The sequence below is a fragment of the Neopsephotus bourkii genome, unplaced genomic scaffold (genome assembly GCF_033783945.1).
Source record: "Neopsephotus bourkii isolate Nb327-2 ecotype Australia unplaced genomic scaffold, CSIRO-AGI_Nbou_v1 NB_234, whole genome shotgun sequence".
Taxonomy (NCBI): Eukaryota; Metazoa; Chordata; class Aves; order Psittaciformes; family Psittacidae; genus Neopsephotus; species Neopsephotus bourkii.
Genome location: NW_026900744.1, coordinates 10,798,339 through 10,934,766, shown reverse-complemented (window position 1 = coordinate 10,934,766; position 136,428 = coordinate 10,798,339). Strand labels below are relative to the sequence as shown.

The following is a 136,428-nucleotide window of genomic DNA, read 5'->3' as shown; positions in this document are numbered from 1 at the left end:
GAGGGTAACAAAGCTGGTGGTAGGGCTGGAAGCCATGTCCTGGGAGGAGCAGCTGAGGACTCTGGGTTTGTCTCCTTTGGAGAAGAAGAGGCCGAGGAGAGCACCCTCATTGCTCTCTACAGCTTCCTGAGAAGGGGACCGGGAGAGGGATCTGCTAATCCCTTCTCCCTGGGATCCAGTGATAGGACGCATGGGAATGACTCAAAGCTGTGCCAGGGGAGGTTTAGACTGGGCATTAGGAAGCATTTCTTCACTGAGAGGGTGGTCAAACAGTGCAACAGGCTTCCTGAAGAGGTGGTTGGTGCCCCAAGCCTGTCAGTGTTTTAAGAGGCAGTCGGGCAATGCCCTTAACAACATGCTTTAAATTTCAGTCATCCCTGAAGCAGACAGGTCATCAGTTGGACTAGACAATCATTGTAGGTCTTTTCCAACTATTTCCTTCTATTTTATTCTGTGATGTGTTTGGGTTTTTTTTTATGCTGGCTTTTATTTTTCCTCTACAGTCAGTCTTTGATCCTGAGAAGACAGGAGTGATAGTCATTTACAGCTTGGTGTACAAAACCACATGGTCACCCTGTCAGAGGACAGGCCAAGCCTTCTGCTAGTTAGTCATCTTTGGGTCTAATCAGTGTTTACGAGTCACATCTGTATTTACCAGTCCATGTCACTCTTAACCCAGACTGTTGTATCCAAATGAAGCAGATGGTTGGAAAAGCTCAGGGATTTACCAAAGGTAACTTGTGTTGATAACCCAACCACCTTCTACAATAAAATAACATTTTCTGTCCACATGGGGAGAGCAGTGGGGGGTATTTGCCTGGATGTCGGTACAGTGTCAGTCCTGTCGCCACTGTTTCCCACTGCTATCTCCTGGACAGGCTGGCATGACACACACCAGAGGGGTATCTGCAGGATGGACAGGAAACCAGCTCACAGGCTGTGCTCAGAGGGTGGTAATCAGTGGTTTCTACTCAGGTCTACTGGTTTGGGAGGCCTCATGGGCTCTGTGGGACTAGGAAGGATGGTTGTCTTACCCAGTAACTGCCTTGTCCATTAGCTGCTTTTCAGTGTTTTCTGCTCTTCCTCAGTGCCGTGAAATAGATCTTCCACCCAGAGCTTTTTTCTTGGAAGAAGATAATCCTGGAGAGTGTTTTTTTAGTCCTGTTTCTAACCAGAACATCATCTCTACAAGGCTGCAAGCATTTAAATTGCATTAAGGGTGGTGGCTCACACTCAGCACTGTGTTACAGCACCCTTCACAATATAATTCTACGGTCACAACTCTTTCAACTTGACTGCATGGATGCTTTTAACAGCAATACCTCCATCTGTTACTCGACCTGCAGTGTCAATATCTAGGCCTGCCTTCTGGTCTCTTCCCTTCAATTCCCTCTTTCACTCCACTATCAGTGCACTTCCCACCTCTCCCTTCATTCCTCAGTACCACTCAGAGAGGAGCTGATCGTTTTCTCCAGGGGTTAAGCAGGGTGAATGATGCTGTTGCTAGAGGCCAGAGTGTGAAACGCAGTCAGCCTGTGCTGCTGTTGTGCATCAGGTGATGCAAAACTACGGGAAGTCCAGAGAAGAAATGTACAGGATTTGCTTTCTGCCAGGTTAAGCTGATGCAGCTCGTTCTTTCTGGATCAGGCTGTTTATATCTCTGCCTTTTTCCTATGCCATTCTTTCTGTCCCCCGCCTCCCCCCTCAAACCACTGACCATAATTGTTTAAAATACACGTGAACTGTTCTTTTTGGGAAGCAGAACTTTCTATACTCCTTTTTTTCAGCTACATATGGAGAGAGTGCTGGGGAGGGAGTCGGGGCTGACAGACAACCTAGTGCTGTGGCTGGGGAAATCCTGGCACAGCTACATTTAGCCATCTTAACACGTGAAGATCCTTAAGCTCAATGTAAGTTTATTGTTTCAGCTAAACAATAGGGCACTTTACTGTGAGGGAGTGGAAGGGAGGAGTTATCACAGTGTTATTTCATAGTATCTTTCCTAGACCTAAAACATCAGCATGATAACACTCTTCCACATTCTCAATGATGCTTTCGAATATTGGTTCACTGTTGTATATAGGAGGGAGAGACAGGGTGGGTACATATGGGGGGATGAGAGGGGGGTGTACTTTTATAAAGAATCTTTTTGGTAGGAATTTCTTATCCAAAATTCTGGAGGTTTTTGCCTGGGCAGACTTAAATATTAGAACAGTGCTCAGCACTTTGAGGCTGTGGTCTTCTGGTGCAGTGAGGAAGAACTTGACTGTACTCGTTTTGCCTGGGATAGCTGATTTCTTCACAGTGGCTGGCACTGTGCTCTGCATTTGTGACCAGTGTTGGTAGCACAGGGATGTTGTAGCTGTAGCTGAGCCGTGCTTGCACAGCAGCAAGCTCTGTTCTGCTTCTTACCCAGCCCCACCAGCAAACTGGCTGGGGTGGTGCAAAAGGCTGGGAGGGGACGCAGCTGGGACAGCCGCCCCACCGTATGATGCTGTGCTCAGCAACAAAGGCTGGGGGAAGAAGGAGGAAGCAGGTGCCTGAAGCGGAGGCAGCATGGAGCTATTAATTCAGCATCCTGCCCCAGCTAACTAACTCCGCATCAGCGGGCTGACCTTCACTTGCAGTCTCTGAGCAGCCTGGCCCCACATGGAGCCAAATATTTCTGCATGGCACCATATATTCCTGCGTAACCATACCTGATGATTCATGTACAACACCCCAGGAGAGAGCAATGAATCAACTGTAACAGTGTGAAAAATGGCCTGGTGTGATTTGTGGCCTCTACCGGGTTCTGAGCAAGAAATCACACTGCTGACGTGTATAGTGTAACAGGAGACAGAAGTCTATTAAACGTGATGCCCTGCCAGCAGCAGCTGACACTGTGCCAGGAGTAAGCCTAGAAATTCTTTGTAAAGCAGCACACTGGTTCTCATTCTATGAAGAAACTCAAGCTCAGCAGCCCTATCCTTTGTTAATCTGTGAATCTTGATAAGCGCTGGAGCTGGGGCTGGCCTGAGGAAGCTGTGAGTTCAACAGAAATGCTGCATGTGTGGGCACGCTGGAGAGGTAGCAGCATAGGTGAAAGGTACCAGCACACTGAGGGCTTGGCTCTTGGTGTGGCAGGTTGGGGCACCAGCATACAAGGTTTAGAAAGGTGAGCTCCACGGGTGGGGAGGGAAAGGGGGCCATGTCAGGAGCTGCACGGGAAGTGGCATGGCCATAAGAGACCAAAAGCAACAGCTTAACCCCCTGCTCCAGGCTGGGAGGTGTGGGTGAACTGTTTGTTTACCAAATGAGGAGAGCATCGAACGTCATTCCTGGCATGTGGAGTAGGGAGATTACCCCATCTTGAGACCTGCAGGAGCCTCGGTGGAATCTCAGATTCCTGTGTAATGCAAGTTGTGATGTTAGTCACACCACAAAGTCACTTTATAAGCAAACTGTAAAAAACACATCTTTAGGGGCAGGAGCTCTCTCTCCCATGGCCTAGATTCAGCAAAGTCTTTAAGCTTGTAACCTCCAGCTACAATAATTACATTTTTACTGGGAAAGAATTTGAAACCTAAATGTTTTCAGGGGAATTTCCAGTAGGTGAACACCGCTCCTGTTCTGCTGCTCCCAATACCTTGTTGCCAAATGTGGCTGGCAGAGCATTACAGTCCTAAACCACCGAGCAAGAAGTGGAGGAAAGGCACAGCAGCACTGACCAAGGCACCAAGGAGTGTGGCTGTGGGCAGGGAAGGGGCACTGAACAAGTGATGTGATGGTGTGTGGGGTGACAAAGGGGCCAATGATGACCTCCTCCTGCCCCCTGCCAACAGCAGCATGCCAGGATAGAGTCCTCCATTGCCTTCCCCCCATAGCCAGGAGAGAAGGGGGTCCCCACTGATTTGTTCCTGCTAAATCGTTACTTCCCTGCAAAACCGTTGCACACCCCATCTCCTGAGGCAGCTTTCTACCTGTGTTAATGTCATGCCATAGCAGAGCTTTCCACGGCTTACAAATTAACTTCCTCCCACCCCCGGGAACACCTAGCCACTCCCTTTGTCCTCACCTATCCCAGCCATTTATAGCAGCTATGGGATGCTAGAAATAGAGCCGTGTCCACTAAGAGCCCAGGAGCCTGCAGACAAAAGGAGTAGTGCAGTGGATTCACAAAGGAGGTATTCTCTAGCTCGCTGCAGTGAGGCAGCATGAAAAGCCCTGGGTGCACTTCAAGGTAAGGGGAGGGGGACGGGAACACTGTGGGTGCAGAATTAAGGTAGAAAGGTCTGGTCCAGGTAACCCCTGGAGTTATTAATAACCTATAGAGTTAGTTACAGTTTGCTCCAGGGTGGAGGTTAATTTTGCTGTGATTGTTTCCTTCCTCTATTCCAAGTCTTTTAATTTGAAGGAACCTCATTAGGTCAACACACAGAATTGTTACTTTCAGCTTAAGCCAGAGGAACCAGAAGGCTGTCCCAAGCCTTAAAGCATCCGTAGCAGCACCTCCAAGTGTGACCTGAGAGGTGGTTTTCCATGTTTTCCTCCCGGCTGGGAGATGGCACGGGTTGGGAAGGGGAGCGGAACCTGTGGCAGAGCCCTGCCCACAGCTCCCCAAGGATTTTGGCTTCTAGGAAGAATCCTGTGTCTTGGCAATTGGCTCCCAAGTGCTCCCCCAAAGGTCTCCCAGGCTGCTGCGTGTCTTCCGTGCTTGGGTGACTTTCGTGCAGTGTTCAGGTTGTGGCTTTCTCTCTTCACCTGTGCTTTGCAAAAGACTGTATGAATGTGCCACAAAAGTAGATGCTGGCTCTGACCGTAGCCTGCGACTCTGGGCTGTGCCAGCCTGCATGCACCCATGGTGAAATGCTACCTCTCTGTTGTGTGAGGAAGGAAGAAATCACTGCAGCCATGATCCCATGCATCATGTCCCCTGCGCTCCCATCGGCAGGCTGCTGGTTATGAAATCCCTCTGCTTGTGGCTGTAACTGTGAAAGATCAGTTCTGTCTTCTGTAACACCAGGTAGTTCTCTGGTTCAGCTTCAGTTTGTGCCTGTGAAAGCCACAAAATAGCTCTCAGACAAGTGGGACATGTCTTTACTGGAGGGCATTGAAAGATGGGGGGTGTTTCAGCCATCCTGAATAGGGTGTCTGTTGGCCCAACAAACAGATGTAGAAGTGGCTTGGTCAGAGACTTGTAATCCTGTGACAAAGGTGTGTGTGTGGCACTAACAGAACAGTGTTTAAGAGCAGCACTGGCACTCGCAGAGCTGTGCCAGGGCAGTGAGTGCAGAGCAGGTGGTGGAACCCCTTGTGCAGGTTTGCAGGACACCTGAAACCAGCAACAGGCTCTGTGGGTGCAGCGGTGGGCGGCTGAGCCCCAGGGGTGATGGGGACAGGACCAGCTGCATGGGTGCACCAACCAGTACCTGTGTACCTGCAGCCCCCTCCTCTTGTCTCCCTCCAGGACCCACTTACCTGCACTCATTCCTGGGGATCACCTTGATCCCGGCCCTTGGCCCTTCTCCTGAACACCTCCACTGGTCTTTGCTGGGGGCAGTGGGGTGAAGGTGGCTGCAGTCCCCTCTTTCCCCATTCCCTGAGCACTCCCTGAGCTGGAAGGCAGGTATCCACCCATACATCCCCAGGCGGGGGAACAAGCACAATGCCACAGGGTAGTGTTGCTTGGCACCATGGGACAAGAAGCCCTCCCATCAGTGACAGATGCTCCTCAGCTGCCTCCCAAGGTAAGGGCAGTCACCTCAGGGGGGTGTGTGGCTATACTGGATCCTCCTGTACCCTTCTGGGGAAGCTGCATTTGTGATTACCTCTCTGAAGTGCCTGTCACCAGCACATGCAGTGTGGGATGTAAACAGGAAGAGTTAGAGATCACAGGGCCATGCTCTCATTGCAGTCACAGAGACTTGGTGGGATAGCTCACATGCCTGGAGTGCAGTCATGGATGGGTACGTATTTCTTAGGAAAGGCAGGCCAGCAAGGTGAGGTGGTGGAACTGCTCTTTATGAGAGACAGCAACCGGAATGTGTTGAGCTCTGCCTAGGGGTGGAGCAGGTCCAGAGAAGGGCAATGGAGCTGGTGCAGGGCCTGGAGCACAAGTGTGATGGGAACGGCTGAGGGACCTGGGGGGTTTAGTCTGGAGAGGAGAAGGCTCAGAGGGGACCTTATCACTCTATAACTACCTGAACGGAGGTTGTAGTGAGGTGGGGTCGGTCTCTTCTCCCAAGTAACAAGCGATGGGACAAGAGGAAACGGCCTCAAGCTGCATCAGGGGAGGTTTAGTTTGGATATTAGGAACAATTTCTTCACTGAGAGGGTGCTCATCCATTGGAACAGGCTGCCCAGGGTAATGGTGGATTCACCATCCCTGGAAGTGTTCAAAGAAACGTGTAGATGAGGCCCTCAGTGCCATGGTTTAGTGGTGGCCTTGGCAGTCCTGGGGTAATGGCTGGACTTGATGATCTTTTCCAGCCTAGTTGATTCTGTGATTCTATAAGAACAAGTTGAGAGTTTGGGAGATGGTGGTGTTCAGGATATTGCACGGAAGAAGCATGGCAATAAGTAGGTTTGCAACCCTGGTCTTCAGGCAAGCTTTGGCCTCTTCAAGGACCTACTTGGAGGAATCCCATGGGTCAGGGCTCTGGAAGGGAAAGCCCACTTGATGAATATAGGAACACCTTTGTGCAGTGCCATCATAGTGTTACAGCATCGCCGCCTGGCTCCACGCTTCCACTGTGTGCACCTTTGGCTCGTGGGCTCCCAGTTGCAGCTGGTTGTGATGGCTGTGGGTGTATGTGCAGCTCTTTGTTCTGATGGGCTTTGCTCCACTCCTCTCTCTAGTTTTCCATGGCCAGGTACCATGGCAAGTCCATGGGAGGCTGTAGACCATGTCCCGTGAAGCTGGTGGTTGCACCCATGTCAGGCCAACCACGAGGAGCGATTCAGTGTCTCTCACATGGTACAAGCTGTGAGATATGAAAGCCACCACTCTGTGCAGCAGGACCACGTGTGAGGATCCTTGGCCAGAAGGACAGTAGAAAGGACCACCAGGTCCAGCCTGCAGCAAGCCTTGTGCCCCTATTGACCCTTGGACTGGGCAGGCTTGGAGCCTTCCTCACTTCCTTGGGAGAGTGGGAGTGATGAGTTTGACCATCCCATGCTATACATGGGAGTACATCTTCTCAAAACAACCAAAAGCCCAAGCCAGATCTGCTGCATTTTGGAATTTTCTAGTGAATAATTGAGAAATTTCAACAGTGAATGAGATCTGGAGCCACAGAGAGCTAAAAGAAAGGCAAAATAAAAGGCAGCAGGGCAGAGCCGGAGGCTGTTGGAAGCGCTCAGGCTCTGCCTGTAGTAGGCTGTGCCTTGCCAAAGGCCAAACCTTGGAGAGTGATGTTGAAAGAGCAATTTCTCACTGTCCTGCCTCTAATGCAGAGCTGCTCACACAGCTGAGGGAGCAAAAGGAGGCATAAAATTGTGCTCCCCGTGATGAACATTCCCAAGCTCAATCAGCAGCACTGGGTGGCTCACACTCAGGAGGCACTATCACATAAAAATCCACTGAAACTCTCCTTTCTCTCCAGGCATACCAAATGTCTCGTCGTTATCAGCCTTTGCCTGGGGCTGATCTTCCTGTCGGGATTCTTCCGTATGAAGAATAAAGACTACACGTAAGTGAAGTGGAAGCAAGGCTGCGTGACTTCATCTGCACAGAGCGGAAAGGGTCTGACCTGTGGCACTTGATTTTAACACATGGGTTTTAGGCTAATAATGTAAGGGCAGTGGCCCAAAGTTATCTCTAGCTCTAGATCCACATTTGGGTGGCAAGAGATGTAATTAGCCAGAGTGCAGCTTTCTGGGCAAAATCAGCCATATGGAAAAAGAAAAGGGGATCAAGCTGAAGCGTTTGGGTGGGAACCTGGGGAAGCAAAAACAGTCCAACATCTATGCCTGAGGGATGGGGCTTATTTAGGTGGGTGCCTTGCCGCAGCTGCAGTGTGGTATCAGAAGGAGAACCTGCTCAGGCTTGGCTTCATCAGGTCCCGGAGATGGGGTATGGCACTGCAGGGGCTGTTTTCCTTACCTGTTGCCTTCCTGCAGAATCTCAAAGGTCCACGAGGAGCTGCTGATACCTTTCATGCCTTGCCGTGCCAAGACTAATGTCATGTTCCTCAAAACCCACAAGACAGCCAGCAGCACCGTCCTGAACATCATGTTCAGGTTCGCAGAGAGGCACAACCTCACCGTCGCCCTGCCCGCTGACCAGCTTGTCCACCTGGGCTACCCAAACACCTTCCTGGCCCACTTTGTGGAGGAATTCCAGGCCATAGGACAAAACTATAACATCATGTGCAACCACCTGCGGTTTAACCCCTCCGAGGTAAGGAAGGGCCACACCACCTGCGGAGAAACCGGTTCAACAAGCAGGGCCTCCAGACTAACAGCCTCTCTTCTTCCTCCCCGCAAACAGGTGCAAAAGGTGATGGCAGCAAACACTTTCTACTTCTCCATCCTGAGGAACCCCATTCCTCTGCTGGAGTCTTCCTACATCTACTACAAGGACACTGTCCCTGCCTTCAGGATCTCCAAGGACGTGAATGAATACCTGGCGTCACCCATGAAGTATTACCATCCAGAGGATTACAAGCAAAACATCTATGCCAGGAATATCATGTGGTTTGACTTTGGCTATGACAACAATGCAGAGGACAACAAAAAGTACATTCAGGCAGTCTTGAAGGAGATTGAACAGAACTTCCACCTGATCTTGATAGCAGAATACTTTGATGAGTCCATGATCCTCCTGAAGCACACCTTGTGCTGGGATCTGGATGATGTGGTTTACTTCAAGCTCAATTCCAGAAGCCAGGACACTGTCCAGACCTTGACTCCAGAAAGCGAGGAGCAGATAAAATCATGGTGCTCACTAGACTGGAAGCTCTACCTGCACTTCAACCAGAGCTTCTGGAGGAGAATTGAGGAGACTCTAGGCCTTGAGGAGCTGGAGAAGGAGGTGAGTCGCCTGCGAATGAGACAGAAGGAGCTCATGGAGACCTGCCTCTCGGACCAGGAGGCTGTGGGGAAGGATCACATCAAGAACAAAGCTCTTCTGCCTTTCCAGTCAGGGGATGCAAATATCCTTGGGTATAACCTCAAACAAGACTTAGACAACAGGACACTGAGAACCTGCCAGAAAATGGTCATGCCAGAGCTCCAGTACACATCCTATCTTTACGCTGCCCAACACCCGCACAAGAAGAGGAAGCAGTTGGGCTTGCCCTTGCTGTGGACCGCTTTCCAGGAGAAGATGCAGCCCCCAACTCCCAACTAGGGCATGTGACAACCCATTGCAGTTTCCCACCCCTTCGCGTCACCCCATGTCTGGCACATGACTGGTCCACAAGGCTCTTGCACATGAGGGAGAGGCAGGAAAGGGCTTTGTTCAGGGCCACCAAACTGGTGGTGGGTCCCTTTTTGGGGATGTTGAGCCCAAGGCTCTGCTTTGCCCAGATCCTGCATGATGCCTGTTGCCAGGCAGGGGGACAGCCTGCTGCTGCTGCGTGCTGGGCAGGCTTTCAGCTGGCTTAGACATTCCTGCCTCTTAATCATTAATCACGGGCTTAATCATTTTCTTTGCATTTGACTTTGTTTAATAGCTGCCATTTCGTGCAGACTGGTCACAGCTCACTAGAGCAAGACCTGTTTTGGGGCATTTAGGGGAAAAAAGGGAAGGGGGAGGGAAACGAGGAGGAGAGAGTGATGAGGGGATGCAGTGCTCAGAGAAGCAGAGGAGACGTTGGGTGTCCTGTCCAGCATCCATGCTCAGTGACATTAAACCACCATGCGATGCCAGTGCTGCTCTTTGCAGCAGATGAGAGTCACAAACACCATGCCCAAAGCTGGGTGTGCTGCCTGGCAGCCTTTCCCCACCAGCACATGAGACGTTGTTTTTCATGTGTGTCATGGGGTGTGTGGGGCCTCTGGACCACCTGAGACAGCTTGGTGCTCCCCTGGGAGCAACATTTGGGGTTTCACCCTGCTCCCTTGAACAAGGGTCCCCAGTCCCTGGGCATGGATGGTCCCCTGGGCTCAGCATCCCAGAGGCTTTGTTGCTGACAAAGGGACACCCCCTTGCCCCCACCACTCTCCAGCACTGATGAGGAGAGGAGTGGAGCGAGACATAGCTCGCTCACACCATCCAGGTCCTGCAGCTGCCCTGACCAGTGCGAGCAGGAGATGCTGGCTGAGCTTTGAAATACAGCTCCCCTGGGCTTGGTGCTGCCCTTCTGACAGGCCTTCCCAGTGCTGTTGCAGTACTGGGACCTGGATGGCAAGGCTGGGATGATGATCCAGGATCCTTTGGCTTGCAGCTTTGCCGCAGGGAGAGATGCTGTCGGAGGGAGTGGTGTGGGAAGCAGAGCAAGGATTTTCCTTGGCTGTGTTTAAACCCAGGAGGTAGTGGAGGGAGCCAGCCAAGGCAAGGGTTAACCGCCTGCAGTGCAGCCTGTGCTCCTCTCAAGCCATGCGCACAAGGAGAGCAGCAACAGCACTTTCATGGTTTTCTGCTCCAGCAACCCGAGGTGAAATTAACCAGGCGTTTATAACTACCGGGGCTGGAGGAGACGGCCCCTGCCGCTGCGTGTGTTCGGCCTGGGCAATCCCTGGGGGCCTGTCCTGGCCAATCCTGCAGCCTGAGCCTGAGTTTTACCTTGAAGTCTGTGGTCCATGACTGCCATGTGAATGTTGTTGAGCTCCTTTGGCTGAGCCGATGCCAGGGGCGGAATATCAGCATAGAAATACTTGCTAACAGCTGACCGGTGGTGGGGGTCCTGGGAAGGCTGGGACCCTCCAGACCACAGCCACAGGCTGGGGAGCTCACAGATGTGGTGGCCCGTGGTGAACATGGGTTCAAGGACCTGGGCTGGGAGCTCCAGCCTCTCCCAGCCTGTGGGAGGAGGGAAATCATTGAATCATGGAATGGTTTGGGTTGGAAAAGACCTTAAAGCTCATCCAGTTCCAACCCCCTGCCATGGGCAGGGACACCTTCCTCTAGAGCAGGTTGCCCCAAGCCCCATCCAACCTGGCCTTGAACACTGCCAGGGATGGGGCAGCCACAGCTTCTGTGGGCAACCTGTGCCAGTGCCTCAGCACCCTCACAGGGAAGAATTTCTTCCTAACATCTAATGTAAATCTCCCCTCTGTCAGCCCAAAGCCATTCCCCCTTGTCCTGTCACTACAGGCCCTTGTAGAAAGTTCCTCTCCAGGTTTTCTGTTGTCCCCTTTAGGCACTGGAAGCTGCTCTAAGGTCTCCCCAGAGCCTTCTCTTCTCCAGGCTGAACAAGCCCAGCTCTCTCAGCCTGGCTCCATAGCAGAGGTGCCCCAGCCCTCAGAGCATCTTTGTGGCCTCCTCTGGACTCACTCCAGCAGCTCCACATCCCTCTTGTGTTGGGGGCCCCAGAGCTGGGCACAGGACTGCAGGGGGGGCCTCACCAGAGGGGCAGGATCCCCCCCTCCACCTGCTGGCCACGCTCCTTGTGCTGCAGCGCAGGGCACGGTTGGTTTCTGGGCTGAGCACGCACTGCAGCGCTGCTGGGAGCTGCAGCAGGAGACGCGAACACCCCCATGGCTCCCCCTGCATCCCCCCGGGGGCTCCAGCCAAGGTGGTTTGGCAGCCGCGGGGCCCCAGCTCTGCCCAGGGTCCATAACGGAGCCTTTGTGCGGCGGGTGCTGCATGAGCGGCTGCCACTGCTGACTCAGGGGTTTCCCAGCCACAGTGGGAGCCCTGTGACCGACCCATCGCTGGGGGGACCCTGCGCGGTGGGAAGGGGGGAGCGAAGCAGCAAGGCAACAGGCTCTGCAGAAAGCCGTCTGCTGCCGGAGCCGGTGTTACCCCGTGGTGTGCCTGGGACAGGGATCCGCAGCTGAGCAGGACCCGGTGAGTGCCTTCGCTTTCAGCGTGAGGTGTTGGATTGGCTGTAGCTCCTAGTTAAATCACAGGTGAGTCACCCTCAGCTGCTCCGGCTGCGCCCTGGAGGGGGATGCCCATCTATCTCCTCCGGTGGTGGTAACCTGGGGCACGCAGGGACATGTAACTTTGGGACAGCTGTGGTGGCACTCCTGCCGTCAGCATAGGATCACAGAATTGTTTGGGTTGGAAGGGACCTTAAAGCTCATCCAGTTCCAGTCCCCTGCCATGGGCAGGGACACCTTCCTCTAGACCAGGTTGCTCCAAGCCCTGTCCCGCCTGGCCTTGAGCACTGCCAGGGATGGATGACCTTGAAGATCTATTTTGTTTTATTTGGGGTAGCCCAGGTCAGCCCCTTCAGTGCTACCCAAAATCCTGTGCCCCCCTTGAGCAGCGGTGATTTGCCACCGCAGCAGCACACGTTCAGCTCTCTCAACCCCAACCTCACCTGTGGCCACCAGCCCTCCAGCCCATGCTCTTAGGGGGCTCCCCAAACCCAAGCTCACCAAGTTAAAACCCTAACCCCCTCCAAGGGCAACCCAGTCCCAGCCAGCACCCACAGCTGTGCCCAGCAGCCGCTGTCCCCCCTTCATCAACCCACTGGGGTCAGGCCACATCTTTGTGCTGCAGATGCCATGGGCTCCCGGCACTTCCCTGCCCGCACCGTGCTCTTTGAGAAGGAGTCCAACGGTGTCACGTACCGGGTGCCTGCCCTGCTCTACCTGCCCTGCGTGGCCAAGCTGCTGGCGTTCGCGGAGGAGCGGCTGAGTGCGGACGATGCCCACGCCAACCTGCTGGTGCTGCGCCGCGGCTCCATCTACGGCAGATACGTGGAGGTGGGATGGGGGATGCCCTTGGGGCTGCAGGGGGCACAGGGGGTGGCTGTCTGTCCTCCATTGCTTGTGACTGGCATGGCTCAGCTCCTGGAGGCAGCCACAACAGGGAGGGCAGAGTGGGTTGGGTGGAGTGGAATGGTCCTCATCCCTCTCCATGCTCTCCTCCTCCCCCCGGGGCAGTGGGAAGACATGCGTGTGCTGGAGACGGCGACGCTGCAGCACCACCGCTCCATGAACCCCTGCCCGCTCTACGATGAGTTCACCGGCACCCTCTTCCTCTTCTTCATCACGGTGCTGGGCAGGACACCCGAAGCCTACCAGATTGTCACCGGCCAGAATGTCACCCGCCTCTGCTGCATCACCAGCACTGACCAGGGCCTGAGCTGGAGCAAAGCCACGGACCTGACACAGCAGGTCATTGGTGGGGCCATCAAAGGTAGCACACTGGAGTGGGGCAAGAAGAGGGGAGAACAGAAGGGTGATCATGGGGGTTTTGGTCTTCTGGACGCATCCATTGTGTGGCTGGAAGTGGCCTCAGAGTAGGAAGCCCACAGGCATCAAAGAGGTGGGGTGGAAAAGGATCTCAAGCAGAGGGGAGGTGGGATGGAGGGAGCACCTGTATCATTTGCATGGAGGAAAAGATGGAGAGGCTACGAGTAGGACAAAGAGAGCTCTGATGCCTCCCACCCCACCACCTTGCTTAGCTAGGCTGGGAGGGATGCTACGGTGAACTTTCCCACACTGGGCATGGCAGGAGCAAGCTTCAACCCCTTTCCATCTCCTCTCCCTAGACTGGGCAACGTTTGCACTGGGCCCTGGGCACGGGATCCAGCTGCGGTCTGGCCGGCTGCTGGTGCCTGCCTACAGCTACCACATCGACTGCAAGGAGTGCTTCGGACAGCTCTGCAAGACCACCCCCCACTCCTTCGCCTTCTACAGCGACGACCACGGCCGAGGCTGGCGCTTCGGGGAGTTCATCCCCAACCTGCAGACAGGCGAGTGCCAGCTGGTCTCAGTGGACGAGGAGGATGGCTCCAACGTCCTCTACTGCAACGCCCGCAGCCCCCTGGGCTTCAGGGTCCAGGCACTCAGCACGGACGATGGGGCCGTCTTCCATGGGGGGCAGCTGGTGCAGCGGCTGGTGGAGCCCCCCCATGGCTGTCACGGCAGCGTTGTCGGCTTCCCCGCACCTTTTGTCTATGTCCCCGCCACCCCCCAGGACCCCCTGATGCCCGTGCGGGGCTCAGCTTCCCAGATGCTCCCTGGGATACTCCCAGGGTTTCGGTACCTGCCTGCTGTGTGGGCTGCGGGTGATGAGCTGTCTGCAGTGGCCACCAGCAGCCAGCATGAGCCAGCTGAGCCTAAGGAGGGCTGTCCTACCCCAGGGCATCACGGCCATGCCCATGGCAACACCTTGGTCCAAAGGGACCCCGTGGTGACCTCCAGGCCCACTGGCTTCTTCCAAGCACCCACATGGATCCTCTACTCCCACCCCACCAGCTCCATGTCACGGGTCAACATGGGGGTTCACCTGAGCACCTTCCCCAGGGATGCAGAGAGCTGGACTGAGCCATGGGTCATCTACGAGGGCCCAAGTGCTTACTCAGACCTGGCTTACATGGAGCTGCCCTACAGCGAGGTCCCCATCGCTGGTGGCCCAGCCATTGCTTTTGCCTGCCTCTATGAGAATGGGACACGGTCGCCTTATGAGCAGATCTCCTTCAGCATGTTCACACTGCACGATGTGCTCCAGAACATCCCCCTGACAGCCACTGGTTCCCAGCAGGATGGCAGCTCCCCACGCTGCAGGAAGCAGGGGAGAAGGAGCTGCCTCGTCTCTTAGTGCCCCCCAAGGTTGGCTCTCCCCCCAGTCCCTCAGCACCAGTCCCCAGGGCACCAACCCAGAGACCAGCGCACTGGGATGCTCACAGGGCTCCTGCCTTCAGCCATCATGGCTGCATCACAGAAGGCATGTGTTACCATCCCCAGGCTGGGGGTTAGCTGGGTGTTATTGCTGGCTTTAACTCCTGTAGTTGGTTGGGCACGGAGGCTCCTGCCACCAGCCCAGTCCTGGGCTCCTTTCCATTGATAACACAGGGATGTTCTTGTTATTGCACAGACCTGCTCCTCAGCTCACCCCACCAGTGAGCAGTCTGGGGTGCACAAGATGGTGGGAGGGGACACAGGCAGGACACCTGACCATAACTGTCCCAAGGGATATCCCATTCCATAAGGCTGGTGGTGAGCAACTGTTTCCATTTGCATTCCTTGTCTTTCTTGGGTTTTATTTCTTTCTCTTTGATATTTTCCTTTTCACTACAATTAGTTATTAATTGGCATTATTATCATTTTATTTCAGTTATTAAACTGTCCTTATCTCCACCAACAAGTTCTCTGCCTTTTACCTTCTGATAAGCCACAACAATCCCCCATTTACTGTTTCACCTGGCTCACTGCTTGGCTTTTCTAAGCTAGATTGATCATTGCTACTTTCTTCTGAACCTCATCAGTTTTGGGGCAAAGGTCCTCCCAGCACAGGCAGGCTCAGGTCTGTGTCCCTGTGAAGGTTTAGGGGACAAGGGCGAATGGAGGGGGATGCTGAAGCTGGTGACACCCCTGGGAGGTGCAGTGATGGGTCCTGAGCCAGGGAGATAAAAAGCTGCTCCTTTCATTTGCTGCATGCACGTGTGTGTGTGTGTGTGATTGGGTGAACTTTGGGCTACACCTCAATTCCCCACTGTCTCCCACAGCACAACTCCATCCAAGTTCCCCAGCCCCAGCCGGAGCCTGGCTCAGCTATTTGTGTCTCCTTCACCTGAATACAGACTGATCAATGAAAATGAGTTAATGCTCCAGCTCTTACCACTGCAAACACCACCGTGTCCCATTTTGCACTGAGGTGAGTGGAGGCTGATGACGAGCGGCTGGGGAAGCCATTGGGCTCCTGCCAGGATGCCAGGGGCCAGGTCCTCACCTCCATCGCTCACTGGGCTGGTTTACACCCCCACATGACTGCCAGCCCCATCGGCACCCCCAGGGAGGAGGAAGGGGTATCGTGCAGGCAGAGGGCTCTGCACAGGGGCAGCCCTTTGCATGCCAACCTCATGCAGACTGGGGTGTCTGTTCCTCATGGGGGACTCTTCTTCCCATCACAAAAGCCACAGAGGCAGCCAAGGCAGCCATTGAGGATCTGGAAGGATGCCAGTACCATCTCAGCAGCACTGATGAGCAGCAGGAGGGAGAAGAAGACAACGTTCCAGGCCACGATGCCCTCTGGCTCCAGGCAGGTGCTCCAGGTGCGACGATCATATAGGTAGTTCTCTGTCCTGCTCAATGGGGAGGGGAAGAGATGTAAGAACCTGCCCTGCAGCAGGTCAGGAATTACATCACTTTCTGCTGTGGAGGTATGTTCTATCCTTCATCCCAGCGATGAGCAGGGTCAGCAGGGTGATGGGGATGGGAAGCACAATGTAAAAAGCCATGAACAGTGAGGACCTCTTGAGCTGTAGGGGTCTTGCAATCATAGAATTGAGTTGGAAAGGGCCTTAAAGCTCATCCAGCTCCAACCCCCTGCCATGGTCAGAGACACTTTCCACCAGACCAGGTTGCTCCAAGCCCCATCCAGCCTGGCCTTGAGCACTGCCAGGGATGGGGCAGCCACAGCTTCTCTGGGCACCCTGTGCCAGGGCCTCAGTACTCAGTGAGGGAGCTGAGGCGCTGGCACAGGGAAAAATTTCTTCCTAACATCTAATCTAAATCTCCCCTTTGTCACAGCCCAAAGCCATTCCCCCTTGTCCTGTCACTACAGGCCCTTGTAAAAAGCCCCTCTTCAGACTTCTTGTCAGCCCTTTAGGCACTGGAAGCTGCTCTAAGGTCTCCCTGGAGCCATCTCTTCTCCAGGCTGAACAAGCCCAGCTCTCTCAGCCTGTCTCCATGGCAGAGCTGCTCCAGCCTTCAGAGCATCTCCATGGCCTCCTCTGGACTCTCTCCAGCAGCTCCATGTCCCTCTTGTGTTGGGCCCCAGATCTGGACAGAGGACTGCAGGGGGGTCTCACAAGAGGAGAGCAGAGGTGGAGAATCCCCTCCCTCCACCTGCTGGCCACACTCCTTGTGCTGCAGCCCAGGGCACGGTTGGTTTCTCATAAAATCATATCAACCAACACCCCAAGTCCTTCCCCTCAGGGCTGCAGTCGCCTCCAGCAAACCCACCCACCAGAGTAACCCCAGCCTCATTAGCCATAAGCTGACAAGGCATCACCTCCACTGAACTGCACTGCCTCACCTGGCATCCGGCTCCTGGACGCCAGTGTCCAGGAAGGGGTAACCCCAGACGGTGCCATGCCTGTGGCCATGCTCGGAGGTGTTGTAGAAGCAGAGGGGTCCATTGGTCAAACCCACCCCAGAGAAGATGAAGCAGGCAGCAGCGCCCATCAGCGCCAGCTTGGAGAGCACAGCGGAGATGAAAGCCTGTAGACAGCAACCAGGGACACAGCACACCGAAAGTCAGGTGGGCTCCAAATGCAGCTTCATGTTATCGGTGGAGTTTGGCAAGGGGGCACAACTCTCCTTTCCTTCACCCCAGGGGACTCCAGCCCTGGGGATCTGAGGCTCAGGATGAAGCAGTCACTGAGTTGTTTAAGCTGGGCAGAAGCAGGCAGGGAACAGGGCAGGGAGCTGCCACGTGGAGCCTATGACAGCATGAACAGGAAACTGTCCTCTGAGGAGGTAGCACCATGCAGGATCCCACCCCAGGTCCATGGGAAAGGGGCACCCTGCTACAAACTCCCTTTGGAGAGGGGTCATCTACCACATCCCACCATGGGGCCGTGGGAAAGGAGGATCCATGCCATGTCCCACTATGGCAGAGCTGCCACCCACACTGGGGCCAGCCACCATACCCCACCACGCTCTGGGGGTCCCAGTGCTGCCTTACATTGCGACGGGTGCCACAGTCGGAGCAGCCGGCACATCGCCACCCAACCGCCGTGATGTGGGTCGCTGCCAGCAGCACCTGCAGGAAGGAAAACGTGGCTGGGGCATAAAGGGGAGCCACCAGCTCCATGCCTTTGTCCCTGCTCCACAGACATGAGGAAGGACTCAGTGCAAGCTCCGGTACTCACGGTGATGCCGCCTCCCCAGACACCCGGCATGGCCTTGGCATGTTTGCTGATGTGCCCCTCCACCAGGTACTTCGATGCCCCTCCAGGGAAGAGCAGGAGCGTGTTGGCTGCCATGGAGAGCGTGCCCAGCACCAGCAGGCAGGGACCCACGATCCGGCTGCATGTCCCTACGCACATGGCCACCCTGCATCGGGATAGGGAGGAGGAGAGGAACGGGTGCATTCAGAGGGCTGGAGCACCTCTGCTATGGAGACAGGACTGGGGTTGTTCAGTGTGGAGAAGAGAAGGCTCCACGGAGACCAACCACCACAGCTTGGTTTGACTTAAGGGAGCTTACAACAGGCAGGAGGGAGCCAGGCAATGGACAAAACCCTTGGGCAAGGACTTGTGAAAACACATCAGTCTGCAATCAAATCCAACAGCAACTCCATCCCACACTGGTCCTACCGTAGATCTGAACAGGCTGACACCAACTAAAGTTAATTAAGCAAAGGGCATCACCTGTCCTGAGGCAGCCACCCAGCTCCACTGTTAATTCATTTATCAGTTCACCTGGAAAGTGCCCGTCCATCGCCTGGTGATACCTTGTCAAAAATCATCTCTCTCTCTCCTGTACCTGCACCACCACCTGGGGGATGTCCATCAGCTGCTCTGGGACCACTGAAAACAACCTGGTTTGCTGTTTCCTGGCTCCCCAGGTTTCTTCTGCCCTGTGTGCATTTTTGCTTCATATTGGTTTCATGCACCTTCCCCTTTCCCAGTGGCTTGCAGCTTGTCTTGCACAAGCTCTCTAAGCCGAGCTTGCTAATGCAGCTATTCCAGGCTTGCTCTGGCTTTGCAGAAGTGGCAGTGAACAGGCGCCATATGAAAGAGCTGCCTCAGCTCCCCTCCTGCAGAGCAGCATCAGTGTCGGGGGGAGCAGTTCAGGCTGCATGTCCAGCCCCTGCATGGCCTGAGAGGCTGGGGGACACCAGCACTATGGAGCTTTGCCTTGCTCCAACCTGCCAGAGACCTGCCACAGCAGCCCCGGCCAGCTGGTAGGGTCCAGGAAGAGCTGATCATGGAGGAACAGGGCTGCAAAACCCTGCTTCATAGAAAGAACACAAGCCAAAAAGCCCAAGGTGGATCACCAGCTCTGCTCATCCTGGAGCTTCACCTCCTCCCTGCTTTCTGTCCTCCCTGCCTTGGTTATAATGAATATTGGGCCTCTTGCCCTCACTATGGTCCAACTTGCAGCCCCATGAGCATCCAGTGCTGAGTCCCACCTCCCTACTTTGGAGAACCTTCCAGTATAGCAGGTTCCAGAATAGCTCTTGAGCTCACAGCATGGGCTGCTCTCAGCAGCAAGAGGCTCCTATGGTCTTCTGCAAGTCTCCCCTTAACCTCCCCAAGGATTCTCCTTGCCCACCATCACTGGCTTTTCCCTAGGGAAGGCAGGAGGTGTTTCCCCAGGAAGCTCTCCATGGCTTGCTGTCCCTCATAACGCACCCCTTGTACCAGAAGGGAGTTTGCATTAAGCTGCATTCTTCTACCTCAGCAAATACAGACAGACAAACCCCTCTGTAAGGGGAAGTAAAGCAAAAATGCAGCTGAACAGTCTCTTGTTGGAACACTTGAAATCAAGTCCCTTGCAGCCAAAAGCAACGGGATTCAAGCAAAGCAAGGGGGACCTTACCTGGAAGTGGTGGAGCCAGCAGCATCCACCCCTTGGATGAGCTCTGTCCTGGAGGCATCATCCATGGGTGACTATTTATGAATGTCCCAGTGTGTGCTCCACGTCTTCCTCCTCCGCCCCAAGGTCCACCCACCACACCAGTCACGGTCTTCCCATCTCCCACACAGGCAGCAGCTCTAAGGAAAGAATGACTGCCCTGTCCAAGGAGCCAGCCTCTGCTGGCATTGCAGCTGACCCATCCGTTTGGTTGTGCCCCCTTCCACTGCCAGAAGCCAACCAAAACTTGCACAACTTCAAACTTTAAGGCTTCTACCATGTCTGCCCTAAATGCCTTGACCACTGCCTGAGTATCAAACACTGTTTCTCCTGGAATGACCTGCAAGGACCACAGACGGATATCATTTTCCTCTCTGCAGGCCACTCCAAATGCTATAACTTTGTCATAATGAGTCCGCATCCTCCACAAATCACCTCTTCCATCACATTTCACCTTATTTCTCTTGTTGTGCAAGAGCTTTGTGCATGCATGTTTAACAACTTAGGGTTTTCTCTTGTTTTTACACACTAGTATTTTAATAAAAGCTTCTAAATAAATATTTCTTTGCCTCAGCTGGTTCTTATCTCCTGCCCTTTTCTTCCTTGCAGATGGCCCAGCTTTTCCTCCAGATGTTGGGCATACCCCCATTACATATATATCTCATGCCCTTGGTGATAACATTGAGGGAAAGGTTATTTCTGGATCCTAATTACTGCAAGTCATCAGACAGCAGCATTTCAAAGTCCTGTCTGGGGTGCCCACGGCTGGCAGTCACTGTGCAATGGGGAAGCTCCTCATCTTCCCCCATAGAGCATGTCTGACAGGAGCAGCTCCAAGACAGGAACAGGACTGGGAGAATGTGATCTCCATGTCTGAGAACAGGAGTCAGGGAAGCTGTAGTACAAAAAATGGCCAAAACAGGGCAGTTTTCTGGCAGAGGAGTTGCAGGCAGCATAAGCAAAAGGAGAATTGCTCATGGGTTGTGCAGGCAAAAGGAAGAATCTTCTTAAAGAAGCGTTTGGAGGAGGTTCATATTCCTCGTGTGCTCATGAGGACCGGAGGCACAGCTGCCACAGATGATGTGTAAGTGTAGCTATTTTACAGCCCTGACACAATCTTGCTCCAGTATAGTAAAAAAAAAAGCCACCAAAGTGCTACCTTTTGGTGCAGAGCCCAGCTTGCTCTACCCAGGGTAACGCACGCGAGTACCATTTGCCAACACGTTTCGAAGTGGCTTTTCCTGATTTCAGATCAATGAGTACAGGTCTGTGGAGAGCACTAAACCTGCTCCAAGCACAGCAGGCCACTCCTGGATGTTAGAAATGGAGAAATGGAGCTGGAGCCCTCGAGGGCTGTGTGGGAAAAGATGAATGAATGGTGAGGCAGTTCCTTTTTTCTAGGAAAAATAAGCTGAGAGGAGGGGATTATCTGAATAATGATGGTTCCTCCGAAAGGAAAATCAGAGTTTGCACAAGCATGTAAATCCCCATTTTATTCTTAGATAACACTAAGTGGTCTCTAAAATGCAGGCAGCAGCAAAGGTGAAATATGCAGGGCAGCAGACTGCCGAGAATAATCCATTTTTCTTTCTTCTCTTTCTGTATTTCGAAAGGAAGCATTTTTCACTCTGCTGGAAGATGTGTTGCAACCTCATCTTGTGCCCCTTTTCTACATCACACCAATCTGAGCTTCCTACGTTGCTACACACATGATCTGGTCGATCATCTCCCACAGAAAACCCCGTGCCATTCAGCATGAACCATCAGAGTCAGTCTTTTCCCCAAGCTACTGATCTTCCCCTTACACCCACTCCAGCCCAAGTCTGTAATAGCAATAATGATCAGAAAAGGCTACTTTTAGCCCTGCACAGCTTCCCAAGCGCTGTGAGCAGCTGCATGCCTCTCTTGCATGAGAACTTAATTATGTCAGCACAGCAATTAGGGGCAAGTAACGTAGTGCCAAGTCAGTGCCAGGTCACCCAGCCACAGTACTGCCAAACATGGTCTCACGCAAAGCAATTCTGGCTTGGCAAGGTCCTCCTGTTACTCCTTCTCTGACACTGGATTGCAGCTAAAGAGATGCTGGCTGCTTTCATTCTAGTTGTTTCATGTTGCTTTACCCCATCACACGTCAAGGACTATGCCTCTCTGGCCCATGGTTTGCAGGTCACACTTGGCAGTAGCTCTTTCTGAACTTTAAAGTCAGTGAGATTTTCGGAACCACTGCTCTTTTCTTCCCTGAACTCCTCTAGGGGCTGTGGAAATAACACAGCAGGGTGGGTTTCAAGAGTAATTTGGCTTCAAGGAGAATCAAAGAAGCTGAGTCTGAATCAGCAAAAATCAAACTGTTCTCTGCCAAACCAACCTTCACCTCAGTCCTGTCCAGAGGATGCTCACCATGATACAGTGGTCTCTCCCACTCCTCTCAGTAGCAGCTGCAAGTCTGTTTCTGCCACTAGCTAGCTAAAACTTCTCCGAACTCAGATGTGGACACTTGCTGCCAACAGTGATCCCCTTAGACAACCCCACCAGTCTGTGGCCAGAACTCAGACTGATGAAGCACCAACATGATGCTGCTAGACAATATGGCATTTGCTTTATCTTCCTTACAAATTTCACCTGAGTTAATACTTCGGGTGAGAGAAAAGATATCTGCTGAGTAAGGGAAGAGTGACTGATACCATCTATCTGGACTTGTGCAAGGCATTTGACCCTGTCCTGCATGACATCCTTGTCTCCAAACTAAAGAGGCATGGACTTGGCAGATGGACCACAGTGGATAAGGAATTGGCCAAATAGCTGTGGTAAAAGATCTGTGGTCAGCAGCCAAGCCAAGCACATTTGCCCTCCTCTCCAAGGCATGCTGGAAGTGAGTCACAAGGAACACTGGTTGAAGGTTTTACCATGACTGCTGGCACAGTCAGCCTATTCCATAACTTCTTGGAGAGTTCTAATACCACAAGACTCTCTTTGCAGCGGCTGACATCAGTTTTGTAAGCTTTTGTATTCCCACTGTACCTGCTAAGTACTTGTCCAGAAGGGACTCTGCTCATCGGCATTTCATTTGGGGTCATTACAGGAACATCCCAAGGAGCCCAAAAGACAATGGCATAAGAAGCTCCATGTTGACAACACCTGTACCACGAGGACATTGTCAGTTGAGAAACCCACATTTTCTCTGCTCTTCCATTGGTAAGGACAGAAAATCATAGCCCTGCCTTTTATAATTCATTTTCATAATAGTAATTTTCTCATCAAAGTACCAAAGTTTGTCTCACTTCAACATTGTCTCACTCCAGAATGTGCTGAAGCTTTCTTGGCTAAGCAAGCAGCTTGCTGTAGTCAACAATCCATTCGCAGCAGAAACCAGATGCTTTATGTTGAAGTCAGTTACTTGGTTGTTATTTCCTATCAGACACCATACTGCAAACAGACTTCAAATTCAGGCAAGCCCTGTTCTTGCTGGCTGGGCAAATCTGGAGCTACTACCTATAATAAACCACATGTGGACCTCTTCAGCTGAGCTGCAGCTTCTGCTACTTACTTTGTAAAAAGAGTCAATGCCAACAGAAGTTGCTACAGCCAGGGTAGGAAAATCATAAGCTTCCCAGAGGCTCAACAGAGGCTATGGCATCCAAAACCCAAGAGATTACGAAAGCTACTTAAAACAGTTTATTTCCAGGATCAAATATTACAATAGGACATTTACATATATTTATAAAAAATGCAGCAGTTGTGTATATAGATCAGAGGTTTCCTTGAGTTTGGTCCCTCCCAGCACAGTGAGCTGAAATCTTCTGAATTAATCCTCTCCCTCCTCCCATATGAAGTTGCCACCACTGAAGAAGAAAAGTGCCTACTGTAAAAACTGACAGGCCAAGTCAGAATTATCAAACTCTATGGTCACCAATGAGAGGAAAGCCTCATTTAAAACAATCACCTGTCCTCTGGTCGGTGTGTCTGATGAGACACCACATCCGAGTTGTGTTTTACCCAGATGTTCTTCATACAAAATAGCACCTCATCCCCCTGCTCCATGTACTTTTACTGCTATCCTCCTACACCTTAAAGTCTCAGCACCATTTAACAAGCAGGTACAAAGTTACTTATCTCTGTACTGCAGACACTCACAGTAATTAAAGACAGTGACCAAATCCAAAACTCATGCGCTCACCCATAATATACCCATGTAAAACAACAGAAGGTAAGACTGAGTCAAGTTGAGGCACTGATGTTAAGTGCCACATTCTCCAAATAAAAACACGTGTGTGTATATATATGTATATACATATGGCTGTATTTATTGGGAGTGGACAGACACTAAGCATCTCATGGACAAGAGGAGACAGGAAAAAAAAAAGTCATCCTGTACATCACAGAAAGGGTATCCATTAACCTCACCAGTTCAGGGGCACACAGAGTATCACCAAACTGAGGTAAGATCTTGGGCTTGGACAGAGAAAACCTCAACAAGACTGTCTCTGCAGGATGTCAACTAACAGACCTTCACAAGCATGGTCAGGTTATCTCCAAACACACGCCTGCTGATATTTCCAACAATGTAGATGGCCAATACAGGGCTCAAACCGGTTTTGGACTGCCTTCAGAACAGTAGCTGTTGTTCCATTTATAGAAAATAGTTTGTCAAAATAAATAAAAGGAAGGGCTGCATCTTCAGATCTATTAGAACACCTAGAAAAGGCACACTCAGTCTTCCGAGGGGCTGAGACCTTGCATTTCACCCATCTAAAGCACATCTCTGCTATCCTTTCTCCTCTTGGAATACAGCACCACCTGTTTTTCACTAATGTGACTAAAAATGGGTTAAAAAAAAAAGAATAAAGTAGTGTCATTTACTGAAAACTAAGAAGGGACAAAAATTAACCGATAAGCTCCTGAAATTACATGTGTCTTCCCATTCATGTGGACATTCCCACACAGGTCTCTGCTATGCATTTCTATGTGGTTTAGAATAACAACCACAAGCACCACATTTTATGTGTTTGGTACCTGACAAAACGCAGCCCAAGTAAAGCCTTGCCTTTACTTTGGCCTTTGCTGCTTCTGAGTTCCTGTGAAGCAGCTTGGTGCTCCAGCAAGAAGAGAAATGAGAGAAATTAGGCCTTTCAGCAGTGAGGTTGTTATTAAAACATGTACTAAAACCAGCTGCCAGTTTTTTCCAGGGACAAACCAGAGTACCAGCAGAAGTGGAAGCTGGTATAAGCTGGTGTAAACACATGTATGAATTTGGTAGCCCTTGAAAAACTCAGCTTTGAAAGTAGTGGACTGTGAGAAATGCAAGGAGTTTGCAGCAGCAAACAATGGATGTCTTCTGCAGATGAGACATGTTATTCTTCTGTAAAAGCAAGGCAGAAGATCTAGTGGGGTCCAGAAAATAATGCTGATGTAAAACTGCTGTTTAAATCTCCTTCAGAACAATGGTACCTCTGGATGTCTTTTTACAGACAACTACATTTTATAAGGCTATTATGCACATACATGGATATTCCTTTAATACTGGTGTTGTCAACTAAATTTATGAGGAAGGGTAACTTACTTCAGTCCATGAACGTCAGAAATGTAAAAATTGCAGACCTGAACACAAAAGCCTAATGCAAATAACACAGGTATGCCCAGAAATGTTTGGCATGGCCTTTATCCGCCCTTTCTTATGTCAGTAAGGAATGCTGTGAGGCTGAAGCTGGTCAATCAGCCTGACTTAGAGCATGTATCATCAGGAAGACCCGAAATCCTTCTTGGGCCTCTGAAGGATCACTAGTGGGAAGCCAATTGTAAATGTGTCAACAGCACCTGGCAGGGAAAACCAGCATTTAATTTGCCTTCTGTTTCCAAATACTGGTTGTGACTGTGACTCTTAGCTGCAGTGAGACAGTAAATGTCAAAACACAGCATTGCCTGATGAAGAGCACATTCAAAGGAAACTTTGCAAGCACCGAGAAGCTACAGCTTGAAACACATTTAGTTCTCTACCCATAAGGAACTACACTTTCTAGATGCACTTCTGCTCCTCCAAAATCATGGCAGTCCTTGCAACACAACACACAAATTATGGTCGAGCAACACCCACAGGAAGCCATTCACCACAGTCTTTGAAGAATCTTTTTCCTTCATCCTTTATATTTCAGCATCTAATTTTGCAATCAAGAGATTTAAGACATGTTTTCCAGCCTTGTCAAAAGCAATTTGAGGTTGAGATTTAACATCTAGAAGCAACTGTAACAAAGGTTCTTCATAAATAGAGCCCAAGTAGCTTACAGCTTCAATGCTACAAGCTGTTACAGGCAGAACACGGTTAATGTTTTCAGCCACATTAGATATTTTGTATTGGATTGCTTCAACCACAACCTAGCCCCACCTACAAACACAGAAGGGCAGGATGGGAGAAGCTACCAATAAAACAGGTCTAGGAGTGCAAGGAGAGTCAATTTTGCAGGTTTAACTTAACTGCTAAAAAAGCTGATGTGGAACAATGCTCCCAGAGTGGATACAAAGCCAAGCCTGTCCAAAATGAGTTGGCCCTCCACCAGGAAACAAAGCCAACCAGCAACAACTCCAAAAACAATGAGTGGAACCATAAAGGTGCCCTGCCTTACGCTGGCAGGCACAGGAAGGAGAGCAGGAAAGGTCAACCTGCTCCCATCCCAGCCTTAGGGGCATGAAGGGACTATACGCGTGTTGGGTTCTGTGTCCTGTTGGCAGCCTGCCTTAATTTTCCTGTGGTTAACCACAGAAGAGGTAATGAGTTCCAAGGCAACAAATAACAGAGCGAGTTGTTTCAATTAGACAGCTGATCTTCCTTAGGGTAGCATCAGATCTACACAAAAAGTGCTTCCTCCTGTCCATGAATCTGGGTATTCTAGAAACACAAAATATCTTTCAGTCTAGAGGTGTCACTGCTGCTTCACAAGCCAAACACCAACAACCCCATCTCCTCTGCTGGTCTTGCAATTCACTTGCCAATGCTGGGAAGCAGCCTCCATGACAGGGGCCCTTCACAAATCAGAAGTGAGCTCTTACACCACGCCAGTCACTGATTACGAAACTGCAAACACAGTTTGCTTTCCTCACACTGCATTTTGCAGAGAATGCAAAATAATTTTTTTGTGTAGAAAGTAAATAAATTTATACAATTGTACAATTATATGTAAAGCCTCAACTGTGAGCAAAAGACAGTAGTGAGCTAATATGATCATGGGAATGCAAGAAATTTTCTGTGATTTGCTACACTTAAAGACTAAAACTAGCAAAAAAGCTTTGAGTCTATGGTAAGTTCCTCATCACTAAAGTTTGGGGTTTTTTTAAATAAGTATAATCATCTGACAATTGCAGAAAAAGTTAGCAGTTCTGGTAGGGCTCACATTACTTTTTCCCCTCATTGATTAAGGGGACAACAAACTGAGATTTTTGTTGTAAATACACTAATTTGACATCCACCTTGAGGGTGACTGTGTTAGTTAATTTTTATCCCATTGTAACACCTACTATAACATCAACTGATCAACTGCTCTAGGTCTAGAGAAGACACCAGAAAAACAGGGCACTCTGCTTAGCTCACTGGTACACCTGCATGACTTGTGGTGCCAGCTTCCAGAGCTGAAAAGAAAGCCTAAAGGAGTAGCTGTCCATACAGCCTTCTGGATTTAGATGGCAGATGAACATGAAACAGAATAAAAAACAGCCCAGAGCCTTCAGGCCACCGGCTTGCAAGTCTTTTACAAAGCATTAATTCCTTCCACAGTTTGACAAACTGTCAAATTAATGAAGGAAACCCGCCTAGGACTTGATGTCCTGCTCAGCTGCCACCAGCACTCTAAAAGCCCTGCAACGCCAGTCACTCCTGGGGAAAACAAAACACCATGACATCGAAAAAGCCAACTAACTGCCAAGTTTTTAGGTCAGGTGTTTTCCAGAGACTCCAAGATCTTTACAGTATTTTGCCACCTTCTATTGCCATTTGGAAAATCCTGAGTGCCAGTAAAAAGGAGACACTTAGAGGATGCTGGGAAAAGAACAAATGGAAACTTCAATGACTTCTACCAAGGAGTCAGCTCTGCTGCAACAGTGGACATGAAGCTTTCCCTCTGGGTTAAGCAGTCAATCCCATATTGAGTAAAGTTGTGGTTTTGGGGGTTGGCTGTTTTTTTTGCTATGTCCACTGGCAACATTTAAAGCATGAGGAAAACATGCATGCAATCTAGAAGCCTTTAAATTAGAGAGGTGCAGAATACCTCACCACAGCTCAAACCAGTTCCTTCCCCTAAAACCAAGTTTTCACAGAGCACGACGTAAATTAATCCTTGAGAAGGCTGTGAGGTTAATGGAGACCTTTTGTGTAGAGCATCAAAACAAAGGAAAGCCTGTACTGAAGATCACACTCTCCTTACAGAGAGATAACTCAGTGCCTTATCACACATTATTTGAAAAAAATAAATTAAACAAAACAGATTTAAAAATAACAGTGAGAAGGGCATGTGTACTGTGGCCTCTCCAAGCCCCAACATACCAAGTACACAGATCATCGCTTTACTTAACTCCGTGAAAGCCAAGGAAAGATGTTCTTTCCAATGCTCTCTGCAGAGCCTAAGCTGAAGGAAGAAAATAAAACTCTGAACACTCTCATTTGGTCACTAGAGCAGGAGAAGGGAAGGAGAGAGAGAAGGGCCAGCCAGCTGCCTGCCTGATTTCAGCACTGCAATCCCATGACTGCATATTTAGTAAGTTGGTGTCCCCGGCAAAGAGGAGAGGGAAGGAAGGCTGGGAGAACTCAGGCCATGGTGCTAATTCCTTTCCTGCACAAAGACAGTCTCTTGAGGACACAGGCCTGCTTCCTGTAATGTGATCTCATAGTCCAGGTGGGAGAGTTTCCTTCGAGGGAAGTTGGTGAGAAGTTCAAACCGTTCATTGGGGTAGCCTTTTGACTGGACATGTTTCACAAGAGCCTGGAGAGACAGAAACGTAGAGAAGTGTCATAGAATTCAACACAACACGAATGTAAAAGATATCCTGCTTTTCTTTAAAAAAGAAAGTTTTTAATCACAAATTCTGAAATTTTGTATATAGTATAGACTCTCTTTTACTTTAATACCTAATTTGGCCCACACCTGGTATGAATAATCATAAAAACTAATTATGAAGTGATCCTTTCTCTGATTCTTTAAACAGAAGGAAGACGTACATTGTGATAGGATGAGAGGTGACGGCTTTAAACTAAAGGAGGGGAGATTCAGGCTGGATTCGAGGAAGAAATTCTTTACAACGAAAATGGTAAAATATCAGCACAGGTTGCCCAGATAGGTGGTGGATGTGCCACCTCTGAAGACATTCAAGGCCAGGCTGGATGTGGTTCTGGGCAACCTGATCTAGTTGAAGATGTCCCTGTTCATTGCAGGGTTGCCTTCCAACCCAAACTATTCTATGATTCTATTCTATGATGGAAATACACTCATTCAAGAGAGCTGAATTCCACATCACACCTTCAAGTCACAGGAAAGCATGATTTGGAAAAAATCCTTAAGTGCCCTAAAACAGAAGCCCCCATCACTTGTTCATCAGACATTATCCTTACACTAGACTTAAAAGCCACCAAAGAAGCATTTTTGTGTGGCAGTACTGACAAGAATAAATGCAATATTTTTACTGTTTTCTTTCCCTTCCCTCAAGAAGCACGAGGGTTTGGGGGAGTGGGGACTTTTTGTTTTTTTAAAGCTCTTTTCAATTCATGGACTTCTCTGCCTACGATAGCAATTGAAGCAGAATGCAGAGTGTGTTAGGATGAAGGGGTATCAGCCTCAAAACGCAACAAACACACATATCAGGAAGGGCTAATGTCCCTGTTACAATGCAAGAGATTTGCCAAGTTCATCAGGAAACACAGCAGATGACAGCATACAGTACAAATAGCCAAGGACAGAAATGGAGACTGGCAGAACAGCAGAGGATACAGAAACACAGCAAGACTTGTGTGGAATGAAAAGTCGTAGCTTTTTAAAGAGGGGGGAAAAAAGACAGTAAGTATGTAATAGAAAAGTGTGGAAAAAATAAAGCGGCCCCAGCAATAGTGCTGACTTAGTTTTGGAGGGCAACTTATGGCAGCAAATTAAGTGTAAGATAAGCCAGCAGTATTAAGCTTCTACTAGTACTATCTATTCTGCTAGCTTCCCCTCACTATTTAGCTGCCACTTCCAGACCCCAGTGCCCCAGCACAGAGGAAAAACTGGCTGTGAACAAGCACCTGGCACTTAATTCTGCAGCTCACAGGCAAGGGGCTCAGGAGATTAACTGGGTGGCTGTTTGGGTGTGTGTGTTCTGGTAGGCAAGCTGTCAAGTCATATGGCATAGATGCGACACAGCATGCCTCCCACAAGAGCCTGCAATACTCTTTCCAGTGTTTCAGGGGCATCAACGCAGCTGCAGCATGAGGTCCAAGAGCTGCAGGAAGAGGTCAGCTTGCTCTGCTGTATCAGGTTAGATAAGCAGGAAAGCAGCACGATACTGGTAGCAACACTGCAAGGGCAAGAATTGAGGTCTCATGGTGCAGACAGAATGGGATGACCAGAAGCAAGACACACACACACAGGGAGAACAGCAACTTGCAAGATGAGGCATCCTGGAGACCTACAGCAGCAGAACAGCAGCTCTCCTCTCATTTGGGGAAAAAAAACCCCAAAACCAAACAGTTGAAAAAACTTATAGAAAGTCTTGTCAATATCTGGGGAGGACAAACAAATTCCACTGGAAAGCACTAATGGACTCACCAATCCTATTCAGCAAGTCAAAACCAGCATGGAGAAACAGTGCATGCTGGTGGAGGAGACTTCTGCAGGGCACAGAAGCACCCAATTGCCAATGTCACTCCAAGTCTTGGATGCCTGCTGCCTGCCTAGAGTTAAGATCCAGGATGTCATGGAGACATTGTCAAAACTCATCAAGAAAGCTCAGCACATGTCTACAGTGCACCCTTGCAGCAGCGACAGGAAACATGAGCTGTGTCAACAAGAGTATTTCCAGCATCAAGGGATTCAACCGTGCCACTCTGCATCTGGGCCACACTTGGAATAGTGTGTTCAGACTACACGTTCAAGAGGTACAAGGAAAAACCTCTGGTGTTGGTGTGAGACCCACAATGTACCATCAGCTAAAATTTCTGAAGTGCACCTGTCTCCTTAAACAATTTATTTTTATTGTTCTGGATAGCTCTAAAAATGGAAGCAGTTAAGGGCTGAAAAAACAGCATGGAAAAGATGCTCACAAAGAAACACCTGAGACTCAATTTTGATCTGACTGAAATGGCTTTAAAAGATCACATAACATGAGCATAAAAGCTGCCTGTTCAGCTCTGCAATAAAAATATATCTTCACCCACAAACCTTGACTCACCTAAATTCCTCTGCTGACTGTAGAGCGGGTGGCAGCAAAGGAAATCACATGCTGAGATTAACTTCCTTTAACTACCATAGTCCATAAAAGGAGTCAAACCAGAAGTCAAGATTGTAAGAACTGTATCAATACACTTATGTATCACCTAAATAAATTAGCTAAGTGCTACATGTTTAATAATGAATGGAAATTTGTTTAACAGACTGCTTTCAAAAAGCAGTTATGTACCTGGAAAAGTATTATACACCAGTGACTGCTATGATAAAAGAAGAATGAAGGTCTGCCAACCAGTAAGCTGGTTCTTACAATAAAAGTGATGATCTGCTAGTGTCCCTTAGGCTTTGTATTTCAGACTCAGGACTCCAAGTGTAGCACTGCAGCCAGCCTACATCCTACCACTTACACTTGGATCTGAGACCTGGTGGTGTAAAAAAAGCAACTTTTCTTTTTCCTTTCATTTTCAAGCAGAAGAGTCAAGGATGAGAACACGAGTTTGAGACACTGTACACTTCTACAGTGTTGTTAACTAGCTTACAGTCTCATTTTCTGTAAGAGATGCAAGATTTCTCAATCTGCACAAGATCCTTCTGAAGAGGTATGCTTTTGCATTCCCTAAGACTTCAATGCACAGCTTTTAGGTTGATTACATAAAAATGAGCTTTACTGGCCACTGTGTCATGAAGACCCACAGGTAAGAGGAACACAGTGGCCTCTACCCACTACTTCCAGGGAAGCACCTGTAGAATTTTAATGGAAATGCCATTCACATAAACTTCCCCAAGGTAAGCAAGCCCAAAGCACAGCTGAGACACACACCTCAAGCATAATAAGTGAATAATATTGTAATAAAATTTTCAGGGGAGAACTTCCTCCAAATTCTGCTCTGTCATCCATATCCAGAAAGGAGTTTGCAAGTACAATGAAAGGAACTGAGAACAAGAATGAAGAATTATGCTTTTGATTTTACCATTCTCTAACCACAGGCAACAACTGAACTTTTGCATTTAGGAAAACAAACCAAAACACAAATGAGTGAGCTGAGAGTATTTTATGGTAATTTAAAGATTAATGCAAAAGCCATTTATAGTCATTTTAGAAAGGGAACTCTCAGTCTGGGGACTAAAGAAGACACTGGAGTGTACATGCAAACCAAGCATCAGCGGAAACATACAGAGCCAGCAGGCTCTGCTGATCAGAAGAGGAACACCACAAAGAAACACAACAGAATGACACTGCAAGCACCCCCTGCATATAAGACTTCCACAAGATTCAAATTCCATAGTGCCACCCCCAGGAAAATAAATTCTCCATTTTCAGCTCTCCTGTACTCAAACAAGTATTCCCATTAACTCCACTCACCAGAAGTTTAGCTTGTTCAGGCAGTGAAATCTGTTCCCTCTTTCCATCTGGATACCTTAGCATCAGCTGTGCCTTTGGTCCTGCCATAAAGGAAGTTACTATAAGTTAACAAACAAGAGGGCAGCTGAACTGAGATTTTCTGTAGATTTTAGGTGGCACACTTTACTGTGCAGCATAGCAGGGTTAGAGACTGGAGACAAATACAAAGTTCCAGTCTCCGAAGATACACTTCTACCACACGTGTTTAAAATACAACACACATCAAACTCAGGATTCTGTCCATAGTTAACAGTAGGGACCAAAACTGGACAGTGTTCTCAGAGAAAAGCACACTGTGCTACCTCTGCCTCTGAGACCGCCTCACTCTGGTGTACGGCTCAGGCACCAAAAGGAGGAAGAGACAATCCAGCAACTTGTTTATATTAGCCAAAGTTGCATTACTGAAACTCAGTCGAGACTGTCAAGGCAGCTAAGCTAAAGGAGCATGAGGTGGCGCTGATGCTGTTCTACTACTCTCTACCACAGTGGTAGAAGCCCTGTTACATGCACCTGCATTACACACATGTGTACTTTATTCCTGGATAAGGTCTTAAAGTAAGAAACTTGAGCTCAGTGACTAACAGAGTTCTGCAGTTTGAGGCATCACTATGCCAAAGCGGTGCTGCTGGCAAGGTGAATCGCTCAAACATCTGGTGTCAAGGAGGGAGTAAGACAGAAGAAAAGATTTAGCTTTTCAAAATAAGGGATGAAACCACCCTTCTCAGCATATAAAGATTTGGGGGGGGAAGAAGAGAAACATAAACAAAACACAGGTCACTAAAAAAAACAAGCCCCAAACCTAACAAAAAACACAACATGGCAACTTACCATTTACGTCTAGGCCCTGGAACGTACTTTCAGACTTGTCAGTTGACTCCTCCAGTACCCCTACATCAACGCAGGGAAGTACTCTGTGATTTGATGTTGTTGCAGGCTCAGTCCTTGCAGGGGGTTCAGGCTGAGGCCTTCGGCTCTCCTCTTTTTTATACCCCAAGTCCTTGTGTGGAGACTTCCTCAGCTTGGCAGGATTCTCCGACTCCTCCTCCTCCTCAGATCCACAAACTGAAATAAACTCTTCACTTCCAGAGAAAATCTCTGACTCGGACTCTTCATCTGACCGACTCTCCTGCTTGGCCTGTGTGGAATCAAAATGTGTCTCCTGTAATGAGGCTCTGATAGCAGCTTCCAACTGGCTGTCCTCACTGGCATCAATGAGACTCTCCTGTTGAATGCAGACATAACACAGATACATGAAAATTGCTTTCAAATACATACTGAAAATCCAGAGGACATCAGTCTTCCAAAGAGAAGCTACTGTCAGGAACAAACAGCGTGGAAAGCTACTCATGCTATGATGACTTAATGACTTAAGAGTTTCACATGGGGTCAATATATTTTCCTTCCACACATCCACAGTTCTGTGACTGTTAAATCCAAAACAAATGCTGAAAGCACAAACTGCGCAACAAAAATGCTATCATGGGAGAAGGCATTCTCTGGTGCACCAGATCCTTGTATGCTCTTGCACTAATTTGTTCAGTCTGCTTATACTATAGAATGGGACAACAGTACCGCTGGGTAAGACAGGTTAGCATGTTCTTTCAGGTTTCTCCAGTTTTACTAGACGGTCTTATACTTACTGAACGAGAACATTTTTCAGGAGGGCTGGTAGAATGACCATCCAGCTGCCCATGCTCACTCAGGAACCCAGTCACTTGATCCAAGAAAGAAGTCACATCCAGCTGGTGCCACTCCACTAGTTTCTGACCTAGGGAACAAAAAGTGTCATGAAGTGGAATTTCAGCAAAAGATTGCAGCTTAACAGGTGAAACACACCAATTCACTACTGTGTGTGCATTCTTGAAGAGTCTGTACTTGTGGAACTGCAGCTTCCTACAGGCTACCACCTGATATTATGAAGCTTCCTCCCTCTGCTCCCTTGAAAAGGTTTCAGTCATAGCCAGACATAAGTACAGACCCTGTTTATTTCTGTCTTCATTTTACCTATGGGCATGTGTGCACAGAATAGTGAATTAGGTTTCAAAATGAAACAAAACCAAGACAAACCATTATGTTTACGAAGAAGCTTTTCTACATTTTTGCCTGTTTTGATTCTACACCTTAGCAAACCTCATTTACTTCTGTACATAAAGAGCTAAGAAGAATATCCTAACTTCAGTATCAACATTAAAAATAGTATGTGGCTTTGGGTGGATTAAGGCAGACAGCAGGAAATCTCAGCTCTGATTAAAGACCTACTACTTCAGTCCTGAGAAGAAGGAGACCAGAGCATTAATATTGTTGCACTATATCATGATGAAACAAGACAGGGTGTTGGGATACAAAAGAAAAGTAACAATTTCAAAAGAGCTGGATGGGTAAGTAGAAGTTTGATTATTCAGGTAAAAAAACAAAACCAAACCAAACAACAAACCCAAAGCCAAAATCACACTGGAAAATTAAGATGCAATTTAATATGTCACTGCTGAGAGTCACAAAGCTCCTGTGCAAGGAGCTGGAAGCAGATTCATGTAATGCTTGCAAATATAGTAGTTTATTCATCACATAATTTCAAGTAGCTTTTGAAAGAACACTAAAAAAATTGCATTCCTGGGTTTTACCACCAGGTGGTACTATTTTCACTTGCTAAGCAGAGTACCAGGTAAGCTCTATTGGGTGCAATAACGACGTACACAAAATCTTATCAACTCCTGGGAGTTTTATTCCCTCAGTTCCTCCAAAACATATATCTTCAGGAACAACCAGTCTCTCAGAGAGCAAAACAACGTAACTGAGATTCTTCACTGAATACAACAGTGAAGTTGTATGGAATATATAAACTGCAGGTAACCAACTGTCACTTATCTTACCTGTCCTGGGATCCAGGATGGAAACATAAGGGAAGTCTGCTAATTTATAAAATTGTATGTACCTCTGTCCTTCCTCACTGTCATGGTATACCTAAAAAAATGCCACACAAGCAAATTACTGGGTGGAGAGGGAACACAAACTGTACCTTGACAATAGACAAAGCTTTTCCTTTCACAGTACAAATGGTACACACATTTCTCAGTAACTGACAGGATGAAAATACACCTCTAACACTCCATATATTAGAAGCTAAGTAGTAACATCTTGAATGCACAAGTGAAAAGCGGTTTATGCACTCAAATGCATACTCATCAACTAAATATACATCCATGAGCTACACTTCCATTAAGTACTGCATCTTTTCTACAAGTTCACCAAGAGAACTGCAACAGTGACATTTTATTCAAAGTTGCCTGTTCTTTCCACTACCCCACCTACCAGGACACCAAGTTACCTGCACAGCCCTATTAAACTTCTCACCTGCCAAAAAATGAAATGCTCCCGGATTATGTTCTTCACAGCCTCATTGCTCCAAACATCACGGTTGAGACACTGACAGGCAAAATCTTGCACATTCTGTATGTTTATCATGAGCCACTTGTTCTGCATTTGACCACACTCCTTGGCCTGTAAGCAGAGAGAAAAGCTTTATTAGACAAAATTGAAGAGCCAGACCCAACCAATGCCAGCAATGATCAGTGATGGCTTCTAACACTGTAAAATTTTTCACCAAAACCCCTTCACAGTGAGAAAGATGGACAGTGCTAGTGAAAAGGCATCCACAAAACTGAAGGCAGGGCTGAAAGACCTGCTTAAGATGAGACTGCTTGAATTACAGAACCACACTGATGAAGCAAGCTGCTGGATTTCAACAAACCAAGCACAGAGTGGAAAAAGCAACTTGGGTGGGTGGGACACAGGGACATCAAATAAAGTATTTGTTTGGGAAAGAGTGCAGTCAATCACACTGATCTGAAAACAGATGAAAGACCTGCTCATTCTAAAGATAAACCTGTGGATCATCTTCTATAAGTAGATTGTATAATTGACAGAGGATCTGCATAAATTTGACAGAACCCCCTCTCTGCATGTTTTTTTCTTCTCTCCAAGTTTTGAGTTACTGTATTACTGTGTCACTGCCAAATTAGGCATCCTTTTTTGATGCTCATTATCCAGACTGCAAATGGGGAGGGAGACAGGAAGGCGCAGGAAGAAATCTTACTGGTTTGAGTCACAAAGCTGGCATTGTCTGATTGCTTGGTTGCAAGTTAATGGTAGGAGTTTGATCAAGAATGTAATTCTGATCGCTGAACTGTCATACCTGTTGAAAAAAAGAGGGCTATATCAACAGCAGGAATGCTCTTACCACCTGGAAAGACTGGAACTAGCATATGAAGTGCCTTTCTTTTTAAAAAATTTAAAAAGTGTAAGTGTGTTCACAATCCTGCTGGTAAGGTACTGATCAGAAAATTCAAGGAATTGGGATGTTACTCAAGATTTTGCTGGTTTGGGCAATATTTTGTTCCCCAAACCAAAGTTTTTACTCTTAGAATGAATTTCAGCCAGTGTACTTTTGAATAGTCAGCCCATCCAATGTGTGACAGGCAGACACGTGAACCCCACACACTTAGCCTCATGAAATGCCTGTCTACAAAATTAACCTACATGGCCAAGTGACCTTCAGAGCCAAGTTTTATTTTATTGAAAGGAAAAAAAAAATGAATGTAGAAGCACAGAACAGTCCTCCTGTTCTCACAAGGGACCTTATGCTAACTACTTACCACTAATATTATAGTGTCAGAATCCAGTATTTGGTCATCAGGAGAGAAAAGTGGGGCAGGCAATACTCAAGTAACCAGTAAGGGTCTTAAATATAGTCATTAGGCTGCAAAGGCTTCTTTTGAGCTAACTGTGGATTTTGAGAACTAACTCTAGGAAATCAGTTTAAGATGAGGCCTAGAGGTACTGCCCAAGTTTAAAAGGAACAAAAATCCTTATACTGTTTGAGTCAACTGGATTGCCTTAGTCCTGTGTTCTAAAGTAATCCATACTAGATTAAAAGAACTCAAAAACTAGAAAGCTGGAAAGTGCATCTTGCTCTTCTATATCTACTTTGTATATTTTTCATTATCAGTGAAAACCTACCTCTACCTTTCCCTCACTCACCTAAAGCCCTCACAAGTTTGCAAGCAGGAAATTCCACTCAGAACATTTGCAAAGATGAGTTTCCACCTGTGGAGCTGGTGTAGCTTTTTAAACTACTTGTAACTTCCTTCTAGAAAAGCAAAGAGGCTTTACATGTAACATTTAAAAAGATGCCATCATCTCACACACACAGAGCTTTGCTCTTACACAGCTACTGCTTTCCTTCTGAGGGGGTGGAAAGTGTGTGGGGTGAAGAAATGGTGCCTGTTTGGAGATTATATTGGTGGGTCATTTTGGTAAGTGACAAGAGAACAAGGGAAGGCTTAAGATCTGGCTTGTGTATCCCGAAAGTCTCATGGCTTTAGATCTGCTGTTTCATCAAATATCAACTGGCCCCCATTTCTCTTCCTCTTTTAAGGTACAAAGGCCAGGCATTTAAAGAGCACACACACTGGGTAAATACAGAACAATCACTCCTTGCAAACATCTCTGTACAAGCTTTCAGCAATCAGCCAGTAGGAACTTTCAAAGACAGAGGTAGCAGATCTAATATACAAAGGAACAAACACAGAAACAAAACAAAACCCATCTGTCCTGACTTTACCTTTACTTTTTATACTCAATCACATTTTTCATCACTGTGACAATTTATAGCAAGAAGCCAGCAAACTTGTTAGACAATATGTGGAAGTCATCTTATTTTACACTCAGTAGTGGATAACCTCTAGCTTTTGACCTACTCAAAATAACATGTTTTCCTTTCATTTGTCTTTTCTGAACCATGCATGGTTTATAAATGTTGTGGTGGTTCTCTCTTGCTCAGCTCTGTTGAAATGCACTACTCCTTTAAGTCAAGAGGGAGAAACAAGGAAGTGGAACTAGCATCTTATGACCTTCTGGACATCTGCTAATCAAGCATGGTTTAGGTTGCAAGACAACAGATGACCAAGTCAGAGAATGAAATTATCTAACATGAAATAGCCTATCTGTGCTGCATTTATACTTCTTGCATGGGCTAAGGCATACATCCTTTCATCAACTAGCCATACCTAAGCCAACAGTGCACCCACAGGCTATGGTTCGGCAAACAGCCAGTCTAGAAGCATCTTATGCAAAGATAATTGCATCATTTGAGTACAGGGACTAGATTAGCTTCCAAACTTCCTGGTGCTTGCTACATACAAGGAAAATCAGCTGTAAAGCAGAGAGCAGCTAAGAGAGGTTCAACTTACAGAATGAGGACACTTCATACAGACAGACCTGAAACTGTAACATTACAGTTACTTCACAGAAGTAGCGAAATCCTAAAGAGCATTAAGCACAAAACTGCAAGCACCAGAACTACCTCCTCCCTAAACAAGAAATGTAAACTAAGTTAATCCAGAGTGTACCACTACAAATTAAATCGTATCTCGCATCATATGCATGAAGGGAGGAGTCTTTGAGGAGTCTTTGAGATTAAACCACCACCATGCTGTTCCATACAAACCGTGTTTGGTATGCAAAAATCTTCATTAAAGAGGTAACTATGAAACTTAATACACATTAAAGCTTGATATTACAGTCAAGAAATGACAGTTACAAATCCCTTGCACAATCTTAACTGACAACGGCCTAATAATATAACCATGCAATACTACTCAAATACAGACTATATTAGTGACACTGGGTATTTAAGCTCTAAAAGTTTCTCTGATATTTTATACTAGGAAAAAAAAGGCAGTTAGAGCCTGCAAGATGTTGACCTATCAGTTGTTTACTCCTGGTTTGTATAGCCCATTCCATCAGTCACTATGGAACTGTGGAACATCTAGTGGCTCATGGTCAAAAAGCCTGCAGGATTAAAAGAAAGCCTTTTATAGATTTTCTGTATCAAATATTTTTCACCACATTTCTATGGTGTAATTTAGTTAATCACATACTTAACTTTACAAATACAGCGATCATAAGCTGTTCTATATGTGAAGCACAGTCTTTTTTCAGAGATATCAAGTTAAAATAAATCAATGCCATTCAGCACTTGAAAAGTTTTCTTCAACAGAAGTTAAATATCAGCTACTCTTAAAAGGTAATATTACCGAGCTAAAATGAAATGGCAATTTTTTGCACCTTACTGGTAAGTTTCTTTGTAATTGTAAAGTTCTTCTGGAAAACCAAAAATAACTGTATCTATTTTCTAGCAAAATCAACCCTTGGGTACACAAAAGAGGGGCAACAAAAGATGAGCAGCAGATATATGAAAGCCTTAGTAAGACCAGATGCCATCACTCTTGCTATGTTCGAATAAAGTCAGAAATCCTAACTGATTCTATGACAAAACGTATGTGGCAAAACACTGACAATGTTATTGTACACCCTCAAGAGGTCAGAATAGATCACGTACCAATAATAATAAACCCCATTTAGGCTAACACTAAACTACAAAAGCATCAAAATGACAGTATTTAGTCTTTGGTACTTTTGAATGTCGTACACATCTCTGATTTATTATAGCTTATAAATGTTTCCCTAAGTGTACAGAAAAGGAAAAGGCTAACAGTAGCTTGCTAAAGATGAGTTCTGAGAGACTGATCACTGGATTCATGGGAGGCCTGACACTGTTCCAGGCTAAAAGCAGTACAGCAGTCTACAGGTAAAAGGTAAAATGGAAGTGGTAAGGGTCAACAAACTGAGAAGCTGAAGATTTCCACTGTGGTGAAGTTTAGGAACACCAGTTTGAAATGAAGAGTATCTCACTGGACAAGGAACTGCACAAGTACAGAAAAAAGGTGAATGCCAGTACCAGAAATTGTACACATTTTTAAACTTGAGTCAGATCTTTGACACTGTTTGCAGTATCTGTATTGCACCATTTGATGATCAATTTGCATTTTCATGAAGTCATCATACAATAATCATCACCACCCTCTTCATCTCAGCTACTTAAAGATGACGAGGTGGAAGTTCAGTAGTAACTGTAACTTCTGAAAAATACCTAGAAATTATGGACTTAAAAAATAAAAATATATACCAGTTTGCGTATCTCTAATCATTACTTAAGTCACTGATCCATATTGTAACTCATTACTAGATCCATACATGCCTACACAGAAAGGAAAAATGACACTTGAAATTATTAAAGCTAATGGTCCCCTTCTCAGGAGATCTCTTGGATACTTTTCCATCATGACCAGATGGAAAAGACAACCATTATGATTTCATACAAGAGCAAGGCCTCTATTGAAGATAAAAGTTGTGTCTTCATGACAAAGCCGCATTCAAAATACTTTTACTAGCTCAGGTATCAAAAACCACTTAGCTGTGTTAACAGAACTCCACCCAAGCTTCTTAGCAGGGCTGTGCTAAAAACTGTATTGCCTCTTGCAAAGTACTTGCTCACCTATCAAAAGCAATTACTTCAGCTTTTTCTGTATCATGCTCTATAGACTTTGAGGGGTGCAATTTGTCTGTTTCGACCAGCCTCCCTCGTGCACTAAAGTCTTTCACCAAGTGTGATTTGCCACACTGACATTTAAGCATAACTACATTAAGTCCTTCAGTAAGTCATCAGCATTTCCATATGCAGCCCATCAAATATTTATCACTATACAGTCGAACACAAGGCTTCCACACTGCACGTGGTCATCACAGAAGAAAGTGCACCAAAATTTCAGAACTTACCGTTTCAAAGCTGCCTTTGTGCATCAGATCAATGGGAGGTCTGAAGAGATCTGCTAGAGTAGTGAGTTTCTTATCTACTGCCCCTCCGTTTCGTAGCTCCTGCTCCTGTCGAACTGCACAGCCCCAGAGGAAAGGAAGCTAAATTAGACAAAATACTCACAAGTGGGTTTATTATTTGCTGTATGTCATACACTTTGGCACTGAAGTCACAAGGTCAGATCCCACTGAACAAGATTAGCTGCTATGTAAGGGAAGAACCCTGCCTGCCCTAACTTTCTCAAGCACTGGGCATTTATTTTGCTTTTAGAAATCATCTTAATGAATGTTATCAGCAAAGGTGATATGCCAGTATTCAAAAACAAATGAGTGAAAAAGCAGCCATGACTTATACTACTGTCTCTTTCAGGTGAACAGATTTTCAGCCTTGTTTACCCCCAAGTACCACACTTCGAGCATGTTTATTTTAGTGCTATCGATTCCATTCAAAATAATACAGAACATATTTCCTACATAGACATGTCCATATACAATAAAAGTAAATCACAGCTACTGCTCACCTAAAAATGCATGGATAGGATGTATTTTATATGGAACCAAGACACATTAAATGTGCAATAACTATCCCACAACCACAAGCTTTACAGTAGTGAGAGGAGCTGTCAACAGGCTATAACATGCAACCCATTTTTGAGCAGACTCTGATTTCCACAGGGAAAAAAGCATCTCTGTGAAGGAGGCCTAGGGCCAGGAAATAATCTGGTCTTTCAAGGCCAGGGCCACTTTTTCAGAGCTTGCCAGTGGTATTTATGCAGCTTTACCAAAAGGCATGATAAAGTTTTATCATAAGCCCTCACAATGACTTGACATATTGTGCATCTCTAAATAAGTGGAGATGATGAGAAAAAAATCTAACGGTATGACGATCCTGTAAATGGTGTATTTTCATTAACACAGCTGCCAGTGACTTTAGCACTTGGGCTTATTATTACCAGAAAACCATAGGCAAACCTGTCAGAGGAAAGAAAGTAATTATGAACACTTATTTTCAGTTCAGCATTCAACTGCACCTAGACATGGGAACCTGGTCAATGGTTAGACCTCTTGAACATCCAGCAACATCAGTGACAGCAACTGCACAATGGCTCTAACTCATCTGGGAAATGTCTGTTCTGCTGTCAAATAATCATACTCTGTGAAGCTTAATGGCTTAAGTTACAGCTCAGTGCTTTGTCATTTGAAGATTCTACATATGAACAGACAGTGGTAAACAGCAATTAAATTCATGAGAACCTTGTGTGTGGCCAAGGTAGCTGCCTCAGGGCTACCCAAATCTAATTCAAAAGCCAGAATGACCACCACTGGCTAGCCAAGAAAAATTTAGTGAATGAACTTAATTTCTACATGGGTGCTAAGATTATTCCCCCTTTTCAGTTCTCTCTAGAGCAGAAAAATAAATGTGCTCAGAGTTGTCAAGAAAATATCTGCTATACCAAAGGGGCCAGAATATACTGTCTGTAGGCTTTCCTTGTGTAACACAGGAAAGTGTTCGGACCAGCACCCTTATTACCTGCTTCATGTGTCCATTACTCAGTACTCTCAGCTACCCCAGAAAAAAAATCTAACAACCTTAACTGTACCACAAATGTGGAAGAGGCACACCAGCAAACAGTACTGACACTACAACTATGAACAGCCTAACAGTTACTAGAAAACCTCACACTTTTGCTATACAGTAGGCAATTTAAAAAAAACATTCAACAACTGAAAGCTGTCCTAACTTAAAATGGAAAGGATTTTCCACTCTTATTTGCATTAAAAAAACCCAAACAAATTCTAGCTTACTGATCTGTAGACACTTACTGGTTTCTGTCTGAAAATCCCGAAAGCCATCAAATATTGAGCGCGCAGGTCTGCGTCTTTTAGGAGCTTAAAAAAACATATTGCAAGAGTTATTTCAGAAGTATCTTATCAAAATAACTGCACATTAGTACTTTTCATCACGTGTGGGAGAATGGAAGAGGATCCCAAAGCATGAATGATGAGGGAGCAGGGTCATTAAGAAGGCTGGGAGGAGGATGGAAATGGGTTATAATACCCGTTTCCTAACATACGCTCCCTCCAACAAACCTTACCCCAGAAACAAAACATGGTATCAACAATACACTCAAGTTTAAATTCAGCCCTATCTGATGGGCTCACCAAGGCCCATCAGAATCACAGCATCAACATGTCACAATTCCTGTCAAGATTTTTTAGCAAAGACCTTCAAGTAGATAAAAAAAAAACCCAAAACTTTGAAAGATGACACCCTGTAGGATATTTTCTTTATGAGGAAATACATTTGGGTTTTTTTCCACAGCATGCTCCTACTCTTTACAAAACTCTTATCTGGATCCTGTCCCAACTTCTTGGCTGGACTGGCAACAGCCACACTCCAATGAATCCAGCATCACTATCTGCAAAGAAACCTTCAGAACTGCAGCTGGACAGAGAGAGTGGCGTAGGAAGATAACTGGAATAGTACCTAAATGTAACACTGAAGTCCTTCCGTACAACACAACCACTGCACTTGGAATGCAAACAGAACTGCCTGCCAGGGCTTATTCCAACTATTCATCTGCATCACTATCAACTGAAAGGAGAATTTGAAGGTAGAACTTTCAAAGGCACAAGAAATAAGACAGAATAACTGATAAACAAATTTAAGATAAATACAATGTGTGCCCACCAGAAACCTGTAGTAAGAAAAATCCGTTTACATTGACAAAGCATGACCTACGCATGGGTTACAAAGCAAGTACCTCCAAAATTTGATTTTAGAGACCCTTTCGGTTTTGCACCCACAGTGTGTGCAGCATCTTTCAGCTTGTGCCACTCCAAGGGCATAAAGAACGGTGCACAGTTCTTGCTCCTTGCATTCTTCCTTTACAAAGGAAAGAATCGGTGTATCCCATACAGACTATCATGGAAAAAGAAAGTAAGCCTGAACGAGGAACACGCTTGTGAATAATGCCTAACTCCTGTTAGCAACGTCTCTTTCACCTCTAAAAGCTCAGGCACAAGCACAACTCATTAAATCCAACTTCGGAGCAACTTAAACAGCAGCTACGAATAGCAACTGAAGGACCACTTCAGCAAAAGCAGCATTTCGATTGCCAGGCTTAGCTACAGCATGGCAGTGCTGCTGAAGATGTTCACAGCAGTTCAGGCAGCTCAGGACAACCACCTCAACATGACACAGAAACAGACACATTCCCTGTGCTTAGAGCTGAAAAGACAAAGTGAACTGCCTTTCCAGTTTCAGCTAGCTTGTTATAAACACGAGTGCCATTACTGAGCATATTCGCACTGATAGACCAGACCGTGCCAGGAGGTTCTCACTTATCTAAAGATCACTTCGGTTAGGTGGTGAGTGTGTCAGAGATCACTGTGACAGGTGGGTAGAACAGGACCAAGCATTAGAGTCATCAGATCTTAATCCTTCACTTCTTAGATTCCTGAACCCACAGGAGTATGAACACCTTTGTCAAAAGGTCTGTTGGACCACAGGAACAAGTGCGCTGTCTTCAGAGAGCCCTCAGCAGGGCACCTTCCTCTGCAACCACCTCTCAGCTTGTACATCTCAGCTAAAGACCCATCTCATGTTGAAAAAAAAAAGATAAGAGAAAACCAGTTCCAGGGTAAACCTGAAGCTTGGCCTCCTCCTTTCTAGCACAGGAACTGAACAATAGAAAAGAACATTTCCTACAGTTATGAGACCACTTTAAATATGAGTGCTTGCATGCCTTTCCTCGATAAAAAGGGCAAGGCCCTAAACTCACTTGGCATGGCAAAAGCCACGCAGACAGGCAGAAATGGATAGATATCCATACAGACATTATACAAAAGGAGAGGATGATGTACCAGGTAATCTAGCCCTGCTACAGAAGCTCCACCCCCATGCTTCTGTAAAAGAACCACTACAGCACAGGTCTGAGATTGAGGGTTTGAGATTCAGAACATTAGTATACTACCACGAGCACTAAACACTGTTTTAGGTAAGTACCCAAAAAGAAAATAGCATTTCTATCACCTGTTCCCTTAGAGGTGAAGGAAAAAACTTTCAAAAGCAAAAGTGATAAACAGTTCCAGAAAACAAACAAGAAAACTAGCTGCATGATGCACTTTGAAGAGCAAATTAAATTCCTAAATGAGGAATGAAGAAAATTATGACTAATCATACAGTTCAGCGCTTTTTCCTGAATTATCATCTCCCTGAAAAGCATGCATTTGTCCTCTTTATTTTCACCTGTCAGTCAAGGCTCAATTGTTTATCCCATCAGCTTGAAAACTACACTTTCACAGCAGTATCACACGGTTCTGAACCATAGAACACAGGTGTAGACTTGCACAGCTGTAGCCTCATAAAAGTCCCATGAAACAGGAGTTTGCAGATTTGTACCACTGGGAAGGCAGCATCTCTGATGTGTGAGGTTTTCAGTAACACTGGTATTACTTCCAAGAAGGCAATCATGTTACATGGCTGCAGAGTTGCAGCAAGGAAAAGAAGCAAGAATAAAAATACATCAATGCTTTCTTCATATTCAGCAAGTTCTGTTTATCTTCTGTCACTTAGCTCGTCTCAAGGCAAAGAGAAGAAACAAACAAACAAGAGCATAAGCCTACCTCCAAACAAGGGCTCAGGCTCTACTAAAATTTCCTGTTTTTGAGGAATTGGAGCTCGTACTTCATCCCTGTGAAGTGGGAAGAAAAAAACAGCTTTAAAAAATCAGAAAGATTATAATATTCCAAGCACATAAACCACATCCCATTGTACTCAAAAGGGTCCTGCAACCTGAACCAGCTAAGGATGCTGCTGTACCACTGCACAGAATCAAAAGTTCTGACATCAAAAGGGACCAGGCTTTGTCAATTTATTATTTAAACATTTTTAATTCTTTAATAACTTAGCAAACGCTGCTAATTGGTCCATTTGCCACCTTCTTCCTTGACTATCTACATAGAGAAAAAAAAATATATTATCTCCCTTATTCCTAGCTTCCTTCTAAAACTTTTTGCTTCCACTTGAAACTCACAGCCCTCACTTTTCCAGAGGAAGGAAAACAGGATGGTCAAAACAGACATTTCCCCACATTTCTGAAGTACTTTTTGCTTACACAGCTGGGGTGCCTCACATATCAACAGCTTAGTTATGCCTGCAGAGACTATTAGATGATCTGAAATTAAGAATAGGAGAAGAAGGGCTCCAAAACAGTTTCACTTACTCAGGGTGGTCACTCAGCCCATGGAACTATGCAAAGGAGGGCATGGATCACCCAATGAAATCTGTTCGCTTTGTCCTTTCTATGAGATAACTCTTGAAGCGCCCTCTTCCCTCAGATTCTCTGAAGTTGTAAAGTGTGCAGTTTGTGGCTCCTGACCATGTGGGCTTCGAAGAGTAGCTGAGACTGATGTTAAGACACTCATGCAGGTTTTGTATGCTTATTTCTCTGCATAGCAGTGTACACAACCTAGCCTTTCCAGCGCCACATCTGGTTACACTTAAGTTTAAACCAACACCATAAAACCTTTACAAGTGGGACTGAGGTTATTACTTTAATAAGAAACAAAAAAGAACTCTTTAACTGACAAATTAATGTAAAGCAAGATCGTTGGAGCAATTTAAGAGTATCTTGCTACTGGATCTCCAACTTCTATGTCTTGAGCTCTGTCTGCAAAAAAAGAATATGTATAAATCACAGAAAACTTCTGAAGTAATGAAAGAGAGACTAACTTATGTTAGTCTACATTCCAACTTAACATAGTACGAACCTGTTTACCCAGAACAATATTGGAGCAATTAAATGTAACAAGATATCAAAGCAGCACATATTACATGAGTTGACAGAAGGTTAGAAATGGCAACTGCCTTATTTTTTGCCTTACACTATTAAATTCTTAAGACAGAATAATCATTTTTACAGACAGGTTCACCAGGTACATACTCAGTGTGTGGTCGAACAGCAGACACCCCTGCAGAACTGGTGCTAGGCTCCTCTGCTATGCCTCCACCATCCAGAAACATGGTGACAGCCATCTCCAGATTATTGTTGCACGCTTCAAGCATATGCTTTCCCACACTTTCACTGGCACCTGTAATGATGGAAGTAAAAATTGAGCATTCTTTGGAAAACATTTTGATTGGAAGTGCTAGGAGCAGCTGACCAGCAAGCCTTCTCTCTCAAAGCATTAATAATTAGAAAGAAAGAACAGTTTATTAGTTGCCATTTATCTCTGAGGTACAACTCTGATATGAGACGAACTTATCTCACAGGAGAAGGGAATGCCTGCATATAGGACAGGCAGACTTTTTCCTGCCATCAAGAGAAAACTTACCGAAAGCCATTTGAAGGGGTTTAGCATTGGTTTCCTTTTTTTCTAGATATCAGACCTTTTTCAGTTGAGTTGGACCTGGTTCAATTTTCCAAACAAGAGCAGGCAAGTACACAAAACCCATGAAAACCTGACCACATTTTAACAGGGTGAATACTATACCTGCTACTAAAGTGGTTTTTACCCATTTATAACAGATATTTTGAGATGGAAGAAAAGATACCCTGTTTTACTGATTGCACTGAAAGACAAAAACAAGCTAAAGCTCAGTCCACAGAGGGCTGAGGGTAGGAACAGAAGGGAGCCAAGAGGGAGAAAGTAGTACTTGTCTACACATTTGTATATTGACTAACATTTATTAAAATCTCTCCTAAGTACACTTAAATCAATCTTACTCTTGCTGCTCAGAATGTAGTTCTTAACATCACTTGTAACTCCCTCCTGAGGAGTTACAGCCTCTACCTCCCAACTTCTTCACAAAAAACACAGAATCATAGAATAGTTAGGGCTGGAAAGAACCTTAAGATCATCAAGTTCCAACCCCCCTCCCATAGGCAGGGACATCTCACACTAAACCTTACCACCCAAGGCTTCATCCAACCTGGTCTTGAACACTGCCAGGGATGGAGCATTCACAACCTCCCTGGGCAACCTATTCCAGTGCTTCACCACCCTAACAGGAAAGAATTTCCTCCTTATATCCAATCTAAACTTCCCCTGTTTAAGTTTTAACCCGTTACCCCTTGTCCTATCACTACAGTCCCTAATGAAGAGTCCATCCCCAGCATCCCATCAACAGAAAGCATCACCATACCATCAACAGAAGCACTCTCATCAATGGAAGCTTTCCTGCACCCAGCCCCTTAAATGTCTACTTACTACAGCATCTGCCCCTATAGGCAGTGGGCCTGCCAAAGAGTTTATTTTCATATGGGAAGGCTGGTAGAGAGGAAGAGTGGCAAAATGCAGCTGAACCAGTTTGGGAGCAGCTTTTAGACCTGTAGAAGTTCTTACTAGGTTCACTGCAAGTCACCAAAATGAAGAAAACACTTTCCCCACCATCAGAGTCATAGATAACATCACTCTTAGCAAAACAGATTTGGATGTTTCTATGATTTTTCTTAGAAACACTCAAGAAGCTCTAGTTTGAACAGAAAATACCCTTGGAAACTGTTGAGATAAATCAGTTCTAAACGACACAATTACCCTAAACCACAGAGAAAGCCAAACTGATTAAGCGAACTGGTTTCCAGAAAACCTAATCTGCCTTGCCATGGCTCAGGTAACAGTTAGCTATATTTGAAGATCTTAATCGAGATGATGAAAGCACAAAATAAAAACCAGTAACATTTCAAGAAACTATTTTCAGCTCATTTCAATGTCAACTGTAGCAATTAAACAATACTGGCATATAGTTATTACGTGCACAGCACCCTACACCCTCAATATACAGTCAGTAATGCAAAGTCATTAATTTAGAAGAGCTAGAAGAAAAATTACACTCAGCCCTCTGCTGTTTAAAGAGATACCAGCACAGAAAGTGCTTGTACTTGTTCCTCATAACTCTTCAGGAAACTGCCATCATATGCATGTTTTCAGTGCTTGTGCCAGCAAACAGGAAATATTAAATATTTCTTAAGTCTCAAATCAAACTTCAAAGACACCCCATCATTCCACCAGAAAAGATACACAGGAGCTACATTCTCTCAGAAATACTTTTCTGAATGAGAGCACCAAAGAAACATAATTCTGCCATCTAGTTAAGATAAATATATCAAGAACTATTTCTACTTATAACTCACTATCACCTACATGAGAATCAAGCTGTTGTATATATTCAGCCTTTTTCCCCACAGACAGGAGTGAATTCATGTACTTAGAACTCAAAGTTGAAAGCTGCTAACACAAACCACTGGGCTTTTGAGCACCTGTCAAATCACGCCACTACCAGCAAGACAAGCTCCACACAGCACACTTTCAGATAGATCCTTAATTCTGTTAAAATGGAAAAACAAAACTCCAAAATTCGACTTTAATAGTGGATGGGTGAAGCCCATCAAGTTTTGTTTTTTTCTTTTGTGAAAGCAGAAAGGTGGGGTCCTCTTATGTTTGGCATAAACCATTCATAAGCCATCAGGAAGGCTAAACTATCGTGACTCTGCCCGTTCCAGATCAGTTTTTAGCAAGTATCTCAAGCACTACCAAAAGAAACCACAAGGCACACATGGGCACTACATGAAAAGGTATTTGCTGTAGGTTCTTTTTGTTCAAAGGGTTTATTCTAAAAGGCTTCTTTAAGTACAGCTGAGTGATCAGTAATTTCCAGTTGACACAGGATGTTCACAGCGTACTAAACATCCTCAACACCCCTGTTCAGGATTTAAGGGCATCCAAGCCTGAGTACAAGGACACAACCCTAAATTAAGCTGGTTAAACAATTTAAAAAGTTTCATGTAAATCAAGGGAAAAAAAACACCCAAACCACCCCCCCAAAAAAACCAAACCAAACAAAAGAAAAAACCCAAACAAAACAACACAAAAAGCCAAAGATGTTTTATTAAACACTCCTTTAGTATTTGATATGCAGTGCCATAAGCAAGGGGGAACTATAGTGAAGCCGGTTAAACACAAAGTGGGTCAAACGCTCATAGTACGCAAGCCAAAGCAGCAATGATCACCTGACGCAAACTTCAATTTAAAAGCGACTAGCTGTTTTCCTTAGAAAACTAACATAAAACTTCTCAGTAACCTGACCGTATCTTAAGACTGATTTATTTTTATCGTTTTTAGCGCGGACACAGCGGTCAGCTCCAGGCTCCCTCCCGGCCGTCAGCTTTATTTGCAGAGGCGGGACGCGATTCCCGGGGCGGAACGGACCGCATCGCCAGGAGGGAAGGAGGACGTGCACCCGCACCCTCACTACCGAGTAGCTCGGCATACCAAGCACCCCAAGCCGCCGCTAAAAGCGAGGGCGACACGACGACACCCAGGGCGGAGGCACCGCGGATCCCCGGCTCGGGCACCTACCGCCGCGGCGAGCCGGGCCCCGGAGCGAGCCCGCTGACAGGCCCGGGCGTCACCAGCCCCCTCGCCCCGAGGGAGGCCGCGGCGGTGCCGGGTGGACCCCCAAGAGACGAGCGGGAGCGTGTCCGGGGCCGCCCGCCCGGGCTGCTCCGCCTCGCCCAACGCAGCGCCTCACGCCATGACCCGCTCCTCCCGTCCGGCCTCCCGCCCCCGGCCCGCCGGGGCAGCCGCCCCCTGACGCGGCGACGGGGGCCGGACGGAAGCCGCCCGTTAAGCACGCAGCGGCGGCGGCGGCCGCGGATCAGCGGGGCCCGGCTTCCGTGTGCCTCACCCGTGATGGCGGTGAACTGCTGGATTAACCCCTTCAGCGCCGAGGAGGCCGCAGAGCCCCCGTGGGCCGCCATCTTGCCGCCGCCGCACAACAACACGCACGCCGCCAGCCCCCACCCTCTGCGCAGGCGCGACACCCGCCCGCGCCCTTCCTCTGCCCGCCGCCGCGGAGGCGCCTCTCTGGGCCGCTGCGGGAGGGGCGGGAGTTACCATGGCAACGCGGCCAGACCCGCCCTGTTGCCTCGAAGGCCCAGGGAGGAGGCAGTTGCCCTGGCAACGCGGCCCGCCCAGCCGCCTGAGCGGCTTTTCAAACGCTGCCGCGGCTCGGCGGGAACTTCCGCCTCGTTGAACAGCCCGAGTTCATCGTACACGGGATTCCTTCACTTGGCGTTGCGTGATGAGAAGCTCACCATGACCCGTCAGTCTGCGCTCGCAGCCCAGAAACCAACCGTGTCCTGAGCTGCATCAAAAGGAGCGGGACCAGAAGGTTGAGGGAGAGGAGTCTCCCCCGCTACTCTGCCCTGGTGAGACCCCCCCTGCAGTCCTGCGTCCAGCCCTGGGGGCAGCAACACAAGAGGGACGTGGAGCTGCTCGAGTCCAGAGGAGGCCACAAAGGTGCTCCAGGGGCTGGAGCACCTCTGCCATGGAGCCAGGCTGAGAGAGCTGGGCTTGTTCAGCCTGGAGAAGAGATGGCTTCAGGGAGACCTTAGAGCAGCTTCCAGTGCCTAAACGGGCTGTCAAGAAATCTGGGGAGGGACTTTTTACAAGGACATGTAGTGACAGGACAAGGGGAATGGCTTTGAGCTCAAAGAGCAAAAATTTAGATTAGCCATTAGGAAGAAGTGAGGGTGCTGAGGCCCTGGCACAGGTTGCCCAGAGAAGCTGTGGCTGCCCCATCCCTGGCAGTGTTCAAACGTTGAATCTGGTCTAGTGGAAGGTTTCCCTGCCATGGCAGAGGTTTGGAACTGGATGAGCTTTAAGGTTTCCTCCAACCCAAACCAAACAGTGATACTGAAATGCTCCATGAGGAAATACCTAAAAGGACAAGCCAAAGAGGTACCTGGTGAGGATTATTATGTCGCACGCACACTGAGGAATGTGGTTATCTTTGCGAGCCGAGAGCTTGCAGCAACCCACCTCGGATGAGGCTGCTGGTATAGATCATAGGTTTTGTACACTTCGAAGTTATAGTTGGGTTTTAGTTAATGTTCAACTTTAACTTTGCTTTTTTTCCATTCTACTTAATAAAAATAACGATTCTTAAGTAAGACATAATTCTTACACTGAGGACAAAATCCAGTAAGATGGAAAAACACACCATTGGATATATATACACACACCAAAACACACTCCTGGACTATTTAGACCTTTGAAATGACTAATTTATATAATTTTTGTATTTATTATCAGTGGAATCGCAGCAGCAGGATTTGCTATTAATGGCAAAGATTTAAGTCTGTGCAAAACTCAGACTCTTCATTAGGGACTGTAGTGATAGGACAAGGGGTAATGGGTTAAAACTTAAACAGGGGAAGTTTAGATTGGATATAAGGAGGAAATTCTTTCCTGTTAGGGTGGTGAGGCACTGGAATAGGTTGTCCAGGGAGGTTGTGAATGCTTCATCCCTGGCAGTGTTCAAGGCCAGGTTGGATGAGGCCTTGGGTAATATGGTTTAGAGCGAGGTGTCCCTGTCCATGGCAGGGGGGTTGGAGCTTGATGACCTTGAGGTCCTTTCCAACCCTAACTATTCTATGATTCTATGATTCTAAAACCAAAGAGTAAAATGCAAAAAGCCTAACAGGGCCAGCATTCCAAACCCTTAGAGGGGTACAGCAGGACTGCCAGGACCATAGAAACAAAGTGTTTAAAGCTGCAGAGACAGCTGCATCAGGCATGCTCATGAGGTGGCTGCAGGGGCGACGTTATGTGGGAAGAGACCAGGAACTACCCTGCACCTCTCCAGATAATTCCCAACCTGCTCTGAAGTCCTGAAGAACCCATTACACCCATCAGCAATAACCCAGAGAAGCAGTGCCAGAGCAGGTACCATCTTTTGAGCAAGTTAAAACTAGTGATCAGACTTCAGAAACTGATTGTAAACCAAAGGTGAACAGACTTAAAAAATGCTTTCTCCTCATATATTTTGAAAATCGAGAGTTTACTTCTTACGTGCTTATAATGACTGGAAAGAACAATTGTCACTAGCATGAAAACAGTCACTACCTCTGCCTTTAAGAATATTTTAATTAATGATTGTATTTGACTACATGGGTAAGACGGAAAACAACCCGAACAAAGGTCAAGATTAAACAGAAACAGATCTATACTTCTTCCAGCACAACAGCTGAGGCAGCAAGAGGCAAACTGAATGACCTGCAGCTGGTCTCCAGTTGTAACTTTCTCAAAAACCATCTCGGAACACATCATTCGTTTATGAGAAACCCTCCCATTACTAGAGACACGCAGGGAAACAAACAGCACAATTCACAATTTTGCTTGATGTGCTGTTTGTGCTTTCAATGAAATTTCAGTATTTGTTGCTTTAAAACTTAAAACATCAGAAGATACTGCTGTCAAGGACTTTGTTACTGATTTCCCAGAACCAAGTTAAAGATCATCACCTCTACAGAGGTTCAAAAAAAGAATACATTTAAAACATTTGCTAACATTGGTGACTAACACAAAAACGTCGGCAACGCAGAGTTGTAGTTTGCTGTCTTTTAAACATGGAAAGGGGAAAAGTATCTCATTACAAGCAAAGAAAGGTCAAAAGATGTCTTTATAATAGCAACAGATAAAACAATCTAGGAAGAATACTCCTGCTGAGTAGCAGCTGGTCACCTCTTCACCAGCCTCAACCTCCTCCAGGCCTCAGCTTCCCCACACCTCTAAGTGGTAATTTATTTGAATTGAGTTAGTTCCAGCCAGGCATTGTAGTTATGTGAATCTTTAATTACAGTTATGTCATTTCTGACAACTTCAGCTGCTCCTTCCCCTTTTGGTTTAACTTTCTCCATCATAACTGTCTTCTGAACTACATTTTTGTAATACGATGCATTTTTAATCAAACTCAAACCAGTCTGAGTATAAAAATTAAATAGCACTAAACATAGGTAATACTACTGCACAAAAATTAAGCTGCAGAACACCAGCAGTTAAGACAACAAAAGTATCTTTTCCTAATGACAGTAACTGCCAGATTTGCATAAGTGACCTCTACGAACAGAAACAAATATAAGCCCACAACCACTTATACTGTTGGCATTTATGAAAAATCCTTGGCTTTGGCAACGGGGGAATGGCCTGGTTTTTTCCTCTTTTGGGGGAATGACCTGTTTTTTTCCTCTTTTTCTAAGAAAGGGGAATGAGAACTTTCTCTAAGAAAGTGTATGAAAACTGTACCTGCAAGACCAGCTGTGCAGTTACACTCTTGTTACCTGTTGTGTGAACAATGCCATTCAACAAACAGCCTAAATTCCAGTAACATGCTTCAATTAAACAGACCAGTGGTTGTGTTGAGTGAAGCTTCAACCTTGCAGCTGGCAGACAACTGGAAATACAGACTAATTTTTTAGCTTTAGCTTAACCTCTGTGGAACATGCGTCCTTCCCACAAAAGGCTCCAAACTCTCATTTTAAGATCAGACCATCAGTTATTTTTGTTTTTAAACACTAACAGTATTCGCATTCAAAATTATGTAAATGTAACTGCTAGAAAATAAGCTGCAGTCAAGAAAAGAACAATTACATTTTTTTAAAGACTGGGGGTGTACATTATTAAAACTCCTCAAAATACAGAGCTCTCTGTGGCCTAAAGTGATCCCCCCCCAAACCAACAATTTTACAACTGTTCGCAGGAAGCTTTGCCCAACACAGGAGAAAGCATTACCACAGCTTTAATTCTCATTCCACCACGTGTCTGTGGTTCTGCTGATCTACTCTGCAACAGGGCTTTTAAACATCTGAAGGATCGTCTTTTGCTTATTCTTAGGTAGTGAACAAATATCATTTGCATCACTGGTATTAACCACACAGTTCAGCACCTTTCCTCCCTTGATGCTGGGTGATTTCATCCGGACTCTGGCAGGTGACTGCCAATTTTCATTGCAAGAACCTCTGCGAGTTTTGCGGTGATTTGTTTCAGCCTGTTTTTTTGATACCTTTGAGTCTTTTGCCACCTTAGGACTTCCCTTTCTAGCAGGAGAGTCTTTCCCCAACTGAGGTGGTTTGGTGCGAAGCAGATACTGATCTGGAGAGCCCTTTTGTCGATTAAGCGTCCTTTCCTCCTTGTTAATCTGTTTTTGCAGCTGCAGAGCCAGAAGCCTGTCCTGTTCCTCTTGCATTCGTCTTTCATAGATCTCCTGTTCAAAGGCTTTCTGCATTTGCAAGTTAAAATCATTTATCTGCTTCCCTTCCTCCTCCAAACTTTCCGGAAAAGTTCTTCTCCTCTTATCAAGCACACAAAAGTCAACCACTTCTTCAGCTGGTGGCTCCAACAACTTTCTTTTTGGAGTCTTCTTAGTGTTCTGCAGGCTCTCTGGCTTCTCTTCATCCGAGTGTCTAGCCACCTTCATAAAGTCACATACCACACTTGTGCTGTCAGACACTACAGAATTTGCTGCTGACTGAATACAGGTATGAGCTCCAGCAGAATTTTTAAGGTTTATGCTTTCTACGTGTGTTAAACTGCCACTGTCTGACTCACCTCCATCATCTTCTCCTTTAGATCTAAGAACTGTTCCAGAGCCTTCCCTTTTTGTGATTCCATGCAATGCATCTGGAATTTCTTCTACACAATTTGTTCCTGATGTTTCTTCCTGCTTGACAGCAGTAATTTCTCCTGAAGCCGAGGTACTGAAATAGTTCATGCACGATTCCAAAAATGAATCCATAGCACTGGAATCTTTATTGACACTGGTCAGCTGTGGAGACAATGTTGGCATTTCCTCTTGCTCATCTTGCCACGCTGAACTCCTGCCTTCATTGCCATTGGTCTCCTGAAAAAAAGGGAGAGACCACTAATAAAGTAAATTTAGCAAAAGCCAATGGGTATGAATAAAATGCAACTCTCACTTCTCATAGTTGTGTTGTTCATAACTACTCTGGGGTGTTAACTTGGATTCTTCTCTTAAAAAAACCCACCAACCATAATTAATGTATTATTATTAAAAAATACATAATTAATGTACATTATTATAAATAATAAAGAAAATATTGAAGAAAAGCTACAGAAGTCCAGCTAAAGGACTGAAAACACAACTGCTGCATTCTCCTCTCATCAATGACTCAAATCAACTATTCAAGCCTGCTCATCATCTTTTGAAGCCAAACAGGACAGCTAAGACAGACTCATGGAATGATGAAAAATCAGAGCGCAACCTCCTCCAGTGAGCTCCAGAACCATCATTCTAGTTTTAGACACCACTGGTTGGAACCAGAGCTCACTGAAGACATTCAGGTAAGGTGCCTGTAAGGCTATACAAGGTAAACATCAAAGTAAGCCGTAGGTGCACATCTGCAGACTGTCAAGCATGGTTTCTTCCCTTTCTATGTTGAGAAATCTTGACTACTAAAGGTATTTCCAAAAGAGCAAGATAAACTGGACAGGGCTGATGTGGCAGGGGAATACAGGACTGCCAATCCTCCAGGCAAGGGGAAAGTTAACCCATAATTATTAACACTGACATTTCTAACAAAATTATTCTAGTTACCGCAGAGCCAGAGCCACTCCTGCCTCTTCCTCTTGTTCTAGAGAATGATGCTGATCCCAATGTATGATGAAGCTTTGGAGACAGGTACCTTTAAAAGTAAAAAGAAAACACCTTTTAAAACTTTTTTTTTTTTTCCCCCCTTGTCAGCACTTTGCACTAGTTGAGATCTTCCGGTTCATTCTGACAAAGAAAAACAAGAAGAGAAGGACAAGTGCTTCCATTCTCCATTTTATCCTCTGAGGAGATGTTTTAACATGCAATGGTTTACATTTACCCCAGATTATCCAGGAAAGTTGGACTACAGGATTCCAAAGAAGCAGATGGAGATAAGGGGTGTTATACCAAGAAAAAGACTAATAATTAAAGAGAAAAATTTTAATTGCTTACTTCTGAATGTCTTCAGAGTTGCTTGGTTTGCTCTTCGTCTTGCACAAATTAGCTGGGGATGTTTCAAGTGAGACACTACCTGCTCGTGCAGGACTGCTGAGCCCATGTCCTTTGGAATCATCATTCTTCAATGACAAAGACAGACAATATAGTGTTATGTAAAACAAAACACGATGCAAACTGGAGAAAAAACAGAAAACTACTTCCTTTATCCTGCAGAATTAGTTACTTTGGTCCAAAGAATTCTACAACTGTAAGTAATGTATCATTATGGAATAAGAAATGATACATGCTCTGTACACTTTCCTGCATCTAGTATTATGGGAGGAGGTTTTCCTCAAGTAAATACACAGGCTTCATCATCATATTATCAGGTAGCAAAAACCAACCAACCAAAATCCCCAAACAAATTAACAAAATAAAGAAACAACAAAAAAGCCCAAAACACAAGGTAAACTTTCACTGTGCATTTTTTTTCAGTACAGGTTACAGACATCAATTTCTTCCAAACAAGTATTTTTAAAATCATGGAGAAAAGGAAGTATTCGGAGGAAAACCAATGTTTCAAAATGTATCACAATGAAAACATCCAGAGCACACGTTTCAAGTGCATATTACACAGACAGGAATGTTTAGGGTATTTCACTCTCCTGCTGGTTCTTCAAAAATTAACAATCAATCAACGATCTGAAGTGCCAGAGGCCAACAACAGCTTCCAACTACAATTACAATAAAATTATTTCATTCAAAGTTTTAATTTTTGCTATAAAAATCTAAGTTGCTTGGACTGTATCAATGTTTTCTACTGTCCCCCTTGATTCTAACTCACCAGACTGTTACTCAGCCGCCAGGCCAACTCTTCATCTTGCTTCAGTTGTTTCTCCATCTCCCTTCGCCTCTCTTCTGCCAATCTCTGTTCCTCCTCCTCCTCTGCCAGAAGGCGCTGAATGTATTCCTCACTTGCTTTGTTCACCTCTTGCTCATGTGCTCGCCTTTCTGCCTCCACCTAAAAAAGTTTTTTTTTAAATACATCTGGTTACTACTGTAGGACCACACTGTATGCCAGAACCCTTCAGCTGACTCTCCTTAAATGTGAACAATGCACTCTTCACAAAGCCATAGCACACTTCAAAACCAGTATTTAATTACAAGTCTCCAAAGATTAAGAATGAAACTAACACTGTGTGTAAGGTCTTCAGTTTGATATCAGTGACCTACCTTCTGGTTCCTGTAAGACTATACCATTAACCTTGCTCACCTGCAAGGTTAAATTCCATTACCTTTTCAAAATGTTAGTAACAAAATCTAAACATCTCCAAATACATGGGTCCAGAGATGAAACGTGCTTCTTGGTCTGCAGCAGCAGCAGACTAAGAACATTACATCTACCTTCCTTAAGGCAGACCTCTCTTGATAAATCAGTTATCAGTAACTCCACAAGGACACTTCAAGAATGAATAAAGCTTTCTTAACTGGGCAATGGAATTTGGCAATTTGCTTTAGAGAAGAGCATCAAACTGTAATACTACAAAAGTTAAGTGTGAGTTTGTTAGAAATCATGTATTGATGTCTTATGATTGGCAGCAGACACCATTACTTATTTCATTGCTTTTGGGCCCCATCTCCATTAACCATCGGTACTGTTGCTACCAATCAATCTTATCCCTTAACTGCCATAAAAGAGAATACCACAGTCCTCTGCTCATAACTTCTGCTCTTGTAACAATCAACAGGGCTGTCAGGAAAAGGAGCATTTTGATACTATTTCCAACTATAATTCTGTCCTGGGTTCAGCAGTAACAGTCATTTTTCTCCTTCTTAGTAGCTGGTGCAGTGCTGTGTTTTTGACTTTCAGCCTGAGAACAATGTTGGTAACACCAATGTTTTTAGATGTTGCTCAGTAATGCTTACTCTGACCAAGGACTTTCTAAGCCTCATGCTCTGCCAGGGAGGACAGGAAGCTGGGAGGAAGCAGAGACAGGACACCTGATCCAAACTAGCCAAAGAGCACAGCACATCATGCCCAGTATATAAACTGGGGGCAGTTACCCGGAAGGGCTAGATCATTGCTTGGGTCAGGTTGGGTATTGGTCAGCAGGTGGTGAGCGGCTGTATTCTCTTCCCTTGTTATTTCCCTTATCATTATTATTACTGGTGGTAGCAGCAGTGGTTTTGTGTTATACCTTAGTTACAGGACTGTTCTTATCTCAACCAGTGGGAGTTACATTCTTTTGATTCTCCTCCCCATCCCTCTGGGAGCGGGGGCAGGAAGGGGGGGGAGTGAGCGAGCAGCTGCGTGGTTCTGGGTTGCTGGCTGGGCTTAAACCATGACAAATTCTTACTACTACCATGTCCAAATTGGAAGAAGGATTCTTAAACAGGCAACCGTTAAGATTTCTTAAAAAAATCTATTCTGATTTTCAAATGAACACAGATAAAACAGGGAGTGAGCAAGTAAAAAGAAGAAAAAACTAGGTATTACTAAAGCTCACCTAACTGTGGTCTGTTACTTAAGGAGGAAAATGAAGCAGTGCAAGACCAAAGCCCAAACAATCCAAAATTTTTACGTTTGCTAGTACAAAATAAGCTATGTGCATCTGAGGACCTATAAAAGACATTTAGTATGTTGCCAGGATTGAAGATAGTGAAAGGTAACACTCTAACCCTGAAGGAACCCTTCTGCACACAAGGAAGTCTCTCCTCTTCCATAAAGGACAGAAATTTAATTTATACCTCAGGAATGACCAGTGTGTTCTTGCAGCAGCAAGAGCTATATAAACTCTCTTTTTCATAAAACAACATTACAGCTGTTTGTGGGAACAATTAAAATAACCAGACACAAAGCATTTATGCTTTTAAATATATTTTTAGACTTACCTTGATAATCTCTGCTTCATATTCCTGCCTCAGCTCCCCAGGCTTGCTCAGCTGGTGCTGCGGATGGGGGACACAGACTAATTGAGAAGAGAGAGAGGAAAAAACTAAGCAAGGAACTAAACAATATCATGACAGTCAACAAGAAAATATTTTAACAAAAGATTATTTCCATACCCTGTCACAGGAATGATGTGTCTTACATCAAGTGGTGTGGAAGAAAGCACTGTGTTACAGAACAGCCAGTGCAGTTTTCCAAGCACTGCATATGAAGCAAATACATATACTGGCCTTAACTTAAGTCTTTTGATTTTTGCTGCTGAAAGAACTTCTTAATATAGCAAGGGCCGCAACTTGTCATAGAACCAACCTACCAATTAGCCTCCCCCAAGGGAGCTTGCAACGTAACAGCCCCCAAAAATCCTTCTTCAAAGAATTAATCAGATTTCACTTCCTTTTCTCTGACACCACAATTTTAGGCTCAGAGACTCTTGCACAGACTAAAGCCCTGTAATTTCTAATCACACTAATTAATAGCATCTAAGAGTGAACAACTTTGAACCACTACATTTATTCTCCAGCGATAAACACACACAAATACTCCACTTACAGATTTCATAGCCAAAGTTGTATCTGTAATGATTTACAGGCTTTGCAAGGCTAGGCAGCCACATACCAACACTTTGTGCAGAACACATGAAAAAATACGCACCTAAATGCACAAATATAACTCCCTCTCTGACCTACACATGGAAACAGCACAGGTGCCCATTTCTCTGCCTCACAAGCACCTTTCACAGGAGAGCTCTGACACTGCATTTGCTAGCACTAACATCTGCACAGCTTCTTGTTTCACAACATCCAAAGTCCACCAACAGTTATTAATTTGGTAACACAGAGACATCCCAGGACAAATGACATTTTACTTACTTTCCTCTTCCAAATCCTGTCCATTAATCCTACGCTCACACTCCTTCGGGTAATGCTTCTGAATCTTTTCCCAGAGCTCCCAATTGACAAGAGTATTTCTGCGGGCATTATATCGGGCCCAAGAAGAGACTCGACGCCGGCAAAAAGGGCAACAAAGACTGGCTTTTTCAACTGTGAGCTGGAAACAGGAGTTACAGAGGGTATGGTTGCATGGCAGCGTCACAGGCTCTACAAAGATCTCCATGCAGATTGGGCAGAGGCAGTCAGACAAGGAAAGCAGAGCCCCTGATTTCTTCGACATACTGGCTTGATGTAGGGGAACAAGACTAGTACAACATCAGTACCTGAAAGCAAAAAGAAACATGTATTTTACTTCCCATCATGACTATAAAAGAAAATGCTCAGTTTTACAGCTACTTTATCAAAATATTAAAGAAGTCTGCTTACATGGTAACTTTTGCTCATGAGCAGACTCTGAGAGAAAGAAATCTTTCCAGAAGACATGAAGAAACTGTAGCAGATTTTCCTACCAGTTTCCTATGAGTTGTAACAGATGCTTTGGGGATAACAAACAGGTAGTAAGGAGAGGGGGGAAAGGTGGTAAGATTTCTTCCAGCATTTACTCTGTACTAGTGACACACTATTCTCACGTTTGGTGGATTTGTCACCACAGTTACCTTGGCCTTCTGCTCAGTTTTTCAGTACATGCTCATCCTTCAAAAGCTGCTCTGGTACAGACTTCGTTCCAGCACGTTCTGAAGGTGAACTACAACATCCCTGTGCATCAGAGGAGAGAGTGTTCCTCCTCAACCATTTGCTTAAGCTGAGACTAAGATGTCAAAATACTTGTTGTTAATGTAAGCAAGAAATTAACCAATGCATTCAACACTTCAGCATCTTCTTGTATGAGTTAAAAAGGTGGGGATCATCCAGCCTTCCTATCACTTCTCCCCACAGGACTTTTCCACTTGGCCCACAAACAGAAACTAAGAAACACCTACAGCAAAAAATAAAAAAGATGAAAAAAACCCTATTTTTTTCTTTGCTTTTTTTAAGTTATAGGAACTTAATCAGTTTTTATAAGCTTCTCAGAAACAGCCACCTTCAAAAAGAGCTGAGGTCTTTCTGAGAGAAAGGCTGCAATTTCAATCACGCAGGAACTCGACATGGAGACAAATACATTTTAATTTGGGTTTTATTGTTTCTGATTTCCCTTTGCCGATAAAACAAACTCTCAATTTAAAAAATAAAATAACATTTTTCCAGGCAGTTTGGTAAAAAGACCCACTCAGTCCATGTGTACCTGCTCTGGGCTCAGCTCGATTAGTACGCAGACAGAACACTGGACGCTCGGAGAAGGCCTTGGATACCCAGCGACGGAGGCAGGGCGGCGGAGCAGCCCCGCATACCACAGCCGCGGCCTGGCACACAGGTACGCCGCCGCACAGCTACGGACGAGGCTGGCTCTCCCCGCCGGCGGCTGCCTCTCATCCCCCGCACACCCCGGTCCCTGAGCGGTCACGGCAAGGAGTCAGCACCCACCGAGCTGCGGCTCCCCGGAGGGGGCGCGGCGGCAGGCAGGGCCGCGGCCTCCTGCAATGGCCGCCGCCGTAGCGCTGCCCGCCAGCCCGCCGCCCGCTCCGCCCCGGCCCGCGCTGGCAGGCCTCTCCCGCCGCGCTGTCGTTCGCTCCTCCTCCGAGTCGGGCCTGTCGGGAAATAGACACTGAGGGCGCTTCGGTGGAGCAACCGGCGGGGGGCAGGAGCGCATCGGGGTGACGGCCCGAACCGGGGTGACAGCCGTCCTCTGCCACACCCAGCCCCGCGGCGCGCTGCGGGTCTGCGGGGAACCGCAGGGTTGCGGGTCTATTGTCTGAACAGGCATTTCGGCCATAAAGCGTTACCCGCGGGTCTCGCTGGAGGGCAGCCTGACGAGAGCCGGCTTCCCCCCTGTGCGGAAAACAAGAGCTGCTCCAGAAGCAAGAGATGGAAAGACTAAATAGCAAAAAATGGGAGTCTTCTGGCCTCAAATAAAGTAATCGGTGTTAATGAGGTGGTTTGGGTTTTTTTCTTGCACTTACTGTGGGACAAAGTTACGCAAAGTTAGGCAGGCTTGATGTCCCCACTATCCTGAAATGGCATGGGTTTTAAACCACATAACTATTTCACAGCCTGTATTGTTAGTTTTGTTTTCTGAAGAACCAGCTATCAAAGGAACCTCAGTTTTTCCTCAGATTACCCAGTTCTGCAATAAATAGCCATTTCAGCTGGGAAAGAATCATAGAATCACAGTTTAAAGCCATTCCCCCTTGTCCTGTCGCTATCAGAAGTCCTTGTAAAAAGCCTCTCTCCAGATTTCTTGTCAGCCCCTTTAGGCACTGGAAGCTGCTCTAAGGTCTCCCCAGGGCCTTGAAAGGTAAATACGTCAGTACAGGCTGTACAGCCCCGTGTTGGAGCCACCCCAGCACCACCTGCATGTGCAGGACCAGGACCAATCCTACCCTCCCAGTGCTCACCTCCCCTCTGGTATCCACAGGGCATCCTGGCTCAGCTCTTTCTCCATCATCTCGGCCTGCAGATCAAACTTCTGCACCAGTGTGTGCAAGCTTGAGTCCAGGTCTGTGAAGAGAGCCTCCAAGGTTTGCAGCTTGGTTTCTACTCTGAGGGATGGAAAACAAGCGTGTTTCATAGGTACTTGGGCATCAATGGGTGGTGCTTTCTGCCGTGATGGTGGGTCACACACACTGTGAACAGATCCAGATGCCTTTCTGAGGCTTCTCTCAAGCTATATGAGAACATGCACCACTGGAAATTAAGGGGTTTTTGACACAGCCCAAAGGTTTTTTGCCCTTCCCTGGTTCAGAGGTCTTATAATTTGTAAATACAGATGCAAGATTTGTATGTAGATATGTCTGCAGGTCTCAACCACTTGCATTAGCATTAGTTGTGCAGGGTTTTTTCTCAAATTACATTTTGAGGTGATTTATGCTTTTACTTGTGGTGTCAGGATCTTTTGAACCATTTCCATCTGACATTGAGCAGAACTCATTCTTCCTCAGATTAAAAGTGACACAAATAATAAACAAGCCACCCGCAGTATTTCTCTTCTCCCATCAGCTCATCCTGCTCTGGTTTTCTATTTTGTAGGACTGTCCTTCCACAATAAAACAGTGTAATAAGACCACCTTAGTAAACCAGCAATAAGAAAACTGCTTCATAGCTGGGATTTGCTGCTCTTTACTCGGGGAGTAGGGTGTGTTGGGCTTCTGTCCTTCCAGGGGTGGTTTTTGTGAAGATCATTTTCTTTATGTTAGGCTCTGAGGTGATTTACATCGAGGTGTGTTCTGAAGAATCCTGAGGATCTCAAAGCTATCAACATATGAATCATTCAAAGTTCCTTCCTAAAAACTGAGCAAACACCTCAGTACTATGTACTTGACAAGTACTAGCAGCGCATCAGCTATTTCTTCTAGACTTCTGTTATTTTTCTTTGCATTTTACTGGCAGAACTTCAGGCTGTATCAGTTAAACAAAAACTATGCCATTGGCTAGATTTTAGTATGAGCAAGGCCCTACTTTTTTTTTCTGTAGCATCTCTCTCTTCATCCCCAGTTTGCTGCCTGCTTCTGTTACTACTATGATTTTATCATGCTAATGTTTACAGAACTGGATGCTGAATTGTGATTACCTGTGTTAAATACCATATTAAGGTCTTTACCTTGTTTGTTGTGATCCTGTTTCCTTTATCTTTGGCTGAACTTTTTTATAAGGACAAAATACACAGTAGCTTTCAGGTGATGACATTGAAAATATAACAAATAGAGGCTAACTTTAGATAGCATGAGCAGCAGATTATATAAAAGTCTTCCCTTCTTTCATTCACACTCCACAGTATTTTTTAGCCAGTTGTTTTAAGATCAAGAACACCATTGCTACACTGTGAGTAGCTCCCCTGTCTACCTGCCTTTCTGTTCTGCTTTAGATTCTGCCTGCAGTTGACCTGAATGAGAAGAAAATAAAGAGGCATCAACAGGGACATAGTTTCCTGAGTCTCCCTGACCTTAATCCATCGTCTGAGTGGCAGCTTGTACAGATCTTGTCTAACACTTTCTGGTTGTTTGCTGAGGCTAGGAGACTTCTTTGACAGTCTTGGGAAAGCTGCTTTCATCTTGATCTTACCTTGGAAGAACTTCTCTTGCTTCAGCAAGATGTTTATTGCTCAGAGCCTCCTGTCCCCTGCTGGGTCAGAACAGGGATTTTGGAACTGGGCATGTTTCTGACAGGGTGTTTGATTTCAACAAATTATTGTCTGTCCTGATGCATTCCTGGACTAAGTTTTGGGTGGGGCTTTCACCCATTTACATGTATTTATGTGTGCATTGGCCAAGAGAATTTAGGACTGAGATAGAACTTTAATTGGGAAATGGACCTTGTGTTGTAGAAATGCAGGTAGTTCAGAAGAACTGGAAGAGGTCATAGGATAATAATGGGATCAAGTCTGTCAACGCAGAGCAACCAAGTGAATAAGCTGAGGTAAGGTGGGCTGGTATTTGCTGTGAATAAGTTTCAGCTCTACTTCATAGCTATAGCTGAGCAATGAGAGAGCAGCAGTCTAATAAGATAATATGAGGCAATGGTTCAGAAACTCCAGTAGCAGGAGTTTTTGGAATAACAAGAGTGTTATTTCTAAATAATAGACCTTTAGTCCAGTGCTTTAGAATTTGATACGTTCTGTCTTTCCAGCACTTTCTGACACCAGGTGTATTGCCTGTCTGTAAACTACACTTGTGCAGTTTTAAGCATCTGTAAGCAAACATTTCATCATTTGCTAATTTTGGTTCTAAAAATTTCTGTTCAGTCACACCACAGTAGGATGGATCTCCATAACTAATCTGCTACATCTTTTTGCAAATTCCAAGGGAATTGGTGCTGCTGCTTCTTGGATCCAAGTTCTGAAGGAAATGAAGAATGGATTAAACTTCCTGCTTTCATTTCAGCCATGACCTCTAAACACTTTTTCCTTTAATGTAAGTGAAGTTACCATTACACTTACTTCACGTTACCAGTCAGATCCACACTTCTGCAATCAGTTTCCCCACAGACTTAGTTTTCATTTTTTAAGTTCCGGAGTGTTTCCCATGTTTCTGTTTCTCTCTCTGGTCAGGTCTCTAGGTTTGGGTTGGGTTTTTTGTGGTTAATTGGAGTCATAAAAGCCATTGGTGATCAATGTTAGTACCTTGACTGGTCGCTAATTTCATAAGCAGAAGTACTGAATTCCATCAGCTGTGATGCTCTCAACAGACAACGATCATTTTTACTACAGGTAAACCAGAGTTGTATATGTGACACTTAAGCTGACTTAAAAATTTCTTGCTTGATACCAAGTGCACAGGAGTATGTCAAAGGGAGTATATGAAAACCACTATGTGAAAATCCACCAAGAGGGAAGACTCTGGAAAATTTCACTCTTTTCCAACTCTTTTTCCTGAAGAGCTGGGCTCATGGCTTATATTTGATCCTGCAATTGTTGCGCATCTGGTTAGAGACACCATCTACAAGCGACTTGTGCTGTCGCACTGCAGCTAAACACATGGACTGGTGCCAGCAGGGACAGCTGAGGCTGGAGTATTACACATGAAGGCAATGAACCTGTCGGTAAAGTCTTCCTCTTCCGAGTACAGACTTTGAAAATGGAGGGTGAATCCATGTCACCTATGTCCCAATTCCTCAGCAACATTGAACACCCTTCTTAAAACTTCTAAGAAAGGTCTGCTCTCAGGGGAAAGGGGATGTTAATGTTAACCAGCACTTCCTGTCTTTGAACCCTTCAGAAGTTCATCCCAAACCTCCCATTTACAACGATATTAGAGTGTGAACCTGAATTTCCCGTTACTCATAATCACCCAGCAACACTTCATGCAGCTACAGGCTTTTGCTGATGGAGCAATTACACAAATCCTGCAGCGAACAGCCAGGACTAGCAGTTTGTAGGCTGGCCAAAACGGCATTCACCCCTCCTCCCCAGCAACTAAAGGAGAAACACAAGATTGCCCATGAATTACTCCCCTTCCCATATACACACAATGTATATTTACATCCATTCACCCATCAAAATGGCAAAGGAAGCACAGGTTTGTCCTCCTAACGCATAGTCCTTTCTCCGCTCCCCTGCCCCTTGTCCTTCCCTGTCCCTCAGCACAGTGCCAGCACAACCCTTTAATGACCTGTTTAACGTCTCGTTCAGGGAGCGCAGGGAAATGCTGGCTTTAGCCATCTTCCTGAAAAGCACGAAGAGAAGAAATAAAAGCTGGAGTGGGCTTGATTCTTTCTCCTGAAGCAGGCAGCAACAACAAGGACAGGGGATCTGACTCCTGCGGGAGGTTGTTTGTACCAAGGCTTTTTATAGACTCTATATCCAAATATAGGTCATAGATGCACAGACACATGCTCATAAACGTATCACATACTGAACTAAGCATACGGACCACTTCCTCTGACCCACTGGTCCTGTCTGTCGTCATACATAAATGAATTCTGAAATGAGGGCTACCTACAGTATTTAGCTTTTTTGCTGCGTTTTGGCTTCATTTTGCTGTAGCACCCACCCACAGTTCATGTCTTGGGCCAAATTCTCCTGCTGTTAGTGTCTGCACGAACAGATTGCCCTTTTTTCTTGCTGTTTTTTGAAAGCTATGATGGTGAAATCAGATCTGGATGAGAGTGAGTTGTGTTTGGTTGCAGGGAGCTGCTTTGAGCAAAACCAAGATGGTTGGAAGCTCTTCCATACAGGAAGGACAGCCAGCACAAGTGGCTAAGTTTTCAGGAGCAAAAAAAAGAGCTGGAAATTTTTCCATCCAGAAAAAGAAAAAAAGCAGATAGGTAATGTGCCTCTGGTAACAGCACATCTGGTGAAACAAGACAGCCCAAAGCCCACAGCAGTGAAGCAGGTCTTTAGCCAGTACCAGGCATCCCATTTTGAGAAAGGTTAAGGACAGCCCAAGGAAGAAAAAAGCACAACTTTTTTTTTAGTTATTTGCCCATTCCATAGGAAATCCAGCATGAACTGAACATGTGAAAAGCTGCCATGTTCCTACTTAGTACATTCTTCCCACCCACATCTTGCAAATCGAGAGGTATTTCTAACGAGCCAAGTTCTGCTCGTTGTGTTTCTAAAGGTTTGGGAAGACAGTGGAAGTACTTGGGTAAGGGGGAGCCATGCCCTTGGTCTTCCATGTTCCCCCTGTGATGGGGTACACAACACACATCTTGAAACAATTGTGTGTAAGTCTGACAATATTACAGTGAGTATAAGCACAAGACAGCAGTGAGAGAGAAAGCATTTATTAAGACAAGTGTAATAGTTATTCTTCCTTGGGAAGACAACTAAATGCATAAGACAGCTGACCCTGTAAACAGATGTTAACATTTCCCCTGCTCCTTTCCTTACTGCAGTGTGAAAAAAAACAACTGGCAATGACAGTTAAACTAAATGGATTACTCATTAGTTGATGCTTCTCTAGTCTTATACACAGCTGCTGACCAATGAAAAATGTATTTCCACTTAAGCTATGACACAGTTTACCAGGAGAGAGTAATGTAAAGCATTGCAATAGTTCAAAGTGCAAGTGGATCAGTCAGTGGCATCTTTGATACTGCTCAGCATCATTCAGCATTGTGGGCATCCCCATTAGTGTGAATTTCGTCCTCCAACCTTAATTATGTCAGCTTAGTCATGAACTAATATTACCCCTAAATATACTGAAACCCATTTTACCTAAATTCAAGAAGAAAACTGCCAACCCTGTAAAACACAGCTGCAGTGAATACCAACAATTGCTGTAAAATGTTGTGTGAAGCCAGTTACGAGTACTTGCGTGAGTACACAGCAAATCCCTTCCCCTTCTGAAAGACGCCGCAGGTTTCACTGTTCAGTTTGCTGTCAGCATGTGTAACTGGACTCCGTTCAAACACTCTTGAGAAGTGGTTTTGGCCCTGAAATGTCTTTAAACATTTCAGTGTCTAGTGTTCTGGCAATGGATACACAGATACAGAACTACTCTGATCAGCAACTAATACCCTTTTGGACCCTTTGATCTCTGCACAAGCAATCCAGTTCACCTTCTCTCCGTGCTCAATGGTTACCTTTGGTAAAATTCTAGTATGTTCATTTGAAGCCACTTTGTTGAGCTTCCCATCTTTTCTGGTGGAAGCAGGTGCATGGGTCTTCCTCCTCTGCAGCGATTTTGCCGGGCTTTTCAGTTGCTTTCCAATGTCACTGTTGACATCCCAAAGCAAGACTTTCCCATCATTTCCTCCAGTCAGCAACCAGTATGCTCCTGGCATAAAGAGGACCTGCGATACTCCCAAGCTGTGACCTTGAAACTCCAGCTCACGTTCAAACTTGACACCAGTGACTCTAAATATTCTGACTTTACCATCTTGAGCTCCGCAGCCAAAGAGGTTGCCGCAGGATGCAACAGACAGGGAATGTGCAAGCGGCGGGTTGAAGAACTGGCCAGCTGACTGTGGACTGTTCTCCTGTGCTTCACATTCCTGCAGGTTTCTGGTCCACAAGGGGCGAGCTTTCTGCAGGTTCCACAGCATAACCTTGAAAAAAAAAAAAAGTATGAATCAGTAATGTATCCATTTTACATAAGATCAGATCTTTCACTAACTGTAAAACTAAACCACCATGCTTCATGCTGGATCACCTCTCCTGTGGAGACAGGCTGAGAGAGCTGGGCTTGTTCAGCTTGGATAAGAGTCTTAAAGCAGCTTCTAGTGCCTCAAGGGGCTGACAAGAAATCTAGACAAACTTTTGACAAGGGAATGTGGTAACAGGACAAGGGGGAATAGCTTTGAGACAACAGAGAGGAGATTTAGATTTGACATTAGGAAGAAATTCTTCCCTGTGAGGGTGCTGAGGCCCTAGCACAGGTTGCCCAGAGAAGCTGTGGCTGCCCCATCCCTGGAAGTGTTCAGGGTCAGGTTGGACAGGGCTTGGAGCAACCTGGTCTAGTGGAAGGTGTCCCTGCTCATGGCAGGGGGCTGGAACTGGATGATCTTTAAGGTCCTTTCCAACCCAAACCAGTCTGTGATTCTTGCTTTAGCAGAGCAAAGACTATGCACGAGTGCAAGGGATGGAAGATGCATTGTGAGGAGTGGGTGAACTTTACCTGATAAATATGGCTGATCTTGACAGCATGCTTTCCAAACCCTCATACCGCCCTACTCAGCAGGGTCAATGACTCAGACCACAGAATGGATGAAAGAGCTGTTCTAAATGTTTTTGCATTCATCTCAGCAGTAGCAATCATAATATACTCCATACCAGTTATTAAAGAGGAGAGATGCAGAAACGCAGCAGTTAAGAGAAATCTTTATCATTCTGAATTTTAGTTTTGCCTGTGCCATCTACTTGTCCTAAAATAATCACTTCCACGAATGCGCTTGATAAATGGTACAGCAAAAGGCAAACAGTAGTTCAGGCCCCCATTTTTAAACAGACGTCTTTGGGTTGTGAATAGATCTGGTTTGTGCTATGCCCATATTGAGGTAGGGCATTCTTTTCCTGATGAGAAGGGAGGGGGTTGTGCTTTAGACTTGCTTTTAAAATCCCAATCTCCTCCAAGTCCCTCATGGAACAACAACTGTGCCTCCAAATGAATCCTGTGTCTCATTGAGCATTTCAGTGACTATGGATTTATACTGCATCAGTTAAAAATAATTCTCTCAATGCTATTCTAAGATCTGAATTGATTATGAGCAGTTTCAAGGTCAACAGGTATGAAAGCACAAGTCAGTCTAATGAAGTACTGGTGTGCTGTTTGATTTTTTTTAAATCAAAACTTTGTTATCAATAAAAATATTCTTCCACTAGTTAACTCCAGGAGAAAGTACAGGAGTCTTTAAATTTGGGCCATAAAAGAGTTATCACACTGTCTCTGTGTTTCTGGAATCCAAATCACACCTAAGACATTCAAAATATGTTGGTTCCTGGCACTTTTCTGGTTTAGTGAGTGCTGTTGCCACTACATTAAAACTACTTTGATCCGATGAATGGCAAAACTTCCCATAACGACTGTGTGTACCACACTAAAGCAGAGAGGCTGGGTCCTAATGCTTAAGGCAAATAATCCCATTTTCATAACAGACAGCACTGCGCTAACAAGTTTTCTGCAAATTAAGTATTTTCTGTCCTCGCAGCATTGTTTCTGCTTCCAAGGAACTTCTGGAAAAAAACCAAAACCTTCATGCAAAGTGGCGTGCAAAGGACAAATTTCCTCTTAATGAGGATAGAGATGCATAAAAGGTAAAGAATATTTAATGCTTCCAATAGGTTAATCAGAACTAAGGATAAGTTATAAAAATGACTTGTCCTGACATGATACATACCACTTGGACAGATATTTATGTACCTGTGTTCTTGCTAGCTTTCTGTATGCTTCAAGCATTTTGCCTTTTCCTAATGACCACCTGCCTTTCATTTGCAGGCATAACTGATCGCTAGGGACAGCTTCTGATTTTGGTCAGTCCAACAGGGGCCTAATGTGGCATGAGCATGCTTTGGACCATATTCTGATTTCCCCACCCCCTGCTCACTTTTAGATTGTAAATATTAAAGAAAATAAAAACAGAGAGAGGAACTCCTGAGTAGAAAATGGCACAAATAATCTCAACACTTCGTTTCTCCGCCAAAACTACTTTAGAATGTTTAAGGAACTTTCTGGTGACTGAAAGCTGCATACTCTCACTCTGGGCAAAAGTCTGTTGGTGCCTCACTGCACAGGTAAATAGTTACCGTTTTGCTTCTCTAATAACCATTTACTTGTATGCAAATCACCTGCATGTCCAGTCCACAGGAAACAAGGCTCTGAGGCCTCTGAGGTCGAAAGGCAACAGAGGAACAGATGTTTGAGTGTCTCAAGGACCGGGTGACTTTCTTGTTTTCCAGGTCCATAACTTTTATTGCCCCTGAGTCATCTGCTGCAGCCAAGAAACTGTCAGTTTCATTCACTGAGAGGCAGTTGATCTCCTCCTCATTCACATGGAAGCGTTCAATGGGCTCCTTGAGGGATCGGACATCCAGCAAACTGATAGTTTCTCCGTGGGAAGTGTATAGCCTGGTGGGACAGCAAGGAGAGAACACCACGGAGGTCACGTCATCTGCCTCTGGTAGCTGGAGCTGTCCTGCTGGAGTGCCTCCCCCATCCCAGAGCGTTAGCTCGCCTCTCTCTGCACCTGAAGCCACCAGACCTTCTGAGTTTACGTTCAAGCACAATATAGAAGATGAATGTCCACCAATCCATTTGACTGCCATGTTTCAGGGACACCTCTGCAACAACAAACATACAAAAAAAAAACCTGAATTCAGATGGTGTTGGCCTCATTACAGGAGAAAGTTTATCAAAGCAACAAGACCACCCCATGGACGGTAATGTAAACTACTTGAAACTCTAGTGCCAATTAAAACAGGCATCTTTACAATCAGTACCCAAGTGTTGCTTAAACAGCACCAACATCAGCAATACCAGCTTGGAATGACAGTGGTGCTAGCACATGTACCTGTGCAGTACAGGGAGTAGATCTGCCCTGACGTGGCTGCCTAGGTGAAAGCTGCTTCCTCAGCACATAGGGACATAGCACACTTAACAAAACAGGCGGCACAGCTCCTAATGGGAGGTACCGGAAAGGACCATGGGGAAGACCGCAAACTGGTAAAGTCAGTCTGCAGAGGAGTCACATTGCTCCAGCCTGTGTGAGAGCACATGCAGACATCCATCTTTCACCCAGCTGTGGAGGTACTGGGTAGTCGGTACCTAACACTGGTTTGTAAAGCAGCCTCACAATACTTGGAGAGAGAAACTTGTACTGATGCGAGTGGGATAAAGTAGCTGCCTTAATTACAGTTTAAAGCATACATTTGCGTGAATATATTTTAAATCGTGTACTCTGTGCTCCCAAAGTAAAGGTATTTTTCTTGCGACTGGTAAACACCAAAGCATAAACAGCTCAACAATGTCATCTTTTTAAAAAAGCATTACCGGTTTGAGGCAGGTAGTGACCAGGTTTGCAATACATTTAACTGGGTCTCAAAGCGCACCCATCGAGTTTACCACGCAGGGTCCTTTCCTCGGCAAAACCACCCACAGCAGCCCATGTGACAGGGCTGTTCAGGGGACCGAATCAGCAAAAAAGTAACTGGGGGGAAAATCCCAAGGCACACAAAAGCGAAACAAGCTTTGGAGTGGGGGAAAAGGAGAACCAAGATAGGTTTGCGGGACAGCTATGGCTGTCCCTGCAGCAGCTTTGGCGACCACAGCACTGCCTCGGTATCAACGGTTTTACTCACTGCTAGGCAATAAAAGATTTATTTACTTATTTTTACCGTGCTTTTTGCCTGTGTTTTTTGTCAATCTAAACCGCAGCTAGAATTCACCCACTCCACCAGGAAAACTTCAGTCGCACCTATTAAATGCACTACAGAAAGCGCCGGACACCCTACTCGCAACTCGTGTCGCACACTCGCGCCTGCCACTCTCTCGCACGCCGAGAACCGAGGTAACATCTTTCCCCCCGCAGCCCCTCCGCAGCCCCTCACACCGGTAGGCCCCAATCACGGTATCAAGGAAGACAGCCCCGCCGCGCCGGGACGCCAGCTCCTCGGGGGAGCGCACGCAGCTCTGGCGGCTGTCCCAGGCCGGGAGGGTCGCCGCGTCCGTGCCCTCCAAGCCCCCGCCGCGGCCGCGGGGGCTGTGAAGCCGAGCCCGCCCCGCCCCGCCGGGCCGGGCCCCCCAGCGCCCCGCGCACCGCCTCACCTCCACTCCGCCGGCCGCTCGAGGCCCGCGCATGCGCGGAGGGCGGGGCGGGGCGGGGTGCCCGCGGCAGTGATGGCGGCGCCGGGCGCGCGCGCCCCCTCGCTGTGAGGGCCTTGGGCGAGGAGCGCCCCCGGGCCGGGGCCCGCCGCCACCGCTGTCACCGGCCAGGGGAGGGGCAGCGCGGCCCCCGCGTCCCGGCTCGCCGCCCGCGGGGAGCTCGGGAACGGGCACGGTGGCGATGGCGGCGGGTCCCGGCGGCGGCAGCGGAGGGGCGGTGGCAGCGGCGGGAGGGCCGGGCTGGCGGTTGCCGGGGCGTGTGCTGGAGCTGGTGTTCTCGTACCTGGAGCTGCGCGAGCTGAGGAGTTGCGCGCTGGTCTGTAAGCTGTGGCACCGCGTCCTGCACGGCGACGAGAACAGCGAGGTGTGGCGCAGCTTGGCGGCCCGCTGCCTGGCGGAGGAGGCCCTGCGCACCGACATCCTCTGCAACGTGCCCACCTACAAGGGCAAGGTGAGGCCGGCCCCTCGGGGACACCCCTCTCCAGCCCCACGGGGATACCGCCCTGGCTCCCGTCCCACCCGTCATTGGAAACCAAGCAGGGGCCCTGAAACACATGACGGGATTTTATCTCCCTTGCTGCCTTCCTTCTTGTTCTTTCCTAGGTCCGTGCCTTCCACCACGCCTTCAGCACCAACGACTGCTCACGGAATGTCTACATCAAGAAGAATGGCTTCACGCTGCACCGCAACCCCATTGCCCAGAGCACGGATGGGGCGCGGACCAAGATCGGCTTCAGTGAGGGCCGCCACGCCTGGGAGGTGTGGTGGGAAGGCCCACTGGGCACCGTGGCCGTCATTGGCATCGCCACGAAGCGGGCGGCCATGCAGTGCCAGGGTTACGTAGCCCTGCTGGGGAGCGATGACCAGAGTTGGGGCTGGAACCTGGTGGACAATAACTTGCTGCATAATGGAGAGGTGAATGGCAGTTTCCCCCAGTGCAATAACGCGCCCAAATACCAGGTGAGCGTGGCTTGGCATGGGCTGGAAACTCTACCATGTCTCACTGTGGCTGGCCAGGAGCCTCCTCCCTCGCATGTCCTGGCTGTCTGTTGAATTGGTTCCAAATACCCACTTAAGGGTTTCTTCACCTTCCCTACAGAAGGGCAGATGATTCTGCCTTGCAGGGCCTTTCCCCCTTCCTTTACTGCTTGCTCAGACTACAGCTGTGTATGGTGTTTAGTGCACCTGACCATCACTTCTGCACTTCTGTCTCAGGTACTGAGTGCGAGGCACATATTGTGAGTGTCTACTTAGTCACCATGCTGCTTTTTGAAATAAAAGCTGGTAAGGCTGTTGTAGTCTTCTGAAGTCTTGACTTGCCCCACAGCAAGGTGAACGTCTGTGGTATTCTGTCCCTTTGTTGTATGGCAATGGGAGCGAAGGGTAGTGCTGAGGTGAGAGTCTTCCTGCAAAAACCTGCAGCAGTGCTCACTTGAGTGTTGCTTGTTTGCTCGCTGGCAGCATTCCCATAAGTGACATCGCTTGCCTAGGATGCTGGGATGTGATGTTCAGATAATTTCAGGTTCTTAAATAGCAAGTGCAATTCCATGTTTCTGTCCCTGCAGAAGTGTTATCTTTGTTCTGGCTGCTGGATTTCCTCACATTACCAACTTGAGCTGCATGTATTATAATTTCTCTCTCATAATGCTGTGGCTTTGAGTATTGCCTAATGTTTCAATTTGGGTGAAGATCTTGGAGTAACTTGTATCTGATGTTTCTAAATTTCATGTAAGAGTTCACTGTCAAGCAGTTAATTCTGTCTGAAGGTTATACCTGCTGTTTGGGGAATAATATCTAAAATTAGTGTAATGAAAGAGATTTAGATCCCTTTCCACTTGCATGTTCCCTAGTATGCAAAGTGGGTAGGCACTACAGACTTGCCCCTTTGTGCTTGCTTTCTGCTGTACTTGTCTAGGTCTTTCTGCAACAAAAGGGTGAGGAAAGTTTTGAAGCCAAGTCCCCAGCTTCTGTGGGAACTCAAGAGTGAACATAGTCGCTGCTTTCTCTCAAAATTGGTGATCCTTTGGAGTTTTTGTTATTAAGACACGTGGGGCAATCTGCTCATAGAAAACGTACTCAAAGGAGTTTGTTAGTGTTGGTTAGAAGAAAAATGTGTTGGCTGGAAGAAATCCCCAGCATTGGGGCTGGCTGGTGAGGAACAGAAGTTTGTGTGGTGTCCTGCTGTGCTTGCTGCTGGTGTCTGGGACTTCTGTTTGTGCCTAAAATAGTGTGTACTAGATAAATGCAGGGACCGTTGTGCATGCCTAGATCTGAGTCTCTTGCTGTGTACAGTGTTGGTTTTACTTGTGTGTATGTATATATTTTCTGCTGCCTTGGCAAGGTGACAGGCACCTGCATAGTAGTGTATTCTGGTATGTTTTGCATGTGTCACCTATATAAAACAAGTTCATTGTCTTTAAAATTGCTCTTTGTGGAGCAATTGCTTGGCTATAGCAACAGTTAAATCCAGAGTTCAAGTAACTTGGAAGCCATTGCAAGGTTTCCAAACCTCTGCAGCATTCTAAAGCACATGACATGTAGTATACTCACTCTGGGTGATCTCACAAGGTTCATACTAGAAGGGTTACATTTGTTGTCATGTAGGTTGGTGCCTACATACAGGCTGCCTGCTGGAAAAGGGCAGCAGAGGTACTTGGGATCCTAGGGCATTTGAGCAAAAAAAAAAAAGGAGAAATTCCTGTCCTAAAAATAATGCAGTCATGAGAAACAGGAAAGCCTTGCTTTAAAATTGCCAGTTGCGTTATATGTGGTCTGTGCTTTAATTTTGCGTCTATACTTGAATATGCTGACTCTGTGTTTTAATCCCTCCCCTTCTATCTCTGTTTCCAGATAGGTGAAAGGATCCGAGTTATCCTGGACATGGAAGACAAAACATTAGCATTTGAGAGGGGCTATGAGTTCTTGGGAGTAGCCTTCAGAGGACTGCCAAAAGTTTGTTTGTATCCAGCAGTGTCTGCTGTGTATGGTAACACAGAAGTGACTTTGGTCTACCTGGGAAAACCTCTGGATGGATGATGTGGATTGTTTTGTTGGGACATTGAGACGTGGATGACTGGGAGGAGAAATCTGCATGTTGGTTAGAGGGAAACATGTATTAAAGGAAAACCAAAAAAGTGTGGGTGTGTGTCCAAGAACCATCGAGGGGATCACATGGAGTTTTGAAATGGAGGACCAGCCATACTTCAGGAATTGTGTTCCATTTCCTCTTTCTACCAGGCCAGAAAAATCCTCAGGGTTGCAGTTGGTTTAGTGGGAAGCTCACACATGCATTTTGCAACAGATTTCATTGCTAAGATGGCAGTGCGTGACCTTAAGTATTTAAGAAAAGATTTGTTACGAAAGTGCTTGAGGAAATTAACCTGAGATTTGTAAGTAGTGTGTTTTGTGAAAGACTCCCATTTTAAAACTGCTTGTTCCTTCCCTCCCCTCCCCTCCTTTGGGCCAGTGTGGGTACTAGAGGAGAGCAAGTCTGGTTGGGTTTTATTTACAATTTTTAACATACTGAGAAGCATGGTCTGTCAGGATTGTCCTTCTCTGGTATAATGATACAAAATGTGTGCAGCTATTTTTAAGTGTATTTTAAGGGTTGTATATATAGAACACATTGAAAAGAACAGTTAAAAGAAGGGTTTGTTTTATTCTAACTGGGACATAATTTCTTAAAGGGGACACCCCCCCCCCCCCTCACTATGTGGCATCAGAAAATATACCTTGGACAGGTATATAACATTCATGTAAGTGTACTTCTTTTGTTGTATTGTAAAGCATTTTGAGATGCTCTTGTGGAGTACTGTGCTACACTGGGTCGTTTTCCATGTCAGTTTCCACAGCTTTAGCAACAATTTTGTTCTCTGTAGAAAACACAAAGCCTTTTCTCCACTAGTTTCCTTTTGCCAAATTTGTGGTCCCCTTTAGGAAAAGAAGCCACAACACAACGGTGAGCTTGTCATCCTTTCACATCAATAATAACTTCTAAAAGCATTCTTACACTTTGTAATCACTGTTGTGAAATGTTGCAAAACAATGAGTGAGGAGCAATCAGTTTCTGAATTCAGACCTTATTTTCAGCTTAAATGGCTTTATAAGGCTTTTCACTTTGGCCGAACTTTTCTTGAATGAAATAAAACCCCCCAGTACCCAAGTATCCACCTGTCCGTTTTCAGTCAGGACGAGTAGACCTCTCACCAACCCTCTGATTGGGATTCTGGATCAGGTTCAGTGTCTGGACTTTTCACTTGCACTGGTTTTCTAAAAACCCTGTACAAACCCCTCTGTGTGTTGGTATACGCAGGTCGCGGTGGCTATGAAGCTGTGGGGTGCAGTATGGAAGGACTTCCTGGTGCCACCACTCTCTTCTGAGTTTGAAAGGTGGGGCTGTCTCGTGACTCTTGTTGGTGTTTCTCAGAGCTTTCTGAACTATCTCAGAGTTGGGCATGCTTTTCAGAGAGGGAGAAGGAAATGTTTATGCAACCTCTTCTTGCTTTATTTGTGCAAGAGAATGTGAATTGCTTTATTGCAGACACTGGCAATTCTCTGAGCATGGAAGAGAGAGGAATTCCTCTTAGGCTGTTGCTCGTTCCCCCCTGCCTTCCTCCTGCCATTACTCGAGTCGTGTGAAGAGAGTGGTGGAAGCAGAGGAGTGAGGCTCCTGTTCTACTCCTGATGAGCTATCTTTGAAGTGCTTTTTACCTGGTAGCTAACCAAGTTCTGCACTGAAATAGACTATGTATGTCATTCCCATTTGAAAGAGTTTAAAAGTATTTATTTGTTTCTTGTGTTGTTTATTGCTTAAAGGCAATATCAAGGTCTGTTCCTCTTGGCTGTGTTAAAGAAACAAAATATGCAGTGAGAAATGATGTTTGAAGTGGTGCTGAGAACAACCGAATAAATGATGTGGCACGGGCATATGAGTACCTTTTGGGCAAGTCCGTTACAAGCATTGATTGTACTGGACTGTAAAGTAGGTACCTGTGTAACAGAATCCTGGGGCACAAAGTAGGTGAAAAAGGAAACAGAGGCCTGTCCATTTTCACAAAATTAAGTTGTCCCTCAGATGAATGTGTTGTCAGTGCAGTCCTGAAAGATGCGACCTCTGTGCTTGTTCATGAATCCAATTAGATGCAGGTAAACCGTGAGAACTTCCAAGGAGTTTTATTCACAAATTAAGATTGATTCCCATTCTTCAGACTGCATCTTGCCCTATAAATAACTTCCCTTTAAATTAGAAATGCTTAACGTTGAACATTCCTTAAGGGTGGGTTTGGGGGGACTCACTTTTATGTAAGATCATAACTTATTCCTGGAGACCAATGCTGGCTGTACAAAACATCAAAATAAACTCTGCTATAATTCAGAAGGGTATGTCGGTGTGGATTGCTGTAATGACATCCATGGTGTGGTGGTAGGAAAAATGGAGTAGCAGTTTGGTGCACCAGGAAGATGGAGTTGTTGGGACTGTGTGATGTGCTGCATGGCTGCTTGAAAAAGAGAATCTGATGAGTGGTTAACGACTGGAAAATTCAGAGATCTAATTGCTGTGCTTGGGAAATGGCATCTTCCAAAACCGGGATGTTCGCACATGGGCAGAATGGAAAAGGCTTTCCTGACTGCTGGAGGTCTTGATTCAAATCAAGGTGGTGTGCTTACTGCTGCAAGGTGCTTCCTTCCCAGGTCAGCTTCTCGGCTTCTCTCTGTTTCTCTAGCTTTCTGTAGGGAAGTTCAATATTTTTGTGGTGCCTTTAGGGATAAGCAGGGGATTTTGGGAAGAAGTAGGAGACTGTGTTGTGGTTGTGAGCTCAGAGGCACTTGTTCAAACTCTCTGCATCAAGAATTTGTTCTAACACCTCTGTAAGCTTCATCAGCAAAGAGGTTTGATGCTGTCTTGCCAAAATGCAGAATCACTTTTTCTAGCCTGAGGTGCTTCAAAGCCAGCTAGAAGCTGTTTGAAGTGTTTTCCCTACCCTGACTAGTGGTTTAACTGCTTTGGTCAGGAGTTCATGGCTCCCATAACAGAAATGAGTCAGATTCACAGATACTGGCTTCAGAATCTGCAGGACAACCAGAATGTTTTGGTAAGTGAGCATTTTGTCTATCTTTTTAATTAAGCTCAGAATTTCTGTAGTTTAACTGTGCTGTGAAATCTGTTGGGAGCTTAACAGTTGGTCACCTGATCTGGTCACATTTCTATGTGTTGGGAAGAGAAGAGCTCAGTATGGGACGGAGTTCGTTCTTGGTTTGGTGGTGGCTTGTTCTGACCTGAAGTCAGAAGTTGCATGACTTCTTTGTCCATGAGAGGACAGAGGAGTTGATGGAATAAACTTAATGCATAAAGTTCAGATTAGATACAAGGAAGAAGCTCTTTACTGTAAGGGTGGTGAGGCACTGGAATGGGTTGCCCAAGGAAGTTGCGAATGCTCCATCTGTGGTGGTGTTCAAGGCCAGTCTGGATGGAGCCTCAGGTGACATGGTTTAGTGCAAGGTGTTCCTGCCCATGGCAGGGGGGTTGGAACTAGATGATCTTAAGGTCCTTTCCAACCCTAACTGTTCTGTGATTCTATGATTCTAAGATAACATGAAAAACTGACCCTGGTAGGGATATTTTCTTGAAAGTGTTTTTTTTTTTTCTCCACTTAGAACGCAATGGAGAATGCACACTTTTGGGAGTCCTGCATGTACCTTCTACTAGCAAGCACCATTTGGTTTTGTTACTTCTGGCTGTGTTTCAGGTTACAAAACTAGCCAGGAGCAGATGGCCTTGATCCTGTGGGCTGAAATTCTGCTGCCTCCGATGTGGCTGTACTCTGCCTGCCTCTGAATCCAATAGCAAACTGGAACATACTAGCTTTTCTCTCTGGTTACCAACGATCCACATTTTTTAATTTCCTTAACACATGGAGATGTTTTCCAGATGGCTCCCTCTATTTTATTATATTTCATTTTCACTGGGGTGATCAATTAAAATAATGCTTGACCTCATAAGAGTTTGATCAGTATTTGAAAGGTAACCAACCCTCAGCGATTCCTGAAGCCGTGTATTGCAACGCTGGTATTTCAATTCTAGCTAAATCTTTATGTGATATAAATAGCTCTGGGTGCTGGCAGGAACACAGCTATGTGTGCTGTATGTGCTGCCATTCTCCAGAACAGTGCTTGGTTCTTGCACAATAAAGATAACTTGGTGATATCTATAGCCAGAAACTGGCATTAGTGAAATCTGCTCTAGGATCCTTTCCGCATACACGTGAATGGGTAGGAGTGTAACACATTGGATTGCTCTGATAGTAGCCGACCTCATGCTAAGGAGTAATTCAGTTGACAATCAGTTAAGTGATAAATGCATACAGAAGCCTTTTCCTGCAGTGGTGCTGAGCCCTCTAATTTATACTTCAAGCAGCTTCTTTCACGCTGCTGTGTGATGCTGTACATGTGTGATGTGCTGTGGGACTTGTGAATGAATTCTCACACCTCTCCACGAGAGGGCAAAGTTAACAGCGCTGCGGGAGCCCAGGCTTGGCATTGCCGAAGGTGCGGAGCAAAGTAAATGTTTAATGTGGAACCTTCCCCGTCCTCTTCAATACACCAAACTACACAATCCTGAACAAAACAGAGGATTGCTGAGAGGTGGATAATGGGCATAGAATGTTTAAAATATCCTGCTTCAGTTGAACCTCGATCCTGAATTTAGGCTGAGCAAAACTTTGCATTTCAGGTTGCAGTGGCAGCAAACAGCTGCGACTCAGAGATCACTTTAAAAGGCAGAGAGGGTTTTGAGAGGCTCAAGCAAATTGTCACTTGCAGTTCCAAGGTCTGCTTCTTCCCAGACTTGCTTTTCTTCCTCTCAGGCTTTTATGACCAGGAAACAGTGATATCAAAACCTATTTAAAACATTAAAAAAAATAAAAAACAAAATCCACTGCAGTTGTGGAAAAAAAAAACCCCAAAATCACTGGAAAGAGATTTTAAAATAAATCTCACTGTGTATTACAAGTGATGTTCATTCTTCTGCAATTTCACCAGCTCAAGAAGCAAGGGTGTCTTTTCTTCCATGCCTGTGCTTGCAGGTGTGCCATGAGCTTGCTGGGGTCGTTTCATGTTTGCTTGAGTTATTCTGTCGTCTTAATCCTAAAACCTGCTGGTGATGTTTCAACAGGGGTGAGTATGACGGTGTAACCTTGCCTGTTCTTGTCTTTGTGTAGTGCCTGACCCTTTTGTGAGCTCCCAGTTTCTGCCGCTTAAACCTCGGTAGTTATACCCAGAGACAGCAGGAGTGTTGCTGTGTGTGTAAATGAGTGGCCATCCTGGGACATGCAGCCTTTATATATCTACAGTGTTTTACTGCTCAGGATGGGCACTATCACCCCGAATTGTTTCACTGTATATTTTGCAAAGTTGTTTTTAATTATTTTAAATTTTATTGTCCTTTCTTGAACTTCTAACTTCAGGCTGTGAATGTGCTCTCACTTGTGCAGTGCATATTTAGAGGCATGCTCCAAAGCCAGGGACAGATGTCAGAACAGCTGGTTGGCAACAGCGTGTAGGCTACAGCTACAAAATGAAACATTTGAGCTTGGTTATGTATCTGCAGCAAGACATGCTGTCATCCTTTGTTCCTGATGCCTTTATTTAAAGCAGTCCATCAGCTTCAGTTTGCAGCAGGTGAGCTGAAGATTGAGACAAGACAAAACCTGATCAAAACCAGGAAGCACAGACCTTTCAGCTCATGTAGGTGAGCATGTGCTGTATGACTTTCCTTAGACTCTCTGTAGTTCAGTAATGTGTTCAGTCTCAGAGTAAGTGGGATATGCTCTGTTCTCCATCAAGAAAACCCAAACCCCTCCATGGTAGTTGTTTACAGGTAACAAATTACTCGTTGCAGCTTCAACTGCAAGAAAAATTTCAGTGATTAGAGACTAAAAGCCTGCAGGTGAGTTATTAAACCACGGGATAAAGTTTTGTTTCCTTAACATCCTGTGCTCAGGAGAAGTAAGCCATATCCAATCAGTTTTAAATAGTAGTTTAAAAGAGTACGCTCCACCAGCTTAAATATATGTGACTTAATAACTATGAAGTGCTGGACAAACCTGCCAGTATGGAAATGGATGTTCACCAAATTGCTTTCTGTGCAATATTCTGAATACTGCCGTGGTTAAAGCTTTCCCGGCTCTGTCTGCCACTTCCAAATCATCTTTGGGTTGTTTTTTTTTTTGTTGGCTTTTCTAATTTTGGTTGTGGAGGTGGGTTTTTTTTGTGCTCAGATGACTGAGAACTTTTTGCTGGGGCTGTATCGCATCTGAGATCTGGCACCTCAGCCCTTCTGCAGGATGTTGGCAATATTTTCTGTTTTCTCACAGGAGACCAAGGAATACACCCTAAGTGCATGAGGATGCTCCAGTCTTGAACCCTGCAGACTGGCTTTTCTATGTCACTTGTCCCATGCTATCACCTGGGATCGTGCTAGAAAGGAAGGATGCTGAGCCGCATGGCTGAAGACGTGGGAAAGGATGACTTTGGAGTGTGAATGCTTTGCCTTGCTTCCAGCCCTGATTGTAGCCCACCTTGAGAAGAGTTGTATGAGAATGCCATGTAGCAGGGATGTATGACCTCCTGGCCAGAGGGGAAAGCTGGGAGGGATACACTTAGCTCAGTAAGGAGCTGAGATAGTTTCACTTCCCTTCACATTAATGACAGAATTACTCACTTCTCTTAAGTAGAACAGCAGCAGGAAGGGAGTACATGTGACTACAGATGGGAGTAGTTTTTCTTGCCATGATTTGCATTACTGAATGATGTCACAGCAGTGACTTGTCCATACCTTCTTTTGGTGGCTTGCAGCCCCCAGCTCTGACAGTTTTCACAGAGTCACAAACTGATTTGGGTTGGAAGGGTCCTTAAAGCTCATCCAGTTCCAACCCCCTGCCATGGGCAGGAACACCTTCCACTAGACCAGGTTGCTCCAGGCCCCGTCCAACCTGGCCTTGAGCACTGCCAGGGATGGGGCAGCCACAGCTTCTCTGGGCAACCTGTGCCAGGGCCTCAGCACCCTCACAGGGAAGAATTTCTTCCTCATATCTAATTGGAATCTTCTGTCTGACAGGTTAAAGCCATCCCCTCTTCTGTTACTACAGGCTCCTCTCCAGATTTCTTGTCAGCCCCTTTAGGCACTGGAAGCTGCTCTACGGTCTCCCCAGAGACTTCTCCAGGCTGAACAAGCCCAGCTCTCTCAGCCTGTCTCCATAGCAGAGGTTCTCCAGCCCTCAGAGCATCTTTGTGGCCCTCACTATGTCAAAAACTTTGGTGAAAATGCTGGTGTATATGGTTTATTTTATTGTACAGTACAAAAATAAGATAAATTCATCTGGGAACCCTGAGGGGGAAAGCTTGGGCAACCCTTTTGGGTCTGGCCTCCACCAAAGGCCAAACTTCAGCTCTAAGCAACCTGATTTTGGGGCTTTCCAGCCCTTGAGATCTAGGAGGAAAGTTGTCTTCTCTTACTTCAGGCATTTTTGCAGATGCATCGCAAGCAGTTCTCCACAGCATCTGGATTTCCAGTAGTGTCTTGTAAAGGAATGGATGCACTCAGCTTCCAGTTGCTACAGAAATACCATTCACTGCTAGTGCAGCGTCTGATGTGTTCTGCAGTGTGCCCTGCTCTGAAGACCTGAGCATCTGAATGCCTTGCTGCTCTCGGAGGAGGAGGTTTGCTCTGCCGTGGTGGTGGATCCCTTGTGCAGACCTCAAACCCCCAGCCTGAGAAAGGCGGATGGGTGAAGGCTGGGATGAGCGGCAGGGGCCTGGCCGATGGGTGGGCTCGGCCGCGTGTGCGGGCGAGCAGAGGGAAATGAGCTCACTTCTGCGGCTCTCCCTTCTGCAGCCCGCTTCCTCCTCATTTACATCTTGCACGCTGGCAGCTGTGGGAGAAGGAAGAGCGGCGACCGCAGGGATGGAGCTGCTTGTGCTGGTCCTGCCTGCGGGAGCAGAACTAGGGTGCAGCCTCACCCCCAGCACTGAGGTCCAGGAAGTGGCTGCGGCTGAACCGCTGACCAGCTCCCCTCTTCCCTTCCCGAATGGCCTGTGCTCTCAGAAACGTGCTTTTGCTTTCTACTAAGACCTATTTCTGACACCTTCTGAGTCTCATAGAGGGTACTTGCATCTTCCGGAGACTAAAAGGTCAAAGGGATCCTCTATGAAATTAGGAGCTCCTTGTTGGTGTCTAGATCCTCAATCAAATGTCCTTCAAGCCCAAGGATGTAGTTTTCCATGGTGCTGGGTCCATGTAGGCTCACTGCGCATGTTCAGTCTGGTGGGGTTATTTCCTTCCCCTCCTCCCTAACTCATGAAGCCCCGATGTCTGCAGGTGTCAGCAACCAAAACAGTGCGTTGCTGCAAAGGCAAGTGAGCAAGCTTTGCTCAGAACAACACAGAATTAATTGAACCCTCTCCACCAGAACACCTAGCATGAACTAGTGGACTCCTGATGGCTGAAGATTGGGAAGTGAAGGTGAGCTTGGCTGTGGATAAATGGGTAATTGTAGAGCAAGACCATGCCAGGAGCATGGGCTACTGATGGAAAGGCAGCAGGAATGTGGGGGATGGAATTGGCCCAGAAGAGGATGCTCTGTCTACAGGGGGTTCCAGGCACATGAGCTGCTGCTAAACCAGAGCCTGAAAGCTGTAGTTTGGTGGCTAAATGCCAGTGCTAGCACATGTTTCCTTGGAAGAAGACTGAGCATGGCAAGGTAAACAAGCACACAGGTTGTTTTGGCTGGGGGGGGGAGAAGCAGAAGATTTTGAAGCTGATTATAAACTGCTGATTTTTGTCTCTTGGTTTCCCCTGCAAGAAACACACCTAAGGGAAGCTGTGCTTCTTGCAGAGCTCCAGTTCAGCTGCAGCACTGGGCTGCAGAGATGCCATGCTTGTGTACATGAATGCATCTGTGCCATCCTGGAATGGGACATGTCCTTAGTTATCCCCTGGTGATAAACTGGGTGGAGTGTTGAGAAATTTAGCCCGATGAACTTCAAAAGCTGTAGCTTAAAGTTAAGTTGCCCATTTTAGCTTTTCCCTTTTGGCCCTGTAATGTGCAATCTCTTTTCTTTTTTATGTTCACAGTTCATCTTAAATTAGAGGCAACTGCCACTACCAGCAGCTTCTGAGATATGGTAGACCTTCAGCTTCCCAGAGCAGGTGATTAAATTAAATAACTTCCTGATATGTTTGCACTGCCTGTGCATGCTTCAGCCAAGCAACAAATGGAAATTTGGTGTGGGATTTAAAGATAAAAGTTGGATTTTCTTTGATTTTCAGAGTCGTCACTGCCCACAGTGCCTGACAGTGAATGGCCGGAGGGAAATGTTGGTCTTCACCCTGCGACTACTCCTCTCTTTCTGAGGAGGTCCAGCAAGTGAGATGCTGCTGTGACATTCAGTTGCTCAAGCCTACCTAATATTTTCTGCTTGCAGTTTCCCATGAGCCTGGGGGTTGTGATGTTAGGTGACTGGGACTGTTTCCATAGGTATTTGCCGAAGCCCTCCCAGGCTTGTTTCCTGGAGCAGCTGGTTCATCTCCCCATCATTGCAGGGGTGCTCTCTGCCTCCTCTCCTTGTCAGGCAAAATGCTGGAGGCTGAGTGGAACCAGAGGGGGATGCTTTGCACCATCATCCCTTGCAGAATGACTTGCTCAGTTCTCTTCCATTCTCCATTGCCATGGGAGAAGCAGCAGCCCATGGAGAAACATTTCTGATTTGCTTTGCCCTGACCCATCCAAGGCTGTGGTCCTGCTGTGGTGTGGATGGTGAATGACCCTTCTCTTGGTGATTCCACTTTGGAAGAAATCACATTTCTTGTAGGAAAACAAGAAGCATGCTAAGGTGTGGTGATGGGGTTGCTGTTTTCTGTTGCAGTTTCCCCTTTCCCATGGGGTTCTGGTGCAGCAGCCTGGGGTTGACCAAGAGGCTGCCCTCATGTTGCAACTTTTCTCTTGGTTTGTGCTTGGCAATTTGAGGGTTGTTCAGGGAAAAAGACGATTTGGAGGAAGGAAGAGGTGGGAGGAATGGAGGAAGCTCAGTGGGTGAAAAACTGTATGGGGATTCCCAGTCCTCTCCTGCAGCTGCAGGAATTGCTGCTGTATGTGTGGACACTGCTCCAAGCAGCTGAATTTTCTTTGTTGTAATCCACCTATGCTGCTGAGCTGGACTGGAGCTTCCTGAAGAACTGATCAGAGAGCAGCTGCTGGCAGCTCGATCCCTATCCCTTTACTTCGCTGATGCTATAAAATAAATAAAACCCCCTCAAAGCACACATCCACTTCTTGCCAGGAGGGCTGGGTCGGGGCACGATGCTGCTCAAGAGGGAGAGGAGGGGAGCAAGCAGCAGTGTTGGGATGTTTGCTAAGCCACATGGCTGCAGGATGTGGGGAAAGTGTGAAATGCAGCACTGCTGCCAGATGCCCCAGCGCAGAGCTGGTGGCTGCCCTGTAGGACCAGCACTGATGTGTGGCTGCCTTCTATGGAGGACAGGGTGGTCGGGTGCTGTGGGGGCTCTTCCATCCCATATTGCCCTGTCAGTGAGCACCTTCACTGCTGGGGAAAGGGGGGTTCACTGGCTTGGGTTTGGTCAGTCAAAGCGATGATCTGAGGATGAAGCAGGGGATGACATACATTGTTTCCTCTCCCAGCCCCTCCTGGGCTACAGCGAAGGATATGGATTGACCTTTGGGACATCACCTTGTTTGGTGGCACCATATGAAGGAAATCTCATCAGAAGGTCACCTCTGAGTTTCCAGATCACCCAAGAGCAGATTACCACAGGTGAGAATGCCCAAGGTTTACAGCTCCAGGACTTTCCAGCCCTGGAGTGAAGCTCTGCCAGCTCCTGTGTCTCTGAGCATCAGATGAGTGGTTTTAGTGTGGATTGGGCTTGTGGCAGGGATCTGGGGATGAGGAGTGGGTTTGTAATCATTGCCTGGTCTCAGCTCTTCATGTGACCTTGGGAAGTATCATGGGAATTTTGCCCTGTTGCAGAGCTTCTGCCATCTGCTCTGGTTCACTTGGATGAGGAGTGCTTCTCTCTTTTCCTTCTTGCTTTTTACACTTCAAACTTCCTTGAAAATGGAGGAAATGAAACCACAGGGCTTTTCTGTGAGTGACATGGGAGAGCTCAGGACCCTTCCAGAGAAGAAATGAAATTTAAGATGAAAAAGGCAGAAAAAAAATCCCTCCCTCATCATTTGTGCTGGCTGCAGGAGTTTGGGGACCACTTGGTTTGGCCAGGCTGGGATGTCCCTTGGTGGGGTGCTTGGTGTGCCAAAATAGCCCTGTTGATCTCCCAGCTGCTGCAGAAGGTCCCACTGGATGTGCAGCACAGGCATTCATGGCAGTACCTGCTGATCCTACCAGGCAGTGTCATGTTACAGGGCTCTGTAGTTTTGAACCCTTTCCCAGCTAGGTAAATCCAGGCAAGCTGTTTTCCCCCTTGGCCAATGGCCTTGCTGGGGGTGTGGGTCTGCATGAGGACCTTGGGATGTGCGGTGTGAGACAGAGAGCAGGGATGGATGGGGATGAATAGGAATGGGGCCTCCCTGTTCATATTGCCTTGAAATGTGGATTTTGTCTGGCTCTGCCTTGGCAGTTGTAGGAAAAGCCATTTATGCTGACTCACAGAGGGACTGGCACTTGGGAGGTCTCTGTATCTGGATGGGTCTGACTTGCACCCTGGGTGCTGAGTTTGCTGAAATCCCGAGCAGCCCCAGGAGACCCAAAGGTCTGTAGGTAGTGGGATCTGAGCACCCCGAATCTCACCTGGGCTGGGCACTGGTGTCCCAAAGCAGGGACTCCACATCTGAGGATGTGTTCAATCTCATCTTGGAATGCAATGGGAAATAACAGTACCTCCCTCTTTCCGTGAGGGAAGGACATCTCTTGGCTCCTGTTGAAGCCCCTGTGCTGGGTGCCAGAGGCAAGCAGGGGGCTAGAGGGACACCACGGGAATAGTTGCTGTGTGAGGGAGTGCTGCCCAGCCGGTGGCTTTTCTCCAGCGCCAGAAGGGTCAGTGGCATGGCTCTGCAGGGAGGAACCCCCCATCTCCCCGGTCACTAACTGAAACCCGTGCAGTATTTCACTGCTGGGACTGCGCAGAGGAGTCTTGGTGCAAGGGCTGGCCCCAGTGCTGGCTTGTTCCTGGAACAGCCAGGAGCTACAAGGTCCTTGACAAGGGCTGGTTCCCCTCACATCTCCCTCCCTGCCTGCCCGGCCCCCACGGTTCCTCCTTGCTGGGAGCTGTGTGTGAGTGCATGACCCGGGTTGTAAGTGCTGAGATCAGTAAGCAGAGTGCCTGGCCACGCTCTCTGCCTCCATGTGACTGCAGTTTCCGTTGGCTCCTTCCGCAAGGGCTATATTAGCACTGAGTGAGAACGCGGGTGGCAGAGAAAACCCAGCGGGTTGCACCTACCCTTGGCCCCAAGAGCACACCAGAGAGGCCACCGGCTGCAGGATGAGTTGGGACCAACCCTGTGCACTACACCACGCAGTGAGTAACTGCCCTCTGATACCTTTACCAGGGGAAAACCCTGCTGGGGGGTTTTGGGGAGCTCCCCTCACCACCCTGAATGTGGTGGCCATGCATCTGTGGTGGCCATGCATCACTGATGCCACGCTCCCAAGAGCCGTGGCTGTGTGGGCCGGTGCCAGTGTGCACCATGGAGAGCACCCCAGGTGCTCCCAGACCTCTCACATGAGGGCTCCTCTGTAGGGCTGGGGTTTCCTGCTCGTGCTGCTACTGCTGTCCTGGCTGGGTGAGCAGCATCTCGGCAGCCCCAGGGAGGAGTGTGGGAGAATGACAGCTCTTCTGGTGCTGGGGGAGGCCAGCGCTAGGTGGCAAAGAGGCTGAGCTGGGTGAAGGAACGTGTGAGCTTCCATGGAGGGGTTCAGGGGCTGAAGGCCAGCTGGAGCCAAAGTCCCCATTGTTTTGGTTGTGGTGAGGACAAAGCAGGGTCTCCTGCCGCTGTGTCTGGTGCAAGGTGCTGCTGGAAACCAAGGGCTTGGGACAGTGCAAGCTGCTGAGCATCAGCTCCAGCCTGGAGAAGGGGGCTTCCTCTCCTTCCCCACCAGAATAATGAATGCTGTTTTAAATTATTAAAACACCAGCTTATCAGTTTAGGCTGTCCCAAGGAAGGAGACAACCCAGGATATGTTCCCTGCTCCCTCTCTGTTAGGAGGCTTTGACCAAAAATAACCCCATTTCTTCTTCAAGCACTGGCAGTTATGAAGACACCACTTGCCGAGTCCTTGCTGAGAACCTGATGCTCATTTGCCTGAAGTTCATCTTATCCCCAGATGCAAATGCTGTCAACTCTGGTTCCACCAAGTTAGTAACAGGGCACCTTGTGCTGGAGACCCTCTGCTTCCTCAGGAGAGAACCTCCAGCAGGGGCAGGTGCTGATGGGACTTGGTGGTGGCTGGGCTGGTGTCCCCTGGGAGAGCATTCGGCACCAGAGGCAGAAGACACAAGCGCTGGCATGGGGGAAAGCCTCTTCTCGAGGGTTGCAGCTCAGTGGTGTTTGTGAGCAGCTGTGCAGTGACAATGGTGTCTTTCCCATGTGTGCTGGCAGCCCAGTCCCCATCCCTTCTTTTGTCCTGCCCTCCAACCTCTCCTGGGTGGACCCTCCAAGGGCTCTTGATGGCGTGGGTGGGCTCAGTGCTGGGGCTCTTCACCACTTCTCCATGGGCAGCTCGTGGTTGCTACCAGTATGGCCTGTTGGGAGCCCATTGCCTCTGAGTGCTCCCGGGGCAATGCTGGGAGATGTGTGCTTGCAGGCAGCAGCCATGGGCAGGAGGCCTGCTGCGCACAAGGATCACCACTGCCATGATGGACTCCCTGGAAATCCTGCACTTTTTAGGATGAGTAGTTTTTGACCTTCTCATTTCTGTCTCCATCTCTGCAGGAGTGCTGCTGCTGACATGGAGGCCCCGCTCCCTGGTCTCTTCCTGCTTCTGGTCCTCTTGGCATTGGGATGGGGAAGCGGGGGAGTCACAGCCTGGGCAACATCTTCTGGCAGCTGCAAGTTTGTAAGTCCACCCTTGCAAACCCTCACGCTTCCAAGTGCTTGGTCTTGCCCTGACAAATCCCAGGCGCCTCACCATCTTCAGTCCTTCCCCCTCCCAGCTACTAGCTTAGTGAAGGACTGGACTGAGTGCCAAGGCTCTAAGCATAGAGCCACCTCCTCCATCCTTGCTCTGCTCCCCAGACTTCTCCCTCCCCCTCCTGCCTCTGAGGGTGGCATTACATATCCACTTCTTGCTTTAGGTGCAGAGCACCATGGACTGCACTGGGAGATGGCTCAGCTCTGTTCCAGGAGATATTCAAGGCGATACCGAGGAGCTGTTGCTTGATGACAACACTATTTGGGTTCTGGGCAATGAGTCTCTGCTCTCGTACCACCAGCTGCGGTGTCTCAGCTTGACCAAGAACCGGCTGGAGCTCATTGAGCCCGGTGCCTTCCTCAGCAGCCAAGGCCTCCATGTGCTCTCCTTGGCAGACAACCTCCTCTTCACCAACTACTCACTGACAGCAGCTGCTTTTTCTGCTCTGCCAGCTTTGAGGATGCTGGATCTATCTGGAAACCACCTCACTGAGGACATGGTATCGGCTTTGGTCTGGAGCCTGTCTTCCCTGGAGTCCTTGTCGGTGGCCAGGAACATCATCATGAGGTTGGACTCATCCATCTTCATGAACCTGACACAGCTGTTGGAGCTGAACCTGGAGAAGAACTACATCTTTGAGATTGATGAAGCTTTCACAGGGCTGCAGCGGCTGCAGAGGCTCAACATAGCTTACAACTACCTCCCGTGTATAGTAGAGTTTGGGCTGACCCAGCTCAGGGTGCTCAATGTCAGCAACAATGTCATTGAGTGGTTTCTGGCCCTGGAAAGTGATGACCTTTTTGACCTGGAGGTGCTGGACCTGTCCCACAACCACCTCCTCTTCTTCCCTGTGTTGCCTCGGCAAAGCAAGCTGCACTCCTTGCTGCTGAAGGACAATGAGATGAGCTTCTACCAACGCCTTCCCAATGGCACATCCCTGGCGGATGTTACAGTACAGTTCCTGCTCATTGATGGCAACTCCACCAACATCACAACGGTCAGCCTCTGGGATGAGATCTGCCACAGCAACCTCTCCTCCCTGCGCCTTCTAGACATGAGCCGGAATCAGCTCTGGTACCTGCCAGAGGGTTTCCTGGCCCAGATGCCTTCCCTGACCCACCTGAAGCTCAACCAGAACTGCCTGGAGATGTTTCACCTGTCTGAGAGGGACCGTTTAGCCATGCTGGCAGAGCTGGACCTCAGCCAGAACAGGCTGGTGGAGCTGGGGGTGGAGGTGGGTGCCAGGGATGTCCTGCCCAACCTGCAGCTCTTCAACCTCAGCACCAACAGGCTGTGGACGCTTCCTCCTGGGGTTTTCACCTACACCAGAAAGATCACTACTGTGGACCTCAGCCGCAACCATGTTGACCTCTGTCCCCAGCCTGTTGTTGCAGGTGAGGCAAAGAGTACCCCCTGTGTGGACATCAGGGGTGTCAAGACCTTGACTCATCTCTCCTTGGCTGGCTGTGGTCTGAGGGGACTAGATGGTCACCCCTTCCAGGGAACACTGCTGATGCATTTGGACCTCTCTGACAACCATCAGGTACTTTCTGGGGACCTGGGGTGGCTGCAGGACCTTGCTCTGACACTGCAGGTGTTGTCTCTGAGGAACACCAGTCTCTCCTCTACCACTGTGGACTTCTCGGCCTTTAGCAGCCTTGTGCACTTGGACCTTTCGGGGAATTCCTTGACTGCCTTCCCCCCCTCACTGGGTGCCCTGAAGCTGCGCAGCCTGAACCTGCGGAACAACCGCCTCCCGGCTCTGCCAAAGGACATGGTGCAGGCACCACTGGGGAAGAGCCTGCGGGAGGTCTACCTCAGCCAGAACCCCTACAACTGCTGCACGCTGGGCTGGTGGGACTCCCTGCAGCGGGTCGAGGGCCTGTGTGTCCCCGACGGGCAAGAGGTGACCTGCAGCTATGCCTCCCGCACGCTGAGCCCCAGGGCACTGCCCGAGCCCGTCCTGCGGAGCTGCCGCTGGCAGACAGCCAATCTGGCCCTGCTCTACCTGGTGCTGACCCTGCCCACCTGCCTGACGCTCCTGGTGGCCTTTGCCATCATCTTCCTCACACTCAAGCAAAAGCTGCTGAAAATGGTGAAAACTCGGTGCGGGGTGTCCAGCTCTTGCTGATGGCTGAGGATTAGGAGGAGGAAGGGCTCAGGAATGGTGAATCCAAGTGAGTTGTCAGGATTGCAGGCAGTAACCCCTTCGAGGTGGGTGAGATGGAGATGTGATGGATGGAGGATCCAGGGGGTGCAGGGAGAGCTACTGTTCCTGCTACAGATGCCCAAAGGGTACCCGAAGGGTGTGCGGCCATGTCTGGTGATGGAGCCTGAGGCCATGCTGAGCATTCTCCAAGTCTTCAGCAGAAACCATCAGCTGATGTTGGCAAGAGTCAGAATCAGAGAATCAAATGGCTTGGGTTGGAAGGGACCTTAAAGCTCATCCAGTTCCAACCCCCTGCCATGGGCAGGGACACCTTCCACGAGACCAGGTTGCTCCAAGCCCCGTCCAACCTGGCCTTGAACACTGCCAGGGATGGAGCAGCCACAGCTTCTCGGGGCAACCTGTGCCAGGGCCTCAGCACCCTCACAGGGAAGAATTTCTTTCTAGTATCTAAACTACATCTCCCCTCTGTCAGCTCAGAGCCATTCCCCCTTGTCCTGTCACTACAGGCCCAAGTAAAAAGCCCCTCTTCAGATTTCTTGTCAGTCTCTTTAGGCGCTGGAAGCTGCTCTAAGGTCTCCCTGGAGCCTTCTCTTCTCCAGGCTGAACAAGCCCAGCTCTGTCAGCTATCAAGTTGAGCAGGCATGACACCAAACACCTCTTGGGCAAAGTGGCATTGTCAGTTTCCCCCAGACGTGTTCCCCCCACCCTCCTTCAGGCTGTTCCTTTTATTTATTCACCCCAGTAGCCAGCTCTCTATTGCAAAACCTCCTCCAGGTCTGCAAACAGCCTCCATGAATTGCTCTGGGCTAGAGCTGCATCACCAGGGCACTACAGAGAAGGGTTCTGTGGCCACAGCTCCAGCAAGCACACAGGCAGCCCTGGGTCACCCTAGTGTGTGTGCCGATAAGACAGGTGTCGTCAGCAGGGCTGAAAGACGTGTTTTGGGGTGTGTTGCTTGGTTAAGTCACAATTCCAGCTAGAAAAGCCCATTAAAAATAGGCCACGCTGCAACGATGTAAAATACAGATCAAAAGACAGTAGAATAAATTAAATCATTTGCAGTATTTTGTTGCAGATTTCTTTTTCTCCAGTAACTGCTGGATTAAACTGCTGCAAAGAAGATGAAACAAGAGAAAGCCTTTCTCCCTGATGTGTATGCCCTGCTTTCTGCTCCCATGGGCTGTCTGCTCCAGTGGTGGTTGGGGTTTCTCTACCCAGCCCTGCTCACAGCAGTACCCGCACTCTTGTACCAGCAGCACTACCTGGGGAAGTGCTGCTCTGTTCCTCAAAGAGTTACTGTGGGTGGAAAGGAGAAGTGATGGTGGTTTGTGTTAACTGAAAAGCCCTGCTGGGACCTGGAGTGGTTTTATGCTCATGGCACCATAGGGTTTTTTCAGTCCGCAGAAAATGCAGTAAAGCTATTAAGATGGACTAATGAGGTAGAAATTATAGTATGATAATGAGTTTATTTTAGAAACTCATCAGGTTTCTTATCCTTTCTAGTCTCTCACTGCAGGGATTATCTACTGGTTTGAGTCGGGGTACACAGTTCATGGAGGATTGGGAAAAATAAGAAATTCACTCTACACTAGAACTTGGGAAGCCTTTAAAGTATCAAAATCCTTAAAGTGTTGCATCTTCAGCCTGATGCTATCAGTAAAAGGCTAAACTTATCTCAAAATCTACAAAAAAGAGAGTCTCTACAGCTTGACCTATGTTCCAGTACTACAAAGAATGACTGTACAGTAATGGCTCAGCTATGGAGTATCCAGGCATAACTTCAGTGCAGGATCAGAGAATTCCTGAGACTGTGTCACTGTTACTAGGGATGCTGAGTACAGCTCTTCACCCTTATTTTAATAATGTAAGGAAATACACAGGAATAGCCAGTTTTATTCAAAAGCAGAGAATGAACACCGACCTGTCCGTTGATGCAGCCACCCACAATGATATTTGGGTTGCTTGGACTGAACTGAAAGCAGTAGATGTCTTCAGGACACTCCAACAGTAGCTAGAAGGAAAACCGAAATAGTTGAGAAATACAAATGACTCAGATTGCTTGTTCTCTTGTTGTTTCAACACCTGACCTATGGAAAAGTGCTGATGAAATACCTGAGGCTGGATAGGGTCAGAAACACTCCAAAAAAGTACTGCTGGTTGCTGCAGCAATGACTTGTCAGAAAGGTTAAGGTGTTCTTCGTAAGAAGGCCTCTGTCTTGCTGACACTGCTATGATCCCTGAGTGAGAAAACAAATTTTCTCAGAAGAGACAATTCAAGTTTCAACACGCTGTTAATTATTCTGAGTGACTTGTACCTTCTGAATACAGTGAAAAACAAACCCAAAACCGACCCCCCAAACCCAGCCATGTATTGATATTGTTCTCTTTACAGATCAACTCTGAGGAAATTGGTTTTGTTGCTTTAAGTTATTCATCAGTGAGCCATAGAACCTAAGCTTCATGGTAAAATTCAGGCGTTTTGCTGCTACTCCTGAATGGGGTAATACTGAACCTGAAATGATGGGACAGGCTTCCAGTGCCCGTCATGAAATGAAATCTTCTGTAGCTGAATTTGTTGTCTATGGAGTCTCATGGCAGCTGCTCCCACACTGACAAAGCCCTGACCACAGCCCTCAAAGTCTTTCCAGCGCAGAGCCCAGGAAAGCTCCCCACATGCGCAGCTCTTGCCCTGTACACCTGGTGTTGGTTGGAAGGTGCAAGGGCAGGAAGTTGGGTCCTGAGCCCATGGGGGTTTACATGACCGTGTCTGAGCACAGCTCAGGTTAGGTCAGGGTATAAAAGGAGCCCCACTGGGCAGCCATTTGGAGTCAGTCCTCCTCAGAGCAGCAGGTCTGTAGCTGGGGACTCTCACCTTGGGTTGGGACGTTTTCTAAGGTAACATTTGAGGTTGAGAGCCCTCCCTTTTGGGTGAGTGATTGTGCATTGTCAAATGTGGATCACTGGTCAGAAAGCCTGGGATTCAACAGTGTAGTGACGAATCCATATGGTGTCCCAAACCTGTAGCTGATATTGATGGAGCGTTAACTGAGTTTGAACAATAAATTTCATTTAGCCTCAATTTGTTGGCTCCATGACATTTAACTTGGCATAGTTGGCAGGGTATGCACACAGGAATTGTCACGGAGGCAGGGATGCGCCCCTTCCCTACGGGGTGAAGGTGAAGCAGTGGGGCCCACGGGTGATCCTGCAACTCGAGCGGTGGCTGTGGTGGCTGTGGTAAAGGGAGCGCGGGCGCCACCTCGGGAAGGTGCTGGGCACAGGCACAGGTCTGTTTGCAAGGGAAGGTTTGGAGCAGCAGCTGGAGCGGGCTGTTTGAAAGGGGAACTGGGAAGAGAGCGAACGCGGTTACTCGAGCTAAGAATTGCAATTATGCTGGCATCCACCACAGCACTGTCCGAATTCGGAAGCTGGTTGCGGGCACAATCCCGGAGGACTGGGACAGGGGTACCTGCAGAGATGGTGATGAGAGCGCTGCTGAAGAAGTGGCTTTGCTGGAGGAAAGGGGCTTGTGACCTCTCGTTAACACCGAAAGGCAAAGCGCGCACGGGAACCCTCGAACCACGGCCCGCAGGCTCCTGCTCAGGCCTGAGCTCAGGGAATTGCACACTGAGTTTTTGCGTAAGCCGGGTGAAATGGGAATGGGGCATCTGTGGGGAGCCTGTGACGGGGGAGGTCGGGTACTGCTCAGTGGCGGAGAAGTGAGCGGGTTTTGGGGTCCAGAAGTTGTTTTGAGCAACGGGTGGTGGGCGATGGCTTAATAACCTTCTGAGTGGCTTCTCGGGCTGGGAGTAGAGCCCAGGAGTGAGAAGCAGTGGTCAGTGTTGCAGTGAAAGGAGTGTCGGAGATACCGGAGAGGGTACAAACTGCTGCTTGCACCCCAACAGTGTATGAGAGGCGGCTGCAGGGAGTACCGATGGCCGCTCCAGGAGATCCCGGCCACCTCGGAGCCCTCCTCAGAGGGTTACCAGATGCCCTGAAAAATACACGTTCAGTCTCTCACTGGGAGAATCCCGGCAGCAACTGAGCACGATCAGCCCCTCAGGGCCTTCGTGCGTGCTCTGACTCGGGAGGTGGGCTGGGCTGATGCGCAGGGGGTGGGGGCGCGGGCTGGGGAGAAGCGATTCTGTGTGATCCTGTGGTCATCTGGGTATGTGTGTGCCTCTCCCTCCCGCTGCAACGACAGCTCAGGGACATGGGCTGCAGAAGCCGCAGGTAAGCGCTCTTTGCTCTAGAGTGCTTTTGCTCCAGAGCAGAAAATGTCCTGGACATACTCAAAACCCCTCAAACCCGAACAAACCCCAACAAAACCCTAAAGCCCCCAAGTGTTCAAAAGGAGTGAATACTTCGGGGAGGAGGAAGGAGGAACTTGCAGGAGCCGAGTAGCGGAATTTTGGTGGTGTATGTGAATGTAGCTTCTGCAGTAGAAAATGTTTTCCCTTCTGGTGGGAGCAGGTGGAGGTGGATGTAGACTGGGGGGATGGATATGGCATGTGGTAATGTTAAATACAACAGCTGAGTTGTATTTAAGATTTTTATGGCTTATTAGAGTCCTGACAGACCCAGAACTTTGAAAACTATTATTTAAACAGAACATTCATTATAACAGTATTAATGACAGTGGAACAAGTGTGCCAAGAATAGTTGTTCTGTAACCACATCATTAGTATAACTGCAAAATGCTTTATTTCTGAAGCTGAACACGTTTTGGTGCAATAAAGAGGTCATGAAATAAAAAGCTGGCTGATTCCAAATGGTCTCTAAGCATCTGATGATGAAAGTATTTCTTGCCCCTTTTCTAGTCCTAAATCCATTAGTATCTGCTTCAAGTCCAGAAACACATACAGTCTGCATTTTCTTGTTCCTTCATCTCTTCTGTTTTATGTAGTCATACTCTGAAAGAAAAACACATACCAGGCAATAAGCTTTGAACCTTGTAAGCAACCACACTGCTTTCCAGTGGATAGTATCAGTGCTAACACAAGTTAATGAAAATAGATGTCACCTAGGGCTGCATTAGCTGAATTGTCATTTCCTTGATGGATTATTTGGATTATTACACCATTTACCAAAGAATGGATAGGCAAAACCCTTGAGTGAATAAAGAATGGAAGGCTTGAAGAAGCAAGGCTTATAGAGAAGTTGCCAGACTATTAACTTTTAGATATAATAACTGATGTAAAAAGAAAAGCAAATTCATAGTTGTTAAATATCTGTGGGCTCTAATTCTCTTGTAGGAGTTTCACTTGACCAGGAGCTGAGCTCACATGAACTAGGACCATCTATTCCACGCCTTAGATTTGCAAATATGAAATAAGGAGCTGCTAAGCTATTTTGATTATGTCCATTCTGATTTTTGAAAATACTATGGGAAATCTTGCCTGGTGAAACAGGTGCGTATTTTAAAGACCCAAAGAAACAAAGTTCTCTTAGTTCCAAGTATAACGTACTGTTTTCTTCCTTTGTGCTTCCAGATGGATTTCTGTTCTGTTTTGGCTTGAAGGTCTTGATACTCTCGAAACTCTTGTTCACAGTACTTCAGATATTTGACTTCTCTTTCAAAGTAATCAAGTACGCTGTCATGCTAGTAAAAGATTACAAACAAGGGTCATTACATACCCAAAGACACAGAACTATTGCTGATGATCTGAACTGTATTAGGTTATCTATATTGGGAATATAGATATCTGTTTATCCAAATAATTTGCAGCAAAGCAATATAAAGATGTCCATTGAAAACAATTGATTTTGATATATATATGCATGGAGTTAAATAATTTTTATTACACTGATTCTAAATAGATCAGGCTTCAGGAGCCTGCACTGAAATAACTAAAACAATATAATCTAAATATCAGTGACTGCTCCTGGGTTAATAATTCTGTGCCTTAAATAGTGTAGCTCTAAAACACACGTAAGTTGGGCAGAAGCAATGTGTTTCCTCACATTATAGCACTTGGTTAGGTCCTACCTTGCTTTGGAGAAGTTACTTTTACTAAAATGAGGCTGCTGACCTGGTGCTATATTGCTACATACTGTGGCTCTGCAAACAGCAAACCTTTATGGGACATTTATGTAAGTGCATACATAACTTAAAACTGGGTTAGGATGGGAAGAAGATCTTGTGATGTAAAAACAACAGACTAGCTAGGACGCAAGACTGATAGACTGGATGAGATTAAAACAGTAGCTTGATCTTTGGCTGGGAGATGGGGGGTCAGGAGGAAAACCTGAAAATTATGTGGAAATAAAAAGAAATTAATATTGTTTTCTTTGTTCCCATGGTCCTCTGGTACAGGTAGTCCTTATTACAAAACAGAATGAATGTTAGGTGATGTTAGTAACAGTTGGCTAAATGTGCTTTAACTAAGCTAGAACCAGATGCTCAGACATGTAATCGAAGTACCAAATTTATAGGAAAAAAAGAAAGATACAAATGTGGACAAGAAGGTGTAAAATAAAAAAGTATATTTACATAAGTGTGCCCTATATAGCATTGTTTTAATGCATGAAGCTAGGTGTCATTTTATGCATGTGGCAAAAAATGCTGAGCTCTTTACTGTATTTCCATGTAGACAGGTTGGAGCAGTGGAGTTCTACCAGTTGCCACTCAGGTTTCCTTTAGGTGCTTCCTATGTGAGCTCTGTGCAAAGCCAGCTTTGCTACAGGTGATCTTTGGAGAACATGGCGATACTGATCTCAGGTTATTGCCATCCATTTGAAGGGAAGTTTCTCCAGGCAGGCTTGTTTCTGTGGTGGAGTTTTCAGGATAAAGTGTCACAGAGATGAATAAAAATTCTTACCAACCTCATTCATCAAGGGGTCACTTAGAGCCTGACAGATTTCCAAAATATGCAGTACTCCAAGATCATCAGACACTGCTAAAAAGTGCTGCTTTGCTGAAAGATAATTCACAAAAACATATAAGCAATGTAAATTCCAACGGTAACACATACCTCCGAACACAAGCCACACAGGGTTCATTCTTGTTGTGGTCTTTTTGGGTTATTGTTCTCTGCAGCAAAAAGGTAGCCTTATTGCTCTCTTATTTTCTTAACAAATTAATTTCCCTTTAAGGTTTATGCTTTTAATTTATTTTTTTTTCTGTTGCTTTATGCTGTGATAGCATGCTTAGAACTGATGTAGGCCTTTTTGTACATACAGTGCAGTGTTAGAGGAAGTATGTACTTATCTATTATAGAAGATCATCTGTAGCAAGATTACTGTGCCTTGGAGTCATGGGCCGTTATGCAAACAGGGTGGGTCAGTAAAGTGCCATCACCATCAACATACATGAGGCAATCCAGGGGCTGATGAAAGTGATCTTTGATTTGGAGATGTTCTGGAAATAAGATGGCTCATGAGTTTTCTTCAGTAAGTCCCAAATATCTACATTTCCATCATCTCTGCCAATGAAGAAAACTCCTGGTCTTGTTAAGGACCATCGTCCCGCAGTGTATCTTCCTGAAGAGCAGCTTGACTGAAGGATCGCTCCATACTTGAATTTTTTAAACAAATAAAAGGTAAACCCGACAGTAAAACAGTACTATCCATTCAGTACCTTAACTCTCCTACTGTTTTAAGAACATTCATAATTTAAATGATCCTATAGCAAAAATTGTATCAATGGTAAAATTGGTATCACCATCTGCAGATAAAGACAATTGTGGGGAAGTAAAAAACCTTGTATCTCACTTGCAGTCTATTCAGGTAGTTTCTTTATAATCTGTCCACTCTTAGATTTTGCCACATGTAGCACATGAGGAGAACTGTAAAAACCTCCATGTTGCTTTGCCCTCACATAGTTAAAAGGCTGTGTCCTAAATGAGTTCTTCAAACTCATTTAGCACACATTGCCTTTATTCTTCTCTTTCCCTAGGAGCAGAAATTATTCGTTGAGAAGCTACAGTTTTTACAAGGTTGGAATTAAAGAAGGTCACTTCATTTGTTTTCTGTAAAAGGCAAGCTTACAATGCTATTTTGAAAGTAGTTTTCTGATGTGAAGAAAAAAGCATTTCTTATACTCAGTTTAATTCTGTGAAGCTTTGTGACATACAAACATTTCTGAAAATACAGTTTCTGAGGCTATTATGGTTCTGTCATGTAATTATGTTTCAGCTATGTTAAAGGAAACTTACTGTAACCTCTTCTTTCCAAATGGCAAACTTCCGTCCTCCAATGCTTAGAACGATGTCTTTAAAAAACGGAGATCTCTGCAGAGTGTTGATAGTTTCAGTGTGGACAGCATATTTCTGAGTGTGCTTCTGATCTAGTGGAATGAAAAAGGCAGTTGCTTGTAACTAGTGCTTTAGTGATCATGTTCACAATGGGAGTTACATGGTGGGAAACAAGTGCAGGATCCAGCACACATTTCAAAGATCCTAGCCTCACTTTTTTTGCTGACAAGGTATAGGAAATGTAATTGCTGCAAATCTAGTTACTTGAATGATTTGTGCCAATGAGTACATAGCGACGCACCTATGCTACTGGAGAGGGCTTTTGCTATTTTGTAATGACAGCTAAACTGCTCACACTTTCAAGGTGTACTTCTAAATCCTGGTGTCATCAGTGAGACAGACTATTATAATAGACGAGCAAGAACATTAAAATGACAGAGTATAGGTGCAAGTATTTTAAAGCTGGCAATATATTAAGGCTTAAACACATATTGAGAAACTTGAACTTACTAAATGGTATTGGGAAGTCATTCTTGATTTCAATTTTCCAGTCAGAATAAACAATTTCTCCATCCTGTGATGCCAGAAAAATCAAGTAAATGCTAATGTTGGATTTCAGTGGCTTATATCAAAGTGAGTTGTTTTTTAAGCTGTGACTATACTTACTTATAACAATCATTAAATATGTTCTGAGCAAATAAAACTTAGACTTGTAGTGAGTGAATGAAGAAGCAGGAAAATTTTGGACACCAATTTTCAGTTACCTATTGCCAAAACAGCTTTAATTACCATGATGTATGTAGGCAGTTCTTGCTGCAGAATTAGCTGCTTGGTACATGCATTGCTCCAGTATTTGAGTAAAAGGTGATCAGAAGCAAAAAGCCAAATTTTCAATTCCATATGAACTCAAAAGTGGGAAAGAATTTGGAATTTTTGGTACATTGGGTAGGTAGAGGGCTCTGAATAGCTGGGACTTCCCAAGGTAGAATAAGTTGTGGGGGAAACTGTAGTATAAACGTTTGCTTCTGGCATTTGGGGAAACAAACAAACAAAAAAATCACTGATTTTACAGGTTCTGAAATACAGTTTCGTTCCTGATAGCAAGTAGTTAAGCTTGATATGTCTTACAGAATCATAGAATAGTTAGGGTTGGAAAGTACCATCTAGCTCCAAGCCCCCTGCCATGGGCAGGGACACCTCGTGCTAAACCAGCTCACCCAAGGCCTCGTCCAACCTGGCCTTGAACACTGCCAGGGATGGAGCATTCACAACCTCCCTGGGCAACCCATTCCAGTGCCTCACCACCCTAACAGGAAAGAATTTCCTCCTTATATCCAATCTAAACTTCCCCTGTTTAAGTTTTAACCCATTACCCCTTGTCCTATCACTACAGTCCCTAATGAAGAGTCCCTCCCCAGCATCCCTATAGGCCCCCTTCAGATACTGGAAGGCTGCTATGAGGTCTCCACGCAGCCTTCTCTTCTCCAGGCTGAACAGCCCCAACTTTCTCAGCCGATCTTCATACGGGAGGTGCTCCAGTCCCCTGATCATCCTCGTGGCCCTCCTCTGGACTTGTTCCAACAGTTCCATGTCCTTTTTATGTTGAGGACACCAGAACTGTACACAGTACTGCAAGTGAGGTCTCACGAGAGCAGAGTAGAGGGGCAGGATCACCTCCTTTGACCTGCTGTTCATGCTCCTTTTGATGCAGCCCAGGATACGGTTGGCTTTCCGGGGTGCAAGCGCACACTGACGACTCATGTTCATTTTCTCATTGACCAGCACCCCCAAGTCCTTCTCCGCAGGGCTGCTCTGAATCTCTTCTCTGCCCAGCCTGTAGCTGTGCCTGGGATTGCTCCGACCCAGGTGTAGGACCTTGCACTTGGCATGGTTAAACTTCATGAGGTTGGCATCAGCCCACCTCACAAGCGTGTCAAGGTCCCTCTGGATGGCATTCCTTCCCTCCAGCGTATCAACCAAACCACACAGCTTGGTGTCATCGTCAAACTTGCCGAGGGTGCACTCAATCCCACTGTCTATGTAGTGACAAAGATGTTGAACAAGACTGGTTCCAACACCAATCCCTGAGGGACACCACTCGTTACTGGTCCCCAGCTGGACATTGAGCCATTGACCACAACTCTTTGTGTGCAGCCATCCAGCCAGTTCTTTATCCACCAAGTGGTCCACCTATCAAATTGATGTCTCTCCAATTTAGAGACAAGGATGTCATGTGGGACAGTGTCAAATGCTTTGCACAAGTCCAGGTAGATGATGTCAGCTGCTTTACTGCTGTCCATCAGCTCCCTAGCCCCATCATAGAAGGCCACCAAATTGGTCAGGCAGGATTTCCCCTTATTCACAGGATTGTAAATTGTGGATTCCCCGATGTGATGTGATTGTGGATTCCACAGTTCACAGGATTGTCTGTGACCAAGCTCCTTGTTGTTTTTCATGTGCCTTAGCATGCCTTCCAGGAGAAGCTGCTCCAAGATTTTGTCAGGCACAGAGGTGAGACTGACTGGTCTGTAATTCCCTCAGTCATCCATAATTCCCTGGGTCTTGGAAAGGTTTTCTAGTTGTGTCCTTGAAGTAAGAGTTCACAGTCTACCAGATATTGGGGTTATTATTATTTTTTAAGCATGTAGCTAAATGCATGAAAATGGGAGTAAAATGTGGCATGCCTAGAAAGATCTTTTTAGTGAACACCTGAAGGAAACATGCAAGTCCAAACATTTGTAAAAGCTCTGTTACTTAATTGCTCAGTCCTTTGTGTATCTTGGATTAACATTTTCATTAGTAACCTGTTATTTTCACTTACCTCAGTTCCAACAAAAAAATCAGTGGAGATATCCTTTATCCCTTTCAGACTTCTGCTCATCTCTCTGGCAGACACCCTCTCTGGGAAACAGGATGGATACATCTATTTATTATACACTGGAATTTGTTAGACCAAGAAAATCCTTTGTCTTATAAAGGTAGTTCATTGCTAAGGGGAATTTCAAGAAGAGAAAAGATGAAAGACTGCCAAGTAAACCACCAATTCTGTAGTTTAATTTTCCTGTTACCCATTGCTGCAACTGCTCTGAAATTAGTGCTTCCCATACACAGACAACTACTTAGAGTAGCATCATTCTGTTCTTCATCAGCTTGACACAGCATGAGTGTCTCCATGGGAACTGCCCTTATGCATCCCCCCTTAGCTGCTGCAGCCAGGAGCTAACATTTCTGATCCAGGGAATGGCACAGCCTGCCTCCTGCAGCCTGTGGAGGAACAGTGTGCAACTATGCCGCAGCAATGCAGCTGCCAGAAAGGCCTTTTCTGGCATGGTTTGCAATCACTGTCTCAGGTAGTTCGACTCTTGGGCTACCTGTATGATAGCTTGCCAGCTCTACAGAGGGATTAGCAATGTGTTCCTACCACAAAGTGCCATAATAAGAACTGATTTACTATAGAACGTGAAGTTCTGAAGAGTGATGCCTCTGTCCAAAGCACTGCAGAAATACCTACAATATATACTGTCACTCTGGGATTATTTTTCTAAAAATAGTGTTGAATAGGGCTGAAAAAGACAAAATGTCTCAGGGATAAAGAGACTGGGTAGGGGACTTGCATCAGCAAGTGAAACCTGACCAAGCTACCTTGGATACAGAACTGTTCTTCTTGTATTCAGTACAAGGATATATCATTGTAGTTAATACACGTATACTGCAGTTTGAATACCAGTGTATTTCAGAAACCTTTTTCCCTAGATGCATTTAGCCATACAACATCGTGTTGCTCAGCTTTCATTATGTATATGCTGAAATATAAGTTTATTAAAAACATTTTCTCCAATAAGGTGTAATCACAATATTACCTGAGCTTTTGAAATTGCAGTGCAGCACCCTTAAAATAATCCTGGTGGAACCATACTCTTGGTTGATGACACTTTTGCACAGGTTTATCTGTTCAGAAAAAATGCATTTGCTAGCTCACTTTGTCAGATCTTTGAGGCACAAGACTAAATGGCTTGCTGCTGGAACAGATCTTTTCAGTTGCCATGTGTTTGTAATATTCCACAAACAGTATTTGCTGCCTCACATGCAAGCACAAAGAAAACACAAACCTGTGGTTTCTCTTGTGTTATCCTTCCCTGTAAGTTTTTTGCTATGTTTCTAGCAAAAAAAACCAAAACAACAAACAACCAACCAGCTCCAGTGGTTATGCTTCTTCAACAACTGTATCAGCTACAGCTATTCTGAGCAGCACAGATCAGCAGGTCCAATATATATATATTTATATAATATATATATATTTAACCTAACAGATTATTTTCAGCCTCACTTTTCTCACAAACTGTTATGACCATTTTCATCAGACTGACTGCTGGCTTGCAAGTAGTTATGGTTCTGTTGACAATGACCATGTTTCACAGTTTGGGACACACTTGGGACCCACTGAGATAGCACAGCTGTTGAAAAGGCCGACAGGAACTTACACTATTAATACAACTACTTCTGCAGCCGCAGCAGTTTTGAAGAGGCAGCCATGCTCTTTCTTGCAAGTTAGCTTTTCAAAATGCATTTTATTGACATTTCAGAGGAACGTTAAAGTCTTTCATTTCATGATTAGAAGGAAATTCACAAGGAAGTCACAATTTGCTGGAAAATCTAGAGTTGGGAAGCAGAAGAATACATTGCTATGGAGTTCTGGCTGTATCTACAGTTTGGCTTAATGCTTCTCTTCTATATTTATGTACAGTACCTTTATGAGAGGTTTCCAGGAGAGATCTAGATGCTTAGAAGTATCCGGACCACCTTGGGGTTTATAAAACGTGTTCATATCTGTTATTTTCTTAGATAAATTTTTTTCAGAAAGTTTGGTGTCTGGAATATCCCAAAATAATACTGAGCTGCAAAATGATTGTATAATGTTATTTCCTGGTTTTGTTTCAAAGTCAGATGCAGTTTTCTATCATTTTAAAGTTGCTTTTTTCAGCCTTTCATGTTCAGACTTTACATAGAAATAGAGATTCTGAAAAGCAGACAAATGCTAGATACCTAGTTGCTTCTTTTGTTATGACGGCATGTTTTCTTTTATACACCATTTCATCAGTTGTTAAATATGCTAAAGCAGCTAGACAGCATTCATACAGTTTGCTATGGGAAGTTACTGGGTGAAGTTACTGGAGGCTGAGAGAACTGGACAGAGTTCTGCAGTAGGCAATCTAATAATCCGAATTGAACCTCATTCCCAATTCTTGCAAGTAACAATTTATGTGCTGACATTTGAGGCAAATGGTCCCACTCACTTGAATCTGTCATCTCATTGGAGTTTTCACCCCTCTGGTTGTTCCTGTTTCCCTACTCTGGACATTAATTCACAGATAATTTTCCTCATTGCTGACATCTCTTTACCTTTCCTAACAGGAGTTGCTCATGGACCCATGCTCTTCAAGGCTCGTTCTTGTAAGTACAATGATTTCCCTGCTCTTTAGCCAAATACTCTTAATTTGGAGCCCTGGTGTGTGAGTAGTTTAAATTATTTCTTCCATATCCATTACTTGCATTACATTGCAAACTTGTTAACAACCGTATTTACAGTCATTCTTCTAAGTTAATCCTTTGAAGACTTCTTTTGATTAGAGAAAATAACTTTGTATCATTGCCAAATTTTGCTCTCTCTAACCCTCCTTTTATAACTAGCAAATATATGACTGAGCAGCCTATTCCTATGCAGCCTTGAAGCCTTAAGCTTTTTGCCATCATGAAAGCTAAACATTTGTTTCCACATTTTGCATTCTGCCCCCTTTCTGGTCTCACACAAGGTAATATTTGGTTGTAATCATCATGACTATTAATTTTACAAAGGAGGTGATTCATACAAAATAGTTTTGCCCACTAATTCTTCAAGTCTAAATATAGCTTACAGTTTTTCTGTGGCCTCAAAATCTTTAACAGCTCTTTGTCCAAGTCACATAATCAATGTATGTCTGGAGGTGTGCCTCTCCAGGACAATGTATAGGTGATCAGCACTCTTTCTAAGCTATACACAGAATATTAATGTATACTTCTGAGTTTTTTTTTTCAGTTAATGAACCCTTAATGCCATTACTGTAAAGGGCTTAACTGGCCAAAAACTTCATGTGCTTGTCTTCTGCATACAGAATTTCAGTATTCAGGATAGGCTGATAGGAATCCAGAAGTGTGCTAGTTAAATCATGGAGTATGCTCCATGCAGCTTTCCAAAGGAAACGGGAAGACATCCTGTAGAGTATGTATTATACATACCAATCAGGGGAGCAGGTTGCAAACTGCACAGGAATCTCAGCTCTGTTGTCAGAATCAGCACCCATTTGGTTGTCCTAAAATTAACAGTAATAATAATTACAGGGTGAGAAGATTATTAGAGACAAAAATCATATTCTGCTAAGTACTTCCATACATTAAATGTGATCTCTAGAATTTAAGTCAGTATTAATACTTGGGCAAGGTTTGCAAATCAGGAGTTATTAAATTGTAGTTGTAAAGTCAAGCTATTTTACAAATGTACTTACAGTGAACTGAGAGCAGCTTTTGCCTGCAGAACACCTAAACTAATAAATTAAGTCAGCAGGATAAATACGTGCTGGCACCACTGCAAGTCAGGCCCTCCTTAGGTTGCCATTTTTTGTAATGTTTTTTCATCCATCTTAACCAAAGAGCAAATCATTGAGAAATTTATCTCAGACAGTGAAAGGTACTGGGAGTGGTATCTCTTTGCCAAGTTTACACCATGGGTCATCTCAAATTGTCACTCAGCTAGACCATGCTGCGAGATAGGAATGGTGCTTTCAAGTGTTAATCATTAATAGTTTAGTTTGTGGGATTCTGCAGGTTTTATAGTACTTATCATTTACCAAGTAGTCATTGGTTTATACCAAATTTAATTTATTCAGAAAAATAAAGGAAAGGTGTTGGACACACAGACACACAAATGATTATAGGCTGTGCCATTATCAAATATAATTTCCAGTATATAAAAACCATATATTTTGGCTAAAACTGTATTTATCAACCATGTGGCAAAGTTTCAGCTACACTTTTTTCCCTTCGTGAGTTGCCTGCTGGAGTCAAAATGGTAGTTTCACAACCGTGCAAAGCTGAATTAGGTTCTAGATATAACTTTAAATACTTTTTCATTGATACCTAATAATAAACTGCAATTTTTGGGAACTATGCCATAAAAACTGCAATGCTGTGCAAAGGCTGACACACATTCCATGTTTATATAACAAAATGTTCAAGTACATGTTGCTAAATATTAACAAAGTGATTCCTTTGTCAGTATTATTTATCAAGCAGGAGCTTCCTGCATCTTTTGTTCCAGATGGACATGAAAACAGCTTTCTGACTCTAAACCTAGGGAGAAAAAAACAACCCATCCAAGCAACAAAAACCACACGGCATTCTGCTATCCAATCCCTTTCTTCATGTTTTACATCTGGTACTGATTCGTATCCATGGGTACTACTGTAGCATAATTTAATAATGAACAATTGTATCAGCTTTCTTTTTATGATACATGTGCACCCTTTCCCTCAGTCTTCTAGTAATGTTGCTAAGGACTGCAGTATCTATGAAGTCTTAAAATTTGTTTTAAAAACATATTGATACGTTCATTTGCATAAACCTGTTAAAGAGCTCAGTTTTCTTCCTCTTGGCCTGCTTTTCCACTGCTATTATTTTGCATTTGCCTGCATTTGCATTTGGAATTAATTTGGGCAATCATTTACAGTACTTTGGTAGTAAATGAGCATCCAATACTCCTGTAATAGCATTGGACCCTTTAACTACATATACCCTAAATACTATAGGTATTAAAACCGTCATGGAAAACCTAAGTTTTGAGTACACAGGCAGCACCTAGAAGAATTAAGGTAACTACAATAACACCATTCTTAGGTGCCTAGATATTTAGGTAATTGAAACATTTCTCTGAATCCTTCATGGCAGACTAGATTGCTCGCAGTAGTAATTCAGCATAATTTAGATATGGAATGCTTATTACAACTTTGAATTACAACTTTCAGTAAAGCCACAGAAATTTTTCCAGTATGAGAAGATTCGTATCAGGTTGAGAACACAGCACGGCTGTAAAGCACAATGAACAGGACAAGTGGCGATAGGTTACTAAATATTTAGAAAATGCAGTGAGAAATAAAAAAGGCTGTTACAAATAACTGAATCTTTAATATTTTATCTTGAGTTTACACTACAATTTCCGAGGCAGCATACTAGGGAAACAGGAAAAGTAAATTTTTAAGCTCACCTGAAAATAATTTAGCAGCCAAATTATATCTGTTACTGGTTTTTTATGAGCATGCTCTATGGGAGAGTCCGCACAGTGTTTCACTAGAGGTGGCTCTCTGATGCTCTGCTGATCTGCCATAGCTGGTGCCTAGAAGTATTTAAAAAAGAGATACCTTAGTGTTCCCAAATACAGTAGTAGACCTGTCAAAGACAAAAAGTTACTTTATGTACTGTTAATGCTGCTTCACAGGTTTCAGATCAGTTTAGTCAATTTGCTAGGTGTCTAATACCTTCCTACCTTTTCCCCTTGGACAAAAGAAAACACAAAGCAGCAAAACAAGCCTTTGAATAGGAAGCTCTAAAAAGAAGAGTGGCTCCACAGGCACATGCACATCCACTTAGGTTATTAGTTCCTCCTCTGCTTTCAGGTCTCTCTTCCACTTATTCCCTTTATAGTCTTCTTCCACTGAAATCTTCTTCTCATTTTCCGAGCTACTTTTTTCCTGTCCATAAACTTCCAGAATAATTTTCAGTATTACATTCAGCAACAAATGCTGTACGTCTCTGATAGGCTTCATAAGGCAACAGCTGAGTATATGCTGGTGCTCATTGAAGAACAGTCTGAAGTTTAAATCTGCACAAAATGCAGTAAAGCTATTAAGATGGGCCAATGAGGTAGAAATTATAGTGTGATAATGGGTTTATTTAATGAACTCATCAGGTTTCTTATCATTTCTAGTACCTGACTGCAAAGATTATCTACTGGTTTGAGTCAGGGTACTGTCACACATTTTCTCCCACAGACATACAGATGTACTACAATTGAGAATGGAAGCATTTACAATACTAACAGCTATTACCTCATTTCCATCAGCATCAGGTTTTGTATTTTGCAGCTTTTCTTCATGTTCAGAAATATCCCACAGTATAACCTGCAATGACAAATGAGTATATTAAGAATTATTCAATCCTTTATATTGAACGTATTTTTCACATACAGTTCATGGAGGCTTGGGGAAAATTCACTCTCTACACTAGAACTTAGGAAGTCTTTAAAATAGCAAAGTCCTTAAAGTGTTGCCACTTTAGTCTGATGTAATCAGTAAAAGGCTAAACTTATCTCAAAATCTACAAAAAAGAGAGTCTCTACAGCTTGACCTATGTTCCAGTACTACAAAGAATGACTGTACAGTAATGGCTCAGCTATGGAGTATCCAGGCATAACTTCAGTGCAGGATCAGAGAATTCCTGAGACTGTGTCACTAAGTGTTACTAGGGATGCTGAGTACAGGTCTTCACCCTTATTTTAATAATGTAAGGAAATATACAGGAATAGCCAGTTTTATTCAAAAGCAGAGAATGAACACCAACCTGTCCATTGCTGCAGCCACCCACAATGATATTTGAGTTGCTTGGACTGAACTGAAAGCAGTAGATGTCTTCAGGACACTCCAACAGTAGCTAGAAGGAAAACCAAAATAGTTGAGAAATACAAATGACTCAGATGGCTTTTCTCTTGTTGTTTCAACACCTGACCTATGGAAAAGTGCTGATGAAATACCTGAGGCTGGATAGGGTCAGAAACACTCCAGAAAAGTATTGCTGGTTGCTGCAGCAATGACTTGTCAGAAAGGTTAATGTGTTCTTCGTAAGAAAGCCTCTGTCTTGCTGACACTGCTATGATCCCTGAGTGAGAAAACGAATTTTCTCAGAAGAGACAATTCAAGTTTCAACACGCTGTTAATTATTCTGAGTGACTTGTACCTTCTGAATACAGTGAAAAACAAACCCAAAACCGACCCCCAAACCCAGCCATGTATTGATATTGTTCTCTTTACAGATCAACTCTGAGGAAATTGGTTTTGTTGCTTTAAGTTATTCATCAGTGAGCCATAGAACCTAAGCTTCATGGTAAAATTCAAGGGTTTTGCTACTACTGCTGAATGGGGTAATACTGCACCTGAAATGATGGGTCAGGCTTCTAGTGCCCATCATGAAATGAAATCTTCTGTAGCTGAATTTGTTTTCTGGCCAGGCTGCAGTATTGGCTGTTAGTATGCTGTGCAGCTAAGACATTTCTATAGAACTTAATTGTACCTTTAAGCTTGGCTGTGTAGAGCAATAATCCATGGCAGGGAGGAGACATTTAGTATGCCTCGTTACACTCCCTGGCACTCAGCAGAGCCATGTCCCATTATGGCTGTAACATTCCTAGGAAGTATTAGGCATGCATACAAGAACCAGCCATGGGGAAAAAGACATTAGTTTGCAGAGCCACAAGAAGGACCTGGCACAGTTGGAGCCCCACTTAACTGAGCCTCATATGAGAGAAATTTCCCTTTCCTGTGATCTCTGCTTACATTTTAGTGTGAGGGACTCTGCATGGTCTGTCTGAATTCTACAAATTTGTCCACCTCATTTTCCACTTTGTCTCAAATGAGCAGTTGAGACAGACATACTGAACCAGGTTTGGTGTTAAATTTAAAAGTTGATAGTTTTATGAAAAATGCGTATTTTATAGTTCTCACAATACATGTCAATCAAATCTCAATTCAGTATTTTAACTGCATTACCATCGATGTTTGGATGCCAGCAAACACAGCTAATAGTTCTGTCCTTGGGATAGCGCAGATCTGTAAGTGATTGGTACGCTTGAAGATAAATATCTGGCTTGACACCAGAACTGCTTTCAACTTCTGCTAGGGCCTTCCAGTCATCAAAAAAAGGATTTATAATTTCATTTTGCTGCAGTGCAATTTCCATTCTGTTTTGTGGAAAGAACGGTTAACATTTCAAATAATCTGGATGTGACTGCTCAGTAGTAGAATCACAAATATTTCTGTAAAGAGCCAGCTTTTGTTTTACACAAAATGATGACCACAGTGGTAAAAAAAGAGAAAGTATTTATTGCTCAGTGATGCATCACTGGAAGGAAATCCTCCTCCATTTAAATATAAATAACTACTTGTAACATGAATTTAACTCTAGTTCTAGTGTGGATCAAGTACAGTGCAGTTGTTAAATTCTTTCACAAAAAATGCTGATAAGTGGGATTTGTCCCGTGACTAAGGGCTTTAGGACAGTACCCTTGCTCTTCTGCATACACCTCTGCTTCAGTGAGCTGTGTCTGAAAGATCTGCTTTGCAGCTTTAGTGGTGTAACACTATCAGCTTTAACAGTTCTGATATCCATTTAAACCATCATTCATCTATAGTGCATAGACTTCATGTTAATTTTCATAGAAACAAATATTAATTTAGTATCTGTTAATATTAAAAAGTAAGCAAGAGGAAAACCAAACCAAACAAATATCCCCCCACCAAAGCCAAACCAAAAAAGTATATAGAAACAATTAGTATCTATCTGACCAGACTGCTTTTAATTTTACCTTAAATGTACTGACGTAAGAAATTCTTTCAGCTTCTCAGAAGACAGACACTCTTCTTTCTCTTCATCTGACAACTGTCTGGGAAAATACTGGGTGGCTGCATTTTTTGGATAGGTCCTAACCAGTTGGAATAATTTCAATGTGAATAAGTATAGAAACAATTTCAAAGACGGAAGCCCATGTAATGTGTAAAATTAAAAGCTAAATCTATTATTTTTTTCTAGAAACTCTTTGGAAAAGTGACAGAAGAAAGATGCAAACAGACCATCCAGTTCTGTTCTCTTTATCAGTATGAGAAATTCCAGGACAGCTGATTTAATTTACATAACTTTAACTGAGATCAGAAACAGTGTGTAGCTTAATAAATAAGCTGATAAATATTTTCTCACACTTACCATTTTGTCTGAGTACTACTTTCTCTTACTTTTGGAACCATTTGTATGCCCACATCTTTTACAAGCATTTTAATACTGAAAGTTTTGTCTTGATAGGATGTGCATTCAACATAACTGTCTTTTACATCTGAAGCATTCTTATCAGTAAATGTAATTGGTGCACCGAACTTCCTGCGTACTCGAGAAATCATATACTTAATCTGGAAAAGAAGTATTTCAGTAAGTTAGCAGAGGAAAAAGTGTTTTGTAAAATGGCAGCATTTATATAATTGAGGAATTAGTTCTATTGATGATTTTTGTGCTGAGTTTACTTACATTTCTACATTTTGAAACTGAAATGCTCATATAAATAACCTATAACATATGTAGTAAAAGACTGGTTTGTATTTCTAAAACAAGACATTGCCTTTATGTAATGTTTTGGCTAGTAGGATAAGGGAATTATATTTTCTAGTTCACATAATATCAAAATTGCTCCTTTAATTAAAGGATTGATTTGCAGTTCTATGTAATACTGCATTGGACTTCCAAGACATGGCTTTTCAGCTCGGCCCTCTTAGTGCGGTTCTCAACATTGGGTGAGGTATTTCACCTTCCCTTGTACAGCTTAGGGAGAGAAAAGTACAATGAAAAGGATCCACAAAAATCTGAGTGAGGAGTTTCCTTATAGAGAACTAGGAAGGAAGGGATTTCATTTGACTTCTACTCACAAAGAGAAGTAGGCATTTGATTTCAGGCAGTAGAAAGTTGTTACTCTGTCTTGGATACATAGCCAGGTACTTTTCTCCCAGTACCTCCCAAGGAACTGGAAAGGAATGTAGGCTGAAAATACTTCTGAGTAGACCTTGCCAGCAGGGTACAAAAAAACACTTGGGCTGTGAATGTGGGTTGCATTTCATGACTGTGAATTAGCTGTAGAACAGTCAGCCATCTTTTTGAAGTAATGGCAACATGTCCAGTTGCTGAGAACTGTCAAAACTTGGCCAGTTTTCCCTGAACAGGGATTTAGGTATTGAGTAGAAACACAGATGGACAGTTAAATGCTTGGGGATACCCCACACATCTCAAGTTAGGTGGCAGCTGTTGAGTGGATCTACTTTTTGGACATAGTTTTCTCAGTATAACATGTAGGTGAAGTTAATGAAGTATTAGGGACAATTCCTTCCCCAAAGGGTGCTCAGGCGTTGGAACAGGCTGCTCAGGGCAGTGATGGAGTCACCATCCCTGGAAGTGTTCACACACAATGCAGGTGAGGCCCTCAGTGCCATGGGTTAGTGGTGGCCTTGGCAGTGCTGGGGAACTGTTGGACTTGATGATCTTAAAGGTCTTTTCCAACCTGGTCGATTCTATGATTCTATGTCCTTCTGTAAGGTCAGCCTGTAATACCTGTAGTCAGTAACATTTTTTCTGAGGTAGAGCCTTTGAAAGTATTGCATGCCTCTTAAATACCATCCATATCATGAACAAGAGTACACTGGGCTCCATGGAAATAGAACTAGGTCTTTAGAATATAATTGAAGTGACTGAACTTGTAATTTGGCCAGATAGTAATTTGAGCAAAAAGTGGCAGAGATGTTACTGACCAGAGATTATCATGACTTTTGAATTTACAGCTTAAAAAGTAGGTATGTCCAATGCATTTTCACGTGCCTTGTTTGCAGGATTTAAATAGAAGAGAATTCAGAGAAAAAAAAAAAAAAATCTGCAACTGCAGCACTTTCAGTTTTTGTTGAAAGTTGAGATATTTCTCTTTTTCTTCTTGAAAGGTCCCAAGCAAAACTGGGATTGCAACTTCCCTTTCCCTGACTGGTTTTTAAGGAATGTAAAATACTTTTTAAAATATTCATTTGATTGACTAACATCTGTGGATTCTGACCTTTGTAACAGTGTCTTTAACAGATTCTTCTTCAACTTCCTTTTCACTGCCAAGAGAAACCCAAGGTTTTTGGACAGGAGGCCTGTACGGTTGGATTTCTAGAGTTTCCTCTGTGTTTTGTTCTTCTTTTTTGTTTTCTTCCTGTTTTTCTTCTGCAGTTTCTGGAGGCTGTGACATCAAACAGTGAGAAATGGTACTTTTTCACAACTGTTACTGAAATGTAAGTATGAACTAGAAAAACAGATTTCAGTCTTTAGCCACACATTCTTTATCTTAATGCAGCAAGTTTGGCTATTCTGTGCCCCTGGGTATGATTGGGTTAGGTCCCATTCACTCATTTGTGCATTAGAATTTTCCAATACATGTTACATATTTAATATTTAACAACTAAAGAGAAACCACTGTCTCGAAAGCTGAACCACTGTTACATAAAAAGAATTTGTAGTGGTTTCCTACATCAGGCCCTCCTGCCTGGAATTGCGATTTGCTTTTCTATCACTCATTTCTTCTCCTGGTACTGAGTTACAAACTCGTGTTGAAAAATTTTATAATCTACCTACCCATAAACCTTCTCCTATAATGCAGTGCACAAGGGGAAACCTATGTATCTAGAATTACTTAGAACTCAAGAACATGTTGAAGTACGATTTATAGAATACATACATACATACATATTGTGAAGAATAATTCTTTGAAGATGCCAAATATAATCTTTTCTTTTTATGTTTTGCTAAGAAACCTGGGTCTTGGCAGAGGAAATTTATGCTTATGACAAAATGCAGCAGTGGGGGTTAGAGTAATTTACTCTGAAGTAAAATACAAAAATGTAATTCAGTCTTTCTCAATATAAAAGACATTTTTTACAGTGATACACATATTTTTCTTTGATCAGATTAACCTTTAGAGGAACATTCTGGCATGCCAACCACATCAGATGCTTACAAATACAGTATCAGTTTATATTTTAGACAAGATTCTGAACTACTCATAGAAAGAATGATGCTTGTATTTTCTTACCTTCAGAAGGTTTTCCTTGGCTTCCTCAGAAGCAACGAGGTAAAAGTTCTGTCCATACTGGAAATTTGCATCTAAAACTACCAAAAGTTCTTCTCCTGGATATTCCTAGTTTAATTAAAACAATGAGGGGAACACTGAAGTCAAATAACATATAAAACAGACATGAGTGTGTGACTGGCAAAGCTACCAGTAGTGTAAAGTAGGTGTCTTTGGTTAATCTTTTAAGTCTTAACAGAGGATTACATGTGCCAATTGAAAAGAATAGGTGGATTTTATTTTCTAATAATTATTTTGGGACAAAACTAACCTTTTCATATCAAGAATTGAAAAGAAACTGTTTTAATGTTTCTCAATAAATAGGCAACGAGTAAGGCGAGGCCAAAATATGTGAAGCTCTGCCAGTTCAGAGAATCAAAACTAATAAGATTTATGTTACTTTTAGCATATATAAAATCTAGAGTTAGTTAAAAAAAAAAAAAAAACAACAAACAAAACTGTGCATGGTGAGCCATGAGAAACTTTGAGCTGACAGTAGTCAAAGACCTATAGCCTTTGGATATTACACCATTAGTGTTTTTACACGGAGTCAAATAGGGTCAAACCTTATCATACACTGTGAGAGCATGGAGTCTTCAAGTGTGAACAAAATAACCTACATACCAGGATAACATTTTTGATAGGGTAAAAATCAGAAATTTTAGCTCTTCTTTTCAGGTCCTGAATGATGTCCTCTTTTTTAATGATTTTGAAACAATTTTCTTCTGTGACATCTTCATCAACTCGGCAATTGAAAATTGCTTGGGTCTGTGTAGTGAGAACTAAAGGAAAGATTTCTGGGTGGCCTGTAAAAGAAAGCAAAATTCCTTGAAACATGCACTTTAATAACTCTTCCTTTACTGTTTCCTAGCAGAATGCCTTTGAATCTCTCACCTTAAGTTTTGGTATTTTGGAAGGCATAGGGTAAAAATTGTATTACATGTTGTTAATCTTGGAAAAGATTCTACCTAACAATTCCTACTTAATGAATACGTTATTCCTAATATAAGGGGTTTTTTTTCCTCTTAATTAACAGGTCATTAAGAACTTCAGTGAAGAGTCATTAAATAAAGTGTTTTTAATACATTAAGGACACAACTGCCATAAAGAGAGCCCATGAACAAATACACTCTAACCCTTTGCTGTAGAATGTTGTCATGTTAAGCCAATGTTTGAGCTAGGTGAGACTTCGATGCCCTCCCAAATAAAGATGTTTTTCTGATTTTGGACTTTCATCTTCCTCTCACTGAGTTCTCAGTGCAGCTGAGTCTTTTTTGCACTAAGCAAGTGAGAGTAAAGCGAGGTCACTAAGATTCAAGTCAGATACTTATTTTCACCGTTGCTGGAGAATATATAGCTGTTGTTTTCTGCATACATGACCTCCATTAGGTTCATTTGTACTAATCCAGAACAAGCTATTTCTTATCCTACCCCTGGCAGTGTTATCTTCATTGGTTCTAGTGAGGCTGGATGCAGTTAGGTTACCTGTCAGCTGCGCTTCGCAAAAATTCAGTCTGAAGATAATAACCAGTGCCTCTTGTTAAGTGTGTCAGCTGTAATTATGTAGCACTGATTCTTCCCACATTACATGTTTTGCCCTCCAGTTTGTGTAACAGCTGTGTTTAAGATCACTATAGGCCCAGCTAGTTGAATTCTGCTGCCCAAGAGACTCTTCTTCCTTCACAATACTGCCATGCTAGCAGTCATGCTCTGTCTTAGCTGCCATAGTAAGAGCGTTCTTCATGAAGGCCACAGTATTTTGTCTGAGAAGGCTATCAGATGTTCACCTTTTTGATAAACTGGGAAATGTAAAAGATTTATGGACATGAGTACATGGGATCTTTATGTCCTCAAATGGGCTGGATTTTGTAATAATAACTGATACTTTCTATAACCTTTGTTTCATTCTCTTAGCTTGAGTTATTTAATATTTTATCTTAATTCCCAGCACCTGTGGTATTTTTATCTTTGTGTATGCCTTAAATTGAAGTTGATATATCTAAGATGATGATATTGACCAGCTGGCTCAGCATGTTTTGAAAAGCCATTTCTAACCCAAGCCAAAAAGGACTGATAAAACAGTAAATTCTCCTTAAACTCTGTCATTCAGGAAGTTAAATCTCTGCATAAGGCTATCACATAATACATAATGTTTGATGAAGCTGACATTTATCCTTTACAATTTTTCAATACTGCTTCTCTACTGCATCTGCTTTGCTATAGTCATCCACTAAAATTAATGGCATGCTTGATGCTTCTGGTACATGCTGCACTATACAAAATATTATTTACTTAGCATTCACTAGTAATTTTGTAGCATACACACTCCATTTATAGCATGCACAGTCCACTAGTTAACTCATTAGGCCTCATTAGGATGTTGTTAGGAAGCAGACTCAACCCGTAGCATGAACTGCAACACTAAGATACACTCTACATTTCAATATATTGGAGCAAAAAAAGCAGACTTCCTTTTGCAAATTAAATTTCATATGATGGACAGAGGACAGAAACCTAGGGCTGCGCACCAAAAGAGAATGTCATTTCCATCCTCTCTGTACACAGCTGGCTCACAGGGCACAACAGCCAGGAGAGCAAAGGAACAAGGTATTTGTATGTATCACAGTGCTCAGAGTTGGTGATGTGGCTGCTGGCTGTAGCTAGAAGCTACAGAAAATTTATAAATATAATTAGCTGATTCTTAGGTGACTTTTTTTTTTTTTTTTAGAAAATTATTCCTAATAGTCTCAAATAAAATAAAACCAAGCAATTAGAGGGTTTTTTTTAATTCATAAAAAATCCTACCCAGGAGTTTATTCAAGAAGCTCATACGTTATTTTTTAAAATGAATTGTGCATACAGCCTTTCCACAAATGCTAATGCTAAAAACCCTGTCTTCTCAAAGAGATGTAGGTTTCAGTGTAAAATAAAACAATACAAGCATGCTTTAAAGTTAAGCAGAAATACAATAGACATGACTATGAGAGGGAGACGATTAGGACAGAAAGTCTATTTTCTTCAATGCTCTATTGCTGGAAGTCCAGATTAAAAAGAGATTAATGATCCAAATTAAAATACGTACATCTTTTAGCCTAACGCAAGGGATTGATACTGGAATTCTTACTATTATGAACATTTTTAGTGAATGCTCTTTTCCCCAAAAACTTATGTAGCATCTAACCAAAGGCTTCACATTGTTTTTCTGATGGTATATCGTATCCTATCTTTTGTAACAGTCAGCAGCTCTTAGTGCTATGAGAACTTCACAAAGGACCAAGAAGCTCTCAGAGAAGTAAAGAACGCTTGCCAATCTTATGCTAAGGAGATACCATGCACAGACAGTGACTGCTTACAGTAGCATTATTTTCCTGCTTTTGGCAACAAGATTTTAGCAGTAGTTCAACTATTACAGCTATAACCTTACTTGCCACTAGGTGGAGGTAAAATTCTCTCTTACTGACAAAAAGTCTCTCTCCAGGAGCACCGAAAATACAAATTTCAATTTATTTTTAAGGTAACACTTTTGACACATGAGGGATCATTTATTATGCATTTTCATTAGCTGCAGCTTAGCCATTTCGGTGACACTAATCCAAGTGCAATTTTCATACCCACATGTGTGTACCTGTTTACTCATGTAGGAAGTGCAAAAAATACTTGATATCTCTGCGACTTTTAAATGGCAGATTTTTTCCCCTACAAAGCAAAAATGTTACTTAATGTCTGTTGACATCTATGATTAAAACCCACAAGTGATATGCCAAAATAATCTTCTCACCAAATTCAGTCATGATTTGATGAAGATGAAAGATTTTGAAACTATAAAAATATTTCAAGCCTTTCTTTCAATTGCTTGACTATTACTAAATGTGAACATTTTGCATCCTATAATTCTGTTGTGATGCTTTTCTATTTCCCCTGGTTCCAGATACTCTCAAACCAAGGTAAAAACATCTTCTACAAACCCATACCTGTTTCTGCATTCCTTGCTGCACTGCCTGCTACTCAGAAAGTGGTACTGTAATATCTACTGTAATAGCTGCAATTCTTCATAGTTTCTAAATTTTATAATTCATAAAAAATCTTTCAATTTCATTCCCTGGCTTTAGTAACACTGAAGCTTCAAAATGCTGAAGAGTTCCAAAACTGTTACTTGAAAGTCCGGTCATCATAGCACTTACCTATACTAGCCATAGAAAGATCAACTTCATCTTTTTCATCTGAAATATAAGACATGACATTACCAGTAAGATTTCTTCCTAACAAAGTTAAGTATAAATATACAGTCCTTTTCTTGTTAGGCAATATTTAAAAACTCTATGTATGTTTAAAAGTAAACCGTGAAGAGGAAACAGTAATTTCTATTCAGTTCATGTTTAACACAAGAAATGAGTGAAGCCTTTCAAAATAGGTCTGTATTTTAAGGAGATGTTGGCATATTCTGAAACTATGGAGATTTAAAACTAATTTTTATTTTGAGCAGGCGGTCTGCCTAAGACAGAAATCAAAAGAAATCTGTCATCTTGTGGTGCTGCAGTTTTCATGGTTGAAAACCACACTGACCGCTGCCTGATAGTACCTGCTTTGGGCAGCTACTATGTGAAGAGGAGATAAATGGGCAAGGCTTGCTAACATCAGACAGTAGCAGAACTGAGAGGTGTGCAGGCAGGAGTGGACATGAGTACCCTCTGACAGTGGTGAGGTGGGGAGGCTTGCTCTGGGTAGCAGGATGCTGCTGGAGCAAGGCTTTCTTCAGCTCCTGAGAAAGGGTCTGCAAACCTCACAGCAAATTAGGACTGGAAGAAATTAACAGTGATGTGCAGAATATTCTCTGCAGCACAGCAGCTATTAATCAGCTGGGAGGGGAAAAGTGATTAAAAGGCAAAAAGCAACTTCAGGAAGGTGGCTGTCACAGCAGAAAAAGAATTGATGAAACAAACCAAATAAAACCCAAGCAAGAGAACATCACCACCTGTTCTGAGAATGTGCGTGCCACTGGAAAAAAATATAGCAAAGGCTCATTAGCCTTACACTTCATTAATATATACACTTTGTAAGTGGCACAAGTGAGATAGCACCTCAGCACATCTCAGGAAAAAAACAGAATAAAAGGCACTGTGAAATTAAATTGTGAGACTTTAGTGTTCTTTTCAAGCTCTGTTATTGTACCTGTACAGTGTGATCCTGAGCACCTGAACTCCTGCTTCTGGGGACACTTCTTTCTGCCTGATGCTCTCTCCCTGGGTTGTTAGCTTTTGTGAATCTCCCCACTTAACATGTATTAAGCCTCCCAATTTCCCATTCAATACTGTTATTATGACACCACAAATTATTACATCTAAACTACCAAGACAAAGTGTAAATATTGCAATGTAGCTTTGTTATGTTCCATATACAGGTTACAGAACCATAATCATTAATTGTAGATCTCTCATTCATATAAAATAACATATTCTAATTTATCTCATGTTTACTTATATACAATGGCCCAAAATAATAAAGGTAGCTCTTATGTGAGACTCTATTACTGTTTGTTTCATTGCTTCTGTACCTTACATACCAGGATCTTTTCCCTTCGGGGATTTCTTAGCTTTGCTTACACCTTTCTGTTTCTTTGTCTTTGCTGGTGACATCTTTCAGATTTCTCTAGAGAAAGATACGTATCATCAACAAACTCTGAACAGACAGTGGAATGCACCATGCATGAGTGAGAATTTTGCCCATGCTTTTATGTAGTTTATCATTATAGTAATAAGTTCATATACAGCCAAAGGTATGTTCCACAACTGTAAACCATAAACTGTATTCTGATACATGTAATAGATGGAAATACTGCTCCTTTCCAGGGTGATTAAGTATGGACACCGATTATCCAAAACTTTTCTATTCCAAGTTAATTTTTCAGTGTGGCTCTGGGGAGGTGAAACTTGGAAAGAAGCCGTATGCATTATTGTAGCATGTAGCAACCACACAGCTGGAAATAATGCTCTGTACTCTTGTCTCATTTACTCTCCTTCTTCCTGATAACTAGAATAAGGATGAGAACAGCAATGTAAAAAGGCTCACACCCCTTGCAAAGGAGGACATGCAATACAGGCTGCTCACAGTACAGACAGGACAGCACATCTCCACAAAATACACTGCCAGCACCATCATGTGGAAGGTACACACACAGCAGCCGATAGAACAAAGTCGAGGTAGTCCAGATTCTGTTAGAAGCATTAAGAATTGTTTGATGTTGTTACCGAACAGCTGGAGGCTGGGATTCAACAGAGATAAGGACAATGGGACTTTCAGGTTGTTCATGTCCTCTGTTTTCCATGTTCCCACTGTTTTTTAAGACTGTAAATGGATTGGGAGAGGAACTATTTTTTAAATGTCTACAAAGCACTTACAGTATTTGGATGCTATTCTAATTTTAACACTTACAAGAGGAAAGCAGATACACTTATAAGGCAGAAAAAGGCTGCACCATCAAGAACTTTCTCATGACATACCTATTTCTGATGAACCCTTACTGGAGCTATGGCCTGTCTGCCTACACATGTGAACAGCACATTTACTGTCAGGATGCTTTAAGATGCAATGGTGAGTTTATAAAATAAGTGTTCTATCTTAAGACCTTCCCGATGAAAGGCCTAAACCACTGTAGACATTAAAACAAACACGCTATGGCCTGTGAATTTGCAATTTCAGTGGTCATCATGGCTTTGGGATGGTCATTCCCAGACTGAGAAACAGCATTTTCTGTTTTGTAACACAGTTCTCAAATACTCCAGAGGCAATCAATATAATTTTAGCTTCCAATCTGAATTTTAGTTTGAAGATGACCATTGATGGCAGATAAAGGTCATGGATTATAGCCTGTCTTTGGGATCTGTGTTAACTTCCCAAGAATTCAAGGTAAATTTTGCTGTTAACTTTAATGGGAGCAGAGTCTGACAGTCTTATTACAGTAATGCATTTTTCCTTTTCACTCCAATCAAAATAGAAAAATATAAAGCCTCAGACTCTTTATTGTTCTGAATCATGCAGACTGCAGGTGACAAGCTGCATTTATGGAATATTACTGCATTTCTCTGTTATTCACTCATTATTGCAAATACAGCCCCTTCATTAATCCCTCTGAAAAACTAGCAATTTAATCTTACACTTTTTCCAAAATGATAATGATAATGTAATGATAATACCGTAATGATAATACCAATGCCAAACAGATTAATGTTTCAGAATTATGAAATTCTTGCCTTGTAAGGGATGATGTTTTTGGAAGATTAAAAAGCCCTCACAAGTTATGTATAGTGAGTGTAAAGAAGAAAGTTAGGAGTCTTTTCTGCCCTCGTTCTCCCAGTCTTTTTGTCAGGTACAAAACTACAAACATTGGCAATATATTTATGTTTAATATTCAATATATTTTCCCAGATATAATCTTTCAAAGAAGCCTCTACACTGAAAAATATGCATAGTTTATAGTACTGAAACACTTAGGGCTACTTAGAGTGCATGTCAATTCAGATGGTTAAAATAGGCTAATTTTCCCTTATTTAACAATAAAAGTGCAACGCTCTTTCTTATCCATCTCTTTGTACATGTTATGTAAAAAATATTGTGACCCATTTTATAAATTGATTCTATGACTAATTTGAAATCAACCTTCACACCTCTGGATAAAAGAGAAAATACAGTCCTCCAGGACAAGAGGAGAGGCCAGCTGTCCTACAAATCAGTTGAAGAACAGTATAAACCATCTTGTATATGCTACAGTCACATTGGTTTATTTCACCATTTCCTAATTATACACTGAAACAAAGCCAATTTGGAAATGTTGAGTTTTTTCTTCTGAGTAACCTAAACCATAAGTCACATGAATAGAGGAAACACAAAGGGCTGAGATAAGTCACATGCCTATGTTTAGTACAATAATTTGCAAGTAAAAACATCCCTTTTCCTTCAACTGACTTCAAGTATCTTGTACCTATAAAAACAGTTAAAACGTTTGAAAATTGTCTCCCAGTAATGCAGTTGCTCCTCCTTTACTGAAAGAATCAGGTGTAGAGGCACACACAGCACTATGCAGCTAAGGGCAGTACTGGTGACTCTATGCATATGTTAATACAAAAAGTATCGATGTTTAAGAATTGCAGATGAACAGAGCAACTGGTAGGACTGTTCATGGTTCCATCTGTGATACACAGAACCTCACCAACTGGAAAGCAGATAGAAAAGTACAAGCTAATTATCTCCTTTTACAATACCCCTAACACCATATCGCCTCTGTCCATTTGTCATTCTGTGGGCATATGATTGTCAGTGGTTAGGAAACATGTAAGGCCCTCAAAGAAAGCAAAGGCAGAACTTCTAAGACTTCTCTGGAAGCATTAATAAGTCCATAGCTGTTCACAAAGTATATATGCAAAGCTGGGTTTTTATACAGGATTAAAAACCCTATTAACCCCCAGGTGCTCACTGCAGAAAACCCGCATGTACTGAGAACTGTAAATAGCTCTTGAAAAGCAATCTTTTGCACTCCTCCTCTTCAAAACAGAAATAAAGGAACAAAAATCCTAATGGTTCTCAATGTGTAAGATAAAAGCTGTTATTTTCAGAAGTTACCTCTTGCTTCAGGGGTTTGGTATTTTTTCACTCCCTAAGTTTTTACACAAAGTACCAAATCCTACCAAGAAAACCATGAAAAAAATGGTGTCTGTATTAGAGGACTGTCTGAAGATATGACAAAAAGATAATTTCTTTAATCTGTGGTTAGTTCCTATCCTCTTAGGGATATTTCTCTACCACTTATTTAGAAAGGACTCTAACACACGTTTGTCCAGAATTGTGCAATTGTGTTATGCTTTTCCATAAATGCTTACATAAATTCATAATTCTACGATTGAGAACAAAGGTTGGAAATTACATTTAAATTAGCATAATTTGAAAAATTCATTAGTACAAAACCTACAAAAAAAAACCAAACACCAAAACCCAACCCAAACCAACCAACCAAAAAAAGAAAACCCCTCAACAAAACAAAACTAACAAACAAAAAAGACCCCCCCCCAAAAAAAAGCAACACACCAGCTCTTGAAAATCAGTTGCTATAGAGCTTTTTAAAAGTCAAGGTCAGGCTGGACGGGGCTTCAAGCCACCTGGTTTAGTTGAAGGTGTCTCTGCCCATGGCAGGGGAGTTGGAACTGGATGAGCTTTAAGTTTGGGCTTTTAACCCAAACCATTCTCTGATTCTGTGGATACAAAAATTCAATTAAATATGTTCAGTCTCATTTTTCAGTCAGTTTTCAGTGGAACACAGTGTTACATTATTTAATTGTTAAAGCCCAAGTAAATGTTTGACAACTTTGACATTCTGTAGCCTAGTTTATTTATAGATGCCTGTAATATTTTCAACATTAGTCTCAAGAGAAAAAATAAGCTCAGAGTGTTCTCCTAAACATTTAGTGTACTGAAACATTTACAGTTATAAACCAAAGGCGTGAAGTTGCTAGGCACTGCACCAGGGGAAAGTGAATTAGCTCTCAGTGCCACAAAAGATACTGTTTGAAGTGAGGACGCAGAATGATTCATTAGTTGCCTAATTGAATGGTTGAAGGTCAAGCCTGTGTCCATTACTAATTTAGCACTGCAATTTACTACAATTTGCAATGACAGAAGAATTGAAAGCCCTTCTATTTAACAAAAGCACTAGAAGGAAATTATCAAAACCACATGCTACTTGCTTTTTGTTGTTGTGTCACTGTCAAGCTAAAAATCACATTTCTGTCTGTAAACATTTAGGAACTTGTTAAAAGTAGTGTCTTGAGAATGATGTAGTCTCTCCAGAAGTTCATATACAGTGTTCCCTTTAATTACATTTATTCTACTTTGCTCTACACAAAGACCAAATAATACACATACCTAAAGTTTGTGGTATTAATAATGCTTGTGCATATTTGGACACATCTTCATTGTGTAAGATTTAGAGAGTAAAGCTGAAGTTTTGCAACTGCCAAATCATTTCAGCATATGAATGGCTGTATTTGAATGTACAGGATTTCACATATACCACTTCTCATAAAATTAGGCCTACTTGAACGAGGTGTAGGTTTTGTTATTGGATAGAAACCAGTAGAGGTAGTTACAGGCTCTGGGATGATAAGTACAACGCATGTAAAATTAGGTTAAGAATTAATAAGAAAGGCATAGACAGCAAAATTGAGAACTTCATTAAAACATTGGATAATACTGTGTTATGTTTCTCTCATGAAATAAGAAACAGAATTGAAAGGGTATAACATGGAATATTGAAGATATGTTTTATACTGGGAATAAACTAGAATTCTTTGTAGCCTGGACTAAAGAGGCTATGATAGAAGTCAATAAAATCATGAGAGGCATGGAGAAAGTGAGCAGGGGGTGATTATTCACCGTCTTTTGTAATACAAGATCTAGCTGGCATCACATGAGCTTACCAAGGGACAGACTGAAAACAAACAAAAGGAGTACAGAAGTGTTTCATTGCACAATAGATAGTTGAATTATGGAGCATACTGCCCTTGGACAGGATAGCAGCCAAAAGGACACGATTTCAAACAGGGTAAATTGACAGATGATAAAACAGTGATGACACCTCTGGCTATTGAAATGAAGCCATAAATACAAGGGAAAAAAAGGCTGTGAAAATGGAAGTATGGCATTATTATAATCTTGCCCAGGCCCTTACTGGCCCAGACAGAACCTCTGGTGTGAGGCAGTAGGTTGCTGGAGAACAAGCACGTACTGGGGACTGGACTGGTGCGTGTGAATTTGACTGTCATGTGCAGCAGCACAGGGGTCGGGGAGTCTTTGCAACCGCCCGCCTCTCCTCACCAGCACCCTCCAGCCTGTGCCACAGCCACCCCGAGGGCCTGCCGGGAGCCCTTCCCCTCCCGCAGGCCGAGGGGCAGAGGAAGGCGCGGAGCCCGATGGCCGGTTGCGCGGTGAACGCGGGCGGCTGAAGCAGCCTCGATCGCACGGAGCAGGCTGCGGGCTCCGCGCCTCAGCCTCTGCTCGGCCCAGCGGTGATTCCCTGCCAGCTGCTGCCCGTGTCCTCGGGCCTCTCATTTTTCACCCGCTCCCACCAGCGCCGCGGGGCCGCTTCCTACCTGCGGCACCGCCACCGCGGCCCCAAAGCGTCCCTGCCGCCGCGCCGTTGTCAGGGCAACGGGGCCGGCTAGGATTGACGCTTCCAACAGCCAATTAGCGCTCCGCTTTTCAAACCCGCCCCCGCCAGGGAAGCGGCTATAGGAGGTTCCTCGCTGGAACAGGGCTGCTTAGATCAAAACTACAAGTCCCAGCATGCCACGCGCGGGGACTCACCGCCGCCGGGCTGGGTGGGGCGCGGAGCACCATGGGTGCTGTAGGCGGCAGCTCCCTCCCTCTTCCCCCTGCCCGGCGTTTCCTCGCCATTATCTGTCAGGGGAGCTTCCCCAGCCAGGAAGGAGGTTCAGGTGGTCCCATGCGATTCGGTAATATGAAGATTTGTGTTCCACATCCTTCATATTTGTGACGTATAAAATAATTTGGTTTGCTTTGCTGCGATGTAAAACGCAGGAGCCCCGAAGTGTATTTTTCTGTGGAGTACCCAGTGCTCGTCCCTGGTGGCACGCAGGGACCATCCACCCTCCTTACGGCAGACAGAAAGCATCCTTGCTGCCTGCTATGCCTCTCTCTACAGCTTAAAATACCCACTCTTTTTGGTTTAGCCTTGTCCTTATTTCCCCTCTTCCTCTCACACCAGCGCTCTCACGGGTTCCTGCAGCACTAACTGGGCAGCTGGTGACCGGGCGCAGCTACCGTAACCCGGGCTTTACCCCGGGCACTGCCCCCGCCGGGCAGCAACACCGAGGGGACCGTGTCCATGGTGCGGTGAAATTGGCCGAGACCCAGGACAGGAGACCGTTTCCTTGAAGTCCAGTTAATAACTTTAATCCCTTAAGTGCATGTAAGTGCAATGACTCAAGCATGTCAGTCATTCCACTTCGCTCACTGTGCCGCTGGCTGCCCTTTGTAACTACAGTTCTGTGACCCGAAAAGGGATGTTTATTACAGAGGGGGCACAACTAAGGATAACGTAAGCGTTACCTTTTTTCCTCCTGGTGCAGAAGCCCAGGTTAATAAACCTGGAGGCGGCATTACGGCGGCATACTTCAGAGAGTGTATGCCCCGTGGGGAGCCCGCACTCGCGGAGATGTGAAGCAGAAGGTGACAGACGCTCTGTGCGCCCAGCCCTGCCCCCGGGGCTGGGACGGGCTGCCGGAGGCCGCCGGAGCCCGCGGACCTGCCCGCCGAGGAGCCGCGCCGGCCGGGAGCGAGGGGGACCGGGACAGGGAGCGGGACCGGTAGCGGCGGAGTGTGTGTGACGAACGGGCCGCTCCGCGGCACCAGCAGCCCGGCTCCCTGTGCGGCAGCAGGGCAGGGAGCGGCGGGACCTCATCGGCAGCGACACGCCCCAGCGGCAGGTATGCGGTATGCCCTGGGCTGTCCGCCGTGTGCTGTACGCCGCAGCCTCTCCTTTAAAAGCGCGAAGCAGTGCCCTCGGCCTCCAGCTCTTGGCTTTGGGATGCCACGGTAAATCAGCAGCCGCCGGGCCAGCTTGGCCGGGGCTGCGGGAAAGGCCAGAGGGAATCGCCGGTGGCCGGCGGCGGCGCGACCTGACAGGCTGAGCGAGTCCCGGCTGGCTGCAAGTGCGTTGCTCAGCCGCCGTGGCGGCTCGGGGGGCGGGCGGGCGGGCGGTACGGCACCGGCTGCGCTGCGGCGACGGGGTGGGGGGGACGGGATGGGGCCGCCGGGTTCGGGCGCTGCCGCTGCGGTACCTCCGCTGCTGGGCCCAGGCTACCTCCGCCTAACACTGTGCGTTGTTTGCCTGGGACATCAACTCAAGGCGGTACCGTGAGGTCAAGAAGTGTTATTTATGTATTTATTTATGTATTTATTTATAAATCAAGCACGTACATTGTCAGGAATATTGCAGTAACAGAGCAGGGCTTCACTTGGAAATGATTGATCAGCAGTATGAAAGACGAGTGGGGATGGTGACATGCTGTGTCCTGCGGGACAATGGCGACCTGGCAAAACAGGAGCTGATTTTTTCTATTTTTTTATTTTTTTTTGTCTTAGGCCTGCTTTTATGGGCCTGTTCTTAGTGTTAAACTGCTGATTCAGAACTTTTCTTGCCCTCTCTGACATCTGGGGAAGTTCAAGGTCTTGGATCGTATCTGAAAACAGCCTCGCGTTCTGGTGTGTGCAGGAGGAGAGGAGATGTGATGTGTGTGTTTTTAAAAATTCATCTTGGTCATGATTGTTTGAATTCTATGAGAAACTTTCCTTATGCAAGTTGCAAATGATTTGTGCAATATGGCACATGTTTAAATTCATTCACAACCTGGGCTGTTTCCTCTGTTCTTAATGTCAAGAATCTTTTCTCTGAAATAAACATTCCCTGCCACCTCTTAAGTACTTTATAAAGCATTTTTAAAATGGGAGTCAGTGAAGTTAATAACAGATTAACATGTAAACATGTTGAATACTATGGAGAGTAACATCTCAAACTGTGTTTATAGGTTCTCTTCCAATCTTTCCCCTCAAACTCACCTAAACTGTGAGCCTCTTCAGCTAATCACGATGCTTGGATACAATCACCTTTTGTCTTTTTGTCTGCTTCATGATCACAACTGCTTTGCACTCAGTCTTTTATGGCTGAAGAAATAGATATAATCTTGCTAAATGACAAGTTAATGCACTCAGGTAATTTATCTGAACTGCAATTTTGCGTGCTGGGTCCCCATTTCCGAGAGTGCTAATACTAATGTTGAAGAAAAATGCTGCCTGTCTTGGAAATTCCATTTCTTTCAAGGACTGGACAGTGGCTTGAAGATGGGGGAAATACTAGCTACAGAAATAAGTAAGTTTTCCAGAAAACTGAATGCTCATGAGAGGCTTTTGGTACTCTTCTGGACACAGAAGGAAATGAGTCAGGATGTCTTGCATATATGATGATGTTGGCAAGTAAGAGAGGAAGCAGGGTTTTAGCAAGTGACTCCATAATTCCAAAGGGACAAAAATTCCACTATCAAATAAACGTCCTGACAGTCTATCTGCAAATTTAAGAGCTTGCCAAACTTTTCTTGGAGATCTGCAGAACATGTGCAATATTACGAAGGTCTTAAATTCAGTGCAATGTTCAAGTGCCTTTCACAGAAGATACACATCTTTGGATCCAGTTGTCAGTGCAGACTGATCTGATGCTACTGTATTCATGCTTGCCTGTTTTCTGACTGAGATGAGCTTCTCTTCATTTCAGAAATGGAAAATCCTGAAGTGGCTGTGAGCAGCTGCAGTGCTCATGATGATGAAAACCTTTGCAGCTACAAACGACACCTGTCACTATCACAGGAGGGACTTCTGGAAGACCAGCTTAGAAGGAAGTTAAAATTTTTCTTCATGAACCCATGTGAGAAATTCTGGGCCCGGGGCAGGAAGCCTTGGAAGCTTGGGATTCAGCTACTCAAAATAGCAATGGTTACGGTTCAGGTGAGTAACTATAGGAGCAGGGACTCTTCTTACCTCATGGGAAGTCAAATGCATGCTGGTGACAAATGCTGTTCATGGCATGGTGCAGATAAAGGGAGAAGATAGACTGCAAGACTGTCTTAGTTGCATATATGTAGCTTAGGTCTAGTGTGAGGCATCCCTGCCCATGGCATGGAGGTTGGAACTAGATGATCTTAAGGTCCTTTCCAACCCTAACTGTTATGTGATTCTGTGGTTCAATGATTCTATGTCATAATTTTCTCCTAAAACTATTGACTGAAAAAAATAGCTTTCCTAAGAGTAGAGATGAAAGGAACCATGTTGAAAGGCTCAACTTGACTTCTTATGTTACTTTTTTTTTCTCCCCCCCCCCCAAAGGATGGTGTCTCTTCCCCCAATAACTTCTTCCCTGTGAGTGTCTGAGGGAAGGAACAGTTGTCCATGTTTCAATGTCACGGTTATAAGAACTGAAACTGGTGGCTTTTTCAGCATGTTTGCTTGTACCTTGTGTGTGGTATACAAATTCCTGTATTGAAAAAAAACCCATAAATTCTGCTTCACTCTTCCTGTCACTCAGCCTTGCACCATAGATTTCAAATAATACATTTATCTACTGCGCAAAAGGCAACTGTTTGTCTCAAAGTTTTGTGGTTAAGGAGGAAGAAGATCTATCACAAAGCCTCTCCAGTGCCTGAGATGATGAGCCTTCGGAGTTTTCCGCATGTGATTTACCTTTATAGTGGTGTCGATGCCATGACAATACAAGTACAGTGAATAATGTTTTCCATGGTTACATGACTGATGTGACAAACTGCAGAAATAATAGTTCTCCTGCTATACATCTGGCACTGTGTTTGTATCCCTTCCTTTCTGCTTCAGTTTTAAATGTATCATCATCCTCTCCTTGTCATCTGTCTCATTTTGCAACTAGAAATAAAATTTGATGGTGGGAGAACCTAAATAAGAAAGAAACTAGTGCTGATTTAGCCTTTTCAGAAAAAGAAACTGCCTGTAGGTAATTCAGTCTTAGCACTGTTGATTTGCTGGTGTATTCCTTGTGCCCAGCATACGGAGCTTGCCCACACAGCATTTTAGTATCTCTCTAACTGAGTTATCCTTATCAAAATCTACATATCCAGTTTGCATCATGGCCGTAAAACTTATCTGTAGACTACTGATTCAGACTTATCTCTGATGAGTTTCTTCACAATGCTCTTGGCACTAGATTTGGAACAATAGTCACTGAGGAAAATTGTGAGCTCCCACAATCAATATATCACATTCTTCTAGAAAACTTTTCCAACCTGGATAGTAGCAAGCATGGGTTTATGCTATTATTTGTTGGAGCATATTTGTTATATTAGTTTGTCAGAGGTTATGCTGTTACAAGCCCAGTTTTGATCGGCTATTCTCAAAGCACCTTTCACTGAAACCTGAGGAAGAAATGCTTGTTTTTCTGTCCTCAATTTGCCTTTTGTGTGCTGGAGTCAGGACTTCAAAGCAGGGTCTGGCTAAGTCCTGTCCTGCCTTTTTGCCTGGAGAACACTGATATTCCCCAAGTCAAGTCATATTAATGTCAGGCTGAGCTAACAAAGCACGCGTAACAGTATATAGGTAGCTTGAATTTGAGATGGTATCCTTTTCTTTGTAAAAATGCAAGTCCTTGGCCAAGATGCTGGTAAATGTGTTAAAGGGACATTCTGGAAACCCATTGTTTCCTTAAAGTCAAACTTTCTTTTGACTGGCTGTGAAATGGAGTAGACTGAATGTAACTGCCGTGTCTACCGATGTGACAAAAGAGTGTCTGTTTGTAGGACAGGATTCATATGCTAATCCAGAAGCCAACTTTGTCTTTGAACAGGAAATATAAATGTCTTTTTCAGCTGGTGGTTTTTGGACTGAGCAATCAAATGGTGGTTGCCTTCAAAGAAGAGAACACTGTTGCATTCAAACATCTCTTCTTGAAAGGATACATGGACAGAATGGATGATACCTATGCTGTATACACACAAACAGATGTCTATGACCAGATATTCTTTGCAATAAACCAGGTAAGGACTGTTGCTGCAATATATACAATATATATGCTCTTTACCTGGGTACCTTTCCTTCTTCCACCTTCCCTGATGGTGCCTGAAACAACTTCTGTGCCTGTTGCTTAAGATTAGAGTGTTGACTCATTTAGGTTTTCTGTCACTGCCAGAGCATTGTACTGTGGCAACATTCTTGGATTTGTGCCAGAATTCTTTGCAAGTATCAAATTAGACTTTTTAGTAAGGAAAAGAGAAAAAAGTAATAAGCAAAAAGGTATTTAGATAAAAATCCTGCACTTACTTTTTTGGTCAAATACCTTGAAGTATTTGAGAACTCAGCTGTAGTGTGGTGTAGGTTTCCAAGTTCTTTAGATGGCATTTTAAATGAAAAAGATGAGTTATGGCACAGATCCAAACACTTCTGGGTTGTTTTCTGGTTGGCTGGGTTTTTTTCAGAGTAACAGTTTTGGTGTTATCTAAGTTGGTTTGTCTGTTTGTTCTGAACTTCAGTACTTACAGCTCCCCAACATCTCTGTTGGAAACCATGCTTATGAGAAGAAGGGAGCAGAAGAGACAGCTCTGGCCCTCTGTCAGCAGTTCTACAAACGAGGAATCATCTCTCCTGGAAATGACACCTTTGATATAGACCCAGAGATTGTGACTGGTGATGAACCTCATCTGTTCTATCAGTTCTTTGGGAGGGGGGACCCTACATTTATGATAAATTCTTAAAACCCCCTCACAGTACTGTATAATCCTATCACATGATCTGTATTGAACTTATTCCCAGCCAAAACTGGTAAGAAAACTACTGTGTAACTAACCTCTAGCACTCCAAGGTATGTCTTTTAGTCTACTGCCACAGACCAAGTGATGAGCTGTTGGCACTGATGGCCACCTAACACAAGTATTTTGGGCTAATTTCAGGAGCGGTCCCTGTGAATTCATGATTAATAACTTGGCTAGTGTTCAGGGAAGCCAACGTATTTGTCAACCGGCTTCCTAAATGACCCCTCACTTAAGCATGCTATCTTGTCTGCTATAGTCATCAGCTCTTTACAGCCTCGGGAGTGGGAATGGCAGATTACAGTTAAAAGAGCCTGATAACCCATGAGATGTTGTTGTGAGTCTTTATCCATTGCAGACTGCTTGTATGTTGAGCCAATGATACCATTAGACAACACAACAGTGGGAAAGCACGATTTGAATTTCACTCTGGATTTCCACAGGTGAGGGGGACACAGCACCTCCTCTGTTGGGGTATTTGTGCATTTTCCCTGTGAAAAGCTAATACAGAGCTCTATTGCAGACTGGTGATGGTGCAGCTCAAGTTCAATCTGAAGGCAATCAACCTCCAGACTGTTCGTCACCATGAGCTCCCTGACTGTTATGATTTCACTCTGAGGGTAGGTGGAAACCTGCCATGTGTCTTTCTATTCAAAATGAGAAATCATTCCTTCTGATTTACCATACACAGTCAGTGCAGGTGCTTCCTGAAGAGTTGGGCCACACTGGTGTCTGGATTACTCTGTCGTGGGTTAGCGTACCCTGTAAATACTGCTGGTTGTCACTGTGCAAAGTTAAGCTTTGAGTGCTCATGATGTGGTCCTGAAACACTTATTTGCCTTACAGCCTTTTGTGCTCTAGTCCGTCTGAAGTATAATGAAAGCATAAACCTCTTCTCTTTAGAGAGATGCTTCTATAAAAGGTTGTTTTCAGATCGTAGAGGGATGAGGCTGTAGTTTAAAAGAATTTCATGTAGTATGTAGTTGATCAAGCAATTTGTGGCAAATATAATATTCACCAGGTTTGTTTTTCACTTTAACAGCATTTATTTGAATAAACTGGAATTGCGTTAGGCTTGAATACATTTTGTAACTTCTCCCCTAGGAGGACTATCCTGAACCATTATGCTGGTTTAATTTACAGTGTGCTACATATGTAATGGTTTGGCTTTAAAAAGACATGCACTTTTTTGTTTGTTTGTTTTGTTAATACAGATAGTGTTTGATAACAAAGCACACAGTGGAAGAATTAAAATAAGTCTAGACAATGACATAGAGATCAGGGAATGTAAAGACTGGCACGTTTCTGGATCAAGTAAGTGGCATAAATACATTCAAATTTTCATGATTATTTTTTACCACACTAGCACAATGTTTGTTAAATTCTTCCTTTGTTAAAAGATGAGGCACTATTCACATACATTCTCTAGTGGCTTGGCTCTAAATCCTGATTTTCTAAGGTATTGCTCTTCAGCCTCTGATCTGAAACCCTGGGAACCAGCCACACCATTACTTTCCTTAGCAGTTCTCCAACCTTGCACCTTTGATTGATAGTGTCAAACCAGTGATACACCTCACTGTGCATCCTAGCTTTGGCTACTGAACTTATGCTCTTGATTGCTTAAGGTAGGCTGTGAACCGTTCTAGCACTAGGCAACAGAAGGACACATGATAGTGTTGGAAAGTAGAAACCGATTCACTCTTATTTCAGGACGTAGCACCAGGAAAGATAAGGAAGCACTGTTGATAAGGCTTGCTAGAGTGGAATGGCTAGAAACACTTCTACTGGTGCTTAAATGTTGTTTCGCTTGTATTTTGGTGTATGGAAATGCACAGTATGGCTAAATTGTATTAAATAGTTACTCACAAGAGTACCCCTTGTTGGCACCTATTGGGTCTGGTCAAAACATTGCCTGAGATCTTTTTTAATTAGAGAAAATAATCTCTTTGAAAGTCAGAAGCTTTCCAAGACTTTAAATTCCATTTATTTTTTATGTTTTGCTGAATTAAGCAATAGGATTAATCAGGTCCATTTTTCTACTTGGCCACTTTCCCTTTTGCTGTGGCTACATCAGGAAATTAAAAGCTGGTAGTGAAAAAAGAGAAGTTTTGGGGTTTTATTTTAAAGATCCGGATTGGAATAAATTTGGAGGGATTTAAAGAACTGCATTACAGAGTACGAAACACTCCAGTTAGGCAAATGCATGTCTCACTACACACTGTATGAACTAACTTTGGTAGCTGCCGTGTTACAAATGCACACCAGATGGCATGCTACCTCCAACAGATTGCTAGTGCAGCAGCACAAGAAGGTTTTGATACCAGGCTTCTGTAATAATCCACATCTGGTACCTATCTACCTGACACCTAGATAGCCTCTATAACAGTTTTCAAAATCACCTCCTGGAGTACCCTGTATTATTTTCTGAAAGCCAAGGAAGAATACAAAGGTAATGATTACAATGGGACAGTAACAAGTTGTTGCTATTCTGGACTACACTGCAAACCCAGTTTAAATGGCAACGGTACATGTGTTAGTGACTCTGGTATAAGCAAGAAGGTGTGCTTTTTCTGAGTAGTGCAGTTTTGAAGTCAACTAGAACTTCAGTGCAGCATCTTGGAGAATTGCTACATCTTGAAAATTTAGCATGAATTTATTTCAATTGTTTTTCTCAATCACTCTTTAGCATTAAAAATGTAATTATATTGTCTCACTGAGCTTCAGCTATAAGATAGGTAGAAAAAAGGGGATCTAGTTGTCAAATTTTGCACCAGCTCTTAGTTTATCAAGACTGTGAATTTTAGTAATGTAAGAGATGGAGAACTGAAGTCTAGCTCAATGCTGGTCTTTGCCAGCTGGGCAGCAGTGCAAATTATCTGCGCTGCTCTAGGACAGAAAACCCACCTGACAGTCAAGTACTGGTCTGGAAGAGAA

The 136,428-nt window shown here is 44.8% G+C and overlaps 10 protein-coding genes across 32 annotated transcripts in view; 5 read left to right on the top strand and 5 right to left on the bottom strand.

Moving 5' to 3' along the window:
* Window positions 1–4,016: 4,016 nt before the first annotated feature.
* On the top strand, window positions 4,017–9,672 carry GAL3ST2 (galactose-3-O-sulfotransferase 2). The gene is made up of 4 exons (XM_061345251.1): window positions 4,017–4,222; window positions 7,587–7,673; window positions 8,104–8,383; window positions 8,474–9,672. Exons 1-4 carry the CDS (start codon window positions 4,197–4,199, stop codon window positions 9,332–9,334), a joined length of 1,254 nt encoding a protein of 417 aa, XP_061201235.1. The 5' UTR covers window positions 4,017–4,196; the 3' UTR covers window positions 9,335–9,672.
* Window positions 7,587–14,967, top strand: NEU4 (neuraminidase 4). Of its 2 annotated transcripts, XM_061345250.1 has the most exons (4): window positions 7,587–7,673; window positions 12,599–12,804; window positions 12,985–13,240; window positions 13,596–14,967. In XM_061345250.1, exons 2-4 carry the CDS (start codon window positions 12,604–12,606, stop codon window positions 14,645–14,647), a joined length of 1,509 nt encoding a protein of 502 aa, XP_061201234.1. In that variant the 5' UTR covers window positions 7,587–7,673; window positions 12,599–12,603; the 3' UTR covers window positions 14,648–14,967. The 2 variants fall into 2 exon arrangements, with proteins under 2 accessions (XP_061201234.1, XP_061201233.1); XM_061345249.1 differs by lacking the exon at window positions 7,587–7,673 and having other exon boundaries at window positions 12,137–12,804.
* A 14-nt stretch (window positions 14,968–14,981) lies between these two features.
* Window positions 14,982–19,834, bottom strand: TM4SF19 (transmembrane 4 L six family member 19). Its single transcript, XM_061345252.1, has 5 exons — window positions 19,600–19,834; window positions 17,925–18,108; window positions 17,738–17,815; window positions 17,087–17,271; window positions 14,982–16,130 (listed from the first exon to the last, which is right to left on the bottom strand). Exons 1-5 carry the CDS (start codon window positions 19,662–19,664, stop codon window positions 15,932–15,934), a joined length of 711 nt encoding a protein of 236 aa, XP_061201236.1. The 5' UTR covers window positions 19,665–19,834; the 3' UTR covers window positions 14,982–15,931.
* A 7,943-nt stretch (window positions 19,835–27,777) lies between these two features.
* Window positions 27,778–51,023, bottom strand: UBXN7 (UBX domain protein 7). 3 transcript variants are annotated; one of them, XM_061345240.1, is made up of 11 exons: window positions 50,834–51,019; window positions 47,091–47,238; window positions 45,772–45,839; window positions 42,967–43,032; window positions 41,107–41,219; window positions 35,782–35,928; window positions 35,301–35,391; window positions 34,071–34,198; window positions 33,259–33,652; window positions 32,392–32,471; window positions 27,778–28,595 (listed from the first exon to the last, which is right to left on the bottom strand). In XM_061345240.1, exons 1-11 carry the CDS (start codon window positions 50,904–50,906, stop codon window positions 28,434–28,436), a joined length of 1,470 nt encoding a protein of 489 aa, XP_061201224.1. In that variant the 5' UTR covers window positions 50,907–51,019; the 3' UTR covers window positions 27,778–28,433. The 3 variants fall into 3 exon arrangements, with proteins under 3 accessions (XP_061201224.1, XP_061201225.1, XP_061201226.1); XM_061345241.1 differs by lacking the exon at window positions 50,834–51,019 and adding an exon at window positions 50,506–50,775; XM_061345242.1 differs by lacking the exon at window positions 32,392–32,471 and having other exon boundaries at window positions 50,834–51,023.
* A 3,181-nt stretch (window positions 51,024–54,204) lies between these two features.
* RNF168 (ring finger protein 168) lies at window positions 54,205–67,717 on the bottom strand. 2 transcript variants are annotated; one of them, XM_061345273.1, is made up of 9 exons: window positions 66,955–67,717; window positions 63,247–63,390; window positions 62,037–62,439; window positions 60,734–61,077; window positions 59,807–59,883; window positions 57,759–57,935; window positions 56,930–57,054; window positions 56,543–56,630; window positions 54,205–55,828 (listed from the first exon to the last, which is right to left on the bottom strand). In XM_061345273.1, the coding sequence occupies exons 4-9, from the start codon at window positions 61,032–61,034 to the stop codon at window positions 54,767–54,769; spliced, it is 1,830 nt and encodes a 609-aa protein (XP_061201257.1). In that variant the 5' UTR covers window positions 61,035–61,077; window positions 62,037–62,439; window positions 63,247–63,390; window positions 66,955–67,717; the 3' UTR covers window positions 54,205–54,766. The 2 variants fall into 2 exon arrangements, with proteins under 2 accessions (XP_061201257.1, XP_061201258.1); XM_061345274.1 differs by having other exon boundaries at window positions 54,205–55,825; window positions 66,955–67,715.
* Window positions 67,718–68,055: 338 nt separating this feature from the next.
* On the bottom strand, window positions 68,056–73,589 carry WDR53 (WD repeat domain 53). Of its 8 annotated transcripts, none has more exons than XM_061345281.1 (3): window positions 73,549–73,589; window positions 71,574–72,065; window positions 68,056–69,337 (listed from the first exon to the last, which is right to left on the bottom strand). In XM_061345281.1, the coding sequence occupies exons 2-3, from the start codon at window positions 72,048–72,050 to the stop codon at window positions 68,750–68,752; spliced, it is 1,065 nt and encodes a 354-aa protein (XP_061201265.1). In that variant the 5' UTR covers window positions 72,051–72,065; window positions 73,549–73,589; the 3' UTR covers window positions 68,056–68,749. The 8 variants fall into 8 exon arrangements, with proteins under 8 accessions (XP_061201265.1, XP_061201268.1, XP_061201264.1 ...); XM_061345284.1 differs by lacking the exon at window positions 73,549–73,589 and adding an exon at window positions 73,334–73,356; XM_061345280.1 differs by lacking the exon at window positions 73,549–73,589 and adding an exon at window positions 73,119–73,205.
* Window positions 73,590–73,754: 165 nt separating this feature from the next.
* Window positions 73,755–78,982, top strand: FBXO45 (F-box protein 45). The gene is made up of 3 exons (XM_061345239.1): window positions 73,755–74,056; window positions 74,209–74,565; window positions 76,456–78,982. The coding sequence occupies exons 1-3, from the start codon at window positions 73,787–73,789 to the stop codon at window positions 76,639–76,641; spliced, it is 813 nt and encodes a 270-aa protein (XP_061201223.1). The 5' UTR covers window positions 73,755–73,786; the 3' UTR covers window positions 76,642–78,982.
* A 9,939-nt stretch (window positions 78,983–88,921) lies between these two features.
* Window positions 88,922–93,996, top strand: NRROS (negative regulator of reactive oxygen species). 3 transcript variants are annotated; one of them, XM_061345270.1, is made up of 4 exons: window positions 88,922–89,149; window positions 89,873–89,986; window positions 90,564–90,687; window positions 90,926–93,996. In XM_061345270.1, the coding sequence occupies exons 2-4, from the start codon at window positions 89,922–89,924 to the stop codon at window positions 92,891–92,893; spliced, it is 2,157 nt and encodes a 718-aa protein (XP_061201254.1). In that variant the 5' UTR covers window positions 88,922–89,149; window positions 89,873–89,921; the 3' UTR covers window positions 92,894–93,996. The 3 variants fall into 3 exon arrangements, with proteins under 3 accessions (XP_061201254.1, XP_061201255.1, XP_061201256.1); XM_061345271.1 differs by having other exon boundaries at window positions 89,780–89,986; XM_061345272.1 differs by lacking the exon at window positions 89,873–89,986.
* A 3,623-nt stretch (window positions 93,997–97,619) lies between these two features.
* DNAI3 (dynein axonemal intermediate chain 3) lies at window positions 97,620–124,093 on the bottom strand. 3 transcript variants are annotated; one of them, XM_061345238.1, is made up of 23 exons: window positions 123,767–124,093; window positions 121,674–121,759; window positions 120,295–120,333; window positions 116,738–116,919; window positions 116,078–116,182; window positions 115,061–115,228; window positions 113,185–113,384; window positions 112,790–112,906; window positions 111,975–112,165; window positions 110,963–111,087; window positions 110,773–110,862; window positions 110,253–110,333; window positions 109,421–109,549; window positions 107,401–107,474; window positions 105,875–106,022; window positions 104,988–105,075; window positions 103,949–104,028; window positions 101,638–101,701; window positions 101,089–101,219; window positions 100,244–100,292; window positions 99,758–99,849; window positions 98,401–98,534; window positions 97,620–97,845 (listed from the first exon to the last, which is right to left on the bottom strand). In XM_061345238.1, exons 2-23 carry the CDS (start codon window positions 121,744–121,746, stop codon window positions 97,839–97,841), a joined length of 2,367 nt encoding a protein of 788 aa, XP_061201222.1. In that variant the 5' UTR covers window positions 121,747–121,759; window positions 123,767–124,093; the 3' UTR covers window positions 97,620–97,838. The 3 variants fall into 3 exon arrangements, with proteins under 3 accessions (XP_061201222.1, XP_061201219.1, XP_061201220.1); XM_061345235.1 differs by having other exon boundaries at window positions 100,244–100,448; window positions 123,767–124,084; XM_061345236.1 differs by having other exon boundaries at window positions 100,244–100,448; window positions 110,262–110,333; window positions 123,767–124,081.
* Window positions 124,094–127,569: 3,476 nt separating this feature from the next.
* The window catches only part of MCOLN3 (mucolipin TRP cation channel 3), a 16,050-nt gene continuing 7,191 nt past the window's right edge, over window positions 127,570–136,428 (top strand). For 2 of the 8 annotated variants that reach the window (XM_061345232.1, XM_061345234.1), the window contains exons 1-7: window positions 127,721–128,604; window positions 130,446–130,675; window positions 132,559–132,726; window positions 133,219–133,372; window positions 133,853–133,937; window positions 134,018–134,114; window positions 134,709–134,808. In XM_061345232.1, the coding sequence (XP_061201216.1) occupies window positions 130,448–130,675; window positions 132,559–132,726; window positions 133,219–133,372; window positions 133,853–133,937; window positions 134,018–134,114; window positions 134,709–134,808 (832 nt within the window). In that variant the 5' untranslated portion in view covers window positions 127,721–128,604; window positions 130,446–130,447. Of the gene's footprint in view, window positions 127,612–127,717; window positions 128,612–128,943; window positions 129,040–130,445; window positions 130,676–132,558; window positions 132,727–133,218; window positions 133,373–133,852; window positions 133,938–134,017; window positions 134,115–134,708; window positions 134,809–136,428 lie in introns of those variants that run through there. The other 6 variants (XM_061345228.1, XM_061345229.1, XM_061345233.1 and 3 more) reach the window with 6 other exon arrangements.

Excerpts from the sequence above, each read along its gene's own strand:
- GAL3ST2 (XM_061345251.1), top strand. The coding sequence starts at position 4,197 with ATGAAAAGCCCTGGGTGCACTTCAAG. Across the intron at positions 7,674-8,103 it reads ATGAAGAATAAAGACTACAC|AATCTCAAAGGTCCACGAGG; the intron begins GTAAGTGAAGTG and ends GCCTTCCTGCAG. Across the intron at positions 8,384-8,473 it reads TGCGGTTTAACCCCTCCGAG|GTGCAAAAGGTGATGGCAGC; the intron begins GTAAGGAAGGGC and ends CCCCGCAAACAG.
- NEU4 (XM_061345250.1), top strand. The coding sequence starts at position 12,604 with ATGGGCTCCCGGCACTTCCCTGCCCGCACCGTGCTCTTTGAGAAGGAG. Across the intron at positions 12,805-12,984 it reads TCTACGGCAGATACGTGGAG|TGGGAAGACATGCGTGTGCT; the intron begins GTGGGATGGGGG and ends CCCCCGGGGCAG. Across the intron at positions 13,241-13,595 it reads CATTGGTGGGGCCATCAAAG|ACTGGGCAACGTTTGCACTG; the intron begins GTAGCACACTGG and ends TCCTCTCCCTAG.
- TM4SF19 (XM_061345252.1), bottom strand. The coding sequence starts at position 19,664 with ATGGATGATGCCTCCAGGACAGAGCTCATCCAAGGGGTGGATGCTGCT. Across the intron at positions 18,109-19,599 it reads GCTGGCTCCACCACTTCCAG|GGTGGCCATGTGCGTAGGGA; the intron begins GTAAGGTCCCCC and ends ATCCCGATGCAG. Across the intron at positions 17,816-17,924 it reads TCTGGGGAGGCGGCATCACC|GTGCTGCTGGCAGCGACCCA; the intron begins GTGAGTACCGGA and ends TCCTTCCTGCAG.
- UBXN7 (XM_061345240.1), bottom strand. The coding sequence starts at position 50,906 with ATGGCGGCCCACGGGGGCTCTGCGGCCTCCTCGGCGCTGAAGGGGTTA. Across the intron at positions 45,840-47,090 it reads GCTGTTCGACCACACACTGA|GGATGAAGTACGAGCTCCAA; the intron begins GTATGTACCTGG and ends CCCACTTCACAG. Across the intron at positions 34,199-35,300 it reads CATCCTGGATCCCAGGACAG|GTCAGAAACTAGTGGAGTGG; the intron begins GTAAGATAAGTG and ends TTTGTTCCCTAG.
- RNF168 (XM_061345273.1), bottom strand. The coding sequence starts at position 61,034 with ATGTCGAAGAAATCAGGGGCTCTGCTTTCCTTGTCTGACTGCCTCTGC. Across the intron at positions 57,936-59,806 it reads ATGAAGCAGAGATTATCAAG|GTGGAGGCAGAAAGGCGAGC; the intron begins GTAAGTCTAAAA and ends AAACTTTTTTAG. Across the intron at positions 56,631-56,929 it reads AACTCTGAAGACATTCAGAA|GTACCTGTCTCCAAAGCTTC; the intron begins GTAAGCAATTAA and ends TTACTTTTAAAG.
- WDR53 (XM_061345281.1), bottom strand. The coding sequence starts at position 72,050 with ATGGCAGTCAAATGGATTGGTGGACATTCATCTTCTATATTGTGCTTG. Across the intron at positions 69,338-71,573 it reads CCTGTGGACTGGACATGCAG|GTTATGCTGTGGAACCTGCA; the intron begins GTGATTTGCATA and ends TTTTTTTTCAAG.
- FBXO45 (XM_061345239.1), top strand. The coding sequence starts at position 73,787 with ATGGCGGCGGGTCCCGGCGGCGGCAGCGGAGGGGCGGTGGCAGCGGCG. Across the intron at positions 74,057-74,208 it reads TGCCCACCTACAAGGGCAAG|GTCCGTGCCTTCCACCACGC; the intron begins GTGAGGCCGGCC and ends GTTCTTTCCTAG. Across the intron at positions 74,566-76,455 it reads ATAACGCGCCCAAATACCAG|ATAGGTGAAAGGATCCGAGT; the intron begins GTGAGCGTGGCT and ends CTCTGTTTCCAG.
- NRROS (XM_061345270.1), top strand. The coding sequence starts at position 89,922 with ATGCTCATTTGCCTGAAGTTCATCTTATCCCCAGATGCAAATGCTGTC. Across the intron at positions 89,987-90,563 it reads GTCAACTCTGGTTCCACCAA|GAGTGCTGCTGCTGACATGG; the intron begins GTTAGTAACAGG and ends CCATCTCTGCAG. Across the intron at positions 90,688-90,925 it reads CTTCTGGCAGCTGCAAGTTT|GTGCAGAGCACCATGGACTG; the intron begins GTAAGTCCACCC and ends TTCTTGCTTTAG.
- DNAI3 (XM_061345235.1), bottom strand. The coding sequence starts at position 121,746 with ATGTCACCAGCAAAGACAAAGAAACAGAAAGGTGTAAGCAAAGCTAAG. Across the intron at positions 100,449-101,088 it reads TTTGGAAAGAAGAGGTTACA|TATGGAGCGATCCTTCAGTC; the intron begins GTAAGTTTCCTT and ends AAAAAATTCAAG. Across the intron at positions 98,535-99,757 it reads GTGACCCCTTGATGAATGAG|CATGACAGCGTACTTGATTA; the intron begins GTTGGTAAGAAT and ends ATCTTTTACTAG.